This window comes from Ixodes scapularis, unplaced genomic scaffold, assembly GCF_016920785.2.
Source record: "Ixodes scapularis isolate PalLabHiFi unplaced genomic scaffold, ASM1692078v2 PGA_scaffold5__190_contigs__length_132052651, whole genome shotgun sequence".
NCBI classification, from domain to species: domain Eukaryota; kingdom Metazoa; phylum Arthropoda; class Arachnida; order Ixodida; family Ixodidae; genus Ixodes; species Ixodes scapularis.
This window is the reverse complement of record NW_024609880.1, coordinates 115,984,727-116,128,905: the sequence shown is the minus strand read 5'-3', so window position 1 is coordinate 116,128,905 and position 144,179 is coordinate 115,984,727. Positions and strand designations below refer to the sequence as shown.

General features: G+C 43.6%; 5 protein-coding genes and 1 pseudogene across 5 annotated transcripts; 1 reads left to right on the top strand and 5 right to left on the bottom strand.

The window, feature by feature from the left end:
* Window positions 1-1,563: 1,563 nt before the first annotated feature.
* LOC115313416 lies at window positions 1,564-9,320 on the bottom strand. Its single transcript, XM_029972375.4, has 5 exons — window positions 9,210-9,320; window positions 8,963-9,114; window positions 8,352-8,419; window positions 5,038-5,121; window positions 1,564-1,688 (listed from the first exon to the last, which is right to left on the bottom strand). The coding sequence occupies exons 1-5, from the start codon at window positions 9,318-9,320 to the stop codon at window positions 1,564-1,566; spliced, it is 540 nt and encodes a 179-aa protein (XP_029828235.2).
* Window positions 9,321-29,644: 20,324 nt separating this feature from the next.
* Window positions 29,645-55,536, top strand: LOC115313417. The gene is made up of 4 exons (XM_029972376.4): window positions 29,645-29,767; window positions 29,876-30,027; window positions 40,721-40,788; window positions 55,427-55,536. The coding sequence occupies exons 1-4, from the start codon at window positions 29,645-29,647 to the stop codon at window positions 55,534-55,536; spliced, it is 453 nt and encodes a 150-aa protein (XP_029828236.4).
* Window positions 55,537-62,794: 7,258 nt separating this feature from the next.
* On the bottom strand, window positions 62,795-65,421 carry LOC8040565 (1,2-dihydroxy-3-keto-5-methylthiopentene dioxygenase-like). Its single transcript, XM_029972382.4, has 4 exons — window positions 65,338-65,421; window positions 64,644-64,757; window positions 63,043-63,225; window positions 62,795-62,984 (listed from the first exon to the last, which is right to left on the bottom strand). The coding sequence occupies exons 1-4, from the start codon at window positions 65,419-65,421 to the stop codon at window positions 62,916-62,918; spliced, it is 450 nt and encodes a 149-aa protein (XP_029828242.2). The 3' UTR covers window positions 62,795-62,915.
* Window positions 65,422-69,921: 4,500 nt separating this feature from the next.
* On the bottom strand, window positions 69,922-90,591 carry LOC115313418 (1,2-dihydroxy-3-keto-5-methylthiopentene dioxygenase-like). The gene is made up of 5 exons (XM_040214324.1): window positions 90,583-90,591; window positions 82,185-82,292; window positions 71,426-71,539; window positions 70,520-70,702; window positions 69,922-69,990 (listed from the first exon to the last, which is right to left on the bottom strand). Exons 1-5 carry the CDS (start codon window positions 90,589-90,591, stop codon window positions 69,922-69,924), a joined length of 483 nt encoding a protein of 160 aa, XP_040070258.1.
* A 14,491-nt stretch (window positions 90,592-105,082) lies between these two features.
* On the bottom strand, window positions 105,083-107,598 carry LOC115313407 (annotated as a pseudogene).
* A 5,403-nt stretch (window positions 107,599-113,001) lies between these two features.
* On the bottom strand, window positions 113,002-141,895 carry LOC8040563 (1,2-dihydroxy-3-keto-5-methylthiopentene dioxygenase). Its single transcript, XM_042294314.1, has 7 exons — window positions 141,890-141,895; window positions 141,198-141,368; window positions 141,031-141,099; window positions 116,621-116,728; window positions 114,457-114,570; window positions 113,608-113,790; window positions 113,002-113,070 (listed from the first exon to the last, which is right to left on the bottom strand). The coding sequence occupies exons 1-7, from the start codon at window positions 141,893-141,895 to the stop codon at window positions 113,002-113,004; spliced, it is 720 nt and encodes a 239-aa protein (XP_042150248.1).
* Window positions 141,896-144,179: the final 2,284 nt, after the last annotated feature.

Below are 144,179 nucleotides of genomic sequence, written 5' to 3'. Positions count from 1 at the left end.
ACCCTGAGGTAGGGAGTGAAGGGAGCGTGAAGAGTGTCGCCTCTCATTGCGGTTTGTTAATTACTACTTTTTACTAACGAGTGCAAATTGGTTAGAAGGTGTTAACGGGTTCAAGAACTGCAAGTTTCCTTCTAGCTAAGCGCTGTAAATCAGTAAGTACGCTGTGAGAATCGGCAGAAAACACGACATCGACGATTTTGTTTTATTGCCCTCATAGATGGTAATGCAAAATACCAAATATTTTTTTCGGAGAAAGCATTCCACCCCACTTGTGTTTTTGGTAGAAATCTAAAGTTGTGAAGAGAGCCAGGGAAACCCGGAATTGTTCAGTCCTACTGACTTTGTCCTCCTTTGCACAAGTCATGCCAGATATCTGAGGGAGTTGTCATTCCTGTCAAACTTCGCGCGCTACAGCAAGCCGACGAAAAAAAGTATTGAGGAGCACGTCATAATATTGCTTATGCAAACCGAATACTGGGGAAGATCAATATAAGTATGCGCAGCAAGACAATACTCTTTTCACATAAAAATAATTTGAATAACTGTGTTCTGCACCTCGAATCCCGGAAAAAACAATTTAAGAAGCTGATAAAAGAATTAACTTCGTTGAGGTTACCATCTCCTTCTACCAAATGCATCGGGTGTCATAGTTTTCTCCATGAAAACAAGCCTACCGTGTAGGATGACCAAACTCGGCGCTTCACTAAAATAAACAAGTTACAGAAAAGCGATGAAGAGAAAGCGTCACATAGCGTCTGCTATCTGACGCTTTCAAAAAGAACGAATTGGCCCTCTTTGCAACCTCTCGGCGGTGACCAGCATCTGAATAAGAAGTAATTCTAACATTACTTCACCACACTATATTGCAATTTGCAGGGCGACAATCCGAGTGAAGTATGTCCCCGTCCTGTGCAAACCGATTGCTTCAGTAGAGAGGGCGTCACTCGTGATAATTTCGGTTTGGGTTTGATGCCCAAACCTACCTTGCCCACTCTTCCTGAGGGAAGCTCATGTCGTCCCCACAAGTAGGCCGCCCGAGAATTCTCTATTATGAGCCAGGTGTACTGACCGACTAGGCCCTTGTGTATCCCATGAGGAATAGCCTATTTCGCCAAAAAACTCGGTCCACTGAAGGCTTCATGAGGGGGCCCTGTGGGCTGCCCAAGAGGGTCCTCCAGCGGGCCGAGTTTGAATTCCCACTGTGGTCCATGTTGCTCCGCCTTTCAACACCCAGTTTAGGCTGTTGGTTTATAGAATACTTTTACGGGCCAATAAGGGCGCATTGCGTTTTAAAACAAAATTGAATGTAAAGGAAACTTAACATTATCACTTAGGTGCTTAAAACTCTGTTCTTATATTGCGATAACACTTGCCTGATACCAAATATATTCAGGTGTTGTTGAACTCATGAAGACAATTGACAGAGCTGCTGCGCTCTCTGGAACATATTTTTGGAGAAAAACAAAATTTTGAGTAGGCACAATCGTATTTATTAAAAGAAAAACATGAATATGTTATTTTATTATCTGGAAAACATTGGCTTCTGGAGATAAGATCTGTACCTCAAGTTCTATTGCAAATGGACTCGTAGTAGATGTCATAATAAACGTTTCCGCAATACTTGACAAACTGGGTTAAGCACGCCTCTTTATCAGAATTTGCCTCTTGAGTCAGGAACATTGAGCAAGCTGCAGAAGCAAACACGGAGTAGCTTAGAAATTGGAAAAGCAATATTGCACATTTATAAAAATTAGTATTAGCACGATATGCATGCTGATTATCAAATGATGGGGCATCATTCTATCACAGCAAACTTTAAACCATGCCATTCGAAAATGCATGTAATTTTTGTACAGCAGAACGAGCTAACATTATAATATGAATGCCATGACGGTTTTACCACAGGCCGATTAGTAGAGTGAGGTTCTGAATTTATTAACAGGGACCAACAAATATAATAATAAACCTGCACTTTTCCTCCAGAAGTATCCTGTAAAATCTCGTACCGCAATATTTGAGATACTACAGATATTACATCAAAATAATCAAGAGACTAAACAGATATATAAAATGGCAATCAGAAAGGCTATCAAGCCTGTGCTCACAATAAAACTTGGTTTAACATGACATTAAATGAACCGGCGTTATCTAACTATGCTTCTAGTTGAGCCACAAGGATGATTAATGCTCTTTGGCGGTGAATGACTTCTCAGCACGTTTATTCACAGTTGACATATTTTTCATGAATTTGACTGCTTTAATATCTAATTTAGCTAAAAAGCAGGCTTTACAAAACGGGGGTAACCAGATAAAAAGAGAATATTCTTTTTTTTTTTTAAATATGGGACCCGCTTAGATAAAATTAGCGCAAACGACAAGAGAAGAGAAAGGTAAGACAGGACAGAGCGCTACTCACAACTGACGTTTTAATAGAAAAAAAAAAAACAAGAAGGAAGTGAAGCATTTTAAGAATAAAAGGAGATTTTATTTTTAAAATGCTTCACTTCCTTCTTGTTTTTTTTATTAAAACGTCAGTTGTGAGTGGCGCTCTCTCCTGTCTTACCTTTCTCTTTTCTTGTCGGTTGCGCTAATTTTATCTGATCATGTTTAACCAACTAGCCCAACAGATGATATTGGTGGGACCCGCTTCATACAGTTTTTTCAGCTGGGCATAGCAGCAATAAAAAGCTATTTCTACATGATAGATTTCTAATAATTCAGGGTGTTTCCGAAACGTGAGAAATATCGCTCCTACGAGAACTACGCATCGCACAGAAAAAAGGTTGATGCCGTAGCATTCCCTGTCATAAAGCCCAATAAGGAAAATTATTAGCGTACAATACAATTGGGTGATTAATGCATTTTGATCAATTAAAGTCTTATCGATGGGTTTTAAAGGCATGATTTTAATTAGAATCACGCTAGGCATCGTCGAAAGCTACCAAACACAACCACATTACAATGATATAAGGCGCGCGCAGCATTTTATGGCGGTCGAAAAAATTCTCAGTTTGGACCCGTTTCTGGGTTTCGGTTTCTTATCCGATGGCATCACCACGCGGGCAATCCAACCCCGTGACTAAAACGTGAAAACGTGCGTGCGCCGCCTCGCATCGCACGAAGAAGATGCTAGATAAGAAAGTCTTAGTACTGCCACAGGAGGTTGGTCTTTTTCACTTGAGTGCCAATGTGTAATGCATCTTTACCTGCGATGCGTGGCGGCGCACGCACGTTGCGGGTTTTAGACACGAAGGGCAGGATTGCCCACGCTGAGATGCGCTCCGATAAGAAACCGAAACCCACAAACGCGCTCAAATCGTAAGTCAATGTTTATAAATACGGTAAAACAGAATAGGATAGAAAATTACCCTTACCGTATTCTAACTCGAATTGTTCTTTGTACGGGATAAACAAACTGCTTATAAATTATTAAGGTACCATCCAGATTCTTTCTTTTTGTTTGTTCATACTTGAGTTTATAATGAATGTGGGGATGGTGGGTCGGATGAGGTTCCCAATTTCGCAGATGCGGTTCGGATGCCGGGATACAAAGTCTGGGGATGCGGATCAGAGGAGGATGATCAAACTGCTATCCGCACAGGCTTCTAACCATCACCCTCTCGAGAGTGTTGTAATATCAGGCTGGTTCTACTTCCACCTTTATATTGGTATCCCATTTCAAGTTTTGTGGTCGACTACTTGTCGGTTTCGTAGTTTTCAATAATCTGGCCAAAAGCCTATATGGGCTTTTTTCACGCCCTTTATTCACGCTCAGTTGACAAAGACAGGGGAGTGCTACAGGCGGTAAGAGCATAAGAATACCGAAAAATCATAAAAAAACATAACTGGTCTAGAATTTGTATAATTACGAGAATATTTGCTGAAAAACAGTGTCGCTCTCAAAAAAAAAAAAAAAAACCTCCGAGAGGAATTTTTGAATTTTTTATTAGTGTAGAGTTTCTAAAAACATTCATCCGACAGTACCAACAAAAACTAGAGACTGCGCTTCAATTGCAAGTCTGATTGGCGACTAAGATATACTAATTTTATTTGTTGATACCCAGAACCCTTAGCTGAAATGTCTATGAAATACCTAATATATTTAGAAGGCGAGTTGTGTAATGCAATACAAATTGTAGGCGGAAAGTAAAAAAAAAAGATATAAAAGTTATTCAAATAAATTTAAATCTTTTTTTTTTACTTTTTAGAGACATACTGATGTCCAGATAGTACGGACTCCGTTTATACGGATACAAGATTATATAGACAACCGATTTCAGGACAAACTGCCCTACCGAAAAAACAAACAAAACACAGTATAAACTGTATTATGGAACAAAAAGTCTAACTGGAATTCTTGCTGGAAACCTAAAATCTATTTTCCAAACCTTTGTCTGCAACCTGAATTTCAGGTTTAGCAAGAAATCCAGTTAGATTTTAGGTTCCGTTATAAAGTTTATACTGTTCTTTTCGGAGGGGGGGGGGGGTAAATACATGCAATTTCGCGTCGTAATTATGGACAATTCAGGACACGGACGACAATTTTGGGGATTGGAGGTGTCTATATTAATGAGAGATTATTTCATTCAGATACGATTTGTGTCACACGATTATCTTTACCGCGTAGCCGAATCTCAGCTCTACGTCGCAAACAACCTCCGTCCGATAGCGAACAGCGTGGTCATGAATCAAACCCCCCAATGTTTGCCGGTTTCTTAACTCTGAACCACAATACTGCTACTCTTCTTCGGGTATGCGCTCTAAGTACGCAATTTGTAGAGTCGAATATAATCCTCTCAGCGCTAACAAGCATCAATTGATAGTGTACGTTTTTTTCCCCATTCCGATGGTTTCATTTTCGCTCATACGTTATTCTTTCACTCGTTTCCATTAACAGAAGTTTTTTTTTTTTTAATTTTTAAGGAACGCTGTAGTTTCTAGAGGAGCTCTTAAGCTCTGAATGCGTTTTGAACTTGTTTGCAAATCCATTTTCTTAGGCCGGGCACCTTCCAGAAAGCAATGTAAATGCAAACGTGCCGTGAGTTGCGTCATGGTGATGCAAGATGGTGCAAGTGGCGTAGTCGCTGTACTTGATCGTCACGTTATAAAGATATTGACCATCTGCAAGAAAAAAAAAAGACAGAAACACTTGTTCGTGTTTACTTTTTATTATCCGATATTTCTATTTCACCATTTATTCCCCACATTGTTAACTAAATTAAACGTACGAGATGAATGAAAGCTTCCGTGTCAATATTTTTGTTTTGTCAATTATTTATTTAAAAAGAAAAATAGATAGTCAATTTAAGACTTCAAAACACCTATACAAAATTGATCGCAAACTTGTGTTATGAACCTGGGGGACAAAATTAAGTTTGTACTAGATATTTTTATATTGTTGGGGAGGTTGTAAAATGTTATTTTCTTTGCCCTCAAAATAAATTCAATAAAGATGAATGCTCAAGATATAAATTTTAAGAAATAAGACATCAAATTGGAGACAAACTTGATAATGTGAAGGCTTGGGCTAATTGGTAATTCATGCTTGGATGGAACAGCGCGGATTTACGGTCACACTCACAGGCATACAAGGAGGAGACAGACTCGCAACGCTAACAACTCAGTGATATATTTCTTCCTCCTCAAATGTCATCAGCTTCTCCTTCGCCGTAAAGAGAACAATTTAAAGTTTTACACACCAGAAACCAAATAGCTAATGAAGTTTAATAAATAATAAATAAATAAGTGCCAACTAAAATAAAATTAAAATCAAATTTAAAAAAGAATTATTTTTAATCAAATTTTTAATAAAAAATAAAAATGAAAATTAATAATTAAAAATAAAATAAGCAAAAAATTAAAAAAAAAATTAACCAAAATTTGTTTCATCTTCATTGATACTTTGATGTTATCTCGAGATAATCGAATTCTTTCTTTGATAAAGCTAATGACAAGTACTGGCGCATTGCTTGTCTAACCTGGCTATTTTTTCAGCTTCGATAATTTCTCGTGTCAGATGATTAGCACTTCTGGCAATAACAGCGCAGTTTCTCAAGTCTGCTGAGCAGCCGCAGTCCCGGCAATGGATTCCTAGGTTACCTGAGATTATTCTCTTTTTTCTTCGACCATGTTTCCCAGCTTTTACCATAGTTTCGGATACTCTACATCATGATCAACATCCACAAGCTCGCCTGCGGGGTCCATAGAGTTATTATAATGTACGCAAGAGGTTCAAGTGGCGCTAGTGTGCTGACGCAAATTGAAGCAGACAGCAACCAGTCGAAAATTGACTTCCGGTAATGCATTTCTATGGGAAAAAGTGAGTGTATTTTCTCCCAGCGCTCGATCACAAGAGCAAATATCCCAAATAATTCGTACGTACAAGGTAGCTTGGAACATTTCTTAGTCCGACCAACGAAATAATTGGTCAGTTACGGCGTTTTTCTTTCAAATTCATCGCATTAAAAACGCTGCTTTAATGGCTCCGTATGTGCATTTATGTGCACTGTCGGACACTGTTAGCGCGAACACGACGTCGGCGCTTTTCAGCATGAGGGATATACGTGCCAAACGAAGTACATTCATTTGGAAATTAAGGGGGACGGCGAGAACTACGCAGTAACACTGGATCAGTAACTACCCATGCATGTACGATAAAAATAATTTGAAGGCCACGTAATCTATTCAGATTTTAAATAAGTAATATAACGCTTTATTCTTTCAGCTCTGAGCGAAGCTGCTTGTTCTACGTTCAAAATATCACCGGCACGCTCGAAATCTTTGAGAACGAGTGCCCGATAAAAGCTGCCCGGCAGACAAAACAATACAAAGAGACACCTTTCATAGCCCAGGATCTTTATTCTCTACGTTTTGAATGTTTTTATCTGCTTATGCACGACGGGGTCATTTTCACATAGTGACAAGACTGGCATATTATCAGTATATAAGCGTCACCGGAATGCTGGCGAGCCTTGAATACACTCTATATTCCTTTCGATTGCAATTTTGCTTTGAATCGTCGCTTGTTTTTACACAGCTGCTGCGGAACACACGGTTGGGGCTGAAATGTAGCGAAGTTAAACTTCGTTCACCTATGAAGAAAAATGCGCTAAGTAAAGCAATTACACTTTTACAGTGTTAATCAAGGTACCTACTATTCGGAACGACCCAAATAACCAAAGTGTTCCGTGTTATTTTCCGGCGAAGAGACAAAATGCACGCGCGTTTTCCCATAGAAATGCACATCAGCACCGCAAAAGTAGACTGGTTGCTGTCTGCTTCAATTTGCGTCACGGAAGTTGCATAGACACCGGCGCCAGTTGAACCTCGAGCGTACATTATAATAACTCTATAGCGGGGTCACTGTTTCTTCAAAAAATATATCACTGTGTGGTTATTCAGCGCTGCGAGTCTATCTCCTTCTAGTGTGCCTGTGAGTGTGACTGAATATCCGCGCTGTTCCATCCAGGCATGGAGACGAACAATACATTGTAGTGTCTGTGCTATGAATTATATATAATATTTATAATTTTTTCCTCACAGTTGCATTAAACATCTGCGATATACATATTCCTATAGGTATATTAGAGCGCAGTTCTTAGGCCCCCGTTTCCGGCTGAAGTGGCGTCGCCGTCGCCGTCGGCGTCAGCGTCAGCGAAACCGCACGGTGCATTATAAGAAATGTCTCGTAATGCAACGCGTGGGGCTCGTGACGTCACACGTGACGTCACGGGGGTCCTGCGCGGTCCATTATGGGACATTTACAATAATGCAAAGCGCGGGGAGGAGGAGGAAGAAGGGAGGGGAGGAGAGGGTGGGGTGGTGGGAGCAGAAGGAAGGATGAGGGAAGGAGGAGGGGAGGCGAGTGGGGAGGAGAGGAAGGGAGAAGGTTGAAGAATAATGGCGGTAGTAGGAGGAGTTGAAGGAGGAGGAGGAGAGGTGGAGCAGCAGGGAGGAGGAGGAGGAGGGAGGAGGGGTATACCCTCCCCTCAGAACTCTTTCCTCCTACTCCTCAACAGCTGCGCTCTAACTCGGCGTTACAGGGTGTTGTAAACGTCTTTTATTTTCTTACTGTGCACTCCTTTATTATCAGTTGCGCGTCTATTCCAAAGGGTTTAAAACTTGCCATTTTTCGACCTGCTAAGAACATAACAAACTTAAAAAAATATATCGAAATTTATTTTTTCATTAAATTTTTTTTCCGTTAATAATTTGTTAATTCCCTTAATATTACGCTGCATGTAGGGAATATCGTCGACCACTACGGACGATTATTAGCTTTACGTTCAAAAATATATCACTATTAGGGATCAACTACGGGACGCTATCAAGACAAACGTTTCTTTACTCACCACTTTGCAGGTGAACCTCCATATCAGATGGACACTCTTGAACCTGGAAGACTTCGTTCGTAGTTGGGCTGTCAAATATACAAAATAAATACGTGTCAGTGAAGAAATAGTCAGATTTCAGGCGGGCTGGTGTAACTTGAACATTATAGTAAACCTTAGACTGGGGTAGGAAGAGAAAAACGCCAGAGGAAGAGAAAAAAAAAAAAAAAAACAGGCAACATCTTAATTGAGAAGTTGTCTATTTTCTTTTTTCCGTCTTCCTAAGCGTTTTCCTTTTCCTACCCCAGTCTCACGCTTAAGATCATGTTTACATCTGTGATTTAAAACATATTACATTTATTAACAAATTAATACATTAATGATTACTTTAGTGGCGAGTACGTGTAGTTTGTATGCGAGTAATAATTAAGGACTTGTGTGAATAGCGATAGGCACAACGGTATAAAACCAAGAAATATTTGAAGTATCGCGACAGAATTTCATACGATACATTTTTAAGGAGAGGAAAACACATAGTTTTATGTAGTGACTAGAAGCACGACATATAGCGCTCCGCAATGCGTTATTTGCGTGTACTTAAATTTAAAGCACCGTAATGAAAAGTTGCTTACTTTGCTTGGCCATTATCGGTTGATATCGAAGACACGTTGTAGATTGCTTTTTTAGCCGTTGCGTCAGCTTGTGTTTCCTCAAATATTATGCATATCTTGTGCATATCTACTGTTACGTACTTGGCATAACCATGTTTAAACGTCTCCAGGAACTGTTTAAATAAACACTTTCTGTATTAACTTCACCAAGTGCTTTGTCCAGCACGTTTATGTATCTCTTCGTGCGGTACGAAGACGATTATCTTACCTTCCATGCATCGTTACTTACTGAAGGTGTGCAGTTGTTGGATGCAAGCACTGCTGACATGTGAATTAAAATAACCGCTGCGGCGAGAATATGGATCTTTAGCAGACGCATTCTAAAACCCGTGGGTAGTATCTATCGGTAATTGTCGAATAAACGCTCAGTCGAGCACTCCTGTTTTTGGCGAATAGTTTAGAAACCATTGCATGAATCACCTTTTATTTGAATAAAATGGGACGCTGTAGGTTCAGAAACAGCTGCGTTTGTAGGGAGAAAAAAATCCTCCAATCCCTGTGGCAATAAATATACGCAGAGTTAATCACACAAAATAGTATGTCAAGGTGCAAACTTCAAACAGGTTGCGGAAGGTTATTTGGGACAGCCAGATAATTATCTTCAATGACCCACACTTAAAAATAACCTAATTTTGACATTTCTATGACAAATGAAAAGTAACCACTTAGTCACAGGTATGGTTAATACTTTTTAGCATAGATGGTCTGACGCAGAGATGGCAAAATTAATTTCGAAAAGTAATTGAATTACATTACTGATTACTTTTCTAAAAGCTGCAGAAATGTAATTAAATTACATTACTAATTATTGCAGACTAAAAGTTTTAACAATATACAACAATTATTGTTAGAAATCTAAAGCGCAAACACCTAGGAGCTACTTTTCCTTGGTGTTTGTACTTTTGATTTTCAACAATGTATAGCCAACTAGCCCAACCGTTAATTTTGATCTACTACAATTACTGTTGAAAACTAATACAACTCTTTTGACATTACATTTCAGTAATTTGAGACAGTAATTCGTGCTTATTTAATTTACAGTATATGTGCCAAACCTCAGATCTCCCTGTTTGCACTGCAACAGCGTTTGCGCCTCAACGTGAATTATACTTGACGATTGTTTTGCTGAAGCCCACGACACAAGTGTCAAAAATGATGAATAGCTTATTTAGATGTGACTCGAAAAGCGGTCGTCTCATCGGCTTCAATGTTCGTTCAACGAGGAACGTCTTAATTTTAAGGGTGATATGTTTCCGTCTTTCTGATTTACAAGGAGTCGTCACGTGACCCGTTTCCCTTCCGCCTCGGAGGCAATGTAATTTTATTCACCCAAGAGCACGAGTTAACGTATTCTTGGTGTTTCCTCTCAAGGAGCATTGATCCCAAAGAAGAGACCAACTCATTGCTTGCTAGGTAGAAGCGTCACCAGGTGAGCAAAGGGATGGTGCGAGCTTCTTAAAACGTGTATTTTCCAAACAAACGGGTGACGATATCTGCTCATATATGTTTTTTTTCCCGAACAAACCTCCTAAGGAAAGGCAGCAAGGCCTACCACGAGCGGCACCTGTTTCGCTCGATTTCTGTCTTTTCCGACTACAAGCAGCACCTTTGTTTGACAAGGCCAAAAATACGCACGAAACGTACTAGGGCCTTGGCAAGGCATTTGAGATTAACTATTTATTCAGTCGTTTGTTTTTACAATGATCGAAGCTTACTGTTTGAAGTTGCTTGAAGAAAGAGCAGAAAGGTTGGGGATCAATCTGTCCTATACTCTCAGGTTTTAAAATGTATTGACCTCACTGGTGATGTGTCCTTCGCCTTGTAGCCTATACAAGCCGTTTATTCCTGAGCTGACAGTGCGCTGGAAGCTGCATACTCGTTGGAACAGTCACACGTTTATCTTTCTCCACGTAACCACGCTCTTGTTCGTACCCACGCGCAAAGAAAGGGACGGGACAGGTGACCAAACGAAGGGTGGTTTATCGGTTCTTGTGGGCTCGTAACTCCCGCTGCATTGTCAGCTCGGGAATGAACGAAGTATAGTATCGAAAACTATCCGCCTGCTCGTAGGGCTTTCGTTTCGGCTCGATATTTTGACGGCCGAGGTAAAGCTGCTGCGCGCGGATAACTTTGCGCTCAGAGAGGAAGTCTCCCAGCTTCGCTAAGCAGTTGTGAACGAGTCCATCGCGGCTGCTTCCAAAAACGCGTCACCCGTCGCCCCGGAATTAGTGGCGCCTTCGTACGCTTCAGTTGCTGTGGGCGCTCGCCCCAAGACTCGGACTCAGGTACAACATCCGGATATACCTGTAAATACGACTGCCCGTGGGACATCTTCCCCAAGTCAAGAAAACGGTGAGTTTTCCAACGTGACTCACGGTGCGACTGATTACCCTCGCTCTAACCAGGATCGTCGTCCAAGGCCTCAGGTTTCATTCGGTCAAGCTACAAACTGCGGTGTCAGAGCGGTGCCGCGCGCTCCGCCTTCCAAAGGCTTGTTTGTTTCCCGTATGGACCCAACCACGACGGTCTCGGACATAGAGGCGATCGTGAAAACCGTCCTCGGGGACAAATCAGTGATGTGCACTCGTTTAAAGACACTCTATCCAACCTACAATTCGTTTCATCTCGCCATTGACGAGGAATCTTTGGTAGCGTTGAACAGCCCTGATGTGTGGCCGGATGGCTCTCTTTTTCGTCCGTTCTTTGGGAGGCTGCCTATTTCCCGGCATTACGGGACTGGCTCGGAAAATGTAACTCAAACTGATCATGGCTCGAAAACTTAGTGTACATTATCAAAACGTTCGTGGTCTTAGAACCAAATCAGATGAATTTATGTCGAATCTGCTGGGTTGTGATTACAACATCGTTACCTTATCGGAAACCTGGCTACATGATGGCATCGCCAGTGGCGATTATTTTCCAGCGTGTTTTTCTGTGTTTCGCAGGAACCGTGACTATGCGTCAGGAATAAAATACGGCGGTGGTGTACTGATAGCCTGCAATCAATCTTTGAACGCCCATAGACGTAACGATCTGGAAACTTATTGGGAATCGGTGTGGGTTGAAATTCCTTCTGCTGACGGATTCAACCTTCTGATTGGAACATATTATTTTCCTCCCGCTTCAGATGCTGCGCTTTTCATAGACCACTTCAATTTCCTCGAAAACAACATAGATACGACTAAATATCGCGTAAACATTTACGGAGAATTTAATCTTCCAAAGGTTGATTGCCTTTCTGGCATTATTAACAGTGTACGCGTCCAAAAGCAACTTGTTTATTCAGCTATTTAAATTTTAATGATTTTACGCAAGAGAACATGTTTGTGAATTGCTCTGGAAACATTCTTGATTTAGTTCTATCTAACTTTCGTGTTTCGAATGTGACTTGTGTAAATGATCCCCTGGTAACTGCCGATGCTTACCACCCTCCGATTGAGGTCTTGTTTTCAATGTCTTTAAAGGTCATATCACCTTGCTGCGTCCTGAGATATGCATATAGTCTCTGTGATTATTTTGGTTTATTTAAATATTTCACGCAATACGACTGGAATAGCATGTTACAAGGCTCAGATGTTGGTTCTATAGTGGACGGTCTCACATTGGTAGTTAGTGATGCAATGGATATGTTCATTCCTAAGTACCTTCAACGTCCCGAGAAGTGTCCGAAATGGTTCTCTAAGGATTTGCGACATTACTTGAAGTTAAAATTACATTATCATAGATTGTATAAAAATACAAGACTCAACGTGTGGTATGAAAAATACAGCATATGTCGTAAACGAACAAAAAAACTCCTCGCTAATGACCAGTATCTGTACCGTAGGCAGGTGGACCTTAGCTTAAACAAGCGACCGGAAGAATTCTGGCGCTTTGTGAAGAAGCATACCAGGAAGGAGTCAAACTGTATAACGCTACATAATGATTCTGGTATTGATACGTCACCTAAGTCTGTCTGTGAGCTGTTTTCAGAACCCTTTAAGTCATGTTTTTCTAACCTCAACACTACTTCTTCTGTGACATGGGATTCTGATGACTATTTACCTTTAACGAGTATTACGGTTGATGAGGTGGTTTCGGCTATCGGTAAACTAAATTCTAAGCTATCGACAGGTTGCGATGGTATTCCAAATTTTATTGTGAAGGGCTGTTGTGACGTGTTTGCTCTCCTTGTCGAAAAGGTCTTTAACATGTCGCTCCAGAAGGGTGTCTTTCCAAACACCTGGAAATGCTCAATTGTTGTGCCAATTTTCAAATCTGGCAATTGTGGCGACATCACTAATTATCGTCCTGTATCTCTTTTAAATGCATTCTGAAAAGTGTTCGAGAAGGTGATATACAGCCGTTTGTATAACTATTTTAAAAGAAAGATTGTTCCCGTTCGGCATGGTGTTTTAGCAGGAAGATCCGTGAAAAGAAACTTATGCACATTTCTTAATTATTCTATGCCAATTGTCCAGAGTAGGGGACAGGTAGATGCAGTATATCTGGATATGTCGAAAGCCCTTGACAGGGTTAATCATGAATTGTTATTGCTGAAACTCAAGAACTACGGGCTTGGCCCTGAGTACATTACCTGTTTCAGGAGTTATTTACATGAAAGACAAAACTGCGTTAGAGTTTCTGGCTACCTGTCGCGTCCTTTCATATCTATTTCGGGTGTGCCTCAGGGCTCCAATCTTGATCCTTTGTTGTTTAAAATTTTTGTAAATGATCTCATATCCTCCGTGAAGCACTCGCAGGTGCTAATTTTTGCAGACGATGTTAAACTGTTTCGGCAGGTGGACTGTATCGCCGACTGTAGTTTGCTGCAAGAGGATGTCTCGTCAGTACAGAAATGGTGCATTTCAAACAATTTACTTTTGAACCCCCATAAAACCCAAGTGATGTCTTTGTCAAGAAGGCGTAACACGTTCTCATATGATTATACTATGGAAATTGAGCCTATAAGTAGGACCAAACTAGTAAAAGATCTAGGGTTTTTTGTGGATGACAACCTTTCTTTCAATTCACATATTAATTCCATCGTCAGTCAGTCCATGCGGGCGTTGGGAATAATGGCTCGTTTAACTAAACCATTCAGCGGTCATCACTGTCTGTTGCGACTCTACAGCACCCATGTACGCTCTAAACTGGAATTCGCATCTGTCGTTTGGAATAATATATCTGGCTCAGCAAGCGAAAGTATTGAACATGTACAAAGGCGGTTTGTACGTATAATCTACGATAGATATTTTGGTCGCAAATTTTATTTTGAATACAATCTGATTTTAACTAGACTAGGATTGTGCACTTTATGTAACAGAATGTTAAACCGGGATGTTAAGTTTTTGGATAAGTTGGTTCACGGATCGATAGACAGTTCTGCTTTGCTTGCTTCTTTACATTTTCGCATTCCTGGTAACACAAGTTCTAGAAATCGTAGAGTGTTTTATCCAGATCACCTCAACTTGTCACCTGTATCACGAATTCAACATGTGCTTAACACGAAGTATAGCGGCATTGATATTTTTTGTACAACTTTGCCCCATATGTTTTACACATGTGCATGATTTTAAAATCGGTTTGATTGGGGATGTATTTTCTGTAACGGAAATGTAAGTCTTGCATTGTGCTTTACCGCAAAGGCCAACCGGCTGTTGGTAAGCACGCAAAATAAATATTGTATTGTATTGTGTTGTATCGTGGTGATGTCGTGACGCCGTGAATGTCTTGCTTAGGGTTCGTGATCCGTGGCATTCCAGCGATGTCTTCACGCGTAAGCTTTTCTCTACAACCTTTCCAGCGCGCCTTTGTGCGTCTGTCGAGTTCTTTGGAAGAGGATTTGGGATCAGATGGCCGTCGTTTATTTGCTGTGATCTCTCTCTCTCACGTCCTTACATTTTCAAAATGCGCAATTGATTAATTGGTTCAAATATCTGGAATAACTTCACTTTAAGGACGTTACCAATAATTAACCAAGTACTTGAGACTCATGCAATATAGATCAGTCAACTAGTGTCTTGGCGAGTACATATGACTTTTTGCTTACACGACCGGAACGGGCCCATTTATCATTATCAGGGGATATATTTTTACCCATATATGTCGTGAACGGCCTATGTATGACAGTATTTAAACTTTTATACAGCGATATATCGCTGTATTTGCACGCGTATATGGCGATATATGACCGTATTTACGCACTTATATGGTCATATATGGCAGTATTTGCCCACTTATAAGGCAATACCTGGCCATATTTGCTCCCATATATAGCGGTATATGGCCATATTTGACTCCTTATATTATCATAAATCGTCATATCTAAAATATATCAGGGCCATATATGACATTTTGGTACGGGATCTCAATGATTATAATACTTCTTTTATGAAAGTTCGAGCACTCTATGCGCAGGCGTAAATTTGTTTAAAGGAAACCTAATCCGAGTCCTTTTAGAATGTCCTGCAATTTGTTTTATTATCCCTATGAGCGCAATAACTGCAACGGCCCGCGAAGAAAATAATTTATGTTCACATTTTTAATCGAAGCGTTTAAAAGCGAAATGTCAGTAAAAAAAGGTCGATAAAGTTTACCGATATGAACGGTTAAGAACGTGACTCTCATGCCCAGTTTTTCGGACATTGCTCACCCAAACAGGGGGCTTCTTGTTGTGATCTTGAAAGAAACATGAAAACCAGGATGCGCATGTGTATAAAAATCCATTAAAACACGTAAATTGAGTCCTATGAAATATTTGACTTCTGCTTTTTCTTGTGGAAACTCATTTAACTTTATAGATGTAAGTAGTTTTATAAAATTATATCAAAAAGCACCAGTTCCCGATAAATACATTGCAGTTGAAAAAGCCCAGCCCTGAAGCAAGGTTTACCGTTTTTATTAAGTACAGTTTGTTGTAAATAAATCCTGCTCTTGGGGAGGCATTAAATGCGTTAAGATTAAGTTGTTGTAGAAAAACGAACCATAGGCTTATTCAGAATGAATAACGCTAATAGGATAAAGAGATAGCGGACAAAAGTACGCGGTTCTTTGTCGAAAACTAGACAGAGACTGCTCATCGCTGAATTGTCATTAAATTGGGCGTTGGGCGAATTTAGGCGTCTGGCTGTTGAACCAATGGCTCCTGTAATGCCGGAATACCTTGTCCTCCGACTCTGGAATTCTAGCTACCGGTTTTCATGCCATAATCTTTGTGAACTCGATGCACTCTTTGAAGAACCACTTAATTATTCCTGTCGGCCAGATATAGACTTAGCACACAACAGCTTTTGTGCCTAACCAATATATCAGCCCATACACCGAACTCACATGGCGTTTAAATACTGGTATCAAATGACGCCTCCTCAAAATTATTTTGACTGTAGTATAATAAAAATGCCTTGAATAATTATTTACCTAAATAATAATTTTGGACTTGGAAGTGATGAATGTACTATATTATGATCTCAGTGACTAACCAGCTATGATATTTGCCTACTTCTTAGAAAAGTATTTATAGGAGAAAACAAAAAAACGCAGATGAACACTCAGAACGGCAACTGGTTCTGGAAAAGCAGTTTTAATAAATATTCACATTGTTGTTTTGATATTTACAATAATTAATTAATTTTAACGTTATCCTGATATTAGTGTTTTCCTGCACAACTTCTTATTTGTAGAAAACATACCAAGCAAATTCAGAAAGAGTTAAAATATAAATGTAGAAACATCCATATATGCTCTTCATTATTCTTTTGTTTTGTACATCAGAACTTGCTTGAATAAGTTAAAAGAAGAAAAGCCTCCACGTGTGTGCAAACATCTGCTGTAAGTAGAACGAGTACGACTAATGTCGACCCTATAGCGAACGGCTGTCATAAACCTAGCAATAAAGCAATTCATTTTAAGTACTCTGCTGAACACACGGAGAGTCGTTCCTGGGATTGTCTGACTCCGGCAAACCGGATGTGCTCAACAACGTGGTTCCAAAAATGGCAGAATAAAAAATATTCCGCATCTGTCTATGCCAATGAGTGCCGATCTGGCGTTATACTATATTAAACGAGCGGGTTTAGAGTGTTATCCCGGGTGGCGATTTCTGCTTTAATAGTTCTTTTACTTGAAGAGAGCGAAGGGCTTAAAAAGACACGCGGCAAAATACTAGCGCTATAGCAACGCCACCTAGCATAATAAAATCCTCTGTACTAGAATTGCGACCTCATCACGGAGAGATTGATTGAAGACAAATTGAACACGAGTGCTGCCTGGGCGTTGGACTGGACCTTGTGAACAATTAACGAGTAAAAAGGGCATTGGGTATCGAACTGGCAATTGCTGAAGTGGCGACATCGGCCAGTTAAGGACGCTACATGAGTGAAGAGGAAAAATTTCCATTCTCTTGATTATGCAAAGTGTTGTCAGAGTACTTATATTAAAAAAAAAACGAAAGAAAAAAAAAAGCAAGAATAAATTGGTACATCGAAGCAAACGCAGAGGTAAGAGAGCATAAATAAATTACAGTAAACTTGATAATAAATAAAGAAGAAATAAAATAACAATTGTAACTTAAAATAGTTTAAACAACATTCTAAAGAAACTTCGGAAAAGAAAAAACGCCCCCAAGCAGGAACCTAGCCAAACCTCGTGTAGATTCGTTGAGGTCTAGTTTCCTGTAAGTCTAAGCTACGACAGGTGTAGAAGGGTGGTGAGCTGGACAAGTTGGTATAAAGACATGGGGAACCTAACTGCGCGCAGAGGACGAGGACAAAGGAGAGCAACACACAAGACGCAGAAGCGCTGACTCGGAACTGAGGTATATCGCACAAATAAAGAAGAAAGCATCAGAAAGGCTCTAGCCTTGCGCTGCGCACACACCGGGCCGCAAGGTTGACCAAGAGAAAAAAGTTGATCAGGAGAAAATCATCCAGTCGGTCTTCACACAAACAAAAGTCCTCAGGCGGTTCCGTAAAAACAGAAATGGGGAACGCCTGCCGACGAAACGATTAAACTTCTGTGTACATGCACCATGGCGGTACTTCTGTGCTGAATAAAATTCAGTCAGCGCTTTAATTCTCTCCGACAACTTTGTTGTCTACGCCGCAGCTCAGTATTAAGTATTCCAAGATGATGCAGTATTTATTTTTTCAACGGAGCAGAGCATACCTTGATGTTTCATCTCATTCACAAGAATACATATTTATGAAAGTTTTACCACTTTATGCACAGGCTTAAATTTTTACCGCCTGAGTTTCATAAGGCACCTTTTTACGCTACCTTATTAAAATAAATGGGGGTTCTGTGGATATTTATGCAGCGTGTAGTTGGTCAGCCATTTCAAAGTTGCGACGAGTCACCTGCTGTTGATTAGGAATTTAGCCAGTGCAGTACAGCCGCCAGCCTGGGGTCTTTAACGTGCACCACGCAGTTTTCATATACGACCGCACGCCGGTACGACGCTCATTCAGATCGAAATGGGCAGAGGTGGGGATTGAACCCTCTTTATGCCTGAAGAAAAACTGGGAACAAAAGGGAAGCGGGTGTGGTTTGTAGGAGACCCACAATTATTGTTTTATGTGAAAAGAATACGATTGCGCGTGAAAAATAGTGATCTCGTGATTTCAACAGCAAAATATAGGTTCCAGTACAGCGCTACCGCTGCATCGTGAAGATATATTCCAAGAATCCAAAAATGTGAAGAATTTGTAAAATATTGAATTTACGGCACGTGTACCGTGCAAGCATTGGGTAATATCCATCAGGAAATACACCGTCGAAGTAGGACATTGGAGGTCGTATGAGTGGAAAAAGTAGGTCCCATGTGTGTCCCATGAGAGGGACCAGAAGGGCTGCGCAACTTATTCCATTGAATGTCTTAAGTAGGGAAAAAAGGGAGGGGGCGGCGGCTTAGTTTCAAATTCAACACTGGCGCCAAATGCCTTCCCCTCTTGCTCTCCTCTTGCAGAGATTACTGTATGCTGCTTGGTTTGTAGCCGCGTTTTCCCGATTACTTAGAACAAGTCGGAATTCAAAGGAGGATGTAACCTACCCCTACTTTGTTTTCATAAATTATGTGCTGCTATAGAGCGATACACTCTAAAAAAAGTCTGTGCGCCTACTTGTACGCACAACACTTGGAGAGCCAATCAGCGCAGCTTACGGAGGCAGCTCAGCGAATGACGATGCCGAAACAAATGTTTAGACCACAAAACGCAGTCTCAGTTGTGACATTAAGCATTGCAGAACGTTACGCTTGCATTGCCTAATGTCACAACTCAGTCTGCGCTTCTCGGTCTAAAAGATGTTTCGGCATCGTCATTTGCTGAGCTGCCTCCGTAGGTTACTCTGATTGGTTCTCCGAGTGTTGTGCGTGAAAGCAGACGCAGAGACTTTTTATAGAGTGTAAACGTTTGCCTGATATCTAATATATCTGGCTGCGATTAAAATTGCACAGCCGATTTAGTGAATTGTTCTAGTGTCTAGAGTTTATTTCCAAATGATCCTATACGAGGTAAACACTATTTGTAAAAAGTGTTTTCAAAATCATTTTCGCGGAGCTCCACGAACTTACGTGGGCGTGACTGGCCAGTGCATATTGTAAAGCAATAATAATAAATAAAATATTGTAAAGAACCAATGGAAATAGGCAACTTACAATTCCAAATATGCTCCCATATCCTGTTTGAAGCAAGAATGTTGATATAATAGTGTCTGGTTTGATGATTTCCCTATAGTAACGGGATTCGTCTTAATCAAGTACCAGAGTGACTTTCAGATGTACGATTGACAATGTAACCTTTGCTAATGTTCTCAGGAGCTCCTAATATAATTATGTATCCGATATAAACTCCCAGTGTGTAAAAAAAGAACTGCAAGTGACCCCACTGTGAAGGTAAAGGTAAGTTCCATTTTATTCGGGTCTCAACTGTTCTCAGTATAGAGCAGTTGTCGGAACCACTTCCATCTTCAGCGAGTCGTCTGCAGCCGTGCCTGTATACCTGTCCTTCCATATGGTCTGCTGGTACGTAAGTATGCAATTCTTAATTATCATATTTATGGGCTATGACAGATTCCAGAGACAGGGATCGTGGTTCCACAGGTGATAGAACTGATAAAGGCACGAGCGGGGAGGTGTCTTTTAGCGTTGACTTTTTTAAATGTTATCCTTCAGTAGTTGTTCTGGCAATAGTGACGGTAAAATTTTTGTCACCGAAGAAAGAATTCTTCAAGTTCCAGCTTCCCGGTTCTTACGATTGTGTGAGAACGATTATATCACCGGCTACTCCGGCTGGCAACCTTCATCACTGCGCAAGCCAACTCGAGTAAGGTGGAAAGTACGCCCACGGCAGATGAAGATGCGTAAGGCTTCTTCATTCGCTCAGGCAATATTTTAGACCTTCCTCGAGTTGGTTTGCCCCGCGATGTAGTCCGCCAGCCAGTCGGTGATATAATTGTTTGGTGAGCATCAAGAAGCGTAACTCTTCTTCATGGACTCTGGCGAGGATTTGAGCCGGATATATGTCGCGTGAAATCCCCCTATACCAGGCTTGTTTATCGGGACCAGATATCGGTATGCAGGATACGGTACGGTACTTGAAACGGCTGATGGGATTTTTGACTTCGTATCCACTCTCAATTACATAAACAGATGCGAAATAACTTCTGTTCCGCCAGTTTCTGTAGCAGCCATTTTAAGAACATCCTGCTTACCGATGCCATAGACAGTTCGAGGGACGCTTCACGCGGAATTCATCGATGCACTAAAAACAAAGCAGCATGAGAGCCGGGGTTATAGGAACCGTTCACTAGAAATGACCTCGCGACGTTTTGTTGCCCGTTATGTTAATAACACACGCTAGCACACACACGTGTAATTAATAATTATTTATTTATTTAAAAGTTCCCTCAGGGCCTGAAGGCATTAAAGAGGGGAACGGGTTACATCACTGGAATCCAAAAACATACAATAAATAACAACTTATGAATGCCAAACAATATGTACTTATTAGTGAAACGCTGAAATGTGAACATTGTTAAGGCAATTTTTTAAAGCAACGCTGTCAGATATTGATACCACAGACGCTAGATGGCGGTCCCACAATACTGTGGTTCCGAATAGGAATGAATTGTGAAAAGTAGTAGTGTTACATGAAGATACGCCCATCTTGTGTCGGTGATCGAGACGTGGTGATATGTAAAAAGGAGATGCTACTAGCTTGTCACGCAAAGTATGATTGCGGTAGTAGATTTTGTGAAACAGGCATAAACGGGAAATTTCTCTACGCGCTACAAGATTAGGCAGGTTCAAGCTTGATTTTATGGATTTTACGCTGGCGGTGTGGTCATAATTAGCAAGTATGAATCGAACGAATCTATTTTGAATTGCTACAACTGCAGATGTTAATACGTCAGTACTGGGGTCCCAAATTGAAGAGGCATATTCTAGTTTAGTGCCAACAAGCGTTTTGTAAAGAAGTAGCTTAAGCAATGAGGGGGCTGCTGAAAAATTTCGTTTTAAGAAACCCAGCATACGACAGGCGTTACTTGTTACGTATTGAATATGAGTTTCCCAGGACAAATTGGATGAAATATTTACTCCCAAATATTTGTAGGTCTTTACTTGTTGTAAAGAAGTATGGTTCAGGTAATAACAAGAGACATCACTGTAAAGCCGAGAAACCCTTTGTTTCTCGGCTTCACACTAAAATTTGTTAGTGTGAAGCTGCATACACCATAAGTCACACCACTCAAATACACGGTCAAGGTCACACTGAAGAGAAGAAACATCGGATTCGTTACTCACTTCACGATATATAACACTGTCGTCAGCAAAAAGCTAATTGAAGATGAAACACAGGAATGTAAGTCATTGATATATATAAGGAAAAGAAGAGGACCCAGTAAACAACCTTGCGGCACCCCGGACGTCACAGAGGCTGAAGGAGAAGTCGCCTCATTCGCAAATACAAACTGAGACCGGTGAGTTTGAAAGGCGTGAATCCAAGATAATGTACGGAATCAATACTGAGTTTTCTTAGTTCATGAAGTAGTAGACTATGGTGATACCTTATCAAATGCTTTAGCGAAATCAAGGAATATGCAGTCAGCTTGGGAACTTCGATCAAGAATTAGGTGAACGTCGTTAGTGAAAGTTAGTAGCTGGGTATCACACGAAAATGACTTGCGAAAATCGTTTTGGGTGGGAGAAACCAAGTTATTAGACTTCAACAGGTTTACTAGATGTTAAAAATGACGTGCTCAAGAATTTCGCAAGGGATGCTTGTTAGTGATATGGGGCGGCAAATTGAAGGAGAATGTTGATCACCGGTTTTGTGTATCGGCACCACCTTTCCCACCTTCCAGTCTTCAGATAAACACCCACAATTAAGAGACTGATGTAATAGCTTAGAAGGTAATTTAGAAGGATATTCTTTGATGCTTTTTAGGAATTTTGAATTAATAGCATCTAATCCCGCAGAACGCGATATTTTTAAATTATCGACTACATTAACAATTCCACAAGCATCAATAGTAACAGTGTACGTAGGCACAAATCCAGTATGTTGAAATTGAGGTAAAGAAGACATGTTAACGTCTGAAAATGACGCGACAAAGGCGGAGTTTAAAACAAGGGCACACTCACTAAAGGCACAGCATTTCCTGAAGATCTAAACAATGATACTGACGATTTTTCATTTTGATCAATTGCATCCCAAAACTGCTTTGGGTTGTCTGTTATAAGTGATGGTAAAGTTACATTAAAATTAGTGGCCTTCGCATTTTCAATAGCACTTTTATAATTATTGGCAGCAATAATTATAAATCCAGACCATTTAGACTCAACATTTAAAAAATTAGTATGTATGTATGTATGTATTTCTGGCGGCAATTGCCCTTTTTAACGAGCGTCTATAAAATAGACATGCCATTAAAGAAAAGAAGATAAAGAGAAAGATAATGAAAAGGAACTAGAAAGTCTGAGGAATGGTTCGTAGGCACTCTGAAGTATCACGAGTGGACTTTCCACCATGCCTCGAGCCTTCTCTTTGAGCACATCACATGTTTGTTCTCCTCCGTAAAACCGAGGGCCTGCTCAATGCGGGTGCCGACGTCTGTCGCAGGTACGATTGCCGGACACTCAAGGAGCAAATGTTGGATAGTTTCTTCTACCTCACCACATGCACTGCACACGGTTTCGGTCACGTTCACATCGTACCGATTCCTGTAGATGCGGGTGCGTAAGGCACCACCGCGGGCCTCGGCAAGGAGTCGGCTGCCCAGTGTGTTTCCACACCAGCGGACGGCAGCGATGTTGGTCTTGAAAGTCGCGTATAGGTGCATGCTGGAATGTTCTTCCATGTCGGCTCTCCACCGATTCGTCTCGGCGGTGTTAATTTGTCCTCTCACCTTCGCAACCCAATCTTTCTTTGTAGAGGGCTCGTCGCTCATCGAGAAGGCGCCGTACTTTGTCCCAAGTCGATTGGTACACCTCCTCCATGTCGTGTGTAGGTTCTTTAAATGAATGTATAAAAAAACCCTTCGTGCCCAGCGATCTCCGTCCATATGTCGCAGTCGGGCGTAATACTCCAGCTTGCTGCTGGCCTCCCGTGCCTCAAACGAGGACCAGCCAAGGTCACCTTGTACAAGTTGATTAGGCACTCTCCCGTGACATCCCAGCGCCTGGCGCCCGATCTCTCTTTGTCGTCGTTCAAGGTATTCCCTAATTTCGCTGGGGACAGATGTAACAGCATTGGCGAAAGTGAGGCCTGGTACAGCGACAGCTTTCCACAGTTCGCGGGTTATTAAATAACGGTCGCAGCTCCACAGGCTCTTTCGACGAAGCACATTGCGCTTTCTCAGTGCCGATGTCTTGAGGTTTTGGTGGTGTTCTGCCAGATAATCTGCTGAAGTAGTTAGTGTAACCCCGTGATATTTGTACTTGGTACTAACAGGGAGCACAGCGCTCTGAATGGTAAGGGATTCAAGGCCCTCCATGTCTCCGGAGAAAAGCACGATTGCCGACTTTTTGGCATTGAACCGTAGTCGAAGTCGAGCCGCTTCTGTTTCACAGGCGATGAGCAGCACATTCATCTCTGGCACGCTATCAGCCATAAGGACAATGTCATCTGCAAAAGCGAGTCCAGGAAGCCGCCAATTGACGACGTCTCCATGCAGAGTGTGTTGCAGGGAAAAGCCAACGCCCGTGCGTTCTGGTGCTCTCTCTATATCGGATGTGTAGAGCATGTAAAGAACAGGTGACAGCGGGCAGCCCTGACGTAGTCCTCTGCACACCAGAACGTCATTAGAGGCGACCCCGTTGAACGTTGCCATCACGTGATTGCCATCATATAGGCGTTGTATTAAGCCTACCCAGGGTTCAGGCATGTTGAGCTGTTGAAGTTGTTTTAGCATCAAAGAATGGGGGACACTGTCATATGCCTTAGCAACGTCAAGAAAGCAACAGATGAGATTCCGCTTTTCCACCCGCGAGATCTCTATGAACTGCGTCAGGATGAATACGTTGTCATCAAGCCGACGATCTTTTCGAAAACCGTTTTGTAGTTCCGTGAGAACACCAGTACTCTCGGCCCAATAGAATATGCGCAAATTGAGAATGTTTGCAAACAGCCTGTATGCCACAGCTGTGACAGTGAGAGGGCGATAGTCACTCAATCGTTGTTTGTTGCCTCCCTTTTTGGGAATGAACGTGACTCGACCAAGTCTCCAATCACTAGGAACTGGATCCTCTCCGCGAGCTATGCGACTAAATAGGTGCGCCATTTGATCTCGTGAATCTGATTTTAAGCGCTTCAACACCTTAGCCGAGATTCTGTCCAAGCCCTGCGATGTATTCGCGTGTAATCTCGTGCAATTAGCTGCTCGACACTTTTTTTTTGTTAGAAAGCTTTTTTAATGTGGTGTTTAACCATGGTGATGGCGGGAAAACGGAAATTTTCCGGAATGGTATATATTTATTAGTACGATGCACCACCTGCATTTTAAATAACTCCCAATTTTCATGAATTGAGCGTTCCGAAAAGAGAGGAAAGTAATCACCAAGAAAAAAAGAAAGTTCGCTGCTAATGGCCTTGAAGTTACCTTTAACATAGTCGCTTATTTTTTTCTGATTCTTTGGAGCATTTCTAACAGGAACCTCGATGACAAAATGTATTAATGAGTGATCACTTATGCCCTGCATGGTGCTAACTGAAGATAATAAAGAAGGTGACGTTGTTCAAAATATATACAATATGTTGACTGTTGTATGGGTGATTCTAGTAGGAAAAGTCACCAATTGACTGAAGCTGAAATCGTTACAGAAGTTTATGAAGTCAGTCGCGTCTGATGAAAATGGGTGATTGTAAGCATGCAAGCCAGTCCAGACTATATTTGGGTCGTTAAAATCACCCGAAAGAATTATTGGAACAGAAGTAAGGGAAATTATTAATGTGTTTATTTCGTCATGAAGATTTTTAACGGAGGAATGATTGTTTGATGGCGGACGATAGCATACGCCCAAAATAAGTTTCTGGGGATTCAAATTCAAAGAAACCCATGTTATTTCCAATTCGCTACTCAGCCGCACACAAAACGATTTAATATGACTTGCAATTGCGATTAACACACCGCCACCAGTCCTTTCGCCTCTATCGCAACGATAAACTGAAACTTTTTTCACAACAAAATAATTCGGAATTTTTAACAGAAGAGGAAAGCAACGCTTCAGTTAAAACCACAATATGAGCACTGGATGAGGTTACAGCAGAGCACAAGTCATCCCTATGATGTAAAACACTCCTTACATTACAAAACAGTAGTGACAAATGTTGGCTTTTATCAGTACGACCCTCACGCCTCGCAACTCGTTATGATGATGCAGGTCTTAGGTTAGTTGGAGCAATCTCTGTGTTATCTCTCGCTCGCACATCGGGGGCGGAACCGAGCTTGGAAACCGTATCAGTAGTCGCGTTGTACAGTCGTGGGCGCCGTGGCAGCCACATCAGGGCGCTGATAGCACGTAGCGGTGGACGGTCCGGCGTTCACCTTCATATCACGATAAGAAAGCGAGGCGTCACGGCAGCCGCGTCATCGCGCTGATAGCACGGAGCGGTGGACGGTCCGGCGTTCACCTTCATATCGCGATAAGAAAGCGAGGCGTCACGGCAGCCGCGTTATCGCGCTGACAGCACGTAGCGGTCGACGGTCCGGCGTTCACCTTCATATCGCGATAAGAAAGCGAGGCGTCACGGCAGCCGCGTTATCACGCTGATAGCACGGAGCGGTCCATGGTCCGGCGTTCACCCTCATATTGACGGCGGGTGTACATGTAGCACCTTTTGTTGAGATAAATCTTGTTATACCGCAGCTTATAGAGGCAATTCGTGACTTTACCGAATTCGATTAGTTTCTTTTCTGGCAGTACGAGTAGCCGGCGAAAAATATTCAGTGATATACGTCATGCTTCCATTTAATTTTAGCCGCGAGTAGAGTACCTCGTCCTTGACGTTAGAGGAAGAAAGCTTTATAGCTAGCGGGCGAAATCTGGTAGGAATCGAGGAGCCGATTCAATGTGCGCGCTCAATGGAATCTGGAGTAACCTGGAGCTGAAGGGAACGGGGAATGAGCTCGAGAACTTTCGTTTCATCTTTTCGCCCATAATTCTGACGCAAGATCGGGAAGACCATGTATAATGAGGTTATCCCGTCTTGAACAATTTTCCAGGTCATTAAGACGCTCGAGTAAGTTAAAATTATCGTTCTGCAGAGCCTCTGTGACGCCTTGCATCTCCTGAAGGTCGTTGTCGACTATTTCAAGCGCAGAAACCTTACTTTCAACAAGAGGCAGTCGACTTCCGAATTCGTTCATTTTTGCTTCAACAGATTTCTCTTTTTTTTTGTTTTTTTTCCTCTACGGTTTTTATTACACTGCTCTGCCCTCCTGTGACTTTATAGCACGAGTATTAAGGTCTTGCAGTAGCTTGCACGCATCAGCTAGTCGCGTCGCCTGGGCTTCAGTCATGGGGCCGGGTTAAGCTCTGCGTCGCCAGAGAGTAATAACAGCGACCTCAAAACATCAAGACACTCTAGAAGTATTGCACAAACAACACTTGGGCACGAAAACAGCAAGAGGCAATGATTGTTAGTTTTTCTAGGGTGTAATGGGGGGGATGGAACGGAACCAACCTGCAGAAGGATGCACACAGCGTTAGAACAATGCATTCCTAGGCTGTTTCCATGCTCACGGAAAACTCGAAGGGCGCTCCGCGGTTTTAAAGCCACGCCATCGGCGAGTGACAATGTCGATGTTGATGCGGAAACCCTCTTGAACGGAGTGAAGACACGCTGCGGCCAATCTGCGGGAGCACCGAAAGGCCCGCTGACGATGTTTTCCGGGAAGCCAAGCGACACTTGACTATTTGCTGACGGGGTGGCGATGGCTGGTTGAAGTGACGGTGACCAAAACCGCAGGAAAAAGTGATGCCAATATCTGCACAATAATGCACACAGCGTTGGAACGATGCATTCCTAAGCTGTTTCCATGCCCACTTTCTAATTTGTTTTACACTTGTTCAAGTAAGTTCAAATGTAGCACTGAAAACCAAATACGGCAAAAACAAAAAGTACGGTACATGGTTGCTCCAAAAATACTCTTAGAACAATTCCCTACCAACAACAAATGTTTGACGGACACTATAAATATATAGAGTGTACGTCCAATTAACAGGTTAACCAAACTTTTTTCGTTTACACAGGTGCGGTGTTTGGCAAACGAACGTCCGGGCACCTTAAAACATGTATAGTCACCGACGGCTTAAGGAATGCAGGGTGTGGCCTATAATGCGCTCGGTTCTCGCTTCGGCGTTCTTATCAACTAACGCCGGAATCCTATTGGCTGCGGGCACAGAATGAGGTGCACGCGGGATTAGCCGTGCTCTGCATTTCTTAAGATATCAGTGACTCTTTAGTTTGTTATCGCGGCGTCGAAGTAGGCAGTACGCCCAACCGAAAGTTATAAAAAGTTATGATTATCTTCCAAGTATACTTGTAGGCCTGCTTTAAAGTAAGTGGAGAGAAAAAAAAGGTTAGCAACGCCCAGAAGTACATGGCGCGAAATTCACTGACGTTATAATAAGATGTTTCTTAGTATTTGCGACAACGTGAAGCAGCTCTTTTATCGAAAGCTAACAAATTTTACTTTCACTCCGATGAGTCACCTTAATGTAGTGGACGGCAGGTCACTGGTTGCCGAGCTTTGACTGCAGTTGCAGTTATTGTCAACATACGGATGATCCAGAAAATCTGTGAATAGCTTCGCAAATCCAGAGATAACTAGAGTCACAAAGATCATGCGTATCCTTCCTCACATTTGGCGGTCTCCTACAGCTCAACCAGAACTTTTTTGTGTGCTGGAAAACTGACGTCGCCGACGTCGACATGCCAGCTTATGAGATAGGTAGATGCCGCAAGGGGCCAAGTGAAGCGCGTAGTGCGGGTGAGGAAGGGCAACAGTTCTTGTTTCATGAGGAACTTGGAAACCATGAAGGGTCTTTGGGTCAACGGCTACTGGTAACCAGTTACGTCCGTGGTCATGAACCGCTTTGTTGCCTTCCCTGATTCGTCGATGCAAATTGAAGGCTCTTTATATGACATGATGTTTTCGCCCCAATACAGAACACTTAAGATTACCGCCGTTCTTAATTATTTTTGCAACCAATCGCTTGTCATCATCTTAGGTGAAAACACCCGATGTATTTCAGCAGCAGTGTTGCTACATGGACGAGTCTACTTTTTTTAATTGTCGTGTTGTGTCAGAATGTAATCTAAAATAAATTCTGGGTCTGCTACACAGGTGGTACATTGCATGCCGCGCGGAAATAATACCACAACTTTAGGATCGTACATTTCTCTGCGAATTCACGCATTAATGGCCCCAGAGATAGTTGTGGGGGGCGCAGTAGAAATAAGTTTGAAAGCATTCATCACAAAAAGTGGTATTCATCTATGTGACTAAAAGCGGCGGTTTATCCTTTGTCATACCATAAATACAAATAATTTGTTTTCTTTTACTGCGAATTGTTGGAAATAGTCATCTTGAAATTGCGTATGGCCGCCAGCATCTTGTATGAAATTTGAACCTTGACATTGAGTTTTATGCGATGAGCCGAGCGGATATTTGATGGCACGTGGACTCAAAGTTTTCGTCCTTGCTTATACGCAGCTGCACTCTAAAAAAACGTCTGTGCGTCTGCTATGACGCACAACACTCGGAGAACCAATTAGCGCAACTTATGGAGGCAACTCAGCAAATGACGATGCCGAAACATCTGTTTAGACCAAAAAACGCCGACTCAGTTGTGACATTAAGCAATGCAAGCGTGACGTTTTGTATGGCTTAATGTCACAACTAAGACTGTTTTTTTTTTTTGTTTTTTTGGTCTAAACATGTTTCGGCATCGTCATTCACCGAGCTGCCTCCGTAGGTTGCGCTAATCGGCTCTCCGAGTGTTGTGCGTGAAAGTAGACGTACAGACTTTTTTTAGAGTGTGTGCTTTATTCTACAGTGCGCCAATTATTTCCCGTTATAAGCGAACTCCGAGGCTATTTCACTACTAATCGTTCGGCAGAAGCAGCCCTTCTATTCACCGATTTCAGAGAGATAACGCAGATGTATCTGAGAATGTGCGTGGTAAATATTGCATTCCTTTCCAAAGTTCTGCTTTTAATGTACGCCTCACCAGTTATTGGATCTAGCAACTGCAGGCCTTCTGCAAGCAATGATGCATGGAAGGTAATGATATATTGTTCTCATTGTGTGCAAAAATATACATTAGGTAGTTAGACCACTGTCTACCTTATTTCCTTTTTTATAGAATATTTCCTATTGCAAATGTTTCAGTTTCTGAAGACGTTTAAAGAAGGCTATATCCGGTATACAACAGTGAACGCTCACGAGATATGCCACTCATTCGATCAAATACAACTTGATACTACAACCAAAAAGGCTGTCTACAGTGTTACCACCTTGTCAACTGGTAATGACCACGCAATGTAAGTAACTTTAGGACCATTACTGGAAAATAGTGATGAGCGCACGGAGAGAAGCGCCCAGTTTGGCAGCCGACCTTTATAATATTAGAGTTCTCTCAAATCTGAGTAAATGTCTTGGTTAATGTGATCCCGAATTTTAGAGCGCACCTCTTAGGCGCCATTTTCCGGCTTGAGCGGCGTCGGCTTAACCGCGCGTTGCATTATTGGCAGTTTCCTTAATGAAGTCACGAGGGTTACTCTTGTGAGGGTTACGAGGGTTACTCTCACTAGGGTTACGAGTTTTACCCTCAAGAGGATCAGGAGGGTTACCTTCACGAGGGTTACCCTCACGACGGTCACGAGCGTTACCCTCACGAGGGTCAGGAGGGTTTCTCTCACGAGGGTCACGAGGGTTACCCTCACGATGGTCACGAGGGTTATGAGAGTTTCTCTCACGAGGGTCACGAGTGTTACACTCAAAAGGGTTACTAGGGTTACCCTCACGAAGGTTGCCCCCACGAGGGTAACGAGGGTTACCCTCACGAGGGTTGGCCCCCTAGGGTCACGCGAACCCCCTGAGGTCACGTGACCCCATGATGTCACGTGACCCCCTGAAGTCACGTGACCCACCTCAGGTCATGTGATCACCGGGAGGTCACGTGACCTCCCCCCTAGGTCATGTGACCCCCCCCCTGAGATCACGTGACCTCAGGGAGTCACCAATCCCTCATTTTTCTTCGAGTTCTTTTGTTCTCGCAAAAGCATATACTACACTGTTAGCAAGTCCCGTGTATTTGGCGAATATTTGGGGTGAAAAACACGCCATTTACACAAATTACCATAAATTTACACGATGAGTAACGAATAATTCGTTCAGAAATCATGCGAGCTTGTAAAAAACGTGTTTTGGTTCGGTCATACACGCATAACCGTGTAGCCGACCTCTAAAACACGCATCGCCCCCGTCGACGACCGCGGCATTGCCGGCTATCGAAGCACCGGAATGCTTGGGGACACACTTAGAAAGGACCGTCGAGACAAATGCCGCGGAAAGAAACATGTCTCGGAGACAGATATGCACCAAAAGCAATTGCGCCATGTCGCAGGACGTTGGCGAAACCCACGCTTACCGGGCTCGCCGCCATCTTCTGGTCGATGGCAATGCGGCTTGCTTCATGTCGCCCATGTTTGTATTTAGTTTAGGGGTCCTGATAACAGTTTCTTAGACACCACAAATAAAGTTATGGGTCTAATTATTCGTTCCAAACAGTTAAAATGGATATAAAAAGCGTGTCCTCGATGTGAACACGTGACATTGCAGTTGGTTTCGTTTTTGCTTCAACCTTCAACTGCAAGCGATCTGGCGATCTGGCCACGGCGCAAGCGCAACGCCGATGTACGCTGGAAGCAAGCGCCGGTTGGCTTTCGTTGTTTTTGTTTGACCGGAGAAAATCTGGCAAGTACGCATGGCGTCGCTACTGTTTTGGTTTGACGGGACGCGAGAAGCTTCGCATAGAGCTTCGGAGTTTGCGAGCACATAGTGAAGACGTGACCGGAGAAGGGCCCCTGTGATGTTCCTGGAAGACGGAAAGTAGCATTCGTAATCGTCGTGTGTGCTTTGAAAGCGAAGGGAGTCACAGGGTCCACGAGTTCGCAACCACAAGCCAAGGTTCACGACAGCGCGGCGTTGACTTCGGCGATCTCGTTCTGTTTGGTGCAACCCGGCGATGCGAAAAAGAGCTGAAACATTCGTCGTGTGTGGTGCGGTGCTTTGTATTCCGGGTCTGTTTGAACCACGCTTTTAACATGGAGCGCAAATTGTTTGTTGCGTGGTGGAGGTTCAACGGGTACAGTCCCGTCGTCGTCAGCTGATCCGGTCCAGCTGGTCCGGGAGGACGCAGCGAGCGTTTTTAAAAGTAAACCTTCCCTCGTTCCGTTTCGAACTGTGGAAGTATCCCGACACATACCGTGAGTAAGAAGCAGCGGGCGTTTTCAACAAAATTACGTTGTTTTAATTGAATAATGGACTCCGGATTGTTGTCTTAAATCTGCCGTTTTTTATGCTTCGTGTTGGACTGCGTTTGCATAGCGACGCACACCGCTCGAGTATGATTTGGTCCTGCAACGAGTTTGTTGCGGCAATCATGCGGCGTGAATAAATAAGGGCAAGGTTTCCTACCTGCCCACAGATGCATGTACTGAGACCATTTTTTATGTTGTGAACGTAGTGCTCTTTCTTTATTTTGGAAGACGCGTTGGTGCATTTATTATGGTACAATCACTTGAGAGTTGAGAAATTAGAGAGCGAGCAAGCTTTCTCAACTTTGTCTCTTTCTCTCTGGCACTGCCATGTTTCAGTTTCAGTAGGCTTATCTACTAGCAGGTACAAACTGCTCTAAAGCAGGTAAAAAACGGGAAGCTTAGGACGGTGCGGACTCCGTGTTTCGCGCTTTTCGCAAGGTGACAGGGTAAATGCTTTTGTGAGATATGCGGAATATGCAAGCGATTTTGTTACGCCCGTCGTTTGCGTCTCTCCAGCAAAACGAATAAGATGATCTACTACAAAGGCGCAATCACAAGCCAAGATTTAAGATAGCAGTCGTTTGCTTCGGTGATCCGTGTAGCTGTATTTTACCCTGCTCTCTGCAACACCGTGTCATGACGAAGAGCTGGAATGGTCACGGTTTGTGCTGGCCTCCCGGTTGACAGAAACCCGCGTCGCCCGCATCGGCACCGAGTGCGCTTGGGCTGTTGATGCTCCAGCCTTTCATCCGCGGCTTGTCGCCAGCTCATCCTGCTGCTCAACGGTGAGGAAGCGGCGAGAGTAACCTCGGAAGTGAATGTAAATCCTCGTTCATTCAGTTATCCGGTGTCAAAGTGTGGAAGATGTCCAACGTGTACTGAGGGCGGGAACTACGAGCGTTTTGCCTTGCTTTTATAACCGAAACCAGAACAATGAGATATCTGCCTTGCGTACTCTAAAATGACGGAAGCAATAAGTTTCAACAGGTCGAGTACATCACCGGGGATGTAGGCGAGACGGTGCACACTGTTTAAACGCTTGCAGTATCCACGAGTGGTACCAGGAAAGCGACGTCAACAGAGAATTCACTCTGAAAAAAAAGGGTATCACCTTACACCCTTTTGTCCCATATAATACACCCCAAAACTTCATTTCGACTTACAGCGCCCTATAGTTGAACAAACGGCCCCAAATTTTACCAGGGGCTTGATAACGGTGCGATATAACTTATTAAATTGCTAAAGTACGTATCAAAGACCAAAGAAAGAAAACACGGAGCTTTTGCAGTACGGCCAAGAAAACTCCGATAATTTTTTTTGTAGTCAATAATACGTACATCAGCTATCTTAATATAGTGTACCACACGGCTCTCAAGCCCCTCGTAAACGTTGGGGCCGCCTGTTCGATTATGGGGCGCTGTACGTCGAATTGAAGTTTTGGGGTGTATTATATGGGACAAGGGGTGTAATAATACACCTTTTTTTCTGAGAGTGAAGGAGCTCGCGATTCAGCATAATACACTGCTACGGGCCCGTGTATCTTCAAAGTTCGGGGTGGTGGCGGTATAAAAAAAAGACGCATCAGCGCCCCGCACCAGTGTTCACGAATAACACCGGTCACAAACTCCCAAGCCCCACCGCTCTTCTCGACACCGACACGACATACGACAACAAACTGCATCAAAACGCCCCAAAAGTGAAGGCGTCTGCTCCCGTACTGCAACTGCTGCAACTAGCGGAAGTGAAGTGTTGGGCGGATGTCCGGATGTCCTTCACAAAAATATATAAAAAATGCTTTGCGCAAGGATCATTTTCATTTATTATTGTATACGTAATGACAAAATTCCAATAATTAGTTTTTCTATCTGATTCATGCTAGTCGGACTGCTCATAACACTGGTCAAGCAAGAAAATAAAAATTTGAACTTTTTCATGACCGGTTTAAGATTTATTGTTAACATATCATTATTTATTGCAACGGACTAGCATTATAGATTTTGCCTCTATACTTTTTAAATGCAAACAGTTCTAACACACGGCTGTCCATTGCGCCGTGTTTTGTGTATTCTTCTATAAATCTGTAATGGTCAGTGACCAAGGAGCTCACCCGCACATGTCAAGCTTATATGCGCCGCGGGGAGAAATGGATATCGAGTAGGAAGTGTCGGGCATCAATAAAGAAAAAAAAAAAAAAGGAAGTGTCGGGCGTTGTGTCGGTTGTTGTGTTTGTGTATATGTCGGTGCCGTGGAGCTGTGTGCTGTGTTGCCTGCGTTGTATGTAGGGTTGCTGTGTGGCCGTGGTCGTTCCCAGTGTTAACAGACTCGTCTTTTTTTAAAAAGCAGGCTGCTAGAAATCTCGATAGGTGGCGCAAGTTACCGCCCGATTCTAAATAGTTTGCTCAAGTTATTTATCCATGTGAGTTCGGCATTCCTTTTTTTCTTTTTTTGTCTAGCGGCTCGTTGAAGCTATTGACGCCGCCGACCGCCGACAACACACGTACGTACCTTTGCAAGTAGCTACGTCCGCCGCTTGGAGACTTTACTGTGTATAAAAGACATCGAACGAGAACTAACGCGCCCTGTGTGCTTTCAATTCGGCTGAAAGGCGCGCGGCTCGCTGGGCTCGTCTCTCGCCTGTTCTCGGCCGCTGGCCGCCATGCTTCATAAGGAACACGCTCGAAACGGTTTTGCGGAAGGCAGACACGGTGTAGCGTGTTAAGTTTACACAGCAACTCATGTGTAGACGAAAAACACACACAGATGGCCTCGTGTAAAACGAACACGTTTCGACGTGTCCGCTATGGGACAATGGTTTACACGTCTGGGCGTGTTAATTTTGCTAACAGTGTACCTTACTGTGCTATATTTAAAAGTCAAAATTGGTTGTCCCGCTAATGGATTCCAAAAAATAATAAAAGAAAAAAAAGTGATATGGTGAAATTTCATTTTTCTTTGAACTACTCTGAAAATAACCACAAGGGAGCTCAGTTCTGATTCAGATGTAAAAAAAGTAAAATTTATACTATTTGGATTTTGAAGCTCGAATCGAAGATGCGTAAATCTCTAGATGAAAATGCACTGCTTTGTTACTTAGAATGGTGTTGAGAGGAAACACCTCACGTTCATAAACCATGATGCATGTGACGTAACGCTTTTACATATATTTGAGTTTATAAAGAGTGCCTTGGGGCAGCACCAAGGCAATATTTACGTGTCAGGCTCGTGTTCCGATTGTTTCATCAGAGAGAAAATTTGAACGCATTACTGAAATAAACAATCGAAGGATGTCATATGGGGGATGAAGAATTTCCACAACCTTGTCTGTGCTAATAAAGCCTTTTAACTGGTCAAAGTGGACTGTTAAACAGGCTGTCAAATAAAGAACCTACATATGCATATACCGGGTGTTCTTTTTTTATTCCTGCAGATTTGTTTTAAAGAAAGCCGCCAAAGCTACAGTTATGTGGTTAATGCGAGTGAGTTAAACGCCCAGGGGGACATTATGCGGGAGGCTAATCTTTGCGGTAAGTCAGCTAATTTATTAAAATTCACTAATTAACTTTTTAATTAATGAAAATAGCCTTATGGTTCCAATTAGAAACTTGCTGAGCGTCGTCCAAAACCCCTAAATCAGTAATGTTTAGAAAGACTTTGAGCGCGTGAGAAGCGCAGTAGTGCGCTGAAGTTAGCACTCGTGGAGCCGGTACAAGGCTGGGGCTAGCTAAGAGACGGAAAAATTGTGCGAGCGCCTTACCGAAATTGCTGGCCTTGTAGCTGCTCCACGAGTGGTAACTTTAGTGCACTACTACGCTTCTCACGCGCTGAAAGTCTTCCTGAAAATGACTGATTTAGTGGTTTTCGATAACGCTGAGCAAGTTTCTAACTGGAACCATATGTCTATTTTCGTCTATTTTCACTAATTATAAAGTTAATTAGTGAATTATATTAATTAGCCGACTTATCGAGAAGATTAGCCGCGAGCATAATGTCCCCCTGGGCGTAAAACTCACTCGCACAAACCCGATAATTGTAGATTTCTTGGCTTTTTTAAAAACAAATCTTTAAGAACAAAAAACAAAACACCCGGTATATATATATATATATATATATATATATATATATATATATTGCAATAAATTTAATAATCACCCTCTCCCCTCTTTTTTCACAATATTACCACGGCTGCACTTGTCAATCTTCACTCATTACTATTACATATACGGTGCAGCCTGTCCCTATGGGGAGGAGTGGTTCCCTAGATATCTTGGAGGACGGGCCCTTACCGAAATCTGCAAGCTGAGATGACGGCGCGTCCGCATGACACCACACATATATATACAGGGTGTTCTTTTTTAACTTCACAGATTTGATTAAAAAAGCCGTGAAAGTTACACTTATGTGGTTTTTGCAGGAGCGGGGCTAATCGTAGCGATCAGTCGGCTAATTATATAAAATTAATAAATGAACTTTTTAAGTAATCCAAATAGACCTATGGCTCTAATCAGAAACTTGCTCAGCGTCATCGAAAACCACTAAATCAACACTTTTTAGAAGGACATAAGCAGGGGCAGCATTCCACAGCGTTCTAAAAAGACGCTCAATTCGGACGCGTTTTTAGGTTTCGATTTCTTATCGGAGCGCATCTCTGCGCCCGCGGTCTCGCTCCCCCCAGTTGCTGAGACGCGCAACCTTCCATGCTACGAGGGAGGCGAGGGGATGGCTTCACGCCGCGACCACCGGGGGGCAGGACCGAGGGCGCAAAGATGCGCTCCGATAAAAAAGCGAAACCCAGCAACGCGTCCAAATTAAGCGCGTTTTAAGAACGCCGTAAAATGCTGGCCCTGCTTTATGTCCTTTTAAAAAGAGTTGATTTAGTGGTTTTCGATGACACACAGCAAGTTTCGATTTGGAACCATATCCTTACCTTTATTAATAAAAGAAATTAATTAACAAACTTTAATTAATGAGCCGACTGATCGTTACGATTAGTTCGCTATAGTATGTCCCCCTGTGCGCATAACTCAACTACACAAACCGCATAAGAGTAACTTTTAAGGCTTTTCTTTTTTTCAAAAGAAATCTGTTAAGTGTAAAATAAAAACACCCCGTATACATACATGCATATATATATATATATATATATATATATATATATATATATATATATATATATATATATATATATATATATATATATATATATATATATATATATATATATATATATATATATATATATATTGTGAGGATGTTAAAAGGGTGATTTAATGAGGACTGGATAGAGGTGTTCAAGAGACAAGATCGTTGTGCCCCAGCTGAAGAGCGCGCGCAGCTTGGACCTCCTCTTTCAGCTTCGTCTTCTCCCTAACACTTGCCCCGGGCGGGTAATGGGCCGGTCCACCGTCCTTGGTGTCTCCAGTCGTGGGGTGGGTGGAAAGGTTTCATGCGGGAAACAAGGACAATGTCACGTGACTTCGCGCGGTGATCTCTAGTTGGTGCCACTGGTTACACTTCGTAGCTTGTAGAAGACAGACGGCGGAGAATGCGAAACGGGCCAGTGTATTTCTGGAGCAGTTTTTCACATTTACCAGGCTTACGGTGTAGGGTGTCGAGAAGGACTTCGTCACCAACGTTGTAGGATGCTTCGCCATGCGTCTGTGCGTAACGGAGCTGTTGTTGCTGCTGGGATCGTAGAGTTTGAAAACGCGCAAGTTGTCGAGCATCCTCCGCGCGGCAGATGACCTCTGAAGGGTACGACATTTGAGGTTCATATACGGAGGGTAAAATAGTATCAAGAGTTGTAAGTGTTTCACGGGCGAATAACAAGTAATACGGTGAGAAGCCTGTCGTTGACTGACGCGCGGTGTTATAAGCGAAGGTCACATATCGGACAACCGCGTCCCAGTTTGTATGATTTTCCGCCGCGTACATCGACATCATCTCTGATAACGTGCGGTTGAGGCGTTCTGTTAGACCGTCATCTTGAAAACCCTGAGATGGGGAACGATAAAAAAACGGACGAACACAACAAAATCTCAAATCGTTCCCCATCTCAGGGTTTACAAGATGACGATTGATTACCAGCTCGCCTGCACTCTCTCACTGTTAGACCATTCGTTTGGGGATGATAAGCGCTGGTCAATTTATGAGTTGTGTTAGCCAGGCGCAAAAGATAATCGAGGAGCTTAGCTAGAAAAGGTGTGCCCCGATCGCTTATTATGGCCTGAGGGAGTGCCGGGGGAGAATGTTGTGTAGAAAGAAAGTTGCCACTTCTTGGGCTGTGGCGGTTGGAATACAGGCTGTTTCGGCGCATCTGGTGAGATAGTCTACGGCGACAATTATCCACCGGTTGTTGTTTGTAGACGAAGGAAATGGGCCGAGAAAATCGATTCCGATTGTTTGGAAGGGTCGATGAGGCGGTGTTATGGAATGTGAAGGGCCAGATGACTGGGTGGTTCGAGTCTTGTGAAGGTGACATTGGTAACACGTGCGAATGTACTTGTTGATGGTGCGATACATGCCGTTCCAGAAGTACTTTGAACGCACGCGGAAGTATGTCTTTGCGAAACCGAGATGTCCAGCGTTAGGGTCAACGTGGTGAAATTCGATGATGCCTTTTTGGAGGGTCCGAGGAGCAACGAGCAGCCAGGGCAGTCCATGTGGTTTGTAGTTCCGTCTATAGAGAACACCATCACGAAGGGTGAAAAGACGAGCGCGCTGTTGAGTGTGCCGCGTGCTGCTGCGTCGCGCGATGACAGCGCAGCAGAGGTTGGTTGCACTATCTCTTTACGGGGCGCGGTGCCGCCGGGGCTGAGATGCGCTACGATAGCAAACCGAAACTTAAAAACCCGTCGATATTGTGCGGTTCTTCAGAAAGCCGTAAAATGCTTCGCGTGCCTTCCATCGTTCTGCAATTTGTTGATTTAGTGTTTTAGATGACGCTGAGCAATTTTCTAATTTAAATCATGCCCTTAAACAAAATATTAAAAAAGTTAATTACGCAAAAATAATTAACAACTTAATTATCCCGGACTTTAATAATTTTCTTAAATGGGCCCCTGGCCCAGGACCAAAACGCCACAAGCCTTTTTTTCTTTGCGATGAGTAGTTTTCGCAGGAGCGATTTGGCCTGCGTTCTTTGAAACACTATATATATATATATATATATATATTCGAGCTTAACGTAATGTCCCAGCACCGGCTACTTTCGGAACTGCAATTATTTTTAAGCACATTATGAAACGCCGAACAGTGTTTAGGCAAATGGCAACTGGCCTGGCACGGCGTTAACTTCCAAGGTTCTCGTTTGCCGTATGGTTTTATTGTTGTTTTACTCTCCTCCACAACCCCAGCCAATCTATTGTTCTGAACACGTAGTGTCTGGCTCTCCGCGTATAAAGAAAATTATGAAGTCGTTTACACGTACTTCCGGATTGGCAGGTTACCATACGGGAGTAAAAAAAAAAAAAGTAAGAGCACCACAGCCAATAGTCACTTCGGTTCCGGTCACGTGACATGCAAGTTGCAGACTCCCCAAACGAGATTACAACACGCTTGACTGAGGGGTAATGTGATTTTCCTCCACCAAAAGTATTCTCACTATTGGCTTAATCTACTTTAAAAAAACTACAAAGCATATATTAATAATGGTCTGATTCGCTACGTCTCAGGCTGCAATGGGTGTCGCAATTGGGAAAACGCAGGTGGGCAGTAATGTTTGCGTCTTTATATGGCTCACATTTGTAGAGCAACGAGTTTAATCTGGATTTAATCACATAGACGAGAAAACGAAAACACGTACTGGGCGTGAGCTGTTTTATTACGTCCGAGTACGAAGTCAGCCCCTTCAAAGAATATGCTGGGTTTCGTAATAAATACTGATAGCTTAAAAACACATAGAGCGTGACGAGTCCCGATCGTTTAAATATGGCTCCGTACTGAATGAAACTGCTGTATTAGCCTATACGGAGCGCAAGATTCTCTGCTTCTTTTGCAGGGGTTGTGGTGACGATTGGCTCTGATTGAAGGACAAAGGGTAGACCTCCGGGTAGCTTGCTTTGAGGTCTACCAGCTATCCTACAATCAGAGCCAATCAGAGCTCGGTGTCTTTCTGACGTCACCACAACCCCGGCATAAGAAGCCGACAAACTTGCGCTCCATAGAAAGCCGAACAACGAATAACGAAGGAAGAAGCATGTACATCATGTTCCCCACGCCCCGCATTCCTTTACCTTCCAGTGAATGTATTCACTGCGAAAAGCGTTGTGTTTTTCTCTGTTTAATAATATATATTAATAAATTGTGCAGCTATCCGGAAAGCAAGTCGTCTGCTTTTCGCGCAGGGGTTCCGCTGGCTTTGATTGGAAGGATAGTGGGTAGACCTCAATGATAGATTGTTTAAGGTCTAACCAGTATTTTTTTTTTCAATCAGTCAATAAGAGCTTGGCGTTCCGACATCATTGCCACTGCTGTACAAGAAGCAGACGAACTTGCGCTCGGAGTACGTTTCATATTTTTATTTAAATTTTATTGGTGCCTATATGTTGTGGTTCACCCCCTCCCGGGATTTCCGCTCTCTTATTGTACTTCAAAAACTCACCAGCAGAGTCAGTATTAATGCATTTTTTTCTCAATAAAAGTCACCCATGAAGCTAGGTCTCAACATACTCGTATTTGTTTATATGTTCGACAGATCAACTGAGAACAAAACAATACAGGTACAAGACTGTCCCACTGATGTGAAGGTATCTCTGCAAAGTAGTGAGTACAGAAATATTTCTCCACTTAATATTGCTGTGTTGCAACGTACCCATAATAGCGTCAAGCAAAATGAAAAGATTTCGTTTTATTGGGTCCCAACAAAATGAATTAAATAGGCCGTTTTTTCGCTCCTCCCGGGAAATTTCCAAGGGCAGCGTGGGGGGGGGGGGGGGGGGGGAGGGGAGAGAGAGAGACAGAGGATGCCTGGAGGGCTAAAGGCTCTATCCCTCATGCCCCCCGGGTACTCGGCTCCTGTGGTACACAACACCGTCTCCTAACCCAGCACAGCATACAGCTGTCATTTGCTTTCACACCAATTTTTTAATGGTGCACATCCCGACAGCATTTGGAGGTGAAGATTTCGGCAGACGTCTGCCTGGTTGGGTTAAGTGTTATAAACAAATAAAGGGCAAACGCCAACCAATCCCTAAAAGACCGTAGGGTCCCAACGTTTCGGTGCCGGCTGGGCACCTTCTTCAGGGGGGGCTATTTAAAAGAGAAGCAGCTTCTTTTCTTCTGCGGTGAATGTAGGGCAGTATCTTCGTTTTTTACAGTGTTTAGTTTTCAAACCAGGTGCGGTACCTTCTTTTTTTTTTCAAAGTTGGTTATTTACAAACGAGGATCAGCGTCTTCGTTTTCCTCTATGGTAGGGGGCTGTTTTTTGGTGTCTCCTCTAAGTGTCGCAGTCCACTGACGTATGCTGAGGGAAAGGTGCCGGAGGATCGATTAATATTTCCTGGTGTGGTTTGTATGCGCCATGACTCAATAAAGAGCCGTTGCCACCAGTTGGTTTCTACATCCAGGATTCGGTATTTTCAAAGTCGATGCGGTGGTCATTGTCCTCGCAGTGTTCCGCAACAGCGCTACGCTCTTGGTCAAAATTGAGTACGTCATTTTTATGTTGGCGGACTCTTTCCTTGAGGTTTTTTGTTTTGCCGACGTATGAAGCGGAACACTCAGCAGAGGGAATTTTGTACACAACGCCTTGTGCTTTTTCTCTCGCTGGACGGTCTTGCGGACGAGGCGTTAGGCGCGCCCAAGTGTCGAAACAGGTTTGTGAGCCACCTGAATACCTTCTTTGGCCAGCGTACGAGCCAGAGTTTCGCTAGTTCCCTTTATGTAAAGTACACGGACGCGGATGTTAGGGCGGGACTGCGTACTATTCTGTGGGTGCTCAAGACTGCGACCAAGACGGCGGGCAACACGGCTGATGAAGCTGTTGGTGTAGCCATTCTTTTTGAGGTCGGCGATGACAGCCTGTTCTTCACTTTCTTTATCTTTCTTTGAGGAGCAGATGTTCCGAGCTCTGGACAACAGGGTCGCAACCACCGACGCCTTGTGACTCGAAGGGGGGTATGAGTCAAACCGAAGGTAACGCCCAGTGTATACAGTGTATACAGGCTTCCTGCATACAGTGAACTCCATGTCTTCACCTACTCGCTTGACAAGCACGTCCTGAAACGGCGAGGTGCCGTTTTTTTCAAGCTCTAATGTAAACTGGATGGCCGGCTCGATGGACTTTAGGTGTGCTAGAAAGTTGTCCACCTCTGATGTTTTTAGGATACAAAAGCAATCAACGACGTACCGTAGGAACACTTTGGGGCTAGCCGGAAATGAGTGCAGCCCCCTTTGTTCGATTGCTTCTATCGTCATTTTTGCCGTAGTAACCGAAATAGAAGCTCCCATTGCGGTTGCGCTGGTCTGGCTGAAGTACTCTCCTTGGAAGCTGAAGTAGGTGCTGTGAAGGCAGAATTCAAGGAGGCAGCATATTTCATCCACGCTAGGGCAGGTTATTTCGTTCAGGTCTTTCTCCTTTTCGAGAGCATTTCTGGCTGTGGCACTGGAACGCTTGTGAACAGTGAAATTACATCGAATGACACTAGACTGTCCTCGGTGGTGACCTTGAGCTCTGAAACGAGCTCAACAAAATGACCGGCGTTTCGTACGTTAGTTGGCGTTCTTCCGACGAGAGGAGAAAGGGTGCGATGGAGGTAGTTGGATAGCGCCCGAGGCGGTGACGTTGTAAAATCCACGATATGCCGGAGGGGAACATTTGGCTTATGGATCTTAGGGAGTCCATAAAACCCAGGAGCAGAGCCATTTCGGCATATGAGCCGTAGGTAAAGGTTCTTTGGTTCTGGATGTTTTTTGAAAATTCCCACCAGAAGTTTGTTCAGATTTGTGTGAACGTGTGTGGTGGGGTCCTTTTTGAGTTTCTGATAAGCCGAGCTGTCCAGAAGATCCTTCCCATTTCGTTCGTAGTCTTCTCGATCTAGGACGACAGTCGAGTCACCCTTGTCCGCCGGTAAAAGCACAATCTTTGTGTCATCTCTTAGCTGCCGAAGTGCTGTCGACTCTTCTCTTGATATGTTGTATTGTTGACGCAAAGGCATTTTTGACAGAATGCTGACCGTTTGCTGTCGGACCCGTTCCTGGGCGCTTAAGTTCAATTGCGTGATGCCGTCTTCTGTTGTGGAGACAATCTTTGGTGTGGGCGGCCTTGTCGTGGTCACGTTAAAGCCGTGGCCTTTTGCCAAAACAGCAGTCTCGACCGATGAGAGTTCCCCTGAGGAGTGGTTTGTAAGAAACCTGGTAGTGTCGGAGCCGTATCTTGCTTCAGGTTTCTTTTTCAGCTTCAATCGCTTTTCCTTCTGAGTCAGCATTCTGTCGAAAATGCCTTTGCGTCAACAATACAACATATCAAGAGAAGAGTCGTCAGCACTTCGGCAGCTGAGAGATGACACAAAGATTGTGCTTTTACCGGCGGACAAGGGTAACTCGACTGTCGTCCTAGATCGGGAAGACTACGAACGAAAGGTGAAGGATCTTCTGGACAGCTCGGCTTATCAGAAACTCAATAAGGACCCCACCACACAAGTTCAGACAAATATGAACAAACTTCTGGTGGGAATTTTCAAAAAACATCCAGAATCAAAGAACGTTTACCTACGGCTCATATGCCGAAATGACTCTGCTCCTGGACTCTATGGACTCCCTAAGATCCATAAGCCGAATGATCCCCTCCGGCCTATCGTGGATTTTACAACGTCACCGGTTCGGGCGCTATCCAACTACCTCCATCGCACCCTTTCCCCTCTCGTTGGAAGAACGCCAACTAACGTACGAAACGCCGGTCATTTCGTGGAGCTTGTTTCAGAGCTCAAGGTCACCACCGAGGACAGTCTAGTGTCATTCGATGTAATTTCACTGTTCACAAGCGTTCCAGTGCCCCTGGCTGTAGCCACAGCCAGAAATACTCTCGAAAAGGAGAAAGACCTGAACGAAAGAACCTGCCTTAGCGTGGATGAAATATGCTGCCTCCTTGAAATCTGCCTTCACAGCACCTACTTCAGCTTCCAAGGAGAGTTCTTCAGCCAGACCAGCGGAACCGCAATGGGAGCTTCTATTTCGGTTACTACGGCAAACCTGACGATGGAAGCAATCGAACAAAGGGCGCTGCACTCATTTCCGGCTAGCCCCAAAGTGTTCCTACGGTACGTCGATGATTGCTTTTGTATCCTAAAAACATCAGAGGTGGACAACTTTCTAGCACACCTAAACTCCATCGACCCGGCCATCCAGTTTACATTAGAGCTTGAAAAAATCGGCACCTTGCCGTTTCTGGACGTGCTTGTCAAGCGAGTAGGTGAAGACATGGAGTTCACTGTATACAGGAAGCCGACCCACACTGGACGTTACCTTCGGTTTGACTCATACCACCCTTCGAGTCACAAGGCGTCGGTGGTTGCGACCCTGTTGTCCAGAGCTCGGAACATCTGCTCCTCAAAGAAAGATAAAGAAAGTGAAGAACAGGCTGTCATCGGCCGACCTCAAAAAGAATGGCTACACCAACAGCTTCATCAGCCGTGTTGCCCGTCGTCTTGGTCGCAGTCTTGAGCCCCCACAGAATAGTACGCAGTCCCGCCCTAACATCCGCGTCTGTGTACCTTATATAAAGGGAACTAGAGAAACTCTGACTCGTACGCTGGCCAAAGAAGGTATTCAGGTGGCTCACAAACCTGTTTCGACACTTGGGCGCCTAATGCCTCGTCCGAAACACCGTCCAGCGAGAGAAAAAAAGCACAAGGCGTTGTGTACAAAATTCCCTGTGCTGAGTGTTCCGCTTCATACGTCGGCGAAATAAAAAACCTCAAGGAAAGATTCCGCCAACATAAAAATGGCGTACGAAAATTTTATTGAGAGCGTAGCGCTGTTGCGGAACACTGCGAGGACAGTGACCACCGCATCGACTTTGATAATACCCGAATCCTGGATGTAGAAATCAACTGGCGGCAGCGGCTCTTTATTGAGTCATGGCGCATACAGACCACACCAGGAAATATTAATCGATCCTCCGGCACCTTGCCCTCAGCATACGTCAGTGGACTACGACACTTAGAGGAGACACCAAAAAACAGCCCCTACCATAGAGGAAAACGAAGATGCTGATACTCGGTTGTAAATAACAAACTTTGAAAAAAACGAAGGTACCGCACCTGGTTTGAAAACTAAACACCGTAAAAAACGAAGATAGTGCCCTACATTCACCGCAGAAGAAAAGAAGCTGCTTCTCTTTTAAATAGCACCCCTGAGAAGGTGCCGAGCCGGCACCGAAACGTTGGGACCCTACGATCTTTTAGGGATTGGTTGGCGTTTGCGCTTTATTTACTTATCCCAACAGCATGCACGCGCACTAACTACACTGAGAAACCCTCGGTGAAGTGTTTGTCCTATTTGTTTTCTTTGACTTGAGGTCTTTAAATACGATGAGCCTGCTCTCTTTGGTAGCATTATGAGCATCGAGCCTGCACACATGGAGAAATCAAAGAGGATGGCAACGATTGCGGGCTGGACACCGGGGATTAAAAAAGACCCCCGGCCGTTTACATCTTGTCAGTAACTATTTTTGCCGGTAACAGTCATTTTTGGAGCTTTAGACGCGCCATCTTAAATGGCAACTCCGGTCCATACTTTCGATTTTGGGATTATGACTGTTTTAGTGCAGTCAGCGTCCCTGAATTGCAAAGTTTAATTTTTTTTCTCGTTATTGTGTGTAGTTTTAAAGATATCGGCGCCTTAAAGTTTTGTTTGGGGCACGGCCAACAAAACCGGATCTAGCCGCTCGAGGCCGCGGCAACACTGGAAATCAACCTCTATGTTAACGTGACGTCAGGATCGTTCTCGTTCAACGAGTACGCTGGCCGAGCGGCACCAAACTCTCTTGCGCTAGCCGTCTAAAGATAGGAGTTAAGCTGATTTTGTTTTAATTCTGTATACGTGGTAGTCATCCAGCATATTTAGCAAGAGTTAGTGCGTATACCCAAAAGCTAGCGACTGGAAAACCCGTGAACTCGTACGGCGCCGCACTCGGCGGTCGCCGCCGTGCGTGTGCTATGAAGTACTCGTCGCTTGTATACCCAAAAAGCTAGCGATGGAAAACGAGTAAACTCGTTGGCTGCCGTACTCGGCGGCTGTCGCCGTGTGCGCGGTCTTCCGTACTCGTTACTAGGCCTAAATTATCATCGGGGCTCCGTGGATGGAGTGGTGTCGCTCTACGCCGCGCTGCCGGTGGCGTACTGTACTGGGGGCCCTCTCACTTTCGCGCTGCGGGTCAGTCCCAGACTCGAAGCTTTGAGGCTCTCCGGCGCGGGCCGCGGCGCCCAAACACACGTGTGCTGGGCTGTAGACGTCTGTTCCTTCGTTCTTTTTTCCTCGGGCGCGTAAAAGCCGAAGTCCAAAGTCTACTCGTCGAACAGCGTTCACCCACACCTTTTCCAATTTCCGGTCCGTTGCAAACTTATGAAAAAGCACCTCCGTGTTGCGCAGCGGGTTGTTTGAGCAGCCCACAGCGCCACAAGTTGCACTCGGCATCGTTTGAGAAACAGCTGGGGAGTCTTGGGCGCACTGAGTTGCTCGCTAAAACGAGTCTTGGAGTCCTCACAAGGGCAAATAAACAAAAGCCTATACCGAAGCTACACGGGCTACAGATAAAAGCAACGGCTAAACACGCGGAGCGGCGGGAACACGCTACATGTTTCCGCCGCTCCGCTGTTTAGGGTGGCGACAACGTTTGTGATACCTGTTGCCGACAAACCAGCGTTGCCTACCTGGTTACCATGGCAGCCTCCGCTGTTTCGTCGACCAATTTGTCACACTCGCCAGTCGTGCGCTCGCGTTACTCCGCTAATCCTCGTTAGGGCTAGGGAGCGCCCACCGCTCTCGTTCCGACGGCGAGGTTTCGGCGTGCGATGCCGGTCTGTCGCGTTCCATTTTGTCGAGGGGACTCACGTTTCGATAAACGCAACGCATACTTCCTGCTCGCAACTTCAAAGTATGAAACACCCGAATAAAGAGAGCGACAGCCACGACGACCGCCATCCCGCTGAGCCTTCGACTCGTCCGACTCCTCTTATGAACGGAAACGGAAGTGGCCTCACAGTGCTGCCGGTGTGTCGAAACTACGAAAACTCAACGTTGTGTACGTTTAGCCAAATAAGAAGTGAGTCAAATGGCGGTGGGAGAGGATCTCGAAAAGGGTAACAAGAAGTTGGCGCCACCCTAAAGCGGAGCGGAAACATGTAGGCACGCTAAACACGCCAATCAAAGGCCGAAGTAGCGGTGGTAGCGGCTCAAAGAAGCGCACTCTGCGCAACGCCCGGACCGGAGGAAAAAAAGATAACGATACTGACGTCACGGCCCAATGTTGCTTTAGGGATCGGCAACCCGCTGTCCGCTCGCTAACGAGCAGCGGCTCGCGGCGGGTCCCATTTTTATTATCGGCATTAGTTGAGAATGCGGCGTCCCACGGACGTAATATTTTGGCTGGGGTCGTATATTGTGTCACTACAGCGAGAACAGTAATTTATTTCATTTTGAGTTTTGGCCCGAGTTGCCCTTTAACGGGGCAGAAATATACGGGGTGTTTGAGAATTTATCAACAATTCTGTTTTTATGCGCACTTGAACTAAACATTATTTAATTATTTAGGTTAAAATTTTCAACCACAGGGGGAGGTCAGGTTACGAGCGTATAAACTGGGAATTGTGAAAAAAAAAATTATATATATTTATTTATTTATTTATTTAGGAATACTGCAGGCCAATTGCGGCCCAAGCAGGATTGGGGGTTACAAAAGTCAAGTAAAAAGAGAAAAAACGCAACACCAGGTAATCCGTAAAATGGGAGAGGGGAACAGGGGAAAAGTATGCAAAAATTGTAATAAAGCACATGTAGTAGCTCACAACAAACTTGGGAGGAGTGGCGGTAGTGGGAAACAGGAAAATAAAACACAATGCAAAAAGTTACACATCAAACAAACGCTCAATCGACTCCAAAACATTGTCAGATATAAATATGTGATGAGGTAGGTTGTACCATTCTGTTATGGTTCTGGGAAAGAAGGAGTATTTAAATGCATTTGTTCGAGCGAATACTGGAGTTATTTTATGCGGATGGTCATGCCTTGTGTGCGTAGTCGAGGATGGGTGAAGAAAGGACGACGATTCAAGCCGGAGTTTTTTTAAACCAGAGTTGATAAAGAAATTTTAGTCTAGCTAGCTTCCTTCGTGATTCAAGAGAGATGATGTTACTTTGAATTAAGGCAGCAGGTGAGTCATGCGGGTGGTAGCGATTAAATATAAAACGAGCTGCTTGCTTTTGAACATCTTCCAGTATCTTGATATCTTTTTTTGTGAATGGATCCCAGACTGTACAGGCGTATTCTAACTTCGTTCTTATCAATGTGTTATAGGCTAAAAGTTTCACATGAGGAGGCACGTGCTTAAGCTTGTGCCTTATCATACCTAGTTTTCGACGGGCAGCTGCACAAACGTGTTCAATGTGTGAGGACCAAGATAAGTTGCTAGAAATTGTAATACCAAGATATTTAAAGCTCATCGTCCGAGAGATGTAGTTATCACCAATAAAGTATTCATACTGATGAGAGGACTTTTTGTTAGTGATGCGCATGTACAAGGACTTTTCTTGGTTAAGCTTCATCTCCCAACGATCGCACCAGCTAGAAACTGCATTAAGACTTTCGTTCAGAACAACTTGGTCCCTAGTAGAGTTAATATCCTTGAACAATAGACAGTCGTCCGCAAATAAACGAATACTCACGCTTTTATCTATACAAAAAGTGAGGTCATTAATAAAAATTGAAAAAAGAAGAGGGCCAAGGACACTCCCTTGCGGAACACCCGAAATTACAGGAAGAGGATCAGAATGGTGACCGACTACATCGACGAATTGTTTTCGCATTTGAAGATAAGCTGAAATCCATTGAACAACTGTGCTGGGAAGGCCAATCTCATTTAGTTTGTGTATAAGACCGGAATGAGGAACTCTGTCGAAGGCTTTGCTAAAATCAAGGAAGATGACGTCGACTAGACCAGGCCTATCTACTATAGAAGCAAAAGAATGAATAGTTGAAATGAGCTGAGTAGTAGTAGAAAGTCCCTTTCGGAACCCATGCTGAAAAGGCGAGATTATTTCATGTTTATCGAGGAAATCATTGATGTAATTAGAAATTATATGTTCCAGTAGTTTGCACGAAGAGCTGGTAAGTGAAATTGGGCGATAATTCGTTAACATCGTACGGTCTCCTTTTTTAAAAACGGGTACAACCCGAGCAATTCGCCAATCTGAGGGAACAACGCCGCATGAAAATGACATCTGGAAGATAACAACAAGGAATCTAGAAATGCACTCAGCGTAACGACGAAGAAATGCATTTGGTATATCATCAGGACCATTTGACGATTTAGGTTTGAGGTTAAGTAGTATAGAAAAGATCCCTTCAAACGTGATGAACTCTGAGCTTATCTCAGCTTCTTCGTTAAAGGAGGAATGTCTAGTGTAAGACTTCGAGAACACTGACTGAAAGAAAAGATTAAACTCCGTAGCTATTTGTTGTTTGTCGTGAACCAACATTTCCCCAATTTTGACATAATCGACAGTTTTTTGTTGATTTGAGCTGAGGTGTCGCCAAAACTTCGCTGGATTTTTCTTAAGGAATCATGTGAGTGTATTGGAATGATAGAACTGCTTACTTGTGCGAATTTTAGCTGCCAGTGCTCGCTTTAGGCAGGGGAGGGAGGAACTGTGAACTGGACTTCTACGGTTTCTTTTTACTTTCCGTACTAGATGAATTATTTCGCGTGTCATCCAGGGGTTTTTGCGGCGCACATATTTACTTTTATTAGGAATAAAGTTTCGAAGACAAAAATGACAGATTGATTTAAATTTATTCCACAAATAATTAACGTCGTTCCCAGAAAATGTATCTAAGGATAACTCAAGGTAATCTAGAACAGATTCGTCATGCGCCCTAGAAAAGTCTTTAATAGTTTTGCGCTTCTGAGCCACAAAATCATCCGAGCTGCCGATGAGGCAGGAGAAAGAAACAAGCTTATGGTCGGACAAACCATCCTCCATTGATACCTGTACCTCAGACAGAGACCTACTATAAGGGACAATATCTAAAATGGACGATGAATCACCCTGGACGCGTGTGGGTACATTAACTGCTTGAGAAAGGTCACAGGCAAACGCAATGTCGAAAATGGTTTGATCAGAGGGTGAGGAGAATGATAAATTATGCCAATCAACGTTAGGTAAATTAAAATCACCAACCAATAGCATGCAGCTCTTGGAATACTTGAGTATATAATCATAAAGCCTAGCCAGGTATTCATTGCTTGATGAGGGTGAGCGATATACAGCGATCAAGATGAATGACTCCTTTCCGTAAGTAACACGAAGACACAGACTTTCATGATCAGTTATTTGATCTAGCACTACAGCAGATAGGCTGCTTTTTAAAATGACGGCTACACCGCCACCACGGGAGGGTCTATCTCTTCGGTATATATTGAATGAACCAGCAACTATATCACGGTCATCGATTTCATCGCTTAGCCACGTCTCAGTTAATACTGTCACGTGAGGATCGTGACAAAGCATTACACTTTCAAGCTCCACAGTTTTGTTTATTATGCTTCTGGCATTAATGTTTAGAAGGCGCAAGTACTGTGGTGGAGAGTGCCGGTGATGTCACGTGCTTTCTGGTTGGTGGTGCGTAGATGAAATTTTTACCCGTGCGTTCTTGCTGTCATCCCATATAAACGTGTCGTCATCAATGCGAAGTTTATCGTTAACCATAAAGACACGCCTTCCATCAGCTTTATCACTCCTGGCACTCTCCCACTGCAGCTTACGCTTTCGAAGTGTGCAACGTGAATAGTCATTTTCAATAAAAATGTGCGTGCCTTTTAGTTTTTTAGCGTTCTTCAGAATAGCCTGCTTTTCGTTATAATCTTGGAGGTACAAAATGACCGGACGATTAGCTTTCTTTCGACCGAGTCGGTGAATTCTACCAATTGAACAACATTTCACATCAAGTTTCTTCTCAAACAGTTCCCCGACTACGTGATCTTTAAGCTGAAGGTCAGTTTCATTATTTGGCTCTGGTAATCCATAAATCACTAAATTAGAGCGACGACTACGGTCCTCAAGATCAACAAGTTTTTCAGTTTGTTGTGCTGTGTTAGTCTGGAGCAAACTTAACGTGCTGTCGAGACCATCTATTTTGGATGTAGAAGAGCTCATGAGTTGCAGGAGTCTTTCCAGCTCAGTTACTTTAGTACGAAGGGAGGCTATTACTGCATCGGAAGCAACTAGCTGTGACTTCAAGTCGTGAATACCATTAAGGATCTCAGCTTGTCCTTTGAGAATGTTATCTAACATGCAATCACTGTCGGGGCCAGGGTTTGATTCAACGTCCCCACAAAGCAGGAGCCGACAAACAAGAAAACAATCATACATGATACACATACAAGTGCCTGGGCATGGCAAAATAACAAGAAACCTATTGCTAGATCTTACTGAGCAATGTGCGTAACGAACCTGAACAACGAAAAGGACGGATTCGGTCAGCATCGTGGTTGGTTTCACTTCGCCATGCCCAATGAACTGGAAGTGCTGTAGGCCGGTGTTTATAGCTCCCGCCGAAGGTGACGTCACTGATCGCAGCGCCACGCCGATGTCGATGAGAAGATAGGGTTCCGGCATGCGTGAAGGTACTGGCATGAGGTCAGACAAGGACGGAGATGACGAGGCAGTTGCAGGGCATCGGAGCGGCGGCGGCAGGCCAGCAGGGCTAGCGAGACCGCAGCAGAACAGGAACGCCTGAACAACGAAAAGGACGGATTCGGTCAGCATCGTGGTTGGTTTCACTTCGCCATGCCCAATGAACTGGAAGTGCTGTAGGCCGGTGTTTATAGCTCCCGCCGAAGGTGACGTCACTGATCGCAGCGCCACGCCGATGTCGATGAGAAGATAGGGTTCCGGCATGCGTGAAGGTACTGGCATGAGGTCAGACAAGGACGGAGATGACGAGGCAGTTGCAGGGCATCGGAGCGGCGGCGGCAGGCCAGCAGGGCTAGCGAGACCGCAGCAGAACAGGAACGCCTGAACAACGAAAAGGACGGATTCGGTCAGCATCGTGGTTGGTTTCACTTCGCCATGCCCAATCGTACTAAACATGATTGTAAACCTGAGACTGGGGCAGGAAGAGAACACAACAGAAGGTAGTAAAAGAGGAGGCAACGTCTCAAACTCAGCTGCAAAGTTTATTTCGAACACGCTTTATATACCCCATCTCCAGCGCCGTCTCTACCAAAAAAAAAAAAAGCAAAAACACAACACATGACAAGAGGACGATGACACTTCGGTAAACCTTTCTCTTATCTCCCTTGACCTTGGCTGTGGGACACTCGCACAAAGGGACACATTCTAGCATAACCACCGCTACACGGCGAACGTAGGTGGAAACACTACTGAACACAAAGAAAGGGTTTCACCTTGAAAGGTGCGTTCCCTCTAACAAATCACTCAGTCCAAAGAAACAATACTATACACTGCTACCAGCCGGAACTGGGGCCATCTCCAAAAATGAGGACGACATTGCCGTCCTACCACGAACCACAAATGGATAACACAGCGACTTTCTCGAACAAGTCCAAGGATACACATATAAACAACACTAGTAATACAAAAAAAAAAAAAAACCTTTACAAGTGTAGAAATTGTTTACATTCGTTCCCAAACTGCAATGACGCCTGACTTATACAGTTGCCAGACGTTTTTATACGAATCGTTTCTTGGACTACACGTTTTATATCATTGCGTTCTTTGTGAATTACTTCCGTTTCGGACCAGTTGGCTTTACAATTATTACACTCTAGAAGGTGCCTCGCTAACTCGGAATTGGACGCGTTGTTTATCACATTCCGTTTGTGTTCTGTCAGTCTATCATTTAGACATCTCGACGTCTGACCTGCGTTTTTTAAATCCACACTCCAAAGGAATCTCATAAACCACCGAATTCTCACACGGTACCGACTTCTCGCGATGTGCCTTCTGGCAAACTTCCTGTTTCAATTCAAAAGGTGTAAGCTTGCACAACTTAAAATCAGAAGTGAACACTGTTTCTACGCCAAACCTTTTCGCCGACGCTTTTATGTTATGGGAAATATCGTGAAAATACGGTATAGTAACTCGTCGGTTCCTAACAGTTGGTTCATTCCGCTTGTCTCTGATTTGAATAGAAAATTGCCGTTTTAGAAAAGTTTCATCATACCCCGCGTCCTCCAGTCTACCCCATTGTCTTTTTAAATCTTGACTCATGAAATGGGTACACGACCTTTTTAGCGCATTACCAATTAACGATTTCGCAACTCCCGCCTTAATAATTTTAGAGCGACAACTCTGTCTCGGGAGCACCGGTTTAGCCATCTTCTTACCATATTCCCAACATAAACCATTTTTTACCTGAATGCGAAAGTCCAAAAACTGCAACATGTTCTCCTCTGGTTTTTCTACTGTGAAACGCAACTCCGGGGCCGTTGACCTAATAAGCTTTTCAAGATACTCCGACTTTCCTTTTTCAAACATGAAGACAAAAATATCATCTACATATCTTCTGATGAAGCCCACGTTAGGTGACAACTCATTCATCCTGTCAAACAATACTCTATCCAAACTGTTGAGGTATATTTCAGCTAACAACGGAGCGACGGACGAGACTATGCATTTTCGTATATCTTACTAATTTAGTTTTCAAACATTCGATCGCCATGCATATTAAACTGTTGTCCATTTTCGAGATATTCCACACCTGTATTTGGTACTCACAGAAAAACATTTTCTCCGAGCTATTGTCTGACAAATGTGATAAATGTAAGGCGCGATGATGATAAACTACAGATACTAGAGGAAAAAAGGGAAAGCGGCGGACTTAGCACCCCAAAACGACGTCGGCCTCCCCTGCGGGCGCTGGAATCCAAGTTAGTGCGGTACACAGGAGCGATTATAACGTGTACCGCATGGCAATATCCATAGAAACTTAAAGTGGCGCCCCTAATTCACATCCTCGCGGTGGCTTGTCGCTCGGATCTGGTCGATACAGATAATAGGGAGTTTTAGGGAACCGTTTTTGCACACCCAATACGGTGCGATGGGCCCTCCGGTACAAACTGCGTATTTGAGTGTCTTCTGGAGTAGCGCATGCGCAGTGCGTATCGGAGGGCCCATCGTACGGTATAGGATGTGCGAAAACGGTTCCCTAAAACTCCCTAATGCTGCGCGGTGTGCCTGTGGTGAGCCAAGCGGCGAGACGCGAACGTTGCACGGAGCCCAGTTTCGACGCTTAAGGGTTCTCTGCTTTATCGCAACGCCGATCTGACGTCATCGCGTTATCTATGAGTCACGTGTTAGTAGAAGAGGCCCGACACATTGTGATGCCTCCTCGAATATCTTGGGCACGTGCTCCATTCGTGATCCGTGTCCTATTAAAACCGGAGAGCTCGGACAGAAAATGGGACATGTTAAGACGAGACCGGTTTTTAAGCCTCTTGCGATCTCGTAGGACCAGCTCCGCTGCATCGCATCCGGTCCTAAGAAGTCGCGAGAGGCTTAAAAACCGGTCTGGTCTCTCTCAGTCTTACTCGGTCGCAAGAGTGCGAACGGCGCTTTGTGCGTCTCTGTTAATTCGTACTGTGTGTTGTCTCCTTTTATTTTGGCCGTCATCTCCGGTTAAAATTATGCGTCACCTCAGCAAACAGCCTGCTTGCTACAATTTTTCCCACCATTCATCAGAACTCTTCCGCTCGCCAAAAGTGAGATAACGAAAAACACCTCCTATATCGTTGTAAGATAAAAAAAAAAGGGTCAGTTTGGGGAATTTATACGTGACGAAGACAAACAACCGAATAAACCTACACGAAGTAAAGATAGAATCACGAAAGGACACTGCTGTACTCGCAACTGAAGTATGAATGAAAACGGCATACGGCGCAAAGCAAGCGAATTGAGTTAGTCATGCTCATGCATATTTTTATTTCGATTAAGTTACTTTGATCGCTTCCTTCGTGCCCTTTTGGTTTATTAAACCTCTGTTGCGCGTACAGGAGTGCCGTGGCTTCATTCATTCAGCCCACAGAAAAAAAAAAAACTCTAAAAGAGACAGTAAGGTGCTTTGCATTTTCTATTTGGATAGCAATCCCTTTCATTAACACATCATGCGTTAACAATTAATAAACAGTGAAAGCTTAAACACTGAAAACGTTTCTTCTTCCAGGTGGTGAACTCCTTTATAACGTAACTCTTGAGTACAGCGACTACGCGACTTGCACTATTGCGCAGCACGATGAAGCAAGTAAAAGCAAGTATTACATTTTCATTGCTTAACACAGAACCTGTTACATATGACTGGCACTTAATCGTTTCAGTTTCGCACTCGGTTACGGAAGCAGACAAGGCGAGTGGCAGGCGAAGGCTGACGCAGTGCTCGTCGTTTCACTAATTCGACACGAGTGCCAGACGAACGTTTTGACCCAGTAGATCAGCGTCACTCCCTCGAATCACATCACGTAACCAAAAGTACGCTAGGACGAGCTGTTACTCCTAGTACAAGCTAAACGAGCGAGCTCCGAGCTTTCAACGTTTCTGCCGAACGCGCGCACTCCTTCTTGCTTTCTTTTTGTCTGCGCTTCAGAGGACTTCTTGGATTGAACCGTTCAGGACAAAGCCGCAGCACGGCCCGGCTTCTTACTTTTCCCTATTTCAGTATATCTTGTTCCTGGAGTCTTGTTCTAGGATTAATGTAGTCACCACCAAGCTTAATCGTTCAAATCGTCCTTTAAGAAAATCACATTTTACAAAACACTGCAGGGACGTTTTTCATAAAATGTCATGCGCAGGATCAGCCCTGTGCTTCTGTTTTATACCAAAATGGTCCAGAATACGAAATAACAACAGGCAGTCGGCGCAATAGTTGAAGTGGGAAACTAACATAAATATCAAGAGTCGTATAAGCACGCCACTGCAACACGCTCGAAAGAGTGGATGTAAACCCTAAATGAAAACATTTCGTCCGCAATATATAGCGAAACAATTTGCTGAGAAAGATGCAAATCAGCCCAAGCTGTCCTTAAAGATATTCAGCGCAGTGTAATGTTCGAAACAAAAAAAAAAAACAAAAAAAAACCCAGGCTCAGAACAACTGCTAAACCCTAAATGTTTAAAAGTTACTATATTTCTTCTACTTAAACGTTTATGAATCCTAGTTAGCCGGTCATAAATAAGTATATATTGCATGCCTCGCGCCTTTTTGTTAGCAATATCTGAATAAACTCCCCGAAGACGGGCGAGGGTGGGGTGAGACAAGACCGCAAGAGGCGTCTTCAGATAAATGCAACCGATGACAAAACAACGAATAGCATAGAGGCGGCGAGATAGCTTTGACAACAATACAGACCCAAAGATTGCTTGACGCCAGCGCTGCAAATATATCGAAACAATACTCTCACTATAGTCACTGGCTGTCTAATAAACTCTGGGCGTGGCGAGTTTTCTGCATTTCATTATCGCTTCTCAGCCAATGAGGTTATGGCATTCGCCGATGAGGTCGTTGATTAAACAATCACGAAGCAACGGGGCGGGAACGTACTGAGCTACACCCCGCGCGCTTCTGAAGCCACCAGTGAGTGTTGTGCTATATTAAAAATTGTGCATATTAAAAGACACCGTTTTTTGCAAAAATAATTTCGATGTTGCAGTTGCCAATGATGGTGTGTAATATGCTTATTGTGGTAGTGTTATAGTAAACAAAAAAATGTTTTTTTCTTTTTGCAAATTTGTAAGTGACTACGTTTTTTTTTTTTTTTGCAGCTTGCTCAATGCTCGTATATCAAGGTCCAAACCAAGATGCAATTGAGGCGTGTCATGCCCGTTTTGTGAAGTATTGTGGAAAATTTTATTATAAAGTGTACTTCGATTTTTGTAACAAGATTCGCAAGTTTGAATAAAACCACATGTACTTTATTTAAAATAAATTTACAACTTTTTAATATTGTGTCCGAATAAAAATATATAAAAAATAAAGATACATACAAAGACTGTAATCATGATGTCGTTTTTTACTGAAAGTAAACTCTTGACAGTAGAGCACTGCTTTTGTGATTCAAATGGTAGCTGAATATGTTTGTTACGAGGTTATCGCAATTTGAAGACACATGGTTGCTAATATAAAATTAAAAGTATTTGAAATGCTGCAAACTTTTAAAACGTCTTGAAATGTTGATATGTCTTAATTGACCTTCAAGCCTTTCATACTATCCACAGTTGTTGGTCACGTGTTAGTGAGTGTGATAACGTGGCCTCGAATCTGCGATGTCATGTCACGTCGTCTGCAGAGACCTGATAAGAGCTACTATAAATCTGTGTTTCCCAGGAATAAAGATTATTCATCGTTTGGCTTCCAATCTACGAGTCACTGCAAGCGAGTAGCTTTTTCGTAACACATCTGTTTGTGTTGTTGTGCTCGAAGGATTTTTACAAACATAATGTGCTCTAATGTGCAATCTATCGATAAGTAGGCCACAAGAGTCGTTCTTGTATTTTTATATGCTAATATTTGCTTTCTTGTGTCAAAAGTTACAAGCGCTACAATCTTTTTGATAATTTATTTATAAAATGTTTATTGATTTACCTGTATCTATAAATAATGCCTGGGTCATGTATAACTATGCACAACACTCCATCTAGACATTCTTTTATATATGCTGTGTAATATAGGCATAGTGAATAAAACTGACGTTCTCCTTTGAAACACAATTAATTGAACAGTAGGCGTGCATTATTCAGTGATTGTGTAGATGGTTTTGTCCGGAATTTTAACCTTGTGGCCAGCTGTTTCAGCTGCCTGGGGCGGAGTAGAGGAGAGGTGGTGAAAGCACAAATAGCACACCGTCGAAATATGGACAAGGTGTCCGTCACGGGTACATCAGTCTTTTACTCAGTATTGTAGACAGAACTCGTATTACTTTGTTTGCGGATAGTTTCTTGTGATCTTAATCACTGTTTGATTAGGTATTCTGGGAACAAATCGGTTGTTGCGCTAGCGTTATGTTACAATTACTCAAAATGTTATTTTGCTTCTCCTGTGGCGTACTGTTTGGTATCTCCAATCTGTCATAGGCAGACATATAAACGTGTTTAAAACTGACATAATAGTGAATTCAAGCAATCTTTATACTGAACGTTTTTCTTCAATAAAACCCTCCCTGAAATTTTTCAACAGGTTTCTTTTTTCCTTGAATTGTTTTTACTGTTAAACACGTTTGATCCTGCAAAAATAAGTCGATACGTTTCTTTCTAGCGATCTGATGTGCTAAAAACAGATGTCATGCTAAGTGTTTTCTGGCGTCATTAACCAAAGGAGAAGCTTCCCAGGGATAGAGATAACATTCTTGATATAAAGACTTTGCCATTTTGAGGAGCCTCTTTTAAGTGAAAAATCCGTGTGAAAGAAAGACTTATTGCGCATCTGTTTTTGTCCATGACAACTGGTGTGCGTATAGTGCAAGTCTAATTCGTTTATAAAATAAGACCACTGAATATCTAGACCTTTATTGCTTGGGGGCATTGAAGGAATGTATATATTTTTATTTGAAACGAAAGTTTGGAAAACCCTCATAAGATATTTTAGTGAAAAAAAGCGAGCTCACCGAAAGAGGCGCTTCTTCTTTGGGCACAAGAATTACTCTAATTATAATTCTATCATCATTCCGTTGAGGGAACTTGTACGTCTGTCTTTTGAGCCAAGCTCCCGAAACGCACGTCCACAGAGTCTTTTATAAGTTTTCACAGCTCTTTGGCCAAAACTCTGTATTTTTTTTTGTCTGGCTATTTAGGGCCTTTTGAGGCCCCTTGAATCGCAGGTCCTAACTTGAGACATGTGCCTAGGGGCGTGCTATTTTGAACCAAAATTTCCAATCAAGTGCCACTTCACTGGTTGCTTTTATCAGTGGAACTTTTATGAGTTCTTGAGGAAATGACAGGATGAGTTATCTGGTTATTCGGTATTTACCTGGAAAGCTTTTGGCCTAAATCCCCAAAAGAAGTGCCAGAATGAGGCTGCTCTGCGGGTTGTTTGGCGGATAGGTGGCATTTTTGGCACATCTCAGCGAATAACCACAAAAATGAGCCATAGAAAAGCCAAAGAAACGTACTTTGGCACAAACCAGCTGACGCTTTGGAGCAAAGGCTCACTAAGCACAAATTAGGTCCGACCGGCCGTTGTGTCATACGCAGGGATTTCGGCCGCCTTGCGCGTGTCACTCATTTGGACAGCGCGTGCGATTGCAGGCTTGCCAGATATATTCCCTCACACTGACACCGATCGTGAAGTCTTTTTTCGACATTTTTGAATACAGCGAGAGTGCGCGTACATAGCTTTGGTAGGCGCTGAAGATGCCCGAGAGCGGAGATTACAAAAACTCTGGATATGACGTCACGCTCCGGGAAGGAAGGGCTTGGACGGTACTTTAAACAAATATTTTCTGCAGCCGATGTCCATGAAATTGAAAAATAATCTCAATATCCGTGATTCTGGAGGACTAAGGAACACTAGTCAGTGTTTTTTTTTTCTTTTTCTCAAATGCAAAATCACTTCAGCTTCTTTTCAAAGAGATACTACGACGAAATTTTGGCGCTTATTTTTTGGTCTATATGTGTTCAAATGAGCAGTATCATATCCGACAAAGCAATATCGTGTTAACAAAGACACGAAAAGAAATTTTAAAACATTATAAACGATTAGCAAAAAGCACTTGGTGGATATCGCTAACGTCTTGTTTGTAGTGACCGTCTAGGAACCTTGGCAGATAGTGAGGACGTTTGCCTCGCCTCAGGCCACCACGAGAGACGAGGTGGAAGGAGGAACTTCCCTCTCCCCGAGAATCTATTTTGTGAGTCCCAGAAGTCGCTTTTGTCCCTCTACAAGATTATCGAAGATTATGCGAAAACTTTAAATCCGTGCAAAAGCAGCCGCTTCGGTGGCTAGAATGACTAGGCCATCCTCTCGACGTGAGCCTCGTCCGTGGCCTCGCCGCAGCTTTGCTCGTACCGAGAGGAGCTACGTCACGATTGCGTTGGATATCACGTGCTGGCTGCTCTTTGAGCGCTTGGCAGCCTATTTTTGAACCCGACGGGTATATTTCAAATTTCCTTGAAGTATCCCTTTAAGGTAGCTCGAAAATTTGCCCGAGTGCCCCAAAATACTGGTGGTCATCAATTTTTTTGAAACTTTCACCGTGCACCAAATATTTACGCATGAGTATGTCAACAATTTCTCTTATAAAATATTAAATTCCTTTCTAGAAAACAAATATCAAAGTTTACGCGTACCCCTTCGGATAACTGGCCGCCGCTCTACTGGTATCACCGATAAGTCCCGGCGATACATCGATCGTGAAGTCGAATACTGTATCCGAGCACAAAGGCGCCTCCTCTACGACGTTCTGCGCATGGATGTACCGGGGTTGCAATCCAGAATGCCATTCTTCTTTTATCTATTTCAACCCTCGTTAGGCCACACCAAGACTGTGTAGATATAGCTGCAGTGGAGTGGCGAATTTATAGTTGTTCTAGTGCAAAGCTTTAAATTACATATACTCACTAGTAGGTCCTCCACAAAAACGTATTTGAAGTAAGTTCAAAATGCTTTCGAACTGCCGTCAATTAATAAAATACCCATTCGCGGTTCCGCGAAATTTTTAACTCTGGCGCCGTATTCTTTTAATTACATCTTCATTTGGGGGAGTGCAAAAACATATTTTCCGGGCTGTGAATATATAAATGGACGTGGCTGACAATTGACGCCTTCACATCGTTGCTTTCTCCTGTGCATTTCTTACAACGACGTTATTATATTGGTTGCTTGTGTTGTTAGCTTATTTTCGGATGATTTTCAACTTACTTTGTTTTGCACAGCAAAACTATGAGATCGAAATCTCCGGGTTGTATAAAAGCAGTTTAGGATGCACCAATTTGCAGTTTATTTCAAGCCGAAAAGCTATGCGTGCGTAAGGCGGATTTCTAAACGATTGTTTCAAGACCTCTTTCGGTGGTCTATAGTAAGTGTAGCAACCTCAGACGCCATGTACCGTTGTACATTCAATACCAAGAGATTTCTAGCAACTTAGGTTGTATGCTTTCGATTTGTGGGGGCGGACCGAGCCTCCAGCCATTAAGGTGTAGTGAGGTACATATAGGTATCAAGTTCTCATGGTGAAACTTCAAGAGAATCCCTTTTCGCAACCCTCAACAGCCGAGTTTCAGTCAAACGTTGAGGGTATATTTTTTTTTCGCCAAGTATAAAGTATCTAGTCATACAATGACAGTAACAGGTGATACTCGGCACCTTTTATTCAACAGTGACAAGTGTCTTAGTACGTGATACCACTCACGACGATGTATTGCACGTGGTTTAGAATATTTGTTCTATGTTTTGTTTCTGTTTTCTATGAAGATTCTGTGCTCACCGTCCTAGTTTTTGTGATTAGGGGAAAACAAAGCAAAGCAGGTACATTCATTTCTATGGTGTTTTTTTGTTACGTTTTAGTGCAGACGTGCCGATTCCGTACGGTTCCATGTTCAGGTTTGCATGTCTCCATCTGAAGCACCCTTCGATAAAGTGGTTTTCAAAAGTGCAGTGTGTTATGTGTACTGTAGTTGGAATACCTTTATAATTAGAGGCAAATAAAGAGAATATAACCCTTGTTGATTTAAGCTGTCATGAACCAATTAATATTTCGTTCTAAATGAAAAAACGAATGTGTGTCATATTTCTTCAAAGATAATTTGCTGACATAAAATAATTGATCAATTATATATACAAGTATATAATGCATTCTAACTGTAGCAAACCTCTTGGGTGTCATGTACTTTGAAAATAATATGTTTAAAAAGAAGAAAGCACTCGCTTGAACTCAAGCTAAGCGGCACTGTAGTTGCATGGATCCAACTTTAAATAAAATAGCACCGTGGTATAAATAAGTTTCACCCGCGTATGTTTTAGAACCAGTTCCGTTGGTCTAAGAGACTTCGTTGTTTCGAATGTACTATCGTATTGTGCGTATAGTCCGGGGACTATACGTATTTCAAAGTTTTAATTCTATCAGGTGCGGACAATCTACAGGTGCGAACTATATAAAAGGTTTTATATTTTTCTAGAGCGTTCACTTTGAGAAGACGTGAAGAATTTTATGAATAACAGAGTAAAATATTGTTGATGTATGTATGATACAAGCTCCTTTGTCAGCTAATACAACAGGTATTTGTCAAGATGTGCGTGTATAATAAGTTTTACTTTCGAATTAGGCACAAAGTGTGGACTACACGCCAGTGCAGACTATGGTTCGGAAGATATGGTATGTTCTGATGCATTAAATCTCCTGTGAGCTTGCGCATAACCTCCAATACTAAAGCAGAATTTGGTGCAACAAAGACCGGTCAAAACCGATCAATTAATTAAGCAAACACCAATCATTCACTCAGCTTTAAAGAAAGATGTATTAATAATACAAAACTCGAAATCTCAGGTAGTTGCGAATGTCTCAAATTTAATCAATCTTAAAGGACAATTAGACATTAGGCATGCCTATATATGTAAGATGTGAATGTTTATTGTGCACTTTTACAATGCACGCGTGCTCTTTTAAACTAAACTTAATCTTTACTTTCATCGTTTCTGTAAAGTACCACCACCTCCCCATTCTCCAAGATCAAGTTTCTCTGAATTCCGCTGTGTAGGTGAATCCTTCCGGAACAATGATGCACATAACCGTTACCTCCTGAAAGTATAGGAAGCATAATTATAAGCTGCACTGTTGGACACATATTTTTGCGTACCTTGATCATTGATTGATTAAAGCGGTGATATATCTTCGGGGGCAAGACAATGTGGTCTCCTGCGCTCACTTCAATCCGAACCCACCGGTCTTGAGAATCACGAACGTCGAAGTAGCAAGCACCCTGTTTGATGTAGCGGACTTCCATATCCGGATGTCTGTGCTCCCCACCCATAGCTTGAAGCTGTTTTTAATAACAAAGAGATGTTTGAAACTAATTACAGAGACCTCCACCAAGTCCGTTGGTCACAACTTGGAATAAATTTACCACAGTGATGACAATCCGAGACTGGAGTCGAAAAAAAAATGTTTACCCTGGTTGTTTTTGTTATTTTGTGTGCTGTGAGCGTGGGTTTCTGTGCGTTTTCCTGGAAACAGGTTGACCTGTGGTTTGGGTGGGCTGTGGTTCTTTGTATATAAAAATGCATTAGCTGAGTTCGAGACGTTGTCTGCCCTATTCATTTTTATGCCCCAGCTTGAGTAATATCACAGCGGTAAAATTCAAGCAGCTCGCCTGCACTTTAATTTAATTTATGTGATGAATATTTTTAGTGTCGTTTCAAAAGTTCTTCTTGCCTGTCTATGCATTAAAATAAAACTCGAACTTTAAGCTTGTGTTCTATTTTATCGCATCCTGGTGGTTCTTTAGATGTACGCAGACAATTAAATTTAAGGAACATCCATTGGTGGATCGTTAGAGTACGCTAAGGTGATTCTTGGGAAACGCTACACATGTCGCACTTTGCGAAACGTTAACCATGACCATTTCACTTTTTTCTTTCGGCTTTCTCTTTCGCCTCCTCTATTCCTTGCTTCCTCTTTCTGGCTTCGTTACGGGGTCAGTGTTAGCGTTTCCCTATGTGGGACGTGTGTGGCGTTTCCCAATTGTCATGCTAACACATTTCCTAATGATCCAGCGATAGATCTACCTTTATTTTTTTTTTGCCGCGTACTTCGTGCAGTTTTGGTACTTGGTTTACACTTCATTTTGAAGCACGAACCAAGTCATACCCGCACCGCGCACCTGCAAGTTCGGACTTGACCAGCATCTGCGAGCTCATTGGCTACCGCCCCGTGACGTCACCTGCCTCTCGCATCTGTCCTTCAACGTGGCGCTTCGTCTTCCACTGTTTTTTCCACAGGCGGACGCCGTCAGCTTTTCCCTGTCATGTAGGAACTAATACTAACACGTTATAAAAAACGCCTAATTCTTTACACACGTTCCGCTAACCAGAACCTCCCGGTGCCATTTACAGGTACGAAGTTTCATATCTACTCTTCGTTGCACAGCACTTTTCAAGCGCATAATCTGTGTTCAGACTGGCAATGGGCTTGGTTATATGCCCACCGTACCACACTTTTAAAAAAACGGTATAGTTCAGAATATCATACAAGTGCTTTACCAACCTCCTAGAAACGGGACAAAATGAACAAATAAAAAAAATGTACACCATATATCTGACAGCGTAATGACAGGTGCTTAAGCTCGGTTTTTACAATCTTGGTAATTATTGCGGGGTTAACGTGATTTTCTTGGGTTAAATTGTCCTTCGCTATATTATAATGAACTCAAAGCATTTAAAAAGGAGTCGCATCACTTGCCGTCTTCTTATCCATGCTGATATTCGGGTCCATTATCTCGTCCCTTTTTTTGTACCAGCCCAGTTGTTGCATTAGCGACTGAAGCTCTCTTTCCCCGTCCTCTGTGCTGGAAGCCTTCAGAAAGAAGAGGTGGGAATTGAGAGAACGAAACATCCCGTTATGTTCACTCCGTTGCAGCCGACTGCGAACGAGTCCGATAGAACCGTTTTTTAAGCCTCGTACGACTGCAATCAACGCGCAGCTGCAATGGCGGTCTTAAGCGGCTTAAAACTCTGTATTTTTAAGTCGGTTGTAGTGGGTTGCAACAGCGTAAACCGGCCTTTACCCGTATAAAATTTTTTTTCAAACCTGCATATTTTACAACATAAACAACTAACGTTTTATCATAAACAGTCTCGAGGTCCTCAAAATGCTAAAGATCTGGTATACATCACCTGGACACTAAATAAATTCCTGGATGGCGAAGTAAGAGAGATCACCTCAGATTACTTGAAACAAGTTGCCGATAAGTTCTTAGTGATTTTATAAAATTAAAACGGCTTAAGTCAAATAAAAAAAGTTTAAAATGTTCATATAACTTTCGTTTTCATTCGTCAAAACGATAACTTGCTCATTAATGATCAAACAAGAAACTACCATAACGTACAATTTGTCTAAATAGTTAAAGGGCAATATGTTCGTAAATTTGACTTACGTTGTACGTCTTTACGTTCAATATTTCGTCCAAGTCCTGGCTCGTCAGCGTGTTGGAGCTCTCATCCAAGTACCAAGCCCTCATCTTACAACCTCGAGGAATCCAAGTCTTCCAAATTCCGAAAGCATACACAAAATCTAGTTTAAAAACGTCGTTGCACAGTTTGTGATAGAAGTCAGCCAAAAGCGGGTGGCAACGGCTGACTGGCTTCAAAACGGATATGGAAAGAGTGATCCAGCCTCTATAATTACAAAACAGAAAAAAAAACTGCGCCACAAAAAATAACTATAAAAGAAACATCGCAAAAGCGCCGACGAGGTCAAAGCAGGTTGCACATTAAACGGTAGATGTATATCTTTTTTTGTTGCGAAAAGTTGACACGCGCGCATTAAGTGCGCGCTCGCTGTCCTCCCATAAATTCAGAAAAAAAAAACGACAAAAGCCCACAAAAAGCGGATACATTACATGGTGGCTCATTACACCTGCAGTACGGTTCAGAATTATCAGGATGAAGTGCACAATGTTGAATGACAAAGTAACTTGCTAGGGCAGTTTTAAAGGATGGAGTTTAAGAATTTGATTAAGGCACTGTTTGGCAGGGTTTGTAGTCTGCACTGACAGTTATAGTGTTATATAGTTTTTAAGGTAACCACTGAGAGCCGTAAAAAATTCTAAACATAAATAGAATTTCTGTGGTTATCCAAAACAAATGTAGTATTATAAACTCACGGGTCGATTAGGGTTAAAAAAATTAGAAACACCGACATGAAAAGATCCAGATTATCTAAAAATCCGACAAATCCTAAAATTTAATAAAGTGTAGTTCTCATAGCTGCCATTTGTACTGTGATGGACACGAACTTCAAACGCACTCTTAAATGATGACCGTGGCATACACACTCCGTTGGACGCGACCAGCGTGCCGCCCCGCGGCCGTTCCTTGAGGTAGCCGGTGAAAAACCTAACGAAGCGAAACTACGCCGTGTACACTGGGACAATGGTTGTACCCCAATGCGCCTTCTATTTCTAAGAGTGTGGTTTTACAGATGTAGATGGAGCAGGTGTTGAGCTCTCCTAATATGCGATATAGCGCTTGCCTGGTTTGTCAAATTGTTGGCGTGCAATTCTCTCGCAGAAGAGGTAGCGAAAACGTCTTCATTCGTTATATTTTTTCTAAAGAAAATCTAAAACAAAATGGCACGTTCCTTCAGGTAAGATGAGATGTGGGGTACCTTTATCTATATTCCGAGCATTCTCCGTGGTGCTTCGGTAATTTGTCAAAAATGTATTGCCTGAATCTTCGACCTTTCTTCTATAGCTTAAGTGCCAGCTTCTGATAGAAGGATAACGAATATTTTGGCGATTTCATAAAACTATCGAGACGCGGCTTGAGCGTAAAAAGTTGCAAAAATGGTTTGCTCAAAATCTCCATATCTTCTTTTTTTCTACTTTCTCAGAGTTCAGCAGGTGGAACAAGGTCATACTTTGTCCAGCTACAGGTTATTATCAACTTCAGATAAAACGAACGCTCCTGTTTTCACGCTGTTAGACGCGAGAAAGGCTGGTGAGAGCGTACCCGACTGCCGGCCGCTCGCCTTTGTGCCTGCCGATGACCGTCGCGTTTGGATGGCGGGGAAAACGGGGGGAAATGTGGAGGGAACGATGTTTCCGTTTCGGCAGCGAACAAGATAACACTATTTTAGGTAACTAGAGTGAGTCTGGGGTACGGGATATCATTTAATATCAGGAAGCCATCCGCATTCGTATGACGTCTTTGTATTAGGTAGCTAAAAAATCGGCAGAGTCCCCCTTCAAGGAATACGATTAATCTTTATGAAATTTAATCACCAGGCAGATTTTCAGGTTGGGCACACCTTTGTTCCACTGGTTAAACTATTTGTACAAATCTTTATTGAGATCCTTGACGTTACGCTGTAGATAAACTGCCCCCAGTCCGGACTCAGGGAAAGCCTATATGGCGCAAAATATGAGTGATACAGATATAAGGAGTAACTCCTAAACCCCTAAACTAAGCTTACATTCGTCACTTTCTAACAACTATGTGTTTCTTCTTAAAACATGAGGAATAACATGATGACACTGTAATGTCTGAAATAGTTTTCACCAATTAGGACAAAAACACGCATTTTTGTCAACAAGTTTGAGCCTGCTATGGTACGCTTATGATGTCCGTTATTTTTGTAAAGTTGTACGTAATGACGTCAGTTACCTTTACGTGAGCTGTAGGCGCAGGTCGGTTCAAGACAATCAAAACGACAACCCATTGCGCTCTTGAACTGTGTAAGTATTCCAGGACGTTATGTCAAACTAAACTCGAGAAATGAAATTAGGAACGTTGACCAATCTTTTCAATTCTAAAGCAGGCCTCAAGTAACAAGACGATGGCATTCACATTTCATTACGGTAAGTAAGGATTGCACTAAATAGCCAATTTATGCTTGTTCAAAAAGAAAAGAGCTTAAGCCTGTTGACTGCTACTTATGCTTTCTGGCTGGCTTAACGGGATTAGGACGCGAACGTTATGCGGGTATAATAAGTTTGAAATTAAATGACCATAGGCTGGTTGAGATACAGCAAGTTTAGCGATTTTTAGAGCTCTAGTAACTGCAATAATTTATTTATAAATTTGATAATTTCAATTTGGCCACCAGGCAACACTGACGAAGTTAGTTACATCATGGTGCCCATAAATCTCGTGGTCATGAACGCCCAAGCTTTCCACGCCATGGTACGATTAGAAACGCTCACGCAAATCGGCTACTCCTAGACTATGCTTCTTTTCACCCACGGAACTTTGACCTTTCACCCTGCAAGCACCAGCGAGATTGTCACAGACGGCGGCGACAACGGCGAGCTCGTCTGTGACTCTTCGTCGCTGGAGCTGATCGCCAGTGGGTCGCAGTCACAATGACCAGCTTCAAACATCTCTTGATAACACTTACTCTCATCTCTGCTGCGGTTAGTCTCAAAGACTTCGAAAAAGCGACCGATGCCGTTAACGTAATCGTCAGGAACGGCATGCTAGAAAATCGGAAGGTACACGAGCAACCTGATGCTTGAGACGCTGGGAAAGTCAAGACTCTGAGTACGTACAAGGGGACGACGCGCATTGGAAAGGCGACGTCGGCAACCCAACAACCACGGCAGCCTTTTCGAGCGGGGCCAATCCGAAGGTCCCGCGTATATATTGAGGTATCCACGAAACATATTTCGCAGAAATATTGGAATATACAATGTGTCCCAATAGTTAAGTTGTCTTCTGTTTTATTTCTTACGTGTACTGACCTCTTGAAACGTTACCTACGACAGAGAGAATTGGTTACCTACAGTGTACTTCTACAACTGGCATCTTGAAGCTTCTAAAATATTTGAATTAGCCGATGTTTTCAAGCATTTTGAATAGACTCGTTCAGAGATAACTTTGAAATGTCAACTTAAATAAAACAAAGTTAAGCGCGTTTTCGAGAAAACAAGTGTGTACCGCTCTTGCATTAAGTTTGAGAAAGAACTTAATCGATCATATTTATTGGTGTTTTGAATATGGAACTAGATGTTTCTGGATACGTGGCACATTTGAACGAGGTTGGAATACAAAAATGAATCCCAGTATACCGCATTTCCACAGTTCGTAATTTACTTCGATCCTACCAAGTATCTCTTGTACATTGCGTCTGGCCGCTTCTATATAATGTGCACTTCTACAGGTATAGGTATCATAGACTTCTCAGCCACATTTGCGGCGGCGTTGTGCTAGTCCGAAGTTTCTAGTTCGCCCTTTCAATGGAAAAATGCTGAGTGTATCCGCGTGTGTGGCAGTTCTCATGTAACCAGACCAGTTCACCCCTTGACCGAGAGATGACTGGTGCGCCCACGGCCGGAGTCTCTGCGTATCGCAGGCATTAAAACCGGACGATTGAGTCACCCCTATATTGATTTTACGGTTAGGTAATGAAACGGCTGAAGATATCGTTTATTCTTCCTATCAAGTAAAAGCAGCTTTTCATTTTTTTTTGTGCGCCGATAGAGTCACTTTGTGAATGATTGTAAACATAGTATGTTATTTGAATCGATTTCGATAAAAATATTATGCATTTATAAAACTTAGGATGCCTAACTGTACTGTGTTACCCTATAATCTATAATAAAACCAGAATTTCGCTGATATGTTGAAGGATAATTTATCATGTTCTTTATGTTTATACTTTGATATGAATGTTTCACAAACAGGATCACGAAAACTCGGCAGCCACTCACAGAAGTGAAAGGACTTGCCTATGTCATTAAATCATTATTATAAGTGTAGTTGTTATACCAACCAATTCTAAGCTCCATGCAGCACAGGTTTAAAAGTGCTCTAGCAGGTTAGGCAATTTTAATGAGCGCACAAGGCAGGACCATGTTATGCAATCACGTGAATCATGTTTTGATGTGGTGAAACCTGTACTCATCGGAAACAAATAAAATAAAGCAGCTCTGGACATTTATTTTGTGTGTTTGAAGGAACCGTTACCATACTAATATTCCCTGTATTGATGCACAGCCAGCTTGCCATTGGGTGTCCGCTTAGGCTTTTCTGAATTGAGTAATATTAGTGTAGCCTTCAGGAACAATATGAAGGATAATGGTCACCTCCTGAAATAGACGGGAAACTTAATTATACTCGCATTCAAATTGGAAAGCTACAGAAATACGCGTTTTGTTACAAATTTGGGACATCTATTTGTAAAAGTACCGGTTTACCCCACTCGTCAGGCAAAACACTGGGCGCGGAGGACAAATTACGGCTCTCAGATGATTAGATATACGCTGCCTGAATTGCTGAACCAGTTTTTAGCTAGTGAGTTGGATCTGATAAGGATGTCATTTAAGCAACTTAGAGAATATTTTGTAAGCCTAGATAGGTAAAATTCCAGTGATCTGGCGGTTTGTTTGATATTTCCAGGATTATTCAATCTTTTTTTTTATTTGTGTGTTGTGTGCGTATATTATCTACCCGTGTCGTACTTTACCATGAAATAGCATTTTTTCCAGTATCTCTGCTGTTGTGCCTACGTGGGGCCTTGTCAAGGAGTATTTCACAGCTTTTTCCCTCGAGCTCCACCATCAATGTAGATGGAAATAAAGGAATTATTACACGTGGAAAAGTTTGGTATTGCTGTACCTTTATCGAAGAAGGATTAAATCTGTGATATAAGTTCGAAGGCAGGACGAAGTGGTCTCCAGGCACCAGTTCCATGCGAATCCACATGTCTTGGGAGTCCCGCACGTCAAATGTACAAGTGCCCTGCTTGATGTAATGCACCTCCTGATAGGCATGTTTATGTTCGTGTCCTAAAGCCTCCAGCTTTATGCGAAAAGAAAAGATAATGCTCATTACTTGTGAAGAATTTTGTTGGAAATGTACAACTCTCCGAATTGCACGACTTCCATGGAAACGAGCTCTGAACTTGTAAATTATATAAGGATATCCCAAGAGCAGCCTAACCCTGGTTACAACATACACTTCAAGAACATTATTTACCTACAGCTGTAGTACTATTTTGCATTTAATGAATGCTTAAAAACAGCAAGGCGTGACTTATGAAGTTATGATGTTCACGCCTCTTGCTTTGATTTGTTCTTCAGCTTGCTCAACATGCTGCAATCTCAGTGGCTGCAGAGGGTTAATTAGATTATTTGAAATCGCCTCGCCCCGCGTTTCTGGGACTGTGACAATAAAGGATGAATTAGTCTTATACCAGCTAAGTTTAACGAAATTTATTTCGGGATAAAGAAAATAGGTGTTCATAAAAAAAAATAGGTTGTTACTGTCGAAATCACGTTCGGTTAGCTTATACTGAATAGAAATCGCACAGGAGTGCCGGTGAGGAAGTATTTAAAATCCGAAAGTTATAGAATACTGAAGATCCTGTGGCTGGAATATTTTTATGTCAGATACCTTCACGTCCCCACCTCTAAATATCAGGCACGTAAAGACGTTTAATTATGGGCTTCTCTTCCTGCCCCCTGATATCCTTTTTTTTACGTGACACGCAGATAGAAAAGAAATTAAAAAGAACCTTCTTACCGGTATTCCCTCATTGCTTCCATTAGGGTCCTTTACATATTCCAGTACAGTACGCCAGCCTGTCTCTTCCATTAACGCGTTGAGCTCCCTCTCTCCGTCTTCTATTCCGGAGGCCTTAGCAACAAAACGCGTGGGCATGTAAGCATTACTTATTGTTCTGGTACAAGGAAAATGACAGTAAAATATATGCAGCTTTCGGGGCGCGTCTTTTGCATAGATAACTGTCTTTAGAGGGATGGGGTTTTCTGCATAGGGAACAGCACAGGTGAGAATGATCATACAATCTTCGAGTTGCAGGAAAACGGATTATAATTACACAGCTATATCAATATTTATTACTTATTAATTTCATTTTGGGAATGTTTTTTTTATCTTTAAAATATATATATATATATATATATATATATATATATATATATATATATATATATATATATATATATATATATATATATATATATATAGAAAATATAGCGTAGGATGCCGAAGACTATAAAGTAATAAAGTCGCACTTCGAAACGTTGTTGGAGTTTTAAAGCATTTAGTGAGTCGACGTTTCGGCCTGAGACAGGCCTTCTTCAAGACTGGTTGCCAGAGTCGGTTACAGGGTTGTTTTCGCTTTCCCCACCCGGGCCACGTCACCTGTCAGATCACGTGTAAAAATGCCCAAGTAAAAGAGCCCAAGTGAAAATACGCTGCTGTACTCCCCCCACTCCACGCACGGCCGCAGCAGACGCCGCCAGCCATCGGAGCAAACCAAAGGCCACGTCAGACTTTGTGACCCCAGGAACGTCACGTGCGGAAGGCGCAGTAACGTTCACATAGATGGATCGGCCCAGATGGCCAGCAACGCACGCCGCGGAAGAACGCAAAGTCAAACAAAGCAAAAAAAAAAAAAAAAAAGGGGGGGGGGGGAGGAATGTAATAAGCGCACACAGTAAATAACGCCAAAACACATAGAAAATACCCATACATAGAGAAAGAATAGGTGAATAAGCACACAGAGTAAATCAATGCCAAAGCCCATAAACAAATCCTCTGCATTCAAAAAAAAAAAAAAAGCGCACCCATTAAAGTAGGCAAACGCTCGGCCGAAAAGCATAAACAAGTCTGCAAAAAAAAAAACAAAAAAAAAAAAATCCTAAATATAACAGTGTTAACCACAGTCCCAGAAAGGTACACGAAAAAATTACAGAAAGGTACACGAAAAAATTAAAGGGTTGAACGAATGCGATTGAATTAGCTACAGTCACTCCGCTACAGGGGGATCAAGGTAGATTGCATGCATAGATGACATTATACCTGGATCTTCATTAATACCGGCCCGGATTGAATTAAATTTGTAAATAAGATACGATTCTCTCTGCTCGCGATCACGGTTGCTTTTGAAATTGGATTGTAAAAATGTAACGTCCAGTTTGTCAAACGTGTGTTTGGGTAAAGCCATATGTTTTGAAAGGGGGACTTTGGGAAATGAATTTACATGCGCCCTGTGGTTGTTAAACCTCAATCGGAAAGGTGTGCTGGTTTGGCCCACGTACTGCTTACCGCAGGTGCCACATGTGAGGAGGTATATCACATTACTTGTGCTGCAGTTTAAGTTTCCGTGGATTATGTAGGTGAAATTGGAATTCGTACTCTCTACCGTGGTTTTAGGTGTCACGTGTTGACAGACATCGCAATTTGTTCTTCCACAAGGACGACTGCCAGTGCTTTCAGTGTAGGTTGTCTTAGACCTAACTATGGCGTCCCTAAGATTGCGTGAGCGTCTGTAGACCACTCTGGGAACGGAGGGGATAATTCTTGCGAGGCGTTCACTTTGTTGTAAAATGTTAAAATGTTTTCTTAATATGGGTGCGACATTCGGAGTCTTATTGTTGAAAGTTAGTACGAGGTTCGCCCGACGCTCCTCTGTCTGAGGGCTCCGCTCACTCAACAAGAGGCCACGATCAAGGACCTGTGCCTTATTGATCGCATCGTCTATGATTTTTTCCGGGTACTTCTGTTCTTTCAGGACTTGGCGTAATTGATCGGTGTTTATTTTAAAATCGTCGTTGTTGGAACATATACGTTTAAACCTATGAGCCTGACTATAAGGTATGCTATTTTTACAGTGCCGTGGGTGGCAGCTGTCGTAGTGCAAGTATTTCTGACGGTCCGTAGGTTTTCGGTACAGTTGAGTGGCCAATTTAGAGTCATTAATTAGCACTCTTGTGTCTAGAAAGGTAATTTCCGATTTTGAGTAACTATGTGTAAAAGAAATGGAGGGGTGCGCATAATTAAAAGCTCTAATGAACTCGAGAAGCTCTTCTTCCGAATGCGACAAGATAAGAAATATATCGTCAATGTATCTTTTATAGAAAAGTGGTTTAAGTGAACGCGATGCCAAAAAGTTGGATTCTAAATTTCCCATAAATATATTAGCGTAGTTAGGTGCCATCTTCGTTCCCATTGCAGTGCCGCTGGTTTGAAGGAAGAAACTTCCATTGAATTCAAAGCTATTTAACTCAAGCACCAGTTTCGAGAGAGTAGCCACGACATGCTTATCTGCTAAATCGTCACTCCTGTGAGCGTCGTACGCATTAACAAGGGCCTCTATGCCATCACTGTGGGGGATGTTCGTATATAAAGACGACACGTCCATCGTAACGAAAAAAGCATCTCTAGGGATATTAATTTTAGAAATTTCTCTAAGGAAGTGGTTCGTGTCCTGAATGTAAGATGGGAAGCTGGGTGGGATGTTCCTAATCAAGCTATCAATATAGCTAGATATTGGTTCGGTGAGGGTTCCTGATCCAGATATGATGGGACGGCCTGGGTTCCCTTCTTTATGAATTTTTGGTAGCATGTAAAATCTACCTGGCACGGCGTTTTTAGCAGTTAATGCCTTTGCCGCATTTTCGGTAATTTCCCCCTGTTCTACCAGCTGGCCCAGCTGCTCCCGTATGATGTCGGCATGTTGCCTGGTCGGATCGTTTCTGAGATGACAATAGAATTTTGCATCGTTAAGTTGTCTATTGCCTTCATGTAAGTAATCGCTGGTGTTAAGAATGACTATGGCGCCCCCCTTGTCGGCAGGTTTTATCACGATGTCGTCTCTCTCGCTAAGGGACCTGAGTGCCCTCCGCTCTGGAGCGGAGAGGTTGTAGTGGTTAGGCTGCTGTTTTCTAAATGCCGCTACGATGTCTTTCTGAACAGCATTAATAAAAATGTCTAAATGCCAGTTTTGGGAGTCCAACCAGTCGATGTGGATGAAAGAGCAGACGCGCCTTCGCGGGGCCTGTCGAAAAAGAACTCCTGAAGTCGAAGGTTGCGAGCAAAATTGTCTAGGTCTTGAAGCAAAGAAAATTCATCATATCGGCCTGTTGTGGGGCAGAAGTTGAGACCCCGCGAGAGGAGCGACGACTCGTGGGTGGACAGTTTTATGTTTGATAAGTTAACTATGTTAGTGGATTCGGGAATACAATTCTGCGTTTCTCGTTCGCACACTCTCCTCGGTGGATCCCGAGTGGGTAGTTCTACGTCTGATGAGCTAACTTCGTTATGGGATTCGGCCCTGCAGCTCTGCATGTTGCGCTCAAACACACCTGCCGGAAGAGGTCCAACATTGTCCCTAGTCAACTTGTGATCCTTTACCTCACTGAGCATCCCCCGTTTTCTCTCTTCAAACACTTTTAAAGCCACGGTTTCATGCTGTGCTAAATCACGATCGCGGAGTAAATTACGTTCGGCTTGTTTAACCGCGGCTGAAGCTGTTTCGCAATGTTCAATAGTTATCCTCACCAACTCGAGAGACGCGTTAGTGAGAACCGTATTCCATCTCTTCAGTTCGCTCTGAGACAGCGCTGTCATGCTAGGCTTCAAGGTAATTTGTAAGCCTTTAGGGGCGATGCGCGCGTCAAGGTAATATTTAAGGTATGCGGCATGCAAATCGTGGCGTACTCTTTTGTCAGCTAATTTTCTAAGTTGTAAAAAAGTCCGAGATGGCAAGTTGTCGCGGTCTGCGTGGGTCTCACTCAGTACAGGGGGAGCTCGGGATGTGTCCCGCGGTGGTCGTCAATCCCGCTGGGGACGGACAACGTCGCCGAACGTCCTCCGCAGGTTGTATCTGGGTGGAAGGGTGGGCCTAGGGATTCGATTCACGCGCCCCGCAGGGCGGGTCGCCAGGGCGGGACGCTTGGGGTTGTCCTCCGACGACGGAGGGGTGGCGTTTGCCGACGAGCCGCAGGCGAGTCCATGGTCCGACTGTTCGAAGCACTCGGGGACGACCGCCGAGGACGGGAGCGGCGGGAACTCTGCGAGACCGCCGCCGAATCCAGGGTCCGGCAAGTCCGCCGGGACCGGGCGCCGAAGGTGCAACAATGTATGGGCACAGTCGTCCGAAGGAGCGGCATCCCGCAGGGGGCCCGCCGCCACGCTCAAGTCGGGGTCGTTGGTGGTCTCTCGAGAGGTGGCCTGGTCCCGCCACATGTGAGCTCCCCGGCGGTGACATCGCTGGAGTAGTCGGTGCACGTTCCACGCTAGGTAGGACACGCCGGCGAAACTCGCGTGTACGCCATCCGCCGCCATCACAAGGCGTATAGGAAGATGGTCGAGGCAGTGATCCAGGAAGAACGTGTTAAGTGTCTGGTGGCACAGGTGGCGGAGGCCACCGTTGAAGCCCCGCGCCTTCGAATTGAACCTTGCCACGTAACTCCAGTTTGAAGAGCCTCGGCGCCGGTTAGGAGCACGAGGCAAGACCAAGGTTACGTACACGTTTACGATGTCCGGACGTTGCTCGCGAACCAGTTTTAACAGGTTACGGTACCTGGTTAGTGCCAAAGAGACGCCGACGGTGGCGAGGTCATTCGTCCCCAGGTGCAGGATGAGGCGATTGACACCTCGGGGCACGAAGTCCAACAGATGCCTGGCGTCCATGATGCACGCTCCTCGTTGGGAAATGAAGGCGGGCGATTCCTCGTTGCACGGGTCGAAGTGGTGGTGTAAATATTTAACTTGAGAGTCCCCGATAATAGCGGTTGTTGGAGCATGAGTTGGAAACTTCCAACCAATCAACTTCGAAGTGGCGCGGTCGGCGTCCATCGTAAAAATAGACAAAGAAAATATAGCGTAGGATGCCGAAGACTATAAAGTAATGAAGTCGCACTTCGAAACGTTGTTCTGCCCCACAACAGGCCGATATGATGAATTTTCTTTGCTTCAAGACCTAGACAATTTTGCTCGCAACCTTCGACTTCAGGAGTTCTTTTTCGACAGGCCCCGCGAAGGCGCGTCTGCTCTTTCATCCACATCGACTGGTTGGACTCCCAAAACTGGCATTTAGACATTTTTATTAATGCTGTTCAGAAAGACATCGTAGCGGCATTTAGAAAACAGCAGCCTAACCACTACAACCTCTCCGCTCCGGAGCGGAGGGCACTCAGGTCCCTTAGCGAGAGAGACGACATCGTGATAAAACCTGCCGACAAGGGGGGCGCCATAGTCATTCTTAACACCAGCGATTACTTACATGAAGGCAATAGACAACTTAACGATGCAAAATTCTATTGTCATCTCAGAAACGATCCGACCAGGCAACATGCCGACATCATACGGGAGCAGCTGGGCCAGCTGGTAGAACAGGGGGAAATTACCGAAAATGCGGCAAAGGCATTAACTGCTAAAAACGCCGTGCCAGGTAGATTTTACATGCTACCAAAAATTCATAAAGAAGGGAACCCAGGCCGTCCCATTATATCTGGATCAGGAACCCTCACCGAACCAATATCTAGCTATATTGATAGCTTGATTAGGAACATCCCACCCAGCTTCCCATCTTACATTCAGGACACGAACCACTTCCTTAGAGAAATTTCTAAAATTAATATCCCTAGAGATGCTTTTCTCGTTACGATGGACGTGTCGTCTTTATATACGAACATCCCCCACAGTGATGGCATAGAGGCCCTTGTTAATGCGTACGACACTCACAGGAGTGACGATTTAGCAGATAAGCATGTCGTGGCTACTCTCTCGAAACTGGTGCTTGAGTTAAATAGCTTTGAATTCAATGGAAGTTTCTTCCTTCAAACCAGCGGCACTGCAATGGGAACGAAGATGGCACCTAACTACGCTAATATATTTATGGGAAATTTAGAATCCAACTTTTTGGCATCGCGTTCACTTAAACCACTTTTCTATAAAAGATACATTGACGATATATTTCTTATCTGGTCGCATTCGGAAGAAGAGCTTCTCGAGTTCATTAGAGCTTTTAATTATGCGCACCCCTCCATTTCTTTTACACATAGTTACTCAAAATCGGAAATTACCTTTCTAGACACAAGAGTGCTAATTAATGACTCTAAATTGGCCACTCAACTGTACCGAAAACCTACGGACCGTCAGAAATACTTGCACTACGACAGCTGCCACCCACGGCACTGTAAAAATAGCATACCTTATAGTCAGGCTCATAGGTTTAAACGTATATGTTCCAACAACGACGATTTTAAAATAAACACCGATCAATTACGCCAAGTCCTGAAAGAACAGAAGTACCCGGAAAAAATCATAGACGATGCGATCAATAAGGCACAGGTCCTTGATCGTGGCCTCTTGTTGAGTGAGCGGAGCCCTCAGACAGAGGAGCGTCGGGCGAACCTCGTACTAACTTTCAACAATAAGACTCCGAATGTCGCACCCATATTAAGAAAACATTTTAACATTTTACAACAAAGTGAACGCCTCGCAAGAATTATCCCCTCCGTTCCCAGAGTGGTCTACAGACGCTCACGCAATCTTAGGGACGCCATAGTTAGGTCTAAGACAACCTACACTGAAAGCACTGGCAGTCGTCCTTGTGGAAGAACAAATTGCGATGTCTGTCAACACGTGACACCTAAAACCACGGTAGAGAGTACGAATTCCAATTTCACCTACATAATCCACGGAAACTTAAACTGCAGCACAAGTAATGTGATATACCTCCTCACATGTGGCACCTGTGGTAAGCAGTACGTGGGCCAAACCAGCACACCTTTCCGATTGAGGTTTAACAACCACAGGGAGCATGTAAATTCATTTCCCAAACTCCCCCTTTCAAAACATATGGCTTTACCCAAACACACGTTTGACAAACTGGACGTTACATTTTTACAATCCAATTTCAAAAGCAACCGTGATCGCGAGCAGAGAGAATCGTATCTTATTTACAAATTTAATTCAATCCGGGCCGGTATTAATGAAGATCCAGGTATAATGTCATCTATGCATGCAATCTACCTTGATCCCCCTGTAGCGGAGTGACTGTAGCTAATTCAATCGCATTCGTTCAACCCTTTAATTTTTTCGTGTACCTTTCTGTAATTTTTTCGTGTACCTTTCTGGGACTGTGGTTAACACTGTTATATTTAGGATTTTTTTTTGTTTTTTTTTTTGTTTTTTTTTTGCAGATTTGTTTATGCTTTTCGGCCCAGCGTTTGCCTAATTTAATGAATGCGCTTTTTTTATTTTTTTTATTTTTTTTTGAATGCAGAGGATTTGTTTATGGGCTTTGGCATTGATTTACTCTGTGTGCTTATTCACCTATTCTTTCTCTATGTATGGGTATTTTCTATGTGTTTTGGCGTTATTTACTGTGTGCGCTTATTACGTTCCTCCCCCCCCCCCCTTTTTTTTTTTTTTTTGCTTTGTTTGATTTTTCGTTCTTCCGCGGCGTGCGTTGCTGGCCATCTGGGCCGATCCATCTATGTGAACGTTACTGCGCCTTCCGCACGTGACGTTCCTGGGGTCACAAAGTCTGACGTGGCCTTTGGTTTGCTCCGATGGCTGGCGGCGTCTGCTGCGGCCGTGCGTGGAAGGGGGGGAGTACAGCAGCGTTTTTTCACTTGGGCTCTTTTACTTGGGCATTTTTACACGTGATCTGACAGGTGACGTGGCCCGGGTGGGGAAAGCGAAAACAACCCTGTAACCGACTCTGGCAACCAGTCTTGAAGAAGGCCTGTCTCAGGCCGAAACGTCGACTCACTAAATGCTTTAAAACTCCAACAACGTTTCGAAGTGCGACTTTATTACTTATATATATATATATATATATATATATATATATATATATATATATATATATATATATATATATATTACTTTTTTTAATTTGTTATAATTTAAGAAAAAAAAAACTGAAGGGCAGCAGCGGCGAACTTCACGCTTGGAAACTAATTCGTTATGGAATACGAAATCAAAGGAAATGCCAATGATACATATTAAGTGGAAAATAAACATTACAATGTAGACCATACGCGAAATGCACAGTGCCATCTATTGGGGCGCTGAAGGACATTATCCGTCTCATCAGCTGGTTTTGGAGCTAGCAAAGGCCAGGGCGCGAAAGCGTAGCTCTGGAGAATCGTTCGATCGCACAAACACTTGCGCAGAGAGAGCGCTTTCGAAAACCAGGCGCCAGCGCCCGTGCCTTTGACGGCCCTCAAAGACAAATTTTTATCTGATGTGTGCGTCCAGCATGCTTGTTGCGGAGAGAAACCAGCGACCGGTTGAACGAAGTGCACGTATCTGCGCAAAGAGAGCGTGAAACACTACTAACTCTTAGCTAGCAGCAGGTGTGGGAGAGGATCCAAGACGGTGAGCAGTAGAACTCAAATTGCTACCGACAACGCTACGAAATTGAGAAACAGCAGAGGAATCTCGCCGCAACGAAGACGGCAGATCACAGAGTGTTCCCAGACGTCCGAACAATAGACCCATGTCACCAAGCGAACTGCGTAGGAGCGCGCATTCCGGAAGTGGTGTCGCCGCCATGCTACTTGTAGTCATCCTTTCCTGGCTTCCCTGCTACATACGGAGGCGCGTACGTACATCATCATAGATTATCATTTGGCACGCCCCGGTATCACCTTGATTCTCTTATGTTTTTACTTCCTAAGATTGTGTTGTTTGTGATGCCTTACTTTCCTTAGCAAGTGGAGAAAAGCAGTTTAAGTCGTCTTATCGCTTTAAATCGCTTTTTGTCTGCTTCGTCGTCGTCTGCTTCTCCGTTTTCGTGAGCGCGTGAGCTGACTGCGGTTCACGGGGTAATCCCGCTGCGACCGCGGAAAAAAACAAAACAAAACAAAAAAACTACTCGAGCATTGCGAGTCCACGGACGTCTCAATTACCTTGCAAACAAGTGAACATCTAGTGCAATAGCAAAGAACAAGAAAATTCGAGGGACCATCGGCTCGGTGAAGCACCACGGAACAGCATGAAATGTGATGAAAAACTGAGCTTGGTGGTGCTGAGTCTTGTGCATAACGTTTAATCAGCCATGAAGTAAGAGGAGCTAAATAGACTTTCTCGGTCAGGGATAGTTTTCTAAAAGTTGTTTCATTCTGGTTGACAGCCTGTGCGACAGAGTACAGATGAACAGCGGGAGAAGCCTGCACATAAAGAACTGATCTACAGAAAGGCCATGCCTGACGGGCCGTAATAATTGGCATCTATCAAAAAAAAAAGCAACCATGCCAGATACCTGAAAGCTTGGGGTGGAGATGATTTTTCGTGCACAGTTTCTATTCAGTTTAACTTTGTTTGGGCAAGATCCGAACGCTAACAGTCGCCCGACGGGGGAAGCTTTTTTTCTGCGGTCTCGACTGGTGCTAGTGCAGAATGAACCAGTAACACCAGCCTAATAGACCACCACAAAATGAATGAGGTTGGTTTGTTACATTTTTGGTGGTAAGTACGTGTTGCACTTCTAAATTGCATTATGTAATCTTTTCGCGTTGGTATGAAAAAAAAAATGAAGGCTGCTTCCGAAAAAAAGTTGTTTTATATCAAATGGTGCATATCGGGAATCGCTGCTCTTTCTTAGTGATTGTCCTGATCTTTTGAAGCACAGTTGTGCTTGAAATATGTCGTCGCAATAACAGTAATAACCACCAAAATACACCGAGCAAGAAGTGTTTTAAAAACGGCCTCCGCAAAGCAGTGCGGAGGTCCTATTTGAGATAGACCAATGAATAGGCCGCTACGGAGCAAATGTTCAGAGAGATTCCAGCTTACGGAACACTTAGATAGATAGCTCTATGTCTCTATGTCTCGTGCCCTGTAGTCTTACATATTTTAGCTGACGTACAATAATTGGATATAAATTATGAAGCAAATCGCGAAAGAAATCGTAAAACGCTATTTTTCCTGCCGCTCTGTCCGGCTCTGCCGCTCTGTCCGGGGAGACATAATATCCGAGGCCTTTTTGCCTGGTGCGGTTATTATAGCTCCGTGGCGCACACCATGTGAAGCCACCGATTGAAAACCATGAGTAAACACCTGGCTAAAAGTCTCGTGCTAACCCGAAAATTTCCAAACGCCCGGCGTACAATGCGCGCCGAGGCGGCCGAAAAACTGGGGAGAACTACAGGTACCAGAATGCACCGCGGCAGCGGTGGCGTCGCGCAACTCCTCGTGAGATCGGTCTATTTCGCATCTCTACTTAAATGGCGTGTTGAAACATTTTATACATTTTTACGTATACATCTTATGTTTGATAGTTGAAGGCTATATTAGCATATTATTATAAGATGTATCCGTATAAGCTTACATAATCTGTCATAAAGGACCACCCTATAAATTGATTGTGTATACTAGGAAAACCGACGGCCCCTTGGTCACAGACAACTTCATATCCCATGTCAGAAATTCCCACCTCAAGAATAGAAAAATGACCTCGTAATATGTAACGTGGTCGTAGCGGTTCAATTGCAAAATAGGATTATGGTGAACTTACGCTGTACGTCCTGATGTTTAGGGATTCATACAAGTCCTGGGTTGTCAGCGTGTGGCAGCTTTGACCCAAGTAGCACGCCCTCATCACGAGGCCGAAACTCAAGTGCGTCTAAAGCGCGATCCAAACCAACGCTTCTTTTTGCGCCTGTAGGTCGTGCGGCTGCGGATGTGACGCATTTCCAGACGTTTTTGCTGTTTCCGGGCGCGCTTTCTGAGTCAGAACCGTGCGCTTTGGTTTGGACGGGCCAGCTTCGGGCCAGCTTCGGGCGAGCGCGCACGCGCGCAACAGACTGGCCGCCCAGGCCAGTCTGTCGCAGCCAGAAGGCGGCGAGAGAGAGAGAGAGAGAGAAATCGCGTTGTTATGTTGGAAGAGAATAAAAGTGGGGGGAGGAGAGGGCCAATTCTGAATGCGCACCGGGCGCTTTTGTCACTTGCTCTGAGAAGGCGGCGAAGAAACGCGGAGCCGGAACTAGCTTGCCCTCCACCGATTGGCCGGGACACAGGAGCGCCCTATTCGCGACTCCAGCGACCTATAGGGGGCGCCACCACCAAACAAACATGGCGGCTGGGTCCAGGTCGCGTCGGCTTGGCCGGGCCGCCTGAACGGGTGGTGCATTCAATTTGACATATTTTCTTTTGTTTAATGTCCAATTTTATAGGCATTTGAACTGAGACGGTTAAGTGTAGCCGGTGCACATAAACTTGCCGAGCATAGTTTTGTTTTTCCGGTGTTTCGGAGACTTCGTTCAAAACCGAAACTATGGGCTCCGGAGAAACGGTAATAGACTCTAATTAGTTTTGATCATCTAAGGAAAGCGGCGATGGCTACAGAATTGTTCCACCGAGGGTAATTTTTAGCTAACTCGCATGCCTCGACCATGCGACCTATCTGTCCGAGAAATCGAGCTTTTGTGCTTATCCGCGTTTAAGAAACAGCTTCAGTCGTCTGCTCGGTCAACAACACAGGCTGCAGGAAAATTACGAAAATTAACCACGCGCTTCTTGGGCCAAGGAGCATGTTAACCCGCTGGCGCTTCACTAAGCAGCTGATACTCGTATTTCAATTCAGGTTTTAGCAGCAATCGAGAAGTTATTTTGACGAGTGGGTAATGCATTTTATTACGTACTATGGTCCCACTAAAGCGATATTAGTATATTTTTCGGGCTGAAATATGAACTTAGTTGACTAGCTATCAGCTGACCTGCTGAATAAAAGTATATTTGAAAGACAGAGAGATACTATGCTTAAACTTAGCCAAATGGTTCTAGCCGGTAGCACGGAGACGAATGCAAACAAACTGAGGAGAGTCTTCATCGGAGATTCACTCAGAACCTCTCTGCATTGAACTTGACTTCGAATCATGAACGGATAAAATGAGTATATATATATATATATATATATATATATATATATATATATATATATATATATATATATATATATATTTTTTTTTTTTTTTTTTTTTTGTGGCCGGTCAAACTGAGCAACGTAGACGTATATTGCTGTGGCTTCGACGGGGGTATAATATAAATATTAGAGGCGCGATAGATCCTAATGCCGTGGCAGCTTCTAACTTTGCGAGACGCGTCCCCCACCTTTTGAAAGCAGATAATTTCCTCATTAATCATATGCAACGAGAAGGTTTTCCTAAATAATGTAATTGCGAAATTCGCCCAACTCCTTCAGTGTGGTCCAGAGGCTTTTTCGGCGAAAAGCAGCCAAGATGAATAGCCAACGCACCGGCCGGCGTGGGGGGCTTAAACTTGAAGCTAATCGAGCAACACCAAACTTAAGAAAAGCAGCTATCGAACCTTCCCATCCAATTGACTGCAACATTGGTGTTCCCCTCCAGTGAAACACCTCGTCTGTCGTCCTTAGTCCACTGTTCTACATCCTTATAAAGAAACCACTTATTAATTACCAAGTAGTCGTCACTTTGAATGTGATTCAAGACAGACAAGAAATCAAAACGTTTTTCCGTGATTCCTTCCCACCCAAAAAATCGATAGCACGCGACCATGTGTTGTGGAGTAAACGGGCTTTCAAACACGTGGTGGAAGGAAACAAACTACTGAGGCTTCACCACACTAATAAACACCCAGGAAACCTTAAAAAAGAAAAAAAAAATCGGATTTTCGTTAATTTACATTGTTCGCCACCGCGCCGACAACACGTGTCCGCGAAAGCTACCAGAGACGCGGAGGGGCGCGGAGCGACTTGGACCGGCTGGTTCCCGGTTTTCCCGCTTGGCGGCGTCCGTTTTGCTGGAGTCGCGAATACGTCACCGCGCGTTTTTGTGCGCGTTGAGAAAGAAGTTGAAATTATCCAACTTTTTTGTGCGCGCCCGAAAGGAGCGAAGAAGTGGCGCGACGTCACGAAAATGCGTCACATCCGCAGCCGCACGACCTACAGGCGCAAAAAGAAGCGTTGGTTTGGATCGCGCTTAAGCCAGAACGAAAGCATGAACCTCCTTAAATTTGCTCCAACCTTCGTAAAGCAAAGCTAAATATCCCAATTGTTTGCAGAACAGAGCTCGCGTCATTGAACATACTTTTTGCAAACGTGAAAGAGCAGCAATAGAAAATAGATAAAAGAGTTAACGCTGACTCCATTTTAGCAGAGGTCATGGCAGGCTGCACCTGCAGCTGTTTATTGCTTGAAAAAGAGACCACGTGCGAACTGCAGTTGCGCAACTTACGTGGAGCGAGACAGGCCTTTGGCAAGTGGTACTATTCAATTGTGTGTCAATACACATGCAATGTTTATACAGCTACATTACTTTCCAGATGAATGCGACACGTCAGTCCGGTTGTCGCTTCAGTTGTACAGTTTCAAGAAAAGGGAATTTTAAGGGCCCTGTCGCGGCAGGATTGTAAAACTTCATGGTCTTGTATCACAGTACTGGCGCTAGATTTATATTAAAATGTTCAGTTAAACATGATAAATAAAGTGGTCACTGGCCCTGTTCATAGAAGATCATACACGCTAGTCCGGGCGTTTTTTTTTTTTTTTGTTAATTTTTTTTCTGTTTCTTTTCAACATGGTGTGGAGAACGCAACAAAAAAAGATTTTAAGAAAATAATATTTAAACAGAATAGCAATTTTGAGTGCGAAAGAACGGCATATTCGATTTGTGAAGTTTTTGCTTATGTCACGTTTAATGACACCTACTACGCAAACTATAACTGTCAGAAATCTTGACTGTTTTGCTCTTAATTATAATAGAGAGAGTAATATTGTCACGTTCCTGAAGTGACGCTTAAAGTGGAAGACGAAGAAGGGGAAAAGCTCGAGCACAAAGGAAAAGAATGAGCTCGCGAGAGACATTCGACGACTGAACCTGAAGGGCGGCAGCTGACACGGCTCCGCTCCAGGTCTTCTCGCCACCATCGAGCCGGAGCGACGTCGTGCTTGCTGCTCGCACCAGAGGCTCGGAGCATTGGACTTTGAGCTCGAAGACGGACACGAAGGAGTGGCCTCGCAACATTCCTGTCAACCCAGGCCGCGCACCTGGTTGGTCAAGCGACACCATCGAACCGGTGCTGGGTGGCTAAGAGCTCCTAGCAAGCTTGGACCCACACCGGTGACATCGAAGAACAAAGCCTGGTTCCGTCCCAAGCAAGATCGACGCTCGAGACTGTGAGTGTTCTCAGCTGCGACCGAGACTGACTGTATCTATTTAACCACTCTATTTTTGTTCTTTCGCTTCTGCTTATAATTTATTTTCCTGTTCTGTTCTTTGTTGTGCTTGTGAGTAAATTAATCTTCGTTCGTCTACTTATGTGTCGCTTCGTCTTTCGACTTTCCCTCGTCCCCTCGGAGGAGCATGACAATTGGCGAGCTTGCCAGGATGATGGCCCATTCTGACGTCTTGTTCTCCTGAGAGGGAGAGGAGCTTCGGAAGGCGAAAGGCATCCAGGGTCATGGAGGTAGAGAGATTAACGGCTGTCGGAAAGGAACTGGGCTATGCTGGGCCAGAGTTGAAGAAATCTGTAGACTACGAAAGAGCATGGATGGGAGAAGATGACACACTCAATGAAGTAACGAAACTCAGGGAATTCTTGGAAATGGACGAGGTGTCACCTAAGAAGTGGCTAGAAGGTCACCTTTCGTTCGTAAAGCAAGAGTGGGAGCTGGAATGTGAAGAATGGGAAAGGCTATGGCAAGAGACGGAGAATGGAGGTGACGGAGATTCCTTAGAAATGCAGGAATGTAAAAGAGAGACGGCCGCACGACTGTCGCGTCTTCAGGCAGAATCTCGTAGCCTGAAAGATATGATCGGGCTTTTGGAAGCCATAGTGACTGCGGCTCAAGATGCAATGTGCGCATCAGTTGAAGAGCGATCCGTTGATGGGAAATTTGAGGATGACTTGATAACAGTCCCCCGTAGCCTGGGTGCAGACACAAAGGCGTCTGCCAGGGAAATGAGATTACTCGGGGAGGCTTCGAAACCTTACGGAGGTTTAAGCTGCACCCCAGAAACGGCGAGAACTGAGATGCCGAGCGTGCAGGACGCAACCAATGCATTGTGGGTGGGGCTTCTAGCCGCTGATGCTTCGGAATTCCGACAACGAGATAGCGGCAAAAAGTCCGAATTAAAAAAATGTCTGACTGAATCTCGTCGAACGAAACGCAGCGTTGTTCCTGCGAGAGGACCACAGAGTCAAATGTCTTACCTAGTGCAGATCAGAGGAGGGCGGAGAGAGCGCTTCATGGTACGCAAGCTTCGACACCGAACAGGAATCACTGGGCTTGGACAGGACGCACGCCAGATAAGCAGGAGTCAGAGACGAATTGTCCAGAAGATGCGGAAGCAAGTTCGGATACAAAAATAAACCGGAAGCCCTAAATGCTCAGAGGTTGAGTCCGACCCTGCTGAGGCCAGCCTAGCACAGAGTGAGTGTGACGCCAAAGCGCGGTTAGATCCTGTGCCGAGCTGGTCAGCTCGAAGGCCCAGGTTGGGCGGTTAGCTAATTTATATTTAGAATGCCAATTTAATACTGACATTTTGACAGGACACTGTACACAGCATGTCTGTACCGTTTGCTGCGAGTCATAAGCTGCTCCGTTTTTGTTTGTTTTTCGTCTTTCGATTTGGCACTTTTGGCATGGCGGTTTCAGCGTTTTCCTTTTAAACTTTCACTTGGTAAGTGAGTTATACGTGGTATTCGAACTCTAAACAAACTTCGGGTTTTCGAAGTTTCGTGATGATACTTCGCTACTTTCAGGCCAGTTATTTGGGATCAAGTTTGTGATTTTTTGTTTTTTCTTCTTCTGGGACTAAGCGTCCAGTAATAACTTACATTATAAATTTAAGTTTTTTTTTGACATTTCTTCAACCAGGGAAGATATCACCGAATCGTAAACTCATTGCAAGGATTCAAGTGGTTTTTGTATGGTAGGACGTTCCGAGTCCAGACCGCCCATCAGCCTTTGGAATTTTTGAACAAAGCCAAGCACACCAACAGTCGAGTGATGAGATGGAGTATGACGCTACAAGATCAAAGTTTTCATGTAGAATACATTAAGGGTAGAGACAACATGAGGGCTGACTTTATGAGTCGCGTGTGAGGAGTCGTGTCTAGCGTATATAATTTACCAGGGAGCTTTGAGTCCATTTGGAACAAAGTTAGAGCAAAGTTACAGAAAGGTTTCCAGAAGCAGACGTCTGGCCCAAACTTTCAAAGGATAAACTGTTGAGCCTGAACGAGTGTTATGAACAGTGTAAGACTGGTGCGAATATCAAGGTCTCATTTTGTTTTTATGTGTACGTTGATGTTTGTATGCGTGTGTGTGTGGTGAGCGTTGTGAGGAAGACAAGCAACGTCAACGACGTCATGCACATATCATCAGAACTTTGACGTTTCTTCGCCTCAATTTGTGAGGCCCTTGAAGAAGGGGGGAGTGTCACGTTCCTGAAGTGACGGTTAAAGTGGAAGACGAAGAAGAGGAAAAGCTCGAGCACAAAGGAAAATAATGAGCTCGCGAGAGACATTCGACGACTGAACCTGAATGGCGGCAGCTGACACGCCAACGCTCCCGGCACACCAGGCTTCGCTCCTGGTGAACCCTGGCTCCGCTCCAGGTCTTCTCGCCACCATCGAGCCGGAGCGACGTCGTGCTTGCTGCTCGCACCAGAGGCTCGGAGCATTGGACTTTGAGCTCGAAGACGGACACGAAGGAGTGGCCTCGCAACATTCCTGTCAACCCAGGCCACGTGCCTGGTTGGTCAAGCGACACCATCGAACCGGTGCGGGGTGGCCAAGAGCTCCTAGCAAGGTTGGACCCATACCCGTGACATCGAAGAACAAAGCCCGGTTCCGTCCCAAGCAAGATCGACGCTCGAGACTCTGAAGCGTGTTTCACATGCAACGATTTTGGCCCTAGAGCGACGCGATTTCTGCCGTCGCAGCGCTCGTGCCCCTCAACAGCTGGTGCTGGCCAGAGCGCCGCGACGGCAGAAATCGCGCCGCTCTAGGGCCGAAACCGCTGCATGTGAAACACGCTTGAGTGTTCTCAGCTGCGACCGAGACTGACTGTATTGACTGTAGCTATTTAACCTAGGGTGCCTTCATGTGCGCTTTGCTTAGGGTGGTGGCATCTCGCCATTTTGTCCCACACGTTTATTTTTATTTTTTGTTCAGAAGCGCGTGAAAGAGCGTGGCCCTGCACGCGTTTGTGGCGTTGACTGAGCTATGGCGACATTTTGTTTTCGTCGATTTCTTTGTATTTTCCCCGTGAGCGCGTGCTGTCGGCATTGGGTACTACAAAGGGTGGCATCACCCTAAACAAAAGGACATTGAGGCACCCTAATTTAACAATATTTTTGTTCTTTCGCTTCTGCTTATAATTTTTTTTCCTGTTCTGTTTTTTTTTTTTGTGCTTGTGAGTAAATTAATTTTTGTTCGTCTACTTATGTGACGCTTCGTCTTTCGACTTTCCCTCGTCCCCTCGGAGGAACATGACAAATATGAAGTGAAATATGTGCAGCACTGTGGATATTATATATTTCGGGTAATAAATTCGCAAATATGCTCCTTTGGCGGTTTGTCACTAGATTTCTGAGCCGTTTCCGACAAACATTAAATGGCTAAAAAAATAAAATATATGTCGAAAATTCTTATTAAAATGTGCTTTCGATATGATATATACCTAATTGTTTTATCTGAAAGATTGCAATTTTTATGTATTGACCAGCACGTGAGCATTGGCTTGCGGTGTAGGAAGGGCTCCCTGTGCTTTTCTTTTTCCACGTGGACCCTTCTGGTCGACGACTGAAGGCTCGGTAGCCGGCGATGTGAAGCTCTGGCACTCGGGCTTCCTGTAGTAGGATCGTGCTGGGGAGGTTGGCGCTTGCTGCCACCCGTTTTCTTAGTTCCGTACCTTGCTGTCGGTAGGAGCGACAATTCCACTGTAATACTCTTAGTCCAGGGCCGAAAGGATCCGTTGGCTGGCCGGTTAGTGCAGAGTCAACGCGGCCTCTCCTGCTGCCTACTGCTGGGTACGACGTCTGCGTGGGGGGCGATGAGGAAGGTTGCTATAAGTGCTGTGAGGTTATTGATTTTCTCGATTGTTGCAGCAACAAGCGTTACGGTTTGCAAGATTGACTGCTCGATGCGCGTTGGGGATGTATCGTGTTTCTGAGAAGTGGGTTTCAAGGCGGAGGTTTTTACATTTCGTCGTTGTGGGCGTGCATTAAGGCTCCTTGTCCTGGCCATGTACTGTGCTGACGGTGGTGGAGGTCTAGGTGGCGGGACACGATCAGGATTTGTTTGGAGACCCAATGGGGTCGGGCGCGACCACGCCGGGGCACGCGGAAGCAACAGGGTCTTTGGAGACTGCTTTAGTGGCGGTAGTGAGTTGAGGGCCGCCCACGCATCCTCCGTTTCACTATGGTCTTTGGCAAAGGAAGGTGGAGGCGGTTTGGCGTACAGCGTTGTCCGTTGTGGCTGTTGCCCCCTGCGCTGTGGCGGAGCAGCCCACCGCTTACGACGTTGTGCTGAGGCCTTTTGCACCCTCGAACAGGAACCGTCGGCCGCGAGGTGAGGACCCCCACATATGGCTGCACTGATGGGGTTCGCGACAGCCCTCTATCTCATGGCGGTGGGGTGGTCTTCCGCACACACAAATGGCCTGCGCTGCTGGGCACACGTCATGCTGGTGGCCAAGTTGGTGGCAGCGAGTGAGCATGATGGCCCTTGCTCTGAAGGGGACCACTTTTTTGTGGTGGAGGCGATAAACCACTTCTTTGGGAAACGTGGAACCCTCAACGTTGGTTACAACAGCCCTCCCTTCTCGATCCATGAGCCTGGCTGCCAGAAGTTTATGCGTATGGCACGAGAGTTCTCTCAATAGGTCCTCAGGCGAGTCTAATGGACCGGTTCCGTAAAAAACTCACCGGGCCCATCCTTCGCGCATTGATCCGTATGGTCTGAAATTAATCTTGTTTATACCAAAATTAATTTCGGTGATTTGCAGTAACTTTGAAACGATAACTGGTTAGCAGGTGTCAACTGCGATTAGATTGCACTTAGTATGTATTCGTATGCGACATTTCTGTGACAGGGTCCCAGCCGCTTTGACAACACGTCGTTGGATCCGTGTGTGCGGGGCGATGCCGCGTTTATCCCGTGAGGTGGGTGCAATATGACGGTGCGGCGTTCTTCCCTGGCTCTCAAGGAGAAGGTTTGTCGTGCGTGCTAGCTGGGGGCGGTTAAGGTAGGGGTCCACGAAGGTACCTGGCGGCGGCGTTTACACGATGCCGGAAGCGTCATGGCATCGCGTAAATTTCACCATGACAGAGCTACAGGCCGCAAAATTCTCAATCACAAAGTTGCACGGTGCCCCGGGACCCGACATGATAACTCTTTCAGCCATGCGCAAACTTCTAGAAGCGGCTGTGCAAGAACTCATGGGCGTTTTAAATAGGGCCTGGGACATGGGTCAACTTTTCGACCCCTGGCATCACGCCGCGGTTATACTTATCCCCAAGCCCGGCCAAACCCTTAGTCGCCTTTCGGACCACCTCATGCGGCCCATTTCTTTGACTTCCCATGCCCGAAATCTCATGGGGAGGATGGCTCTGATGCGGCTAGAATGGCACGTTGAAGCCAGCAACGTCCTCCACCCCAGGCAGACCGGCATGCGTGAGGGACTCAGCCCGCAAGACTCGCTCGCCCTCCTCGCTGAAGAGCTCACGGGCGCACCTTCAGCACTTCGGTCGGCAGGGCCCAAGCATCACCAGCTCGTCTCGGGCTGGGGGTCCCACAAGGCGCAGGGCTTTCACCACTACTTTACAACCTATTAATGGCAGACTTGAGTTACCGCCACGACGAGCTTCCCAGTGTCCGCCACTTAATTTACGCGGTCGACATCACAATACGGACGACGGGCGGCCCAATCGGTCCACAAAGCGATGCGGCCCGGAAAGCCCTTGACGTTGTCCATCGGTTCCGTGTTGAGGGCGGTCTAACTTCTTCACCAGATAGGAGGCAATACGCCATCTATGGAAACGCCACCGCAAGCCGTGAGGCGGCCTCGTGTATTGAGCTGAAGTTCGGGAGCACCGTTATTGACGACACCAACGTGCTGCGTGTCCTCGGTGTGGAATTCTCCACGCCCGAACCGCCTAAGACATCGCTGAGCAAGATCAAAGCCTCGGTCAACCATATGCTCCACCTCATCCGTCGCACTACATTCAAAGATTGGGGCGCCGACACCCACACTCTACGCATGGTGGTTCGAAGTCTGATCCAGGACAAAATAATCTATCGTGTTTTCTGGTGGGTCTCACCAGAAAACAACATGAAGCCCTAGAGCTTCTAAAGCGGCGTGCCATGCGCATAATCACGGGCCGTCCGAACTTTACGCCGATTGATGGGCTTCAAGCTCATGCAGGCCTCCACACCATTGGCGATGTGCTGCACGAGGCACGCCTCGGGCGGCACCTCCGCCTCTCAAGGTTCACACCCGGCGGCTCCAATCTCAGGCTTCTCGGTCTGCCGCCCGTTGAAGGGGTTTCCCCACACAGTTAAAGTTGTCCACCTTTAAGGGCGTAAAACGGGTGTTGTAGCAACTCACACCCTCGGCTACACCCTTTTAACACCCTAAATTCTAGAAATACACCCTGATAAGTTTACCGAAAGAGGTGCTGTTTCGTGTTACACCCTGCATATAGCGAAGGATGTGAGAGGGGTGTAGAAGAGGGTACTAAATAAATATTATGAAATGGTTTTGGAAAGCTTATATATGGCCCTGTTCATAATGTACGGGTAAGATTTCTGCTTGAAAAGCAACAGTTGTTAGCAGTCTAGTTTGTTTTATAATGTCAGTTGTAATTCATGCATATAGCTGATAATAAAGTGCCTCTGTTGCATACAATTTTTATGTTTGCAAGCAAAATTTTATATGAGTTCATATTTAATATTTTTACAAATCACTCCATTCTCAGAAATGGGAAACTAGGGTGAAATGCTCAATACTAGCATTTTTTACAAATATTTATTGATGGAAGTGTACAGGAAGAAAATCAGTTAGTCTCGGGTTTATATCTGACAACATGCAATCAAGATATAGTAAGAATGTTTAACAAATATTTATGACATGCTGCTAGAACCTGTCACATGACCATGTCAACCTGGGTAAATTATTCATTTCAGAATATAATGACATGCGCAAAAACGCACACACATAAAGAGGCAAAACCCATAATAAATTAGTCCGAGGCATACCATACAAAAATGGTCTATGGTCGTCTATGAGAAAATTCAATGGCAGGCTATCACCCCCTCTAGCTTCGCATGGTCGGCCTTAGAAATTTATAAATACAGCTGCAGCCAGCTATAGAAAAGTTTAGGGCCCTGTGTCTAAAGACTGGGAACCAATCAATCTTTTTTTTCCGCCTCTAGTAAATTCTATGATCCCTAGTCTAAAGACTGGGAACCAATACATTTCCTTTACCCACCTAAAGAAAATTCTGTGGCCCTGAGTCTAAAGATTCAGGGCTATGTTTCAATAACAACAACAACAACAATAATAATAATAATAATAATAATCAATAAGTTAGTGTGTTAACTGTGTCCAGGGACATCCAATTGTTCTTCTTGCTGGCGCAGTGCAATAGAACGCACAAACAGACGCTTGCACGCTCGCAGTCACACACATACACGCGCGCATGCACGTACACAGGCATGCACACGCGCAAACGCCCGCCCGCGCGCAGACGCACACGCACGCAACGAACAAGCAGAGAGGCGCACACGCATGCACGCGAACGCATCCACTAGCGCGCGCATAAACACACGCACGCGCATGCACGCACACACACGAAAAAAAAAATACGACGAAGGAAGTGTTGCTTGAGTTAGTTCGGTTTGGGTTTACACAAAAAAGAAACAACCTAAAGTTTTAATGAAACCTAAGATTTACTCACTTTCTGTAATGTTTTACAATGTTATTGCAGTGGCATTGTTATTGTTACTAATATAATAATAATTTGCTTAGTATCGTTCTGAAGAAATAAAAATAAAAAAAAGAGAAAGAGACTCTTGAAGACTGCGCAAGACCATCGCTATTGCAATTAACTTCCCTTGGGCTGCCGAACTTGAATGGTCGTTGGAGTTCCGGAGGGTTCGGGAATCTCCTTTCTTTTTTACGTTGTATACGTTTTAGCGGATGTTTTGGATATCTTCCTTATGAATACCGTGTCCAAGAATAGCAAGCAATGACTAAGAGCTGGGAGACGCTGAGTCTTGCAAACGCCCGTAAGTTCAGGACAGCACGGACGACTCGTGCAAACGCCGGTAAGGAACTTTCTTTTGTTTCTGCGAAGTGGGCTGCTGTTTCAAACTTTGTCGTGTACCGTGTGCTTGCTAAGCTGTGCTTTATTTTAACTATGCTTCTGTCCTGTGTTATTTTGTTATTTGAAAAGAGCGTATTTTCTTCAAAACCTGTGTCTCGCTCAGCAGTGTGAGAAGGATTCCCGCGCGGCGGAACCGTGGGCATGTTCTGGGCGCCGTCCAACGACGCTCCTCCGACGACGATTTTGCGGTGCGTTCAAGTGTTGTCTGAGGGACGTTCAAGCATTCAATCACCGTCCGAAAGTATTAATCACAGGTCATGCTAGTTCTGACTTCTTGTACCAACAGCCGCTCGCCACCGATTTGTTTAAAAACGAGGGAGCGAGTAGAACTTTACAAGAGCGAGCAGCATGACTTTTTTGCCTAAGCTAATGCCTCTGCCGTGGAGACGTGCGGTCTCTTCGCGTTTGCCGAAGCGGCGCACTTTCCAAGTTCACGATTGTGTGATGTAAAAAAAAAGTTTGGATGTAAAAACTTTACAAGAGCGAGCAGCATGATTTTTTTTGTCTAAGCTACTGTCTGTGCCGGGGAGACGTGCGGTGTCTTCGCGTTTGGCGAACCGGCACACTTTCCAAGTTCACGATTGTGTGATGTAAAAAAAAAAGTTTGGATGTAAAAACTTTACAAGAACTAGCAGCATGATTTTTTTTTTTTGCCTAAGCTAATGCCTGTGCCGTGGAGACGTGCGGTCTCTTCGCGTTTGCCGAACCGGCACTCTTTCCAAGTTCACGATTGTCTGATGTACAAAAAAAAAAAAGTTTGGATGTCACGTTTTTAGTGGTGGCGAAAGCCCTTACAAAAAGCAGAGCAGCTAGTAAAAAGCATGAAAAAAGGTGGAAAAAAAATTAATTGAAACGCTAATGTCAAACCTGAATATTCGATGGATCTGAAACACTACCACCGTACCAACTCACCCGGATATTTTTTTCTGTCAAAGACTAATAGCCAATAGGAATAAAGAAATAAATGCCAACTATTAATTAGTTACAAATTCGTAATTGATGCAGTACAGCCCTACCCTGCTCTACTGTTTTTTTTTATATCAGCTTATGTGCAAATGTATAGGACAGTTCATAGCAGCCATTTATGTCCGACCCATTATATTGAATGTTTTCTCAAAGAGCTCGAAGTTATATAAAAACGTGCTCTTCATAAATTAAGCCGCACCAATGAATGCACAATAGCGTGTGACTTGTGTGTATGTTCTCAGCGAAAGAAACAAACGCATTCAAAAAGGGTCAGTCGAATTGTTTCCTCTTTCTTAGAGCTTCTTTCAGGTACATGCAAAATGCGGATGTCTACGTCTAAAAGAGTGGAATTGACATTTCCTGCAGGGCTGGCAGGCCTTAATCAGTTTGTCTAGCAGCTTGAAACCTATGGGAGCTTAGGGAAATGCACCACAAGAGTGGGAGTGACACCCTCCCAGCACTTTCTCGACGATGGCACCATGAGGAAGGGGGAGCAGCCCTAAAGCGAATGCAATTGCAAGTGGCTCGTTCATGTGAACCCTTATACAGATGGTACCTAGCAGAAAATATTAAAAACACGGAGTGTGAATCGCACGGACAAGGAGGAGATCAACACAGCGCTATGTTGCATTCGTATCCTCTGCTCCCATATTCTTCATAATTTCTTTTTAAATTAGTGGCAACCAACTGGTCCAATCATTAGCACCTAGTCCTAGTTAACAAGAGTATGCTGCTATTTATTTGTATGCATTAGCACTGTGCTTACAGTTGAATCCTACAGTCATTTAATAATGAACGCAAAGAAAAACGAGGGTGCAAGCTAGCGATACAGGCTAAACACGAATAATTTATTCAAAACTGGTTCTCTGAAGGATGACACAAACGCAGAGAAGTGTCAAACAGTGCTGAGTTTTAATAAACAAACAAGAATAGGTGACCCAAAAGAGGAAACGTAGGGGAAAACATGAAGTCACTTTTTACAATTTCTCTTCTGTTTACCACCCCTCTACAAAGCGAATTTCTTCCCATACTGTGTTATACTGTTCACAACCCTTAGTATACCCGAGGACAGTAAACGCGAAGAATCAACCTACTAAACAAACAACAGAGAATGCCATTGAGCTTTCAACTTAGAAAATAGATATTATCATGCACAACATTAAGATTAAAAAAAATACAGACGGACATCATGCCTGTTTCTAAAATAAATATAGGACAAGAAACTTCTTCCACTCGATGGCGAAACACGGGGAAGGCATTAAGCAGATTTCTAGGTTTCATCATTGTTATTGATTCTTTCAGTATATACTTAAGTTGTGGTCATTCTCCTTAGTCAAAGTTCAAAAATCTACACTGTAGAAAGATTCCAAGAGGGATTATGGGGGTCCTGAGAGCACAGGATACAGATAGAGGCATGACGCACGTGGCTGTTTTGATGTAGACAGTTTCTAACCTAGTTTTGCCATCTGTTCAAACACCCCGTTTGCGCTTTTTTTTCTGACAGGAAACCGTGTAGAGGCTTTTTAATGCAGAACACGTTTTGGCGGAGTCATAGGACTCAGGAATATACCAAATTCGAAAACATCACGAAAAAGAAGAAACTCGGATGGCAACGTACAGACGTATCCATTAAAACCATGAAAATAGGAAGCTTCTGGAGGCGTCTTGAGGCCACCAGAGGTAAAGCCGGAAATGTGGAGGGACACGTCCCCATCGATGATCAGAACAAAGATATGGGGCGCCGAGGGTGACCGAAACAGCTGTTTAATCAGTTTTTGATCATCCTTGGGGGAGTGTCCCTCTGCATTTCTTGCTTCACATCTGATGGCGTCATGTCACCTTCAAAAGCTTCCTACCTCCGTAACTAAAGCTGACAATAACTTACCACCTCAGGTGATGCCACAGGCTTGGACGCGAAACTCCCAATTAAAATATTTCGTGATGTTTCATTAATAGCTAACTATAAGCACCAAGTAACACTTTAATTGCGCACCTTTTAGGTTTAACCTGCTATCCTAACTTTAGGTTGAAACCTCTATAGTTCGATCTCATTACAGCATCAATGCGACCATAGACCAGAGTAAAAACATGATAAAAATCAAGTTTAAATTAATGCTTTTATAAAACCAAATTTAAATATTTGTAGAGCGAAGCTCTCAGGTTCCCCTTTTCATGTTGAGCGGCGTCGGCATTGGCGTAAACGCGGGTTGCGTTATGGGACGTTTCCCATTATTAAGTCACGTGGATATTTTCCCGCTAAATTGACGTGTGACATCACAGGCCAATTTCACGTCTGCCGTCACGTGTGAATTCACGTGACACGTGACGTGAAAATTCACGTGTGACGTCACGTGTGGCGTCACGAGGGTAAAAGTTAGCTGCTAAATATGGCTAGAAAAGTGTTCGCTAAATTTGGTGGGAAATTTTTTCGCTGAATTTAGGGAGGACGTTTTTCATGGTGGACGTCACACGTGAGTCACGTGTGACGTCATGTAACGTCACGCGCGAATTTTCACGTCAGATGTCATGTGACGTCATACGTCACATCACACATGAAATTGACGTGTGACGTCAAATGTTACGTCAAACGTCAGTTTAGCAGGAAATTTTCCCAATACATATAGCGGAAAATTGTCCTGGCTTATTTTAAGGGGGCAGGTAACCCTTGTATTTAGCGGGAACCTGAGCTTTTTTTTTTTTTTTCTTTTTTTTTTTGTCAGTGACCGAGGAAATGACAGAATAAGGTTGCTGGTTGTTCGATCCTTACCTGGAAAGCTTCGGCCTAAATTCCCAGAAGAAGTGCCAGAATGAGGCTGCTCTGTGAGTTGTTTGCCGGATAGGTGGCATTTTTTGGCACAGTCTGCCACTTTGGCAATTGTATAGCGAATAACAACAAAAAGGAGCCATAGAAAAGCAAAAGAAACGTACTTTGGCACAAACTAGCTCAAGCTTTGGAGCCAAGGCTTACTAGGCACAAGTTAAGTCCCTAGTAAATTAAATCCGACCAGTCATTGCGTCATACGCAGGGCTTTGGGCCGCCATGCGCGTGTCACTCGTGCAATTGGAAGCTTACCAGGTATATTCCCTCGCACTGACATCTATCGTGAAGTCTTTTTTCGACCTTTTGGAATATAGCAAGAGTGCGCGTACATAATTTTGGTAGGCGCTGAAAATGCCCGAAAGCGGAGCTTACAAAAACTCTGGATATGACGTCACGCTGCGGGAAGGAGGGGCTTGAACGGTACTTTAAACAAATACTTTCTGGAGCCTCCGTGCACCAAATTGAAAAATGATCTCGATATTCGTGATTCAGGAGGACTAAGGAAGACTACTCAGGTTTTTGTTTTCTTTTTCTCAAATACAAAACCACTTCTGTTTCCCTTTAAAGGGATAGTACAACGAAATTTTGGCGCTTATTTTTTGGTCTATATGTGTTCAAAGAAGTATCACATCAGACACACTAATATCGTGTTAACAACGACAGGAAAATGAATTTTAAAACGAGTTAAACGATTGGCATAGAGCACCTGGCGGATGTCGTTAACGTCTCGTTTGTAATGATCGTCTAGGAACCTGGCAGATAGTGAGGATGTTTGTCTTACCTCCGGCCACCCCGAGAGATGAGGTGGAAGGGGGAACTCCCCTCTCCACGAGAATCTCCTTTTTGAGTCCCAGAAGTCGCTATTGTCCCTCTACAAGATTATAGAAGATTATCCCGTCACTAAAAATTCGTACAAAAGCAACCACTTCGGTGGCTGGAACGACTAGGCCATCCTCTCGGCGTGAGCCTCGGCCGTGGTCTCGCCGCAGCTTTGCTCGCCCTGAGACGAACTACTTCACGATTTCGTTGGATGTCACGTGTTCTCCGCTGACTGCTGTTTAAGCGCTTGCCAAAGTGGGCCGTTTAAACGAGAAATACTGCCACCAGTTTCAAATTTCAAATGTGCGATAGTCTTTTACGAATATTGTGGATCATAATCAACCTATTTTTGAACCCGATGGGTATATTTCAAACTTTCTTGAAGTATCCCTTTAAAATAGCTCAAACATTCGCCCGAGTACCCCAATATACTGATGGTCATCAATTTTTATAAAACTTTCACCATGCACCAAATATTCACCCTTGAGTATGTCAACAATATCTATTATAAAATATTAAATTCCTTTCTAGAAAACAAATATTAAAGTTTACGTGTACACCTTCGGATAACTGGCTGCCGCCCTACTGGCATCACCGATAAGTTCCGGTGATACATCGATCATGACGTCGAATACTGTTTCCGAGCACAAAGGCGCCTCCTCTACAACGTTGTGCGCATGGATGTACCGCGGTTGCAGTCCAGAATTCCCTTCTTCGTTTATCTATTTCAACCCTTGTTAGGCCACACCAAGAGTTCTGTATATACAGCTGCAGTGGTTTGGCGAGTTTATAATTGTCGTAGTGCAAAGCTTTAAATTACATATACTGACTAGTAGGTCCTTCACAAAAACTTATTTGAAGTATGCTGAAAATGTTTTTGAACTGCCACCAATTAATAAAATACCCATTCGCGGTTACGCGAAAGTTTCAACTCTGGCGCCGTATTCGTTGAATTACATCTTCATTTGGGGGATTGCACTGACCAATTTTCCGGGCTGTGAATTTATAAATGGACGTGCTGACAATTGACGCCTTTAGATTGCTGCTTTCTCCTGTGCATTTACTACAAAGACGTTATGATATTGGTTGCTTGTGTTGTTAGCGTATTTTCGGGTGATTTTCAACTTCCTTTGTTTTGCGCTGCAAAACTTTTTGATCGAAATCTCCGCGCTGTATAAAAGCAGTTTCGGATGCGCCAATTTGCAGTTTATTTCAAGCCGAAAAGCTATGCGCGCGTAAGGCGGATTTCTAAACGAGTGTTTCAAGACCTCTTTGGGTGTTCTATAGTAAGTGTAGCGAACTCAGACGCCATTTACCGTCGTACATTCAGTACCAAGAGATTTATAACAACTTAGGTTGTATGCTTTCGATTTATGGGGCCAGGCGAAGCCTCCAGCCGTTGAGGTGTAATGAGGTTCATATAGGTACCAAGTCCTCATGGTGAAACTTCATGAAAATCCCTTTTCGGAACCCTCAACGGCCGAGTTTCAATCAAACCTTGAGGGTATTTCTGTAGCCCCAAGTATAAAGTATCTAGTCATGCAATAACAGTCATCGGTGATACTCGGCAGCTTTTGTTTAACAGTGAAAAGTGTCTTAGTACATGAAACCACTCAGGACGATGTAGTGGACGTGGCTTAGAATACTTGTTCTATATGTTTCTTTTTTGTCTTTTTTTTTTAAAGAAGACTTTGTGCTCGTCGTCCTAGTTTTTGGTATTGGGGAAAAACAAAGCAAAGCAGGTACATTCATTTTTATAGTGTTTTTTCTTACGTTTTAGAGTGGATGTACCACTTCCGTGTGGTTCCATGTTCGGGTTTGCGCGTCTCGATCTAAAGCACCCTTCCATAAAGCGGTTTTCAAAAGTTCGGTGTGTTATGTGTATTGTAGTTGGAATACATTTATAATTACACGCAGATAAAAAGAATATAAGCCTTCTCGTTTTAAGCTGTCATGAACCAATTAATATTCCGTTCTAAATAAAAAAACGAATGTTTCATATTTCTTCAAAGAAAATGTACTGACACAAAATAATTGATCGATTATATATAGAACTATATGCTACAATCTAACTGTAGCCAACCTCGTTGGTCTCATGCACTTCGAAAATAATGTGTTTAAAAAGAAGAAAGCACTCGCTTGAACTCAAGCTAAGGGGCGCTGTAGTTGCGTGGATCCAACTTGAAATAAAATAGCACCGTGGTATAAATAAGTGTCACCGGCGTATGTTTTAGAACCAATTCCGTTGGTCTAAGAGTCTTCGTTGTTTCGAAAGTACTATCGTATTTTCTGTAGAGTCAGCGGACTATACGCATTTCAAAGTTTCAATTCTATCAGGTGCGGACAATCTACAGGCACGGACTATTTGCAAGGTTTTATATTTTTCTAGACCGTTCACTTTGAGAAGACGTGAAGAATTTTATGAATAACAGAGCATAGGCGTACCAACCCGGGGGGGGGGGGGGGGGGGGGAGGGGCAAGACATGTGTTTTGCCCTCCCTAAAACAGCCGCCACTGGGCAGGACAAACACCGGCCGGCGGCGCCCAAGGCATACCAAGGACACCGTCCCCCAACCCGCGGGGTGATACACGCGTCGTCCGAATCCGAAATTTAAGTTCCCGCGCATTGCCAATCAGCCAATCCGGCGTGAGCGTCGTTGCTAGGGGGTCTATCGCCTGAGCCGTAAAAAGGAGCCAGTGACCAAAGCGCCCGCTGCGCATACACAATTGGCCCTCTCCCCCCCCCCCCCCTCTTTTACAACGCCTACACACACACACACGCCGTAAACGCTAGTGATCGACCGAATCTGCCAAGCTTCAGATTCGGCAAAGTTCCGCACATGCCGAAATTTTGAAAGAAAGTTCGGCAAGGATTCGGCAAAAATTTGGCATATATCTGCACTCGCGCACGAACGCGACGGGGTCATGGATCGCAAATGGACGCCGCGCAGTCGCGCGGTTACCATCGCACAGTTTAGTACAACCAGCGGTTACGGCCAGGTGTGGAGTAGGCGACACAGTAACTTTGCGTTTGTGAGCTTTTGCGAGTATGGTTCTCTTCAATATTTTCTGCCTCAAGAACAGAAGATCGACCAGTAATTTACGCAGTCTACTGCGCAAGTGACAAATGATGCGGTGCATTCTGGATAGTGTGATTTTCATTTGACCTATCCACTGATGCAACGAGGTAGTTGAAGCACTGACTGACAACTGACAATTACGATCAGTGTGCGCAGCCCACTGTCGTCGAACGGGGCAGAGTTACGAGAACTTGCCAGCATGTATGGGATGCTGCTGGCATCCTCGTCATAATGTGATACATGTTTTCTCCCCTCTTTTCTTTCCTTTTTACGTACTTTCTGTAGTGTGTATATTCTGTACATTTATTTCTGTTTTGTTTTTTTCATATGTGGTGGCGGGTTGGCAGCAGACATGTACAAGCTACTCAAGAAAGTAATTAAGTTAAGTTACTGAATATGAGCTTTAAAAGTGATTAGAGTAGAGTAGAAATTACTCAAATAGAAAATAATTGAGTGAATTACTAATTACCGTAAAAAGTAGCCAATTACTTTTGAAGTTACTTTTATTTTTTCTATGCTAACAGGGAAGTACTTACAAAGGTTTTGATGCGTTAGCGAGGTTGTGCTTTCACGTAAATGCTTTAATAGTGGGTTTGGCTTCTGCATGCCTAATTGTTGTGTACTTCTTTTTAGTCAACGATATACTGCGGATGTATCATTTCACATTTGAGGTTTAGCACTGCCTAAGCTCGTATTTGCAGACAGTGTTTGATTGCTTACAGTGTTGCGTAAAGTACGCGTACAAACTACCTGGAAGTGCAAAGTAAATGAGAGCTTATGTACTTCAAGTAAAGTAGTAAGAACACTGAATGCAATGTACTTGAAGTAAAGTACTATAAATACAATGTACTTCCACAGTGAAGTGGAAATTCTTTTTAACACAGTCTTTCAGAATGCATTTTCATTTCCTATACAATGTTTTTTTTCGTTTTTTAATTGGCCCGTATGGATTGTTTTAGGAGAAAAAGGAGGTGCATCAGTTTTTGTTTTTCGGAAAAAGCAGCAAATTTGAAATGCATCAGTTTTTTTTTGGGGGGAGGGGGGGGAAATGGCGACAACTAGAACGCCATAAAGTAATTGTTTTATTCTCGCTGCCCAACCATTTAACATATTCAACTTATAAAGCACTTATTTGTACCGGTTTTATAGCCGCCATTATTTCACACAGAGAAATGACCAGATGACGTCTCGAAAGACAGCAACTTTGAGGTAACAAAGTCCAGAAGGGTGCTGGACTTTGTTACCTCTTTTGAGTGAGGTTGAAGTGTGTATACCTCCTGTAGTGGGCAAGAATTTCTACATTGGGAAGAACCGGGAACCAGCCCATTCTTCGAATGGGTCAAGTCTCCTTGAGCTTCGGAACAAAGAGAAATGCCAGTCTTCGGCGCTAACCCTACAGTTACTCGGCCTCTCTTGCGTCGTGTTTGTTCGCTCCCCGCGCCTCGTAGCAGTGTTGTTGTAGTGGGGGGCTCGTTAAAAATTTGGAGGGTTTTGAACCATCCAAATTACTTTCTTCCTCCCCCCCCCCCTTCTTTTCTACGCCACATGCTTCCCCATCTGCGAATATCAGCTGACCTTCCAAACTCTTATCTCTGTTGATAGGCAAAACAACCAATAAAATTCGAATGTAATTTGTAATTTGAGTAGAACTCTCTTGGAAAAGTAGTTAAACTACTAATACCCAAAATAGAAATGTAAATGAAAGTTACTAAATTATCCAGAAAAGTAATTAAACTACAGCCACTTGTGTAAAGTAGCTGAACTACGTACAAGTTTCGCTGGCAGGAGCTCTGCGTAAGGGCTTTCACCTATCTGCCTAGCCCCACACACCACCACATGGGCCCCTCCAGTATGTGCAAATGAAATTATTATTATGATTATTATTATTAATATTATATTATTATTATTATTACAATCTTCTTTTCAGCTCACAACTAGTTTGTGCCAGAACAGAATAACATTTCTATTTAGTACGCGTTATTTTGCGATCTCCATGTAAATGCATGAAACTAAACACAGAACTATCATGCCCTCGACCTTGCACATCCGACACTCCTAACTCTCCCCAACTTCCTAAACGTCCGTGTGTGCCCTAACACCAGAAACTAGAATTTAAAGATTAAAAACGTAACGTTGCGAATATGGAACGCATACTATCATGCTAAGCTGACGTCAAGTGACTCAAATCGAAAAACAAGCATATTTACAATATTGTTATCTCTTCCGGTGAAGGCAAAGCAACCATTGCATTCGTTTTCACGCACGAAACGGTGACTCCCAGAGAAAGTAAAACGGAGGGATTCCCTTTATTTTAACAATGTCATCAAACTTGCAGGCGTGTGCTGATGAAGCCTTATTTAAAACTCTCGTAGCGTGGTTCGGGACTGCGCCGGCTACTACCCAACCTCGTTGTCACTCCACTTTCTGCAAGCAATCACTAAAATTGCCAGTGAACACATAAAAGCTACATCGACACTATCTTGTAGAATATCACCTTATTTAGTCATAACTGTGTCAATAGGCAACACATGTATCAAAGTTAAGAAAAAAAAATACTTTTTTCTTCAGAAAAAACGAAATGTCAATGTTAGGTCTGGTAACAGTGCACATTTGCCGAATCATTGCCGAATCTTTAGAAAAGTTCGGTAAAAGTTGCGCGGAATTTCCGATTTGTCAAAAGTTTCACCCATCACTTGTAAAAATATGCGACCCGGGGGGGGGGGGGTCTGGTTTGCCCCCCACTCAAAAACAAGTTGGTACGCCACTGTAACAGAGTACAATAATGTTGCTTTATGTATGATACAAGCTCTTTATCAGCTAATACAGCAGGTATTTGTCAAGATGTGCTGTGTATAATGATTTTTGGTTTCGAATTAGGCACAAAGTGTGGACTATGCGCCGCGTGCAGACTATCTATGAAAGAGAAAAACTTGTTTTTTAGCTGGAATCGGCTTTTGCGGACTATACACTGGTGCGGACTATGGTTTCGGAAGATACGGTATATTCTGATGCATTAAATATCCAGTGAGCTAGCGCCGAACCTCCAATACTAGAGCAGAATTTGGTGCAGCAATGACTGTTCAAAACCTATCAATTAATTAACTAACCACCAAACATTCACTCAGCTTTAAAGAAAAATGTATTAAAAATACAAAACTCAAAATCTCAGGCAGCTGCGAGTGTCGCAAATTTAATCAATCTTAAGTGACAATTATACAATAGGCATGCCTATATATGTAAGATATAAATTTTTATTGCGCACTGTTGCAATACACGCGTACTCATTTAAATTCAACTGAATCTTTACTTTCATCTTTTCTGTAAAGTACCACCACCTCCTCACGCTGCAAGATCAAGTTTCTCTGAAATCCGCTGTGTAGGTGAATCCCTCCGGAACAATGAGGCACATAACGGTTACCTCCTGAAAGTACAGAAATCATTATTAGAAGCTGCACTGTTGGAGATATATTTTTGCGTACCTTGATCATTGACGGATTAAAGCGGTGATATATCTTCGGGGGCAAGACAATGTGATCTCCTGCGCTCACTTATCCCTGAACCCACCTGTCTTGAGAATCACGAACGTCGAAGTAGCAAGCACCCTGTTTGATGTAGCGGACTTCCATATCCGGATGTCTGTGCTCCCCACCCATAGCTTGAGGCTGTTTTTAATAACAAAAAGATGTTTGAAACTAATTACAGAGAACTCCACGCCGACTGTTGGTCACAACTTGGAACAAATTTACCATAGTGATATCAATCCGAGACTGGGATCGAAAAAAAAAATATTGTCCTGGTTGTTTTTGTTTCTTTGTGTGCTGTGAGCGTGGGTTTCTGTGCTTTTTCCTGGAAACAGGATGACCTCTGGTTTGGGTGGGCTGTGGTTCTTTGTATATAAAAATGCATTAGATGAGTTCGAGACGTTGTCTTTCCCTATTCATTTTTTATGCCCCAGGTTGAGTAATATCACAGTGGTAAAATTCAAGCAGCTCACATGCACATTATTTAATTTATGTGATGAATATTTTTAGTGTCGTTTCAAACGTACCTCTTGCCTGTATAGGCATTAAAATAAAACTCGAACTTTAAGCTTGTGTTCTATTTTATCGCATCCTGATGGTTCTTTAGATGTACGCAGACAATTAAATTTAAGGAAGATCCATTGGTGAATCGTTAGAGTACGAGTAAGGTGATTCTTGGGAAACGCTACACATGTCGCACTTTGAGAAACGTTAACCATGACCCTTTCACTTTTTTTTTTTTTGGCTTTCTCTTTCGCCTCCTCTATTCCTTGCTTCCTCTTTCTGGCTTCGTTACGGGGTCAGTGTTAGCGCTTCTCTATGAGGGACGTGTGTGGCGTTTCCCAAGTGTCATGCTGACACATTTCCTACGGGAGCAGCGATAAATTTTCCTTTAAGTTTTTTTTTTTTTTCCGCGTACTTCGACCAGTTCTGGTACTTGGTTCATACTTCATTTTAAAGCACAAACCAAGTCATACGCGCACCGCGCACCTGCAAGTTCGGACTTGACCAGCATCTGCGAGCTCATTGGCTTCCAGCCCGTGACGTCACCTGCCTCTCGCATTTGTCCTTCAACGCGGCACTTCCTTTTCCACTGTTTTGTTCACAGGCGGACGCCGTCAGCTTTTCCCTGTCATGTGGGAACTAATACTAACACGTTATAAAAAAGCCTAATTCTTTACACACGTTCCGCTAACCTGAACCTCCCGGTGCCATTTACACGTACGAAGTTCCATATCTAGCCTTCGTTGGACAGCACTTTTCAAGCGCATAATCTGTGTGCAGTTTGGCAATGGGCTCGGTTATAAGCCCACCATACCACACTTTTCGATAACGGTGTAGTTCAGAATATCATACAAGTGCTTTACCAACCTCCTAGAAACTGGACAAAATGAAAAAATAAAAAAACACCATATATCTGACAGCGTAATGACAGTTGCTTAAGCTCGATTTTCATAACGTTGGTAATTATTGCGGGGCTAACGTGATTTTCTTGGGTTACGCTGACCTTCACCAAATTATAATGAACTCAAGGCATTTAACAAGGAGTCGCATCACTTGCTGTCTTCTTATCGATGCTGATATTCGGGTCCATTATCTCGTCCCATTTTTTGTACCAGCCAAGTTGTTGCATTAGTTATCGAAGCTCTCTTTTCCCGTCCTCTCTGCTGGAAGCCTTCAGTAAAAAAAGGTGGAAATTGAGAGAACGAAACGTCCCGTTATGTTCACACCGTTGCAACCCACTGCGACCAAATCCGACAGAACCGGTTTTTAAGCCTCGTACGACTGCATTCAACCCGCAGCTACAATGGCGGTCTTAAGCGGCTTAAAACGCTGTTCTTTTTAAGTCGGTTGTAGTGCGTTGCAACAGCGTAAACCGGCCTTTACTCGTATAAGAATATTTTTTTTTCAAACCTGCATATTTTACAACATAAACAATTAATGTTTTATCAGAAACAGTCCCAAGGTCCTCAAAATGCTAAAGATATGGTATACATCACCTTGACATTAACTAAATTCCTGGTTGGCGAAGTGAGACAGATCGCATCAGATTATTTGAAACAAGTTGCCGATAAGTTCTTAGCGATTTTTAAAAAATTAAAACGGCTTAAGTCAAATATAAAAAAAGTTTAAAATGTTCATATAGCTTTCGTTTTTATTCGTCAAAACGATAACGTGCTCATTATTGATCAAACAAGAAACTACCATTACGTACAATTTGTCTAAATGGTCAAAAGGCAGTATGTTCGTAAGTTTGACTTACGTTGTACGTCTTTACGTTCAATTTTTCGTCCAAATCCTGGCTCGTCAGCGTGTTGGAGCTCTCATCCAAGTACCATGCCCTCATCTTACAACCTTGAGGAATCCAATCCTTCCAAATCCCGAAAGCATACGCAAAATCTAATTTAAAAACGTTGTTGCATAGTTTGTAATAGAAGTCAGCCAAAAGCGGGCGGCAACGACTGACTCGCTTTAAAACGGATTTGATAATAGTGATCCGCCCTCTATAATTACAAAACAGAAAAAGAATTGCGCCACAAGAAATAATTATAAAAGAAGCATCGCGAAAGCGCCGACGGGGTCATAGCAGGTTGCACATTAAACGGTAGATACATATCTTCTTTTTGTTCTCAAAAATTGGCACGCGCGCATCTGGTGCGCGCTCGCTGTCGTCCCATAAATTAAGAAAAAACAACGACAAAAGCCCACGAAAAGCGGATATACATGGTGCCTCATTACACATGCAGTACGGTTCAGAATTATCTGGTTGTAGTGCACTTAGTTGAACGACAAAGTAACATGCTAGGGTAGTTTAAAAGGATGAAGTTTAAGAATCTGATTAAGGCACTGTTGGTCAGTGTTTGTAGTCTTCACCGTCAGTTATAGTGTTATATAGTTTTTAAGGTAACCACTGGGAGCGGTACAATTTTTTTTAACATAAATATAATTTCTGTGGTTATCCAAAACAAATGTGGTATTATAAACTCACGGGTCGAGTAGGCTGTAAAAAATTAGAAACTGCGGCGTGCAACAATCCAGATTATCTAAAAATCCGACAAATCCTAAAATTTAATAAAGTGTAGTTCTCATAGCTGCCATTTTTACTGTGATGGACACGAACTTCAAACGCACTTTTAAATGATGACGGTGGCATATACACTCCGTCCGACGCGACCAGCGCGCCGCCCCGTGGCCGCTCCCTAAGGTATCCGGTGAGAAACCCAGCGAAGCGAAACTACGACGCGTACACTGGGAAAAGGGGTATACCCCTATGCACCTTCTATTTCTAAGAGTGTGGCTTTACAGAGGTTTAGGGAGCAGGTGTTGAGCTCTCCTAATATGCGATATATCGCTTGCCTGGTTTGTCAAATGGTTAGCGTGCAATTCTCTCGCAGAAGAGGTAGCGAAAACGTCTGTATTTGTTATATTTTTTTTTTCTGAAGAAAATCTAAAACAAATGGCACGTTCCTTCAGGTAAGACGAGATGTGGGGTACCTTTATCTATATTCCGAGCATTCTCAGTGGTGCTTAGGTAATTTGTCAAAAATGTATTGCGTGAATCTTCGACCTTTCTTCGCTAGCGTAAGTGCCAGCTTCTGATAGAAGGAGAACAATATTTTGGCGATTTCATGAAACTATCGAGGCGCGGCTTGAGCGTAAATAGCTGCAAAAATGATTTTCTCAACATCTCAATTGCTTCCGATTTTCTACTTTCTCATAGTTCAGCAGGTAGGCCAAGGTCATACCTTGTTCAACTGCAGATTATTATCAACTTCTGATAGAACGAACGCCTCTCTTTTCACGCTTTTAGACGCGAGAAAGGCTGGTGCGAGCGTACCCGACTGCCAGCCCCTCGCCTTGGCGCCCGCCGGTGACCGTCGCGTTTGGATGGCGGCGAAAACGGGGGGGAAATGTGGAGGGAACGATGTTTACGTTTCGGCAGCGAACAAAATAACACTATTTTAATTAACTAGTGCGAGTCTTGGGTACGGGATATCATTTAAAATCAGGAAGCCATCCGCATTCGTATGACGTTTTGGTGTTAGGTAGCTAAAAAATCGGCAGAGTTCCCCCTTCAAGGAATACGATTAATCTTTATGAAATTTAATCACCAGGCAGATTTTCAGGTTGGGCACACCTTTGTTCTGCTTGTTAAATCATTTGCACAAATCTTTATTGAGACCCTTGACGTTACGCTGTAGATAAACTGCCCTCAGTCCGGACTCATGGAAAGCCTATATGGCGTAAAATATGAGCGATACAGATATAAGGATCAACCCCTAAACCCCTAAACTAAGCTTACATTTGTGACTTTCTAACAACTATGTGTTTCTTTTTAAAACATGAGGAATAGCATGATGACACGGTAATGTCTGAAATAGTTTTCAGCAATTGGGACAAAAACACGCATTTTTGTCAACAAGCTTGCGCCTGCCAATGGTATGCCTATGATGTCCGTTATTTTTGCAAAGCTGTACGTAATGACGTCAGCTACCTTCACGTGAGCTTTAGACGCAGGTCGGTTGAAGGCAATCAAAACGACAACCTATTGCGCTCTTGAACTGTGTAAGTATTCCAGGATGTTATGTCAAACTAAACTCGGCAAATGAGATTAGGAACGTTGACCAATCTTTTCAATTCTAAAGCAGGCCTCAAGAAACAAGACGATGGCGTTCACATTTCATTAAGGTAAGGATTGGACTAAATAGCCACTTTATGCTGGTTCAAAAAGAAAAGGTCTTAAGCCTGTTGATTGCTACTTATACTTTCTGGCTGGCTTAACGGGGTTAGGACGCGAACGTTAAGCGGGTATAATGATTTTTGAAATGAAGTGACCATAGGGTAGTAGGAGATACACCAAGTTTAGTGATTTTTAGAGCTCTAGTAACTGCAATAATTTATTTATAAATTTGATAATTTCAATCTGGCCACCAGGCAACACTGACGATGGTAGTTGCTGCATGGTGCCCATAAACCTCGTGGTCATGAACGCCCAAGCTTTCCACCCCATGGTACGATCAGAACCGCTCACGCAAATCGGCTACTCCTAGAATCTGCTTGCTCTCGCCCACGGCACTTTGACCTTTCACCCTGCAAGCACCTGCGAGATTTTCACAGACGATGGCGACCACGGCGAGCTCGTCCGTGATTCTTCGTCGCTGGAACCAGGGTGGCCAGTGCCGCTTATTATAAGCGGATTTGGGCTTCTTTTTTCACCGAGTCGCTTGTCGAGTTTTTTGGGCTTATATGCGTTTTTCCCGCAAATATTGTTATTTTATTCCTAGTCATGGCTCATTGACAGCGCGTTTGTCGTCAAAAACGCGAAAAGCAGCATGACTGTTTGGCGCCGCGGTTAGGTGGCGCAAGCTACCGTCCGTTACAAAGTACAAAACAATTACTATCCATTCACAAATGTTTTGGCGCCTTGCCCATCTTGCAAGTCGGCAGTCGCGGTCGTCGTGTCTAGTTGCCATTGTATTTTGCGCAGAATGGCTTCGAAGTGATCGAAGTATGGCAAAAGATATTGTAAAGAGTGGGAAAAGGAAACACAGCTTAAGGACTGGCTACGACCATTCACCGAAGACGATACAAAAAAGCAGCGTGGAAGTACTGCAAGTGCGAGATCCGAGCTCAACATGCCAACCTCGTTCACCAAATGGCAACAGAAAAACACGTGAGGAACTCTCGACTACTTTCCAGTGCACGTTTGACTACCATGGGCTTCACCAAGTCGTCGCCTCCAAGAACGATACCAGAACTGGAGCTCAAGCTGGCATGTTATAGGGAGGCTCAATAGCATGTTACTCAGCGTGCCATGCCACTATACGGCGGATAGTGGCATGGCACGTTGACTTCGTATTTGAGCGAGTTCTTCGCATTTGAGCCAGTTCTCTTTCTCATTTTATTAATATTAAACTATTTTCAAGAATGTGTACATTTATTGAACTTTCGCTTGTTTTGGGCTTCTTCACGAAGGTCACGCCGCTTTTTTGGGCTTGGTTGGGGACGACTATTTGCTTATTCGCTGGGCCGCATCTGGCCACCCTGGCTGGAGCTGATCGCCAGTGTGTCGCAGTCACAATGACCAGCTTCCAACATCTCTTTTAACACTCACTCTCATCTCTGCTGCGATTAGTCTCGAAGACTTCGATAAAGCAACCGATGCCACAGACGTAATCGTCACGAACCGCATGCTAGAAAATCGGAAGGTACACGAGCCGCCTGATGCTTGAGACGCTGGGAAAGTCAAGACTCTGAGTGCGTGCAAGGGGACGCCGTGCATTGGGCAGGCGACGTCGGCAACCCAACAACCACGGCAGCCTTTTCGAATGGGTGAAGCCGAAGGTCCCGCATATATATTGACGTATCCACGAAACAATAGCGCCGTTTTCAAAGCAAATTTCGCAGAAATATTGGAATATACAATGTGTCCCAACAGCTGAGTTGTCTTCTGTTTTATTTCTTACGTGTACTGATCTCTTGAAACGTTACCTACGACAGAGAGAATTGGTTACCTTCAGTGTACTTCTACAGCTGGCATCTTGAAGCTTCTAAAATATTTGAATTAGCCGATGTTTTCAAGCATTTTGAATAGACTCGTTCAGAGATAGCTTTGAATTGTCAACTTGAATAAAAGAAAGTTAAACGCGTTTTAGAGAAAACAGTTATGTACCACTCTTGCATTACGTTTGAGCACGAACCTAATCGATCGTATTTTATTGGTGTTTTGAATAGGGAACTAGATTTTTCTGGATACGTGGCACATTTAAACGAGGTTGGAATACAAAATGAATCCTAATATACCGCATTTCCACAGTTCGTAATTTATTTCGATCCTACCACGTATCTCTTCTACAAAGCGTCTGACCGCTTCTATATACAGTGCATTTCTACAGGTATGGCTATCATAGACTTCTCAGCCACATTTGCGGCGGCGTTGTGCTAGTCCGAAAATTCTAGTTCACCCTTTCAGTGGAAAAATGGTGAGTGTATCCGCGTGTGCGGCAGTTCTCATGTAACCAGACCAGTTCACCCCTCGACCGAGAGATGACTGGTGCGCCCACAGCCGGAGTCTCTGCGTATCGCAGGCATTACGACCGGACGATTGAGTCCCACCTATATGGATTTTGCGGTTAGGTGAAAGAAACGGCTGAAGATATTGTTTATGCTTGCTATCAAGTAAAAGCAGCTTTTCATTTTTTTTTGTGCGCCGATAGAGTCACTTCGTGAATGATTGTAAACATAGTATGTTATGTGAATCGATTTTGATACAAATTTTATGCATTTATAAAGCTTAGGATGTCTAACTGTACTGTGTTACCCTATAATCTATAATAAATCCAGCAATTCGCTGATATGTAGAAATATAACTTATCATGTTCTTTATGTTTATACTTTGATATGAATGTTTCACAAACAGGATCACTCGGCTGCCACTCACAGAAGTGAAAGGACTTGCCCATGTCATTAATTCATTATTATAAGTGTTGTTATTATACCTACCAAGTCTAAGCTCCATGCAGCGCAGGTTTAAAAGTGCTCTAGCAGGTTAGGCAATTTTAATGAACGCACAAGGCAGGACCATGTTATGCAATCGCGTGAATCGTGTTTTGATGTGGTGAAACCAGTACTCATCGGAAACAAATAAAATAAAGCCGCTCTGGACATTTATTTCGTGTATTTGGAGGAACCGTTACCATACTAATATTCCTTGTATTGATGCACAGGCAGCTTGCTCTTGGGTGTCCGCTTAGGCTTTTCTGAATTCAGTAATATTAACGTAGTCTTCAGGAACAATTTGAAGGATAATGGTCACCTCCTGAAATACGCGGGAAACTGAATTATACGCCCATTCAAATTGGAGATCTACAGAAACACGCGTTTTGTTACAAATTTGCGAAATCTATTTGTAAAGGAATCGGTTCACCCCACTCGCCAGGGAAAACATTGGGAAATGGTAGCGCGGAGGACAAATTACGACTCTCAGATGATGAGATATACGCTGCCTCAATGGCTAAACCAGTTTGATGCTAGTGAGTCTGATCTGATAAGGATGTCATTTAAGCAACTTAGAGAATATTTTGTAAGCCTAGATAGGTAAAATACCAGTGATGTGGCGGTTTGTTGGATATTTCCAGGATTATTTAATATTTTTTTTATTTGCGTGTTGTGTGCGTATATTATCTACCTGTGTCGCAGTTTCTCATGAAGTAGCATTTTTTCCTGTACCTCTGCTGTTGTGCCTATGTAGGGCCTTGTCAAGGTGTATTTCACAGCTTTTTCCCGCGAGCTCCACCATCAATGTAGATAGAAATGTACGAAATATTACACGTAGTGAATTTTGGTATTGCTGTACCTTTATCGAAGTAGGATTAAATCTGTGATTTAAGTTCGAAGGCAGGACGAAGTGGTCTCCAGGCACCATTTCCATGCGAACCCACATGTCTTGGGGGTCCCGCATGTCAAATGAACAAGTGCCCTGCTTGACGTAATGCACCTCCGGAAAGGAATGTTTATGTTCGTGTCCTAAAGCCTGCGGCTTTGTGAGAAAAGAAAAGATAATGTTCGTTACTTGTGAAGAATTTTGTTGGAAATGTGCAACTGTCCGAATTCCACGGCTTCCATGCAGACGAGTTCAGAACTTTTAAATTAAATGAGGAGATCCCAAGAGCAGCCTAACTTTGGTTACAACATAAACTTCAAAAACATTATTAACGTACAACTTTATACTCCTTTGTATTTAATGAATGCTGAGAAACTGCAAGGTGTTACTTATGATGTTCACACTTCCTGCTTTGATTTGTTCTTCAGCTTGCTCAACATGCTGCAATCTCAGTGGCTGCGGAGGGTTAATTAGATTCTATGACTTAAACCAGCTAAGTTTAACGACATTTATTTCGGGATAAACGAAATAGAGATGTTCATAGAAAAATAAGTTGTTATTGTCGGCATAACGTTCGTTTAGATTATACTGAATAGAAGTCGCACAGGAGTGCTGACGAGGAAGTCCTTAAAATTCGAAAGTTATAGAATACTAAACATCCAGTGGTTGGAATATTTTTATGTCGGACACTTTCATGTCCCCATCTCTTAATATCAGGGACGTAAGGACGTTTAATTGCGGGCTTCTCTTTCTGCCCCTTGATATGCTTTTTTTCGTTACGTCTAATGCAGATAGAAAAGAAATTAAAAATAAACATCTTACCGGTATTCCCTCGTTGCTGCCATTAGGCTCCCTCACATATTCCAGTACAGTACGCCAGCCTGTCTCTTCCATTAACGCATTGAGCTCCCTCTCTCCGTCTTCTATTCCGGAGGCCTTTGCAACAAAACGCGTGGGCATGTAAGCATTACTTATTGTTCTGGTACAAGAAAAATGACAGTAAAATATATGCAGCTTTCGGGGCGCGTCTTTTACATAGATAAATGTCTTTGGAGGGATGGGGTTTTCTGCATAGGGAACTGCACACGTGAGAATGATCATACAATCTTCGAGTTGCAGGAAAACGGATTATTATTACACAGGTATATAAATATTTATTGCTTACCGGTTTCATTTTGGGAATGTTCTTTTGATGATATATATATATATATATATATATAAGGTGTTTCAGAAAACGCAGGCCAAATCGCTTCTGCGAAAACTACTCATCGCAACGAAAAGAGGCTTGTGGCGTTTGGGTCCTGGGCCAGGGGCCTATTTAAGAAAATTACGAAAGTCCGGGATAATTAAGTTGTTAATTATTTTAGCGTAATTAACCTCTTTAATATTGTGTTTAAGGGCATGGATTAAATTACAAAATTGCACAGCATTATTGAAAAACACTAAACGAATAAATTGCAGAACGATAGAAGGCACGCGAAGCATTTTACGGTTTTCTGAAAAACAGCACGTAATCGACGGGTTCTTAGGTTTCGGTTTTCAATCGGAGCGCATCTCGGCCCTGGCAGCACCGCGCCGCGTTAAGAGATAGTGCAACCAGACTCTGCTCCGTCGCGCGATGACAGCGCAGCAGAGGTTGGTTGCACTATCTCTTCGCGGGGCGCGGTGCCTTCGGGGCGGAGATGCGCTCTGATGGCAAAGCGAAACCTAAAAACCCGTCGATTTCGTGCAGTTTTTCAGAAAACCGTAAAATGCTTCGCGCGCCTTCTATCGTTCTGCTATTTGTTGATTGAGTGTTCTTCAATAATCCTGAGCAATTTTCTAATTTAAACCACACTATTAAAAAAGTTAATTACGCAAAAATAATTCACAACATAATTATCCCGGACTAATAATTTTCCTAAATGGGCCCCTGGCCCAGGACCAAAGCGCCACAAGCCTTTTTTTGTTGCGATGAGTAGTTTTCGCAGGAGCGATTTTGCCTGCGTTCTTTGAAACACCCTATATATATATATATATATATATATATATATATATATATATATATATATATATATATATATATATATATATATATATATATATACATATATATAATTTTTTTAATTTATAATAATTTAAGAAATAAAACAACCGAAGTGCAGCAGGGGCGAACTTCACGCTTGGAACCTAATTTGTTATGGAATACAAAATCAAAGGAAATGCCAATAATACATATTAAGTGGAAAACAAACATTACAGTGTAGACCATACGCGAAATGCACAGTGCCATCTAGTGGGGCGCTGAAGCTAGCAAAGGCCAGGGAACGAAAGCGTAGCTGAGGGGAATCGTTCGATCGCACAAACACTTGCGCAGAGAGAGCACTTTGGAAGACTGGGCGTCAGCCCCTGTGCCTTTGACGGCACTCAAAGACACATTTTTAGCTCATGTGTGCGTCTGCCATGCTTCTTGCGGAGAGAAACCAGCGACGGGCTGAACGAAGTGCACGTATGTGCGCAAAGAGAACCTGAAACACTACTAACTCTTAGCTCGCAACAGGCGTGGGTGGGAATCCATGACGGTGAGCAGTAGAACTCGAATTGCTACCGACAACGCTACGAAATTGAGACACAGCAGAGGATTCTCGCCGCAACGAAGATGGCAGATCACAGAGTGTTCCAAGACGTCCGAACAATTTCGCATCTCTACTTAAATAGCGTGTTGAAACATTTTATACATTTTACGTATACATCTTATGTTTGGTCGTCGAAGGCTATATTAGCATATTATTATAAGATGTATTCGTATAGGCTTACATAATCCGCCATAGATGGCCACCCTCTAAATTAGTTGTGTTTACTAGGAAAACCGACGTCACCTTGGTCAGAAAGAGAGAACTTCATATCCCATGTCAGAAATTCCCACATCAAAAATAGAACCATTACCTCGTAATATGTAACGTGGTCGTAGCGGTTCAAATTCAAAATAGGATTTTGCTGAACTTACGCTGTACGCCCTGATGTTTAGGGATTCATACAAGTCCCGGGTAGTTAGTGTGCGGTCGTTTTGATCCAAGTACCACACCCTCATCACGAGGCCGAAACTCAAGTGCGTCTAAACCAGAACGAAAGCATAAATATCGTTAAATTTGCTCCAAGCTTCGTAGAGGAAAGCTGTAGATACCACCTGGTTGCAGAGCAGAGCTCGCGCCATCGAGCGTACTTTTCGCAAACGTGTAAGAAGAGCAACAGAAAAAATATCAAACCATAAAAGTTAACGCTGACTTAATTTTAGCAGAGCTCATGGCAGGTTGCACCTGCAGCTGTTTATTGCTAGAAACAAAGACCAGGTTCACAACTGCAGTATTGAAAATTACGTTGAGCGAGACGAGCCCTAGGCAAGCGGTACTATCCGATTATGTGTCAATACACAAGCAATGTTTATACAGCTACATTACTTTCCAGATGAATGCGGCACGTCAGTCCGGTTGTCGCTTCAGTTGTACAGTTTCAAGAGAAGGGAGTTTTAAGGGCCCTGTCGCGGCAGTATTGTAAAACCTCATGGTCTTGTATCACAGTACTGACGTTAGATTTATATTAAAATGTTCAGTTAAACATGATAAATAAAGTGGTCACTGGCTCTGTTCATAGAAGATCATACACGCCAGTCCGGATGTTTTTTTTTCTCGTTAGTTTTTTATATGTTTTTTCTCAACATGTGTAGAGAACGCAACAAAAAGATTTTGAGACAAATAATATTTAAACAGAAAAGCAATTTTGAGTGCGACAGAACGGAAGATTCGATTTTTGAAGTTTTTGCTTATGTCATGTTTAATGACACCTACTACGCAAACTATAACTGTCAGAAATCTTGACTATCTCGCACTTAATTATATTAGACAGAGTAATATAAAGTGAAATATGTGCAGCACTGTAGATGTTATATATTTCAAGTTATAAATTCGCAAATATGGCTCCTTTGACGGTTTGTCATTAGATTTCTGAGCCGTTTCCTACGAAAATTAAATGGCTAAAAGAATAAAATATATGTCAAAAATTCTTATTAAAATGTGCTTTCGATATGATACATACCGAATTGTTTTATCTGAAAGATTGGAATTTTTATTTCTTGACCAGCACGTGAGCATAGGCTTGCGGTGTAGGAAGGGCTCCCTGTGCTTTTTTTTTTTTTCCCGTGAACCCTTCTGGGTGACGACGATGGTAGGGGTACTGAAGGCTGGGTAGCCGGCGATGTGAAGCTCGTTCACTCGGGCTTCCTGTTGTAGGATCATGCTGGAAGGGTTGGCGCTTGCTGCCAGCCGCTTTTGAGTTCCGGACCTTGCTGTTGGTAGGAGTGACAATTCCACAGTAATACTCTTACTTCAGGGCCAGAAGGATCCTTTTGCTGGCCGGTTAGTGCAGAGTCAACGCGGCCTGTGCTGCTGCCTACTGCTGGGCACGACGACTGCGGGGGGGGGGGGGGGGGGGGGGGGTGGCCGATGAGGAAGGTTGCTATAAGGGCTGTGAGGTTATTGATTTTCTCGATTGTTGCAACAACAAGCGTGACGGTTTTCAAGATCGACTGCTCGATGCGTGTTGGGGATGAATCTTTTTTTCTCAGAAATGGGTTTCATGGCGGAGGTTTTTACATTTCGTCGATGTGGGCGTGGATTAACGGTCCTTGTCCTGGCGGTGTACTCTGCTGACGGTGGTGGAGGTCTATGTGGCGGGACTCTATCAAGAATTGTTTGGAGACCCAGTGGGGTCGGGTGCGACCACGCCGGGGCACGCGGAAGCAACAGGGCCTTTAAAGACCGCTGTAGTGGCGGCAGTGTATTTAGGGCCGGCCACGCATCCTCCGTTTCTTAATGGTCTTTGGCAAAGGGAGGTGGAGGCGGTTTGGTGTACAGCGTTGTACTTTGTGGCTGTTGCCCCCTGCGCTGTGGCGGAGCAGTCCACCGCTTACGACGTTCTGTTGAGGCCTTCTGCATCCTCGAACAGATACCGTCGGTCGCGAGGTGAGGACCCCCACGTATGGCCGCATTGATGGTTTTCGTGACAGCCATCTCTCTCATGGCGATGGGGTGGTCGTCCGCAGACACAGACGGCCTGCGCTGCTCGGCACGCGTTATGCGGGTGGCCAAGTTGGTGGCAGCGAGTGGATATTATGGCCATTGCTCTGAAGGGCACCACTTTTTTGACGTGGAGGCGATAAACCTTTCTGTGGGAAATGTGGAACCCTCGACGGTGGTTACAACAGCACTCCCTTCTCGATCCATGAGCCTGGCTGCCAGGAGTTTATGCGTATGGCACGAGAGTTCCCTCAATAGGTCTTCAGGCGAATCTAATGGGTCGGTTCCGTAAAAGACTCCCCGGGCCCATCTTTCGCGCATTCGTCCGTATGGTCTGAAATTAATCTTGTTTACACCAAAATTAATTTCGGTGATTTGCAGTAACTTCGAAACGATTACTTGTTACCAGGGCCCGTTTCCTCGAAGCCGGTTAACTTTAACCGCGGTTAAAAGTTAACCGCCCTTCCCTACTAGGTACCTACAAGTACCTAGCCAAGTTTGACGAGGGCTGGACGAGCGATAGCTCCGTGTTTTATTATGGGGTGGTAGCTGGTGTCACCTACTGTCACCTGCCCTCGATCTCCACAAGTTTCCTCCATCCGCCCGGCAATGGTGGGGCTTGAGGTGGTTCTGGGGCCTACTGTAAAGATCAAGTTTGTCTGAGTTCCGGGCTACGCGGGTATCCAAGGTAACGAAGCAGCACACCGGCTGGCAAAGGCGTCCTTGTCTTACCGCTCGACCGGTCAGCCGTAGCTACGCCTTTTGGATGATTCAACTTCCGGCTCGGACACAAGCACTGACACCTCACCACCACCGCACCCCTGCACCGAGGCCAGGCGGCGCCTGTCCACCCGGTTACCTGAGTGCGCGGTCCCAATTCCACGGGGATATCCGCGGGCGACGGAAGTCCGACTTCGTCGTATCGTGACCAGCTGCGCTTGGACACCACACAGCCTCGCCCGCTTTGGACTACGTTCCCCGGAACATGCCGGTTGTGACCGTTGCTCTACCAGCTCCACTCCACCTCAACCCGAGCGGACCGTAGGCGTCACCCCCGATACAGCCTCTAACGACTATCCTTCGGTTCCTCTCGGCACCCTGCATCACCTGCTGTGGGAGTGCTCAGCAAGACGACAGGAGAGGGAGGCTGCACTAGCCAAGCTCAGCCCAGCGAGTCAACCTAAGACGCTCGAGGCTTGGACGGCACCAATAGGCCCAAATGAAGCAAGGGAGCTTGTCTTTGACTCGCTGTTGGATTACATCACAACGGCTGGTATAGCCCGCCTCACATAGTTCTTCCTCTCCTCCCCTCCTCCATATCCCTCTCCCCTTCCCCTTCACGGCAAGGCATGCAGCCAGCCGCGTCTTACCCTCCTATACCGAAATAAGACGTTTTCAACGAAACAACTACAATTGTTATGTCGCTGCAAACTTGCTCTAAATTACTAAACTAAGAAATTTCAAGGGGCAATTAAAAAAAAAGAGAGCTATCTTCGATTTTTTTTAAACGTATAGTGGTAGTTTTCCACCAGGCTCCTGTGTTTATTCATAAAAACAAACACGTTTCATAATTTTGTTTCGTTCAAAGTTACAGCGCTGCGAAGTGTACCTTCGACGCCGGCATTTTCGGCCAATTCCACAGCGAGTATATCTTTTGATTCCGCGTATTTTCTGACTATCTATACATTTGGACTGTATTCTAGTATTGGGCACGAGTTCAAGCATTGTATTAATTAAAACAACACCCGGGTTGCTTGTCCTTTGTATTTATTTTACCAATAGGGCTCTGCGTTTACCTTTAAGGTTACACGCTCTAGGAGCTTGTCAACTTTTACATTTAACTTGTGACTTAGAGACGGTGTTTTACAAAAGGAGTTCAAATCGGTCAAGGTGCTTTCAATGACTTCTAAGTAGAGAAAATTGTATACTTCTGCCCTGGTCTGGTCTTAGAGGAGCTGTCTTAGTCAAACAGGTTAATATTCCCTTTCCATTCATGCACACACCCAACAGAGGATGGAATATTCTTTTAAAAAATATATATGTGACTCTGGTGAAAACTGCGCAATTCTAAAGATCCACGTCTTTGTACCACTTGTGTAGTGAATGAAACAACCCAAATAAATAAAGTCGCCGTAAACACATCGAAGCGTTATTTCCAAGTACACCACCCTGCTGAAGAATGGCAAGTCTACCCTATCCTAAATATCTAACAGATATATTTTAATCACACGTTTAAGCGTATTGGTGAAACACAAATATTTTACTTCTTAATTGCCTTTCAAAAGTTGTTTAGAAAAGGCTTTTAAATAATGGTTATATTTCTCTAGGTGTTTGACGGATTTGAACAAAACATCTCAGAATATTTGACGATCTCATATAGATATGAAACACCGAAAGTTTCACTCACATGCCATTGTTTCTTGACGTCTGACAACACTTTAAATGACACGGTGTTTTCGTGAGCTTATGGTTGTTCCGGAGATAAAATACATATAAAAAAATGTGTCTCCACTTCTTGCTTTGAGCAACTTGGGTTCTACATGCAAATATGGTCTAATTAAGCCTTCTTTATTTAAAATCTTTGGCTTCAAATATGCGTAAATTTTTTTGTGCGAATAAATTAGGGCTGGGCGGCGAATAAAAGCTTTTGCCCGACTAATCGCCACCCTTTATTCGTTTTATTAATCGATTAATCGGTCTCATTCATTTTCATGCGAAATATTTTTTTTTTTGCATTTTTTGCATATGGAGTAATTTAAAGGACGGAATATACTATTTTTATTATGAATCAAGCAGAGTTCAGAGACACTCGTACACGGAGTTTACTACACTTCAGCTGCATGACTCAAAGAGATTCGTTGATATTTTGAAAAATCTACCTCCTTTGATTGTTTAAACTAAGTCTCTGCTACACTAAACGGACACTCGAGCGGTGTTAAAGTGGTCGGGACACGTTTAACCTTCGGCACTTGTCACGAAGTACGAATTTTTCCCGTACAGTTTCCTTTAGGCTAAACTTTGACCTAAATGTTGCCCTTCATTGAGGTGTCGTCATCCACGTCTGCGTGGTGAAACCATTTATTTACCTCTTACTATTTTGGTTCGTTCAAATTTTAGCGATCGACCGGTTAAAAAGGTATCGCGATTAAAGCAATATTCGATTAATCGGTTGGTGAATTGATTAATTTCCGAGTCTTAGAATAAACAGACTTAAGGCAATGCAATATGTCAGGTAATAAAATATTTTAGATAATCGAATACATAAATTACCGAGTTAAATGTGCCTTCTCTGCTGCTGGTGGGATCCATTACACCTATTTATGATGACACCGTAGGACTTCCCAGCAAGTGAACGTTCCTTAATCCTGTCTAATAGAAAGACAAGATTGGCTGGAAGGATAAGATGATTTTTTTATGATGGGGCTTTTAAACATTCTCTACATTAGATGGCCTTCCACCTCCTGTGCCCAAGCATTAAAGTTTAGGTTATTATATTTATATATGTGCATTTTATAGCTTTCATTTTTATACTGCTTCACTCAGTGGTCGACAAATACTGCGCACTTTCCGCCGTGCCTGCGTTGCGTGTTGTTGAGATCGTTCTCAAACCCCACCTGGGCTTCAGATGTAGTTCCTCTGAAGGCCATGAAAACAAACTATTTTTTTTTTCATTTGAATGTTTCATTTTAAAAGGAAAAAACGAAACACCCACAGTCAAAAAGTGTACTCCTACCTTGTTTACTAAAACCGACTCACCGTTTCGTTTTCGTTTTTTTTTTGTATTTGGTGCACCGGTTCGGGTATAGTGTAACCGCAATTTAAAAGCCATTTCTACTTCCAGCATTATTTCCATATTGCTGGAAAAGCCATCTGTTTTTTCTGCCCGTTGTTTTCTGCTTGTTGGGGAAATTTGCGTTACATACAATAGTTTTCAATGCTTTCCTTAATTACGTCGATTATACCCATATTGGCTTCGTATGTATGTCCTCTGAAGCCGATAAACGCAACAACTAGTCGTAGAATCTAACTCTTGCAATTTTGAAGCAGACAATAACGTTATTTGGAAAACAAAAAGTGTATCGTTTAATTTTGTTTACCAGAAAGAAAACTCAGTACAGTGTGGTGCTTAGTGTATCAGTTCGAATGTGCTCCTTAGACACTTCGTGATTTAAAATTTGTTATACATTCGTTGCTTGAAAGTTGTGCTATTGAATGCTAGATTTCCACCAATATTTTATATATTTCATATATTTTTGAGCCTAAAATTAGCCATGGTGACTTGTGGAAAAATATTTATATATAAAACATTTTCATAAAATGCAATTTTGAAGTTGTTGGATATTTTTAAGATTATAAGTGATGCTTTTTATGTTTAATTTTTTTGTTTGTTTTTCAAGCCGTTATTCCTTGTACTACTAGTGATACTGAATGAATACACGATTGCGCAAAATTCGTATTGTCCTGAACTAGTGTATGAAACGTACGTAGTATATATAAAAAAAAAATTGTGCCCTTGGATAAATATAATTTTTTTTCGAACACGTCACGCATAGTTGGCTGCTTCCACAACAATAAAAGCTTATTTACATTCCTATTTTAATTGCGATCTAGGCTTGTACAAAACGATATATCTAGAACAATACCCTTCATAAGGAAAAACATTTTGCACTTTGCTACGGCTGGGTTCAAGGCTAATGGTATCTGGCCATTATTTTAAAATTATGCAAATTGTAGAACTATCCACAAGCCACTGTCGGCTTGTTGCCACGTATTCTTTAATTTGTTTAGGTTCAGCACTTGTCGCCCAGCTTGTCAATAACCTTGTGATAGACACTTTGATATTGCGTGGGAACCAGTGGTGCACAGAAGGGCGTTCCCACGAACGGCGTTCCTGGAACGCATTCCCTGTAGGAGGAATGAAGGCACGCCCCCGTTCCAATTTGCATCGGTGGGATTGGAACGGGAACTCGTTACATTTTTACTGGAACAGAAAAAGGAACGGCGTTTCCTTTTTCGCCCGGTGGGGTGATTGTTATTTTATTTCTGAAAGGTAAATTCTAAAAGTATCAAAATATCTTTACGAAGAGCAGTACCTCGCTAACGTTTTGCTTGCTTATCTTAGGGTTTATTTCGTGTATTCCTAGCTTGGTAACAGTCGGGTGCTGGAGAGCTAGTGGACATCGATTGCTTTTCGGTGCCAGAGGCTGCGGTATTAAAGGCAAAACTTTTAGTCGAAAGAAAAGACACAGAAAGCGGGATGTTTCAAACTAAACTAGTACTCTTTTGCTTCCACGAATGCTCATACACCCAGAAATCTGGGTGTATGAGAAAAAAAAAAAAAAGCCATCACAGAACTTCCACAAAGAGACCTATATTTAAAACAAAAGAACAGGTTACCAGACATGAAAGAAACCCTTGTATCCCGACTTAAAATTAAACTTTATTCCTTCTTTCCTTGTCTTCCACCTTCAAACTGAACAACGCATCCAAACCCCATGAAGAAGGACTTGCGGTTTCCAAGGCTGATCTTCCAAAAAACCTACCTATGTCATCACTTGCTCGTCTTGCGGAAAGCAACATCGGGAAGCAACTTTTGTTAACTTCAAACGGGGGACTTGGTTACATTGAAACGTGCGAAGCTGTAAACCTCTCGTGCAATGTGGGGTTACAGTACATTTGGATCGTTTGCATTGCTCACTACAAACATAAATATTGTTAAAAGCTGAGAGTTTTGAAGGTGAATATATAAACAAATGAAACTCGCCTTCCGCTTGTTTTGTTCTCCTAGTGCCCTTCCATTACGACATTTAAATTCATGTTTTCATTTCATGGGATAGATAAAAATAAAAAAAAAATTATTTAGCTCAATATGATAACCAGCGTAATATAAATGTGAGGAATATATTTGACGATAAGTTCCAGTTTTTTTAACTGTAACAGAAACGAATTCCTTTTTCACATATGGAACTTGTAATGGGCACGCGTTTCAAAAATCAAGATGAACGAGGAACGTTCTTTCTTTCCTTTTTTTTAGGAACGAGTACAACACTGGTGTGAACGCTTATACTTTCGTAGAGAGGAAGTATATTTTTGTGCTCAGAGAAAGTACATTTAAGTTTTCCATGTCAGCACTATAATATACTATTAGGGTATGTTCTTACAAGGATGGCCATAGGGGTGTCATGCCTATTTTTTGTTTTACTTGACATTTTTATCAGATAGCCAAACATTGAAAAGAGTGATAGGGCGCAGGCGAGCTGGTTTACGTTCATGATTTAAGACAACCCAGACTCAGGGTTGTTTTGAATAGCAAAACATGTGCACGCAACAAAAAAGCATTCTTTTGCAAAAGTACTTTCTTGTCTGGCAAGAGAAAAGAATACACCAAACTCCGGACAAGGGGCGACGAACATTGAAAGAAATGTTCGTCTTCCCTTATCCGGAGTTTGTTTTATTCTTTATGTTACCAGTCATTGTTACCAACACGCTCTTCAGTTAATGTGAACGTCCTTGTATTCGTAAAAACATCGCCTCTGAGAGAGAGTGTAAGAACGATTTTTTTTTCGGGCCACATGTGGTTTGAGGGCCATATGAATAAGGAAAAATACAACTTTCTACAACGTAAATATGTGTATGCGTAAATCACGAAAACTAGTTTCCTTAAATGAGTTAAATTTATTTTATATATGGTTATATTTCATTAAAATAAAATTACGATTTTAGCCTTTTTCGCAGCTCTTGGATTTAAGCATTTTTCGGCGATTTTTTAACGTGTACTTAGAGCTACTTTATTAACCTAGAACTTTGTTGAGTATAAATACTCTAGAAAGTTCTAGCTTTATAAATTAGCTCTATAATATCGGGATCGGGAATGACTGTGGTGGTTTCGCCAGACAGCCAAAACTTTCGAGCTCTAACGAGTGTCGTTGAGATGGCTCATATCGCGGAACAGAAAAACGATGCGTCGCTAACCAAGTTCCGAGATAGCGTGGGTAAAGAACTCTAAACCGAACGTATTTTTCTACGAGCGCCGAGGTGTCATGTAGCCTAACTTCAAGGACAAATTTGGCAAAGAAGTAGAACAACTTGTGGTCCCTTCTAGGCATAGGGGTGACCTTCTTGAGCTTGCAAGTAAAGAAGGATGGTCTGGACAGCTAGACATTACGAAGAGCAAGTGTAGGCTTTTAGCAGAGTATTACTCACGTCGAAGAGTTTGTTCCCCATGTGACACAGGGGTGGATCCAGAACTCCGTTGGGGTGGGGGGGGGGCGGAAAATTTGTAGGGATACTATTCTCCCATTTTGTCTTGTGCACCGGCGGGTCTACCCATTTCAAATTGCCCTCCGAAAAGGGGGAGCGGGGGTTGTCTTCGTTTGGGGGCGGCAGCCGTCCCCGTCGCCCCCCCCCCCCCCCCCCCTGGAATCCGCCACAGGTGTGAAACCTGCCAAAGGATGGGAAGGCTAAACGAGCGAGGGCGCTCCTCACCCTAGTGCCTATAATCTCTGAGCCATTTAGGAGGCTCGTGATAGAGCTCGTAGGGTCATTACCTACAACGAAGAGAGGTTGTATGTACATTCTGACTGTGCTTTGCCTAGCTAGCAAGTTTCCAGAAGCCGTTTCTCTGAAGGAGTAGACCTCGATAGAGGTGGTGGACAACTTGCCGACTGTGATTTCCCAAATCAGGTTCCTGAGTGAGATCCAGTGTGATCTCGGTAGGGTTTTCACAAGCGCTTTAACGACCATATTTTTGAGAGATGTGGTATAAGCTTGTCCACAGCTGAGTAAGCTACCCTCAAAGTAACAGCGTGGGGAGGGTGGATTCGGTAATGAAATGTGTTCTCAGGGCACTGTGCCACGAGCAGAGAAAAGACTCAGAATTTGCTTTGCCTTCTATGCTTTTCGCGCTGCGAACTGTCGCTCATAAAGTCGAACGCTTCCACGCCAGCTGAGTTAGTCTATGGACGAAATTTGCGTTCGCCATAGCGATCGCTGCGAAAAGGCTGGGGGAGGAGAAGGCGATAACCCAGTGGTGGTGGAGTACGTTTTTTCATTGCTGAATCGCCTACGCAAGACGCAAGGTCTGGTTGAAGCAAACATCTAGACAGCTCAAGCGTGTGGTAAATTTTATTACGACAAGAACAGCCACCTTCGCACCTTCAAAGAAGGTAACAAGGTGCCTTTTTTTCGCGGTCGGCCAAAGCAAATAAGCTAGAAGTTCAATGGTGGGGCCAGCAACAGTGCAGCAGAAACTTTTTGAGACAACCTATATTGTTAAATTACGAGATCACAGAAAAGACATTCGCATGTTCCACTATAACCTGATGAACCCGTGCATAGAAAGAGTGCAACTTGTCAGCATCGCACTGAACCAGCCGGAAAAAGTGCAAGCTCATATTCCTGAGCTGGAGAAAATTGACTTAAGTTTGAGTGTCGCTGAGATTGTAGAAGTTACAATCGATAAGAAAGAGATGAGTCAAGGCCAGCTTTCGGAACTTACTGCGTTGCTTGACAAGTCCTAAAAATACTTTCAGACCTTTCACTCCTGTGAAGGTGGAAGACCAGCGGAACTGTACTATGTGGGACTGAAGTGTTTGAAAAAAAAAATAAAACTGTTCAGCGGGCGCGGCGTCCTGTCATCGCCGGGCCTCGCGCTTGCGCTTGGCTTCCGTGGCACTTTCCCCGTCCGTGGCGTTGGCCCGCCGGCGCCGGTCACATCGCCACTTCTGTTCTTCGCGGCGTTCCAGGCAAGCGATCTGCTCTTCTTTCGCAAGGGATTCGGAACCACTCGACGCAGTGAAACACGAGGCGATTGCGGCTTCGCGGCGTTTGCGCGGCCATTCGCTCTGCTGCGCACGTCGCCGCTCCGTGTGCTCCAGCTCTTCTTCCTCCGAACGAACGGCACGCGGCCGACCCATCGTGAGTCCAAAGGGCAACTGATAAGAGCGCTATACTTCGTTTCAGCTTCGGTCCGAGCGCGGCCGATGTTATGAGCCAAAAGGCCAATCAAACAGCGCAAAAAGCGCAGCGTCATGCGTGCTCTCAGCGCTTGATAGGACTAGCCGGTGGAGGAGCGCCCACAGAAAGACGGCGAATACCGGCTGTTCCTATCAACTGCGGAGAGCACGCCATGACGTTGTGCCTCTTTCGCTGTTTGATTGGCCCTTCGGCTCATAACATCGGCCACGCTCGGACTGAAGCTGAAACGAAGTATAGCGCTATCTCGATGTCAGGGGACACAGGACACACACGATTGGTAGGTGAGATGATGACGTACGGTGACGGTTACTGGCTCGAGTTTTGTATCGACACGCTTCTTGTCCGCGAACACGATAGTGGGGGAACTAGCCCTTAACAGCTTTGCTGTAAATCTGTTTTCCAACATTCCCGGGAGGACGAACTTGGACGAGCATGACATCGAACTCTCAAGTCAGGCTATGATTCAGTGCAAGGCCTATCGTCCCCACGTCACGAAGAACTGTTAAAGGAGTCGGTGGACCAAATGCTGGAGCTGCAGTTAATAGAGCAGTGCGAGAGCGATTTTGTTTCTCTTATGATTTTTGTCGAAAGTCCTGGCAAAAATCCTCGGTCTTGCGTGAAGTACAGGAAGCTAAATGCAGTGACCGTAAGAAAGGTTTATCAGATTCCCAACATTGAAACGTGCATCGAAATAGAGAGCAAGGCGAAGTCTATTTAAAATACTGTGAGAGGTTGCTGGTACGTACCCCTTACCAAACGTGCCAGCAGCCTTGCAGCGTTCATGACACCATTCGGTGTTTCAGGGCCGCTCGCTTTGAGCTTTGGGTTGAAAAATGCTTCTTATGCATTTTCGAGATTGATGAACCAGGTTCTGCCGGGAACAGTCCTTCGCTCTTCCGTACCTCGACGACGTGGTGGTTTTTTATGATACGTGGGAGGACCACCTTCAGTATTTGCAGCAGAATTTTCTCGCCTGCAAGACGCGGGCCTAACGGTCAAAGCCAAGAAATTTCAAGTTCGGGCAAAGCGAAGTCCTGCTCTTGTGGCGTGTGGTTGGCAAGAAACAAAGACGCCCTCAGGAGCTTAAAGTGCAGGCTGCTGAGGAGTTCCCTTCGCCGCAAATAAAAGGAGATTAATGTAGTTCGTTGGGTTAATAAGTTATTATCACCAGTACATTCCCCAGTATTCGGAAAAGGCGAGCCCGCTAACGTATGCCCTTTAAGAAAACCGATTTAAACACGATCTAATGGATGAGGGGGAGCGAAAGGCGTTTGAGGCTCTAAAATAGGCGTTAGTAACTCGACCGGTGCTGGCTAGCCCAGATTGCACAAGGCCCTTCTTGGTGCAATATGAGTCAAGCGATAAAGGGCTTGGGAGTGTACTTAGCCAAGAAAATGACTAAAGGGAAGGTAATCCAGATGTGTATGTCAGCAGGGAGCTTACTTCGAGAAAACAAGCGTACAGCACGATTGAAAAGGAATGTGTTTCCCTTGTGTGCGGTAGAGAAGCTTCGCTGTTACCTGTTTGGTTGCAAATTCATTTTGATTACTGCTCACCGACCGCTCACAGGGCTGTAATGGCTGTCACAGAAGAACGGTCGCTTGTTGCGATAGAGCTTGACGCTCCAGAATATTCTTTTTTGGTCAGGAATAAAAAAGGAAAATAGCCCGCAAAAGGGGATTTCTTGGGTAGAGCACGTTCCCAAGAACACTGCTCAATGTTATTCCTTTTTCTCTTCTGCGCACTTCTACATACTTTCAGTTTTTTTTTTATAAATGACTCGTAAATGTTTTTTTCATTTTATTCTAATGTTCTTGAAACAAAAGGCCTGGTTACGTAAGGGGAATATTAAGCAATTTAATGAGGAACAGAGTCACCCCAGAGGTAGAGGAACGCATTGTCACGTGTAGCTAAACTTCATGCATGACTGCGTAATATGCAACACTGCTCCTTCAGTAATTCGTGTTTCTTGCGGAAGTCTTTCTTTTTATGCTAAGGCCTGCCATCTGTTTTTCTTGACGAGTGTAATCTAGAGATTGATTTGAAACTCCGAAGTTAATACCTTAACTTGAGATCGCAAGTTTAGCATTAAAATGAGTCAAAAAGAAGTACCTTTATTTCAAGCTTCTGAAGAACGTTTATTTAGTAAATGATCGGCCTTCACCACCAGCATATCTCTCTGATAGTGTAATTTATTTCGGATACTTATCCTAAAAATTGATGAACTAGTTGTTACAGCTCCGCATCGGTTGGTCAGAACCGCAGAGCGCGGTATTGAACGTATCCACAATTTCCGTACCGCATTCAGCAGGATACTTTTCACGGCAGTTTTGAATCTCTTCAGTTGTAGCGTTTGAAGCGACATACAACGAGCATTCTGAAAAAAAAAATTAATAAAGCTACTTGTGAATGCCGTTATTTTATTAATTTCGGCACTCTTTTTTGCGAAGTATTTTAGAATATTTAAATATAAAAACAATAATAAATTAACTAGATTGAACTCGTCTCCTTTAACATAGAGGTGTCACGAAACTATACTTTACGCTGCATGCTATCCTGGTGTTTATATAATAACCCATCAGCCCATAATTTTTTGTTTCCGATTATTTATAACGTTCCTATCCTGTAGCAAAGTGACATTCCGGACAAGTATTCCGCTAGAAGCCGTTACATGTTACTATGTCTCCTTTTCAAAGCAAAACGTTATATTCATTAAAAAAATTAGTTGATGACGCGCCTGAGAATTCCCATATTTACCAACGTCGCCATGTATGGGAACATTGGTTAAGTCACCCGCGGACCTGTCTGCCAAATCCCTAGCGGCACGGTGGAGAAGGTCTCAGCTCTCTAGGAGGCCCTTGAAGACGACTTTCTTAGCACCCTGACTTGCTTGTTCCAATCTGCTGCCTCACCCACAACTCTATTTCGCGTTTTTGCGCCGATCGTACTCTCCACTTTACTTCCTTTGTCGCAATCGTCTCCTGCACAAAGGCTGACATAAACGTCATGCTTTCAATATATGCCCGCTTCTTTCTTTCGTATATCCTCCCCAGTACTTATCTTTCCCCAGCATGGCTCGCCTCGCTGTTTGAGGAGAGGGGACGCTAAGAGAATTATCTCCCTTGATGAAAACCGAGTTTGTGCGTTGGCATGTAAAGGCTCGAGACGGGGACAGAGAACGCGATAAAACCCAGGAGTGAGAGGAACGGGCCAGCGCGAAGCGGTGAGCCTGGGTAGAGAACCCACAAGGAGAACATATGCAAATGGTTCAGCTGTCTTATAGTCATTGACAGCATGAAAAGGGCAGAGAGGCCTCTCAGTTGTTTCACATCTAGGGCGAGCTTTGTTTCTTCGAGCATAGCCTTTTATATACTGACAAAGCCTGGCAGATCGCCACGAGAAGCGGCCGCCGAAATAGAAAAGTTGGAGCGGCAGACAAGGGATGAGAGGAGAGCAACGCGACTGGCGCCCCGCTGCGGCGAGACGCCGAAAGACACTTCTCCCAAGGGAAAGAGTGTGTTTTGGGGTCCTCGCCGATGCAAAAGCTGCACGCTGACGTCCAGGTTCCCCGAGAAATGACTCTTTGAAGCTCTGTGCTACCAGTTCCTCACGCTCCAAATCTGAAAACGGGTACTCTATGCCTCCGTCGTCAAACTGCCACGCTTTGTGAGTATAGAGGAGGCTATGCTCGAACTTGCACGCGAAGCAATAGTACGGCGGTAGGGAACGACCGCGTGCTGAGGGCCGCGCACCTAAAAATGACACCCTGCCGTTTTCATTTTATGAGGGAACATAGTGGCATGACTCGCTTGATGGAAGTTGTTGGCTCAAAATGCAGATTACGACAATTAAACAGAGCTATTTCTGGTTATTGCGAGAGTTTTATAATATGTAACTCGATGCTCGTATGAGCAGTATCTGAATCTTTCATTCTAAGAATAATTTTGATTGTCTAAGCATTTTGCCTCGGTCCCTAAACCGAGCGGTTAATGTATGTTGAACTTGTTTTAGAGCGCAGCTCTTAGGCGCCCGTTTCCGGCTTGAGCTGCTTCGCCGCCGCCGTCGGCGTCAGCGTAACCTTGAGGTCACGTGACCTCCATGAGGTCACATGACCCCGGTGACGTCACGTGACCCCCATCAGGTCACGTGAACAACGTGAGGCCACGTGACCACCGTGAGGTCACGTGACGCCGGTGTCGTCCCCGTGAAATCACGTGACCCCGGTGACGTCACGTGACTCCCGTGAGGTCACGTCACGCCGGTGACGTCATGTGACCCCCCGTGAGGTCACATGATTCCCGTGAGGTCACGAGGGTCACGTGACCTCACGGCTACGCCGTCGAGGACGGCAACGCCGACGCCACTCGGAAAGAGGAGTCGCGGGCAGGATGAGGAAATGAGGAGGAAGTAGGAGGGGACCTCCCCTCCTACTTCCTCCTCATTCCTCCTCATGAGGAAGTAGAAAGGAAGGGTACGGAGGGGACCTCCCCTCCGTACCCTTCCCTCCTCCTCCTCAAGAGCTGCACTCTAATTCAGTGTTAAGGGGAGTTCTAAACGGGTTTCTTTTTTTTAGAGCGCAGCTCTTTGGGGACCCGTTCCCGGCTTGAGCGGCGTCGGCGTCGGCGTCGGCCTAACCAAGGTCACCCCAAGGTCACGCGACCCCCAAGGCCATTCCAAGGTCACGTGACCCCCAAGGTCATCCCAAGGTCACGTGACCCCCAAGGTCACCCCAAGGTCACGTGACCCCAGAGGTCACGTGACCCCCAAGGTCACGTAACACCCAAAGTCACGTGACCCCCCGAGGTCTCGTGACCCCCCCCGAGGTCGCGTGACCCCCCCGTAGTCACGTGACCCCCCCCCCGCCGAGGTCACGTGACCGCCCGATGACGTCATCGTCACTGATGACGTCACCAGCATCCGCATCCTCATCGTCATAGCATCCGCATCCTCATCGTCATCATCGCTGATGACATCATCAGTGACGTCACTGATGACGTCACCAGCATCCGCATCGTGATCGCCATCATCACGGATGACGTCAGCAGTGGCGTCACTGATGACGTCACCGGCATCCGCATCGTCATCGTCATCATCGCTGTAGACGTCATCGGAGTCTGCATCGTCATCGTCACTGATGACGTCATCAGTGACGTCACTGATGACATAATCGGCATCGTCACGTGACCCCCCAAGGTCACGTGCCCCCCCAGGTCACTTCACCCCCCCCCAGTACCCTTCCCTCCTCCTCCTCAAGAGCTGCACTCTAATTCGGTGTTACAGGGAGTTGCAAACGGCTTCCACTTTTAGAGCGCAGCTCTTAGGGGCCCGTTCCCGGCTTGAGCGGCGTCGGCGTCGCCGTCGGCGTTGGCGTCGGCGTAACCAAGGTCATCCCAAGGTCACGTGGCCCCCAAAGTCACCCCGAGGTCACGTGACACCCAAGGTCACGTGACATCCAAAGTCACGTGACCCCCCCCCCCCGAGGTCACGTGACCCCCCCCCCGAAGTCACGTGACACCCCCAGGTCACGTGACCACCCCCAGGGTCACGTGACCCCCGCCGAGGCCACGTGACCTCCCTGATGACGTCACCAACATCCGCATCGTCATCGTCATCATCACTGATGACGTCATTAGGGATGATGACGATGACGATGCGGATGCCGGTCATCAGTGACGTCACTGATGACGTCATCAGTGATGATGACGATGCGGATGCCGATGACGTCACTGATGACGTCATCAGTGATGATGACGATGCGGATGCCGGTGACGTCATCAGTGACGTCACTGATGACGTCATCAGTGATGATGACGATGACGATGTGGATGCCGGTGACGTCATCAGTGACGATGACGTCATCGGGGAGGTCACGTGACCTCGGCGGGGGTCACGTGACCTGGGGGTGTCACGTGACTTCGGGGGGCATCCGCATCGTCATCGTCACAGATGACGTCATCAGTGACGTCACTGATGACGTCACCGACATCCGCATCGTCATCGTCATCATCCCTGATGACGTCATCGGAGTCCGCATCGTCAACGTCACTGATGACGTCATCAGTGACGTCACTGATGACATCATCGGCATGGTCACGTGACTCCCCAAGGTCACGTGACCCCCCCCAGGTCACTTCACCCCCCAGTACCCTTCCCTCCTCCTCCTCAAGAGCTGCGCTCTAATTCGGTGTTACAGGGAGTTGTAAACCGCTTTCACTTTTTTTAATTGCACCCCTACTTAAAAATGAAAATAACGCTTCCTATATTACCGGCCCCATAAAAAAGTGTTTTGAAATATTGAAAGCTCAAGTCAGTTTATTAAATGTTGCATACAGATTGGAACATCTGTGGATATCTATATATCTCTATATATTACACTGTTATTAGAGTGAACGTATATTCTCAATCATAACGTTAAATCTTTTGAATTTTAGATTGACTGGAATCTGATGCTAACTGGTTTATCTCCGGGGTTCAAGGGGATGTTTTAGAACCATCGGAATTTAGAACCCATTTAAGAACATATTGTTAAAAGTCACAGAGAATACCTTCTCTGCTAAAAATCATAAAAGATACCGTCTCCATATCCATATGTATACCTTCCCAAATTACAAACAAAAAATATTCGGCATAAGGCCAGTTTTTTTCTTTATTAAGGGGATACTCAAGCAGAAATTATAAATAACTGCTTTATTAGTGCGTCAGCGGCAGATATACAAAAAAAAAGAAACCACAGGAACTCATGGGCCTTTGGCAGCTCATTATTTTTTCTCATTTGGCGGCTCTATTGATTTCAGAAACACCTCCTTGAAGTGTTTGTCTGCTATATTTTCTTGCCGGTAACGTATTACCTATTTCTGAAACTTAGTAACGTGCGCGTCGCATTTTAAAAGCAGAATCGATAAACGTACTTGCGTAACTATGTTCACGTAACGTATAGGATTTGTGTTACTCATATTTTTGTTGTCATGACTTGCGCGAGTAGAACATTTACATTTCACGTTTCAGGTGCTTGAAGACACCATGTAATAACTACTTCCGAACCAAACTTCTGACCATTAACCTCATCTTGCATACTTTTTTAGGCGCTGGGAATCAGAAATTGCTGATACAATTTCTCTGTGTACGGTGCAACGAAGGAAGCATCGCGCTATAAGTTTGAGGCAGCCTTGTGCGCTCTAATCTCTTCCACGCTGCTCGGCGTCAGGAAGTTCGTCGTCTAAGTGCCGTAGCACCTCGACTCCTACTGAAAGTAAACAACACCTTTCTGATCTTCACGCCCTGCATTAATAAAAAAAAAAAATATGTGCCTTGAGAAGAGACACAAATAAAAAAAGAAACGAAACAGTCTTGAACGCGTTATTAAGGTGGTGATATATTATAATACTAATAAAGTAATGCAAAAGTAACGGGCAGTGCGTTTTATTGCTATCTGTAATGTGTTACTTTCATTTTGAGGTTACGTAGGGGCGGTAACACATGAATTTTATTTGCAAGTAACGCGGAACGCAATTTTGTTATTTCTTTTCGGTGGCTTCTGCAACGTATTGCGGAATCGACAACCACATGCCGTCTCATGCTGTCAAAATTAACCTGTTTATATTTACAATGTAGCGCAAAGACCACACAGGTAGGAGACAAGGATAGGATAGAACGCTCTTTCCTATTCCTGTCTCCTTCCTGTGTTGCCTTTGCGCTACACTGTAAATATGCAAAACCAACTAGCCCAACAGCTCATATTGATTTGACTTCTTCATTCTGGGTGCATGGCAAGCAAAGAAGACCGCCTGAATTCAGCTCAATATGTGTTACCTCTGACTGAATGTGCCTTTGGCTCCCCCTTAGTACACCAATACTTACCAATTCAAACTTTCTATATTTTGTCTAAAGCGAACAACAAGTATCTGCAAAAAGTAACTTAACTAAGTTACACAAGTTACTGGAAAATGTACCTAAGATACAGGTACAGATAGAGAGAAATAGAAGTACCTAGGTGTGTACCTTAGATACAACAAACGTACCTAGTTACCAGTTTCTAGTTGCGTGTAGCTACGTATTTTATAACCCTGTTGAGCACCATACTTAACGCAGACCAATAAACCAGGATTTTTGGTTTGTGACATGATCCTCAGTGGAATTGGGCATTGCGCACAATATCTATCCTTTAAAAAAGTGGCAATCCGTCCATAAACGACCTATCTTGATCGATATTTTATGATTGCACAGTTTTATCTGAAATGGGTAATGCAGACAACAGTAGTAGAAGAAAGAGTTCACATACGTTCTGTCTCGACTAATTTATAATACGTCATATCTTAATTCAAAACATGCTTACGAGATCCTGCGTTTCCAATCGTAAAGATGAAACACGTTTTGTAGTTGGTGTAGACCAAAGTGAGGTTCAAAAGAAGCATCTCTCCATCTGTAAGAAGCCATGGTACATTTAACATGTAACACATGTCAACCTTCAAATAAGCGGTGTAGCATTGCGCTGCAAGGACCACTATAGCTTTCTAAATTGGGATAATTATTTTTTGAGCTTATTGATTTTAAGTTTCATATTTATATATTGCAAAATCCCGAAGAGTTTTTTATTTTTTTTTATTTGCACTATCTGACGATGACAGTAAGAACAGTCAAGTTTTAAAGTAGGTTCTGGCAGCATTGTGACACGATTTTAATATTGAGCTTTCGAGAATTTTGCCCAATGACAACATATTGTGAGGAGGTCAGAGGCTGTGCGTCTATAGACAAAACGATGTTTTTATTCGAACTGGCCCGCGCTGCCCGGTCAAGCCACGCGAGGCATTGGGGAAGGTAATGGGAATGCGCGATAGCGACGATGAAGACCACGTTAGAATAGATAAAATTAATTTGCATATTATGCAATAGGAATCCTCAATTCAATGATATAAGGCAATGACAAAACTGAACACAGGAACTGCAGTAAAAGAGTACTAATAGAACGCTGTTGATTTTCAGGTGGACAGACTACGGCTTTGCGTATACGTTTTTGATCACAACAGTAAAACCTGCCCCCGCATAGGAAATTCATAAAATAATAAATGAAATAGCGGTCATTGAGAATCTAACTTCACTTTTTCAAATATGACTTGCTGATGCGCTTCGGATATCTCTTTTCACACATAAACTACTGTGTCACGACCGATGGAAACATCAAACACGGAGTGGGTTTTGCTGCTAGGGAAAAAATGGGGGCTACCTTTAACTTGAGTCTTATAATGCATAAAATGTATTTCGAAGCGATTGTTTGAATTGTTTGCTAAATAATAAACATTCGTTTTGGGAGTAAAGACCCAATATTTGTATAAATTTTAGCGAAGCTGAATTGGTGCGTCACGTGACCGGGAGGGGGATGCAGAAAGAAGGCATGTGGGGAGGCGGAGGGGCACTGTGGAACGGTGAGCACAAAGTTTGGGAGATGGCGGTTGTGAGACTGACAGATGGAGGGAGAGGGAAAGAAAGACAGAGGAATAGAGAAACTGGATTGTTGTGTCACATGGCTCATGAAGGGGAAGGGAGAGGGATGGGAAGTAAGGGAGGCGAGGAGCGTGTACTGTAGAAGAATGGGGGAGATGTGGGGAGAGAGAGGGAATGCAAGGGAGAAGGAGGGACATGTAGGGAATTGAAGGTGAAGAGGAATGGAGAAAGGAAAAGAGGAGCAGAGAGCACGGTAGGAGAATAGGGGAGAGGTGGGGAAGTGAGAAAGGGAAAAGTAAGAGGGAGGGAGAGGTAGAAGATTTCAGGGGGAGTGGGTCGGGGAAAGAAAGGGAGGAGTGGAATGGGGAGAGGGAATTGGTGTGTCACGTGACGTCTTTTTGCCCGCTAAATTTAGCAGAGAAAATAAATTGTTGTATAGATCATGTCACATTAAGACAGGTGACGTTGATTTTCACAAAATTGGCAGTGAAACTGACTCGGTGTTTAGGTCAGGTTACGTCAATTTTCCCGCAAAATTTAGTGGGGAAACTGAATTGAAATATAGGTCACGTGACGTCAAAGTTTTCACGGTGTATCTGTTACGTGACGTTACGTCACATTACGTAAATGTCCGCTGTAAATGTAGCGGAGGTACAGGGATGGACGGATAATAATAATAATAAATAATAATAATAATAATAAATTGTTTATTTTCCATCACATACAATGACGGATGGAGACCGAGGAAAAAAGCTGCATCAAGCAGCTTGACTAGCCCTCGGCCTCGGCAATTTATTATTATTATTATTATTAATGTTTTAATGAAAGAAATTTCATTAAATTGTCGTAACCAAGCTACATACTCGAGAAGAACACCCAATATCGGAGTTTAGGTTTCGTGTAGTTGCCATACTCTAAAATACATAATTTAAAAGCTATACTGAAGACCGCCACAGAATACGCCGGTCGTGGATGTTCGTGGTGTTATTTTAGAGCTTGCATTTCAGGTGTGCATTTACGTATTTAGGTTTCTCAATAGCGATGTTACATGAGTCAAGAAACCCTTTTCATTCTTGCATATTGTCAGTAATTATACATATCGAGCCTTTTCAGGTTCGATATTTCGTGCTGTTTAATTTTACAAAATCACATAGCCCAAAAAAGAGCTGCCTGGCGAGCTGGTTAGCCATATTGACTTAAACAGCGCAAATGAAATAAGGAAGGAAGAGACAACAGGAAGGAAAGAGCGCTGATTCACAACACACAAGTTGTGAGTCAGCGCTTTTTCCTTCCTGTTGTTTCTTCCTTCCTGACCTTATTTGCGCTTTTTAAGTCAATATCACATAGCACAGCATGTTTATAAGGTGGGACATACGTTTAGCCGGCATCATACCTGGGCGCCCCGTTGTCTCAGTTAAGAGAAAAAACTGTTTATGAACAACATACCTAAGAAAACGCGATCACAGAATATATTGAACAGATAGATAGTCATTAACAAAAAAATGGAAAGTACAAAATATTTTCTCTGAATTTGAACAAATGAAAGTTGTTTTATATACTATTTGCTCTTGGTGTCAGTTTCATGCGAGTCGTTCAAATATGCTGCTTATGTTTTTATGTTCAAACAATTTAGTGGGATTGTAAACAAAGTTGTAAGAAAATTACAATTTCAATTTAACCTAAATTATTTCGCGAACAACCAACTTTTTAAAAACAATATGCACAAGATATGATTACCTTTAGACAGCAATCGGCCAGATAACAAAGATTTAGAGATTGCTTAAAAATTCTCAGAAAATATTCAACCCATTTAGGTATTTAACCTAATAGGTAATAATAATTGCGAACTCAAAAAGTTGCATAGAATTGTTTCCACATAAATAAGTGTTATAGAAATTTTCCAAAAGAAGCTCCCAATGTGAACTCACCAGTTTCGTCGAAAAGTTTCCCCCTGGTTGAACATGATTCGAACTCATACCTTTCTTGAAGGGTTCCACTAATGAAAAATAAAAATATAAACAAAATATAATTAATCAAATAGAATTATGAACTACCATTTTGGGAGGGCGGTATCTTTTCGGAATAATACTGCTATATTTCGAGCATGCTACTGTTGCGAACGTCGCGTTTCACCTGGGAATTGAATTATTTCAAATGGTTTACACATGACGTCATCGCACTCCATTCTGGTGGTCATTGCAATTTGTTCCTGATGAGAAAAAGATCTGGTGGTGTAAAATGCACGGTGCAGAAGGTCCGCGCTCCGTGCAAGTCATGCATTTGAGAGACCAATTATTTTCGCTTGATGCAAGGTTTGGAGGAATAGCGCGAGCGTCTGGTACTACGAAATCGCGCTTTCTGGCAAGATTTTTTTTTGCAAAGAATGTAGTCTTCGGGGACACCCTTTATGGTATGGGCTGATGATGCGGGCCAGAGAAACCTTTACAACACAGTAGGCTCTTAGAACTCCCCCATCCCCCCTTTTTCGTTATTCGGTGCTCCTCTAGATGATACTTCCTATTCGAGATAATAAAAAGATTCCCTCCTCTATTTCGGGGTGTCAAATCAACAATTATTTTTGTGTCACATGGTAACATTCACGTTCCATTGCTTCTATCTCACGTCAAAAAACTCTGAAGTTTAAAAAAAAAAATACGGAGGTGGTCAAAGCTTGGAGAAGAACTGGAACGACACTCGTGTGAGGCTTAGAGCGGTTGCCAAGGTTCGGCTGTCCCCCTTTGACGTTAATAGGATCTTTCCATTCAGGTGTCCCGCCCATGCACACTCGTAGTTCTATGTAAAGTCAGATTGATAAGCCACATGTAGTCTTTTCCATGCTTCTTTTTTCATGACAACCTTCTGAGACAGTGCAGCGACAACGAAAACATGTTTGGGCACCTCGACGAAAATCGTTCTACGGCTAATTTCACATGTGTCTCAATTGCTCGACACAATTTCAATGGGTCGAGCAACACTTTTTGTGCTTCCGCAAGATATCGCTAAAAACTAATCCTTGACGTTGATGACTTGCAAAAATACCTATTACTTTTCCTTTTGCGCAATGGCAGACGCAGAAGAATAAAGGAAAGAAAGGGATTCCCCCGCTTCAACTCGCAATTAGAACAAGCGGCCACGTGATCTGACGCTAATTATATACCGTCAGTGTTCATAGCCATGCACTGGGGTTTGCAAAGCATAGAGAATCGACTGAGCTTCAGACATTGTTTGAGTTCGGCTGTTCTCATCTTTGATTGAACACGAGAGATTATCCGAATATTTTGCGATGCTGATTGTCCTGAACCCTAGAAGTCGACTCGGGCTCAAGCAGTCGAGTACGTCACGGTGTCACGTGACTCGCGGTGCGAAGTCACGATGTCATGGGACTTGACAAATTCAACAAGGCAAATGAATCCAGGTCTCAATTTATATCAACTTCACACAGTGGGTCACGTGACTTTGTCACTTGGCGCAGTGAGGTCCACGTGACGTGGACCTCACGAGAACCCACAATTTCTAATACATTGCAATTCTGTATATGACGACTTAATCAAGAACACAACCCCTAATTTTTAATTCTGAAAAATTCATTTTGTGATTAAAAAAATACCATGAACCGTTTTGAACCGGTTACCGCTGTATTTTTTTTCAGGTCAGTTCCGGTTCAGTTCCAAGGTGGCGGGAAAGATTTTTTGTACGGTTCAGTTCCGTTTCGACTAAAAATAACTTTTGGGTTCCGGTTTGGGGTCGGTTCGTTTTCGGCTTGACACCGGGATATAAATACCATTCGTGCTCAAAACTACGGGGCTATTACAATTCGTGGGCGAGACTCGACAAATGTCATAGTTGCTACTCACAACTCTGTGTCATTAAGTGTCCTATAGGTTGTCATATAAGAAGCGCGGCCTCCGGAAACGCTTCCAGGTATCTGGACCTTTGATATGCAGAACTGTTCGGGATGAGTGGCATATTTGTTATATATATTGGTAAAGCTGCCCAAAAACTGAAAAAAGAAATGCATTTCATAATCTCAAATGTGATGAAAACACCAATAGCATAGGAAATTAAGTATAGATTTATGACAAAAAAATGGCAACGAACCTTGGAAATATTGTAATCGGGAGGCGGAGAGCACTCCTCAGTTCCGTAGCCTGAATCCAGACACGCAATCATCATTGTACAAATTGCTATTTGCATAATTTGAAGAGACCACGGCATGGCGAGATGAATCCTTCTCAAATCGGAGTGTGTCAGGTAAACGAATATTGTAATCTGCAAAATCAAACTTATTACATTAATACACAAAGTGGAAATAATCAAGAAACAAAAAAATGTACACTGTAGAAATATTCAAAGAGAGATTATAGGGGACCTGAGAGCACAGGATACAGACGGAGATATGACGCACGTGGCTGTTTTGATGTAGACAGTTTCTAACCTAGTTTTGCCATCTGTTCGAACATCCCGTTTGCGCTTTTTTTTTTCTGACAGGAAACCGTGCAGGGGCTTTTAATGCAGAACACGTTTTGGCGGTGTCATTGGACTCAGAAATATACCGAATTCGAAAACATCGCGAAAAAGAAGAAACACGCATGGCAGCGTACCGACGTGTCCATTAAAACCATGAAGGTAGGAAGCTTCTGGGGCCATCTTGAGGCCACCAAATAGCAGTTCAGTCAGTTGTTCTTTTCGTCCAATAGCGGCTCCTGATTTTGGTCATCGTTGGGGAAGTGTCCCTCTCCATTTGTGGCTTCATATCTCATGGCGTAATGTCGCCTCGAAAAGCTTCTTACCTCCATAACTAAAACTGACAATAACTTACCACCTTAGGTGAGGCCACAGGCTTCGATGCGAAACTCCCGATTAAAATATTTCGTGATGTTTCATTAATAGCTAACTATATAGCACCAGGTAACAATTTAATTGCGCCCGATTTAGGTTTAACTTGCTATCCTAAATTAGGTTGAAATCCCTATAGTTAGATTGATTTCATTACAGCGTCAATGCGGCATTGACAAGAGTAAAAACTTGATAAAAATCAAATTCAAATGGATGTTTTTATAAACACAAATTTAAATATTTGTAGAGCGCAGCTTTAAAGGGATACTACAACGAAATTTCGGCGCTCATTTTTTGGTCTATATGTGTTCAAAAAAGCACCATCAAATCGAACATACCAATATCTTGTTAAAAAAGTCACGAAAAGGAATTTTAAAACGAATTAAACAATTAGCAAAGAGCACCTGGTGGATGTCGCTAAGGCCTCGCTTGTAATGCCCGTCTAGGAACCTTGACAGCTAGTGACGGAGGTTGTCTCGCCTCCGGCCACGACGAGAAAAGAGGGGCAGGAGGAACTCCCCTCTTCCCGGGAATGCCTTTTGTGTGTCGCAGAAGTCGCCATTGTCCCCCTAGAAGATTATAGAAGATTAACCCGCCACTCAAAATTCGTACAAAAGCAGCCGCTTCGGTGGCTGGAACGACTAGGCCATCCTCTCGACGTCAGCCTCGCCGTAGCTTTGCTCGTCTTGAGACGACCTACGTCACGATTGCGTTGGATGTCACGTGGTCTCCGCTGGGCCTTCTCCGAGCGCTTGCCAGAGGGGGCCGTTTATAACGAAAAATACAGCCATCAGGCTCAAAATACAAACGTGCGATTGTCATTTACGGATATTGTGGATCATATTCAACCTATTTTTGAACACGACAGGAATATTTCAAATTTCGTTGAAGTATCCCTTTAAGGTGCCCCTTTCTATGTTGAGAGGCGTCGGCGTTGGCGTAAACGCGCGTTGCTTTATGGGACGTTTCGCATTATTACGTCGCGTGGAAATTTTTTGCTAAATTGACGTGTGACGCCAGGTGTGACGTCACACATCAATTTCACGTCTTATGTCACGTGTCACATCACGTGACACGTGACGTGAAAATTCACGTGTGACGTCACGTGTGGCGTCACGAGGGTAAAAGTTTGCTGCTAAATTTGGCAGGAGAAATGTTCACTAAATTTGGTGGGAAATTTTTTCGTTGAATTTAGTGGGGACGTTTTCCATAGTGACGTCACACGTGAGTCACGTGTGACGTCACGTAACGTCACACGTGAATTTTCACGTCACATGTCACGTGACGACATATGTGACATCACACATGAAATTGACGTGTGACTTCAAACGTTACGTCAAACGTCAATTTAGCGGTAAATTTTCCCACTAAATTTAGCAAAAAAAATTTCCGGCTTATTTTAAGGGGGAAGTGTTACCGCTGCATTTAGCGGGAAGTTTTCCCGCTAAATTAGGCGAAAAAAATTCCCACTATGTTTAGCGGAACAATTTCCCCGCTAAGTTTAGCGGAGAAATTTTCTTTAAATTTAGCGAGAAATTTAGCGAGAAATTTGCCGAAAATTTTTTGCTAAATGAGATGGGAACAGGAGAGGAAGAGGGGAGGGTACGGAAGGAAAGGAGGGACATTCCCTCCCCTCCGTACCCTCTCCTCCTCCTCCTCAGGAGCTGTGTTCCAGTTCGGAGTTACAGAGAATTGTAAATGTCTTCAATTTTTCATATTCATATGTTCTTTATATTTACTTAGGCATAACAAAGATTAATAACCAGATTATTATATTATGAAAATTGTGATGAATATAAAATATGCATTAGTAAATGCTTTCGCATTTTGACGAATTTCTAATACTATCATCTTATCAAAGTTTATTAGATTTAAGACACTTATTACATGAATTATTTCGCATTTAAAGCTTTTTACTGCGGAATCATTTAAAACACGTGCACGTGCGCAAATATTTAAAAAGCGCGACACAGTCACCACAATCTTTTAATCAAAGCTAATCAGAGCTCGGCGTGATTATGACGTCACCGCAACTCCGGAGTAAGGACCAGACGACTTGCTCTCCGCTTGCTTGCAAAAATAACTAGTCCGCAAAAAGAAGTTTCTCAACTAAAAAGAAAACTATGCACAACTTAATTACATTTGAAAACAAGCAATATAACAACCAGTGATAGAAGAAGGTCATGGAATGAAAAATTAACCTAACAGACAAAACAAAAAATAACGAAATTTTTTTCTGTCGGA

What these genes read in the sequence shown, in the direction of transcription:
- LOC115313416 (XM_029972375.4), bottom strand. Translation starts at nt 9,320, where the DNA reads ATGCGTCTGCTAAAGATCCATATTCTCGCCGCAGCGGTTATTTTAATT. An exon ending in TAAGTAACGATGCATGGAAG is followed by an intron (nt 9,115 to 9,209) that starts GTAAGATAATCG and finishes TTATTTAAACAG; the next exon opens with TTCCTGGAGACGTTTAAACA. An exon ending in TCACCATGACGCAACTCACG is followed by an intron (nt 1,689 to 5,037) that starts GCACGTTTGCAT and finishes TTGCTTCTGCAG; the next exon opens with CTTGCTCAATGTTCCTGACT.
- LOC115313417 (XM_029972376.4), top strand. Translation starts at nt 29,645, where the DNA reads ATGTATCTGAGAATGTGCGTGGTAAATATTGCATTCCTTTCCAAAGTT. An exon ending in CAAGCAATGATGCATGGAAG is followed by an intron (nt 29,768 to 29,875) that starts GTAATGATATAT and finishes CAAATGTTTCAG; the next exon opens with TTTCTGAAGACGTTTAAAGA. An exon ending in ACTGGTAATGACCACGCAAT is followed by an intron (nt 30,028 to 40,720) that starts GTAAGTAACTTT and finishes TATGTTCGACAG; the next exon opens with ATCAACTGAGAACAAAACAA.
- LOC8040565 (XM_029972382.4), bottom strand. Translation starts at nt 65,421, where the DNA reads ATGAGGGCTTGGTACTTGGATGAGAGCTCCAACACGCTGACGAGCCAG. An exon ending in TGAACGTAAAGACGTACAAC is followed by an intron (nt 64,758 to 65,337) that starts GTAAGTCAAATT and finishes TTCTTTCTGAAG; the next exon opens with GCTTCCAGCACAGAGGACGG. An exon ending in TTAATCAATCAATGATCAAG is followed by an intron (nt 62,985 to 63,042) that starts GTACGCAAAAAT and finishes CTATACTTTCAG; the next exon opens with GAGGTAACGGTTATGTGCAT.
- LOC115313418 (XM_040214324.1), bottom strand. An exon ending in GAAGCAATGAGGGAATACCG is followed by an intron (nt 70,703 to 71,425) that starts GTAAGAAGGTTC and finishes TTTCGCATAAAG; the next exon opens with CTGGAGGCTTTAGGACACGA. An exon ending in TTAATCCTTCTTCGATAAAG is followed by an intron (nt 69,991 to 70,519) that starts GTACAGCAATAC and finishes CGTCTATTTCAG; the next exon opens with GAGGTGACCATTATCCTTCA.
- LOC8040563 (XM_042294314.1), bottom strand. An exon ending in AACAGTTCTGCATATCAAAG is followed by an intron (nt 116,729 to 141,030) that starts GTCCAGATACCT and finishes GTTCTGGTTTAG; the next exon opens with ACGCACTTGAGTTTCGGCCT. An exon ending in TTAATCCTACTTCGATAAAG is followed by an intron (nt 113,071 to 113,607) that starts GTACAGCAATAC and finishes CGCGTATTTCAG; the next exon opens with GAGGTGACCATTATCCTTCA.